Source organism: Amia ocellicauda, chromosome 6 (genome assembly GCF_036373705.1).
Source record: "Amia ocellicauda isolate fAmiCal2 chromosome 6, fAmiCal2.hap1, whole genome shotgun sequence".
NCBI lineage: Eukaryota > Metazoa > Chordata > Actinopteri > Amiiformes > Amiidae > Amia > Amia ocellicauda.
The window spans coordinates 17,441,750-17,543,867 of NC_089855.1; the positions used below are offsets into that span (position 1 = coordinate 17,441,750).

At 39.3% G+C, this 102,118-nt stretch overlaps 2 protein-coding genes across 9 annotated transcripts; one reads left to right on the plus strand and one right to left on the minus strand.

Annotated features, from left to right (window-relative positions):
• Positions 1-14,447: 14,447 nt before the first annotated feature.
• esd (esterase D/formylglutathione hydrolase) lies at positions 14,448-18,995 on the plus strand. 2 transcript variants are annotated; one of them, XM_066706414.1, is made up of 9 exons: positions 14,448-14,566; positions 15,201-15,279; positions 15,512-15,600; positions 16,279-16,377; positions 16,656-16,780; positions 17,126-17,245; positions 17,706-17,804; positions 18,136-18,303; positions 18,747-18,995. In XM_066706414.1, exons 2-9 carry the CDS (start codon positions 15,212-15,214, stop codon positions 18,825-18,827), a joined length of 849 nt encoding a protein of 282 aa, XP_066562511.1. In that variant the 5' UTR covers positions 14,448-14,566; positions 15,201-15,211; the 3' UTR covers positions 18,828-18,995. The 2 variants fall into 2 exon arrangements, with proteins under 2 accessions (XP_066562511.1, XP_066562510.1); XM_066706413.1 differs by lacking the exon at positions 14,448-14,566 and adding an exon at positions 14,660-14,769.
• A 225-nt stretch (positions 18,996-19,220) lies between these two features.
• Positions 19,221-91,665, minus strand: lrch1 (leucine-rich repeats and calponin homology (CH) domain containing 1). Of its 7 annotated transcripts, none has more exons than XM_066706408.1 (21): positions 91,336-91,665; positions 63,654-63,798; positions 57,339-57,465; positions 55,667-55,772; positions 52,140-52,276; positions 51,704-51,834; positions 49,498-49,585; positions 46,043-46,148; positions 43,373-43,488; positions 42,512-42,579; positions 42,189-42,275; positions 40,014-40,094; positions 39,886-39,922; positions 39,014-39,130; positions 38,290-38,346; positions 37,034-37,103; positions 35,319-35,432; positions 30,024-30,133; positions 29,758-29,895; positions 29,485-29,562; positions 19,221-24,717 (listed from the first exon to the last, which is right to left on the minus strand). In XM_066706408.1, the coding sequence occupies exons 1-21, from the start codon at positions 91,559-91,561 to the stop codon at positions 24,604-24,606; spliced, it is 2,253 nt and encodes a 750-aa protein (XP_066562505.1). In that variant the 5' UTR covers positions 91,562-91,665; the 3' UTR covers positions 19,221-24,603. The 7 variants fall into 7 exon arrangements, with proteins under 7 accessions (XP_066562505.1, XP_066562509.1, XP_066562503.1 ...); XM_066706406.1 differs by lacking the exon at positions 19,221-24,717 and adding an exon at positions 24,738-26,822; XM_066706412.1 differs by lacking the exon at positions 35,319-35,432.
• Positions 91,666-102,118: the final 10,453 nt, after the last annotated feature.

Genomic DNA, 102,118 nt, shown 5'->3' on the forward strand with positions numbered 1-102,118 from the left:
GGGACATTATTCATTCTAATTAATGCAAAATATCAGTAAAAGTAAAACAACATTAACAGATACTGACTGTAAATAAAATTTGGGATTACTGAAATCTTCTATACTGCTCTCAGAAACTGTGAGTTGATGAAATTATCTGTTATGTTAAAAACAAATCAGACTTGAAATGACTTTTATTTCTGTCACCATGTAAACCATCTTTAGCAATAGATATGTATCGTACTTGACACTGTTAAGGTATAAGACACAATTATTCAAATTTGGGAGTGAACCTGATATGTGTTTGTGAAGGTTTTGTGAAAGTTCCAGCCAAACCTCTTTGAACTGCCATCGTGAAATGCCAGTGGACATGTTTGCCTTTTCCTGTATAGTTCAGGCTGATTATGAGTAAAGTCATTATGAAAAGAGTACATCGGTGTCACTGTTCAGTATCATTAGTCTTGCGCTTTCCTTTAATCCAGTTGAAATGATTCACTCTAAATGTTTTATGTTTTTATCTGTTGGTGGAGAGTCGTTTTAAGATGTACTAATTTATGATCAATTAATAATTTAAACTTACTGTGGCCTTTTAATACCCATGATTTATTAATATATCATTGGCATTACTTTAAACTTGGGCTTCCTTTAAAAAAAGGCAAACTAGTAATTAGATGACGTATAGTCCAGAGAGGGAACATTTTTCTTACATTCAAATGGTAATAATTTAAAACATAAATAATTTGTTTATTATAGTGTCTCTTTCAATCCAATTAAATAACATTATCTCAAATTATTAGTATGTATGACTTCTTATTTTACTGTGCCACAAAATGTTTACCTCCTGAAATTCAAGAAACCAAACTTCTGAAATGCATGATTATTTTTTCCATTTCAACTTAAAAGGATATATCTGTAACTTTTTATGTTACATGATATTCTAGTAATTTCCATTTGACCCAGCTTTCCAGATGGTCAAACTACAACTCTCTCACAATAAATTGTCGGAACAATGGCTCAAGCACCGTATGTAGACTTACTACTAAGACTAAATTGTGACTGATTCACATGTTTAGACCCAACATTATTTTTAATGCGTAATCATTTTCTTTTCTTTTCTTCATACATACATCTGAGTTGATTCAAAATAGATCACCTCAAGACCACATCTTGTCATCCCTGACTTCATATACAATTGTGGGAAAGTCCTGTCGTGATCTGCATTAGTCTTTTCTTCTTTCTGGGGTATTTTCCCATTGCACTTCTCACCTTTAAAATGAAAGAGCAATAAAATACCTTCTTCATTGAAGAATAAACGCCCATGCCACCTCTTTAATGGTTTTCCATTGTTAAGTGGTACTAGTTCAGTGATACTTACGTATTTATTAATTTATTATTTGTGAATGCTGTATAACAGAGGAATATTAATTTTAGTCCAGCACTGTTGCTTGTTTTTGCCACTGGTGCTCTTGCTTTGCTCAGCAGACTTCAGAGCGCTGCCACTCCTGAACTAAGAAACCGCAGGCCATTCATCATTCTGGAGATGAGGCCGGTGGTCATTAGTATTTAGAATCTGCACCAATGACAGCGCATTGCAAATTTTTAAATAAAAATAAATACTGCTAAGCTTTGCCCGTGTTTCTGTATTTTTTAACGTATACCATCCTATTAATGTCAATATTAATGGGTTAGCCTAACTGGACAAAATCCCATGATACATTATCTAGACAGACAAAGTCACACATTTGAAAAAAGTACATTTATTTTAAGTTTTAATGTTTTGTGGGTCATTATTTATTTGATATGTACCGATTATGAGATTTTGGCAAGTTTGTCCATGAATAGATGATGTGGATTTTTTTTCTGGATTTCCAGTTTAAAGTGGAATTTGTATATATATATATATATATATATATATATATATATATATATATATATATATATATATATACACATATATATACATACATATATATATACATACATATATATACATATATATACATACATATATATACATATATATATATATACATATATATATATATATATATATATACACATATATATATATATATATATATATATATATATATATATATACAGTGGGGGAAAAAAGTATTTGATCCCCTGCTGATTTTGTATGTTTGTCCACTGACAAAGAAATGACCAGTCTATAACTTTAATGGTAGGTGTATTTTAACAGTGAGAGACAGAATAACAGCAAAAAAATCCAGAAAAACGCATTTCAAAAAAGTTATAAATTGATTTGCATGTTAATGAGGGAAATAAGTATTTGACCCCTTTGACTTAGTACTTGGTGGCAAAACCCTTGTTGGCAATCACAGAGGTCAGATGTTTCTTGTAGTTGGCCACCAGGTTTGCACACATCTCAGGAGGGATTTTGTCCCACTCCTCTTTGCAGATCCTCTCCAAGTCATTAAGGTTTCGAGTCCGACGTTTGGCAACTCGAACCTTCAGCTCCATCCACAGATTTTCTATGGGATTAAGGTCTGGAGACTGGCTAGGCCACTCCAGGACCTTAATGTGCTTCTTCTTGAGCCACTCCTTTGTTGCCTTGGCTGTGTGTTTTGGGTCATTGTCATGCTGGAATACCATCCACGACCCATTTTCAATGCCCTGGCTGAGGGAAGGAGGTTCTCACCCAAGATTTGACGGTACATGGCCCCGCCCATCGTCCCTTTGATGCGGTGCAGTTGTCCTGTTCCCTTAGCAGAAAAACACCCCCAAAGCATAATGTTTCCACCTCCATGTTTGACGGTGGGGATGGTGTTCTTGGGGTCATTCCTCCTCCTCCAAACACGGCGAGTTGAGTTGATGCCAAAGAGCTCGATTTTGGTCTCATCTGATCACAACACTTTCACCCAGTTCTCCTCTGAATCATTCAGATGTTCATTGGCAAACTTCAGACGGGCCTGTACATGTGCTTTCTTGAGCAGGGGGCCTTGCGGGCGCTGCAGGATTTCAGTCCTTCACGGCGTAGTGTGTTACCAATTGTTTTCTTGGTGACTATGGTCCCAGCTGCCTTGAGATCATTAACAAGATCCTCCCGTGTAGTTCTGGGCTGATTCCTCACCGTTCTCATGATCATTGAAACTCCACGAGGTGAGATCTTGCATGCAAACCCAGACCGGGGGAGACTGACAGTTATTTTGTGTTTCTTCCATTCGCGAATAATCGCACCAACTGTTGTCACCTTCTCACCAAGCTGCTTGGCGATAGTCTTGTAGCCCATTCCAGCCTTGTGTAGGTCTACAATCTTGTCCCTGACATCCTTGGACAGCTCTTTGGTCTTGGCCATGGTAGAGAGTTTGGAATCTGACTGATTGATTGCTTCTGTGGACAGGTGTCTTTTATACAGGTAACGAGCTGAGATTAGGAGCACTCCCTTTAAGAGAGTGCTCCTAATCTCAGCTCGTTATCTGTATAAAAGACACCTGGGAGCCAGAAATCGTGCTGATTGATAGGGAATCAAATACTTATTTCCCTCATTAACATTAGGATTTTTTTGTTGTTATTCTGTCTTTTACTGTTAAAATACACCTACCATTAAAATTATAGACTGATCATTTCTTTGTCAGTGGGCAAATGTACAAAATCAGCAGGGGATCAAATACTTTTTTCCCGCACTGTATATATATAAACAAATTCCACTTTAAACTTTAAACATATATATGTCATGGGTGATGCCAGAATCACGCATCTTGATGAACATTATCACATAGCAAACAATGTTTTTTAAAATCTATTTAATTTATATTCTTGGTCATGTAATTCTGGGTCTTGAATTTTGGACTCCTTGCTACCCTAATTTTTATGTTTCTATGTTGTATAATTATATTCGTTATACATTTTCAAAATGTCAAACTGTTATATTAAAACTTTAATTTAATTGTATTTTTTCTCTTTAATTAAAACAAAATGAGAAGAAGGTTGTCCCAGTGAGCATAGTTCTGGTTTAATTTTAAATTTATTACAAGGCTTCAGTAAAATAATCTCCTGCCAGCTCCCTGCACTCTGGAATGGATTTATATAAACACTGAGAACAGACGTGTGGTTACGTATATATGAGAATGTCATGCATTTCAAAATTGATTCTCCTACTTGGATGTCCATTTATAAATCACGTTAATGCCAAAATTGCATATTATTTCCATCCCATACATCATACTCCACACTGTTAAGGGGAAAAAAGTTGTTACTGTGAAAACAAATATATATATTAAATATACAAAACTGAACTGATCATAATTGGATAAGTCTCCACCCCCTGAGTTAATACTTTTGGCATTAATTACAGCTGTGGATAGCTCTCTACCAACTTTGCAAACCTAGATTTGGCAACATTTTACCATTATTCTTTACAAAACTGTTCAAGCTCTACCAAGTTCTTTGGGGACTGTTAATGGACAGCAATCTTTGAGTCATGCCACAAATCTTGGATTGGATTAAGGTCAGGACTCTGATTAGCCACTCAGGAACATTTACCTTTACCTTGTTCCTTAACCACTCCAGTGTAGTTTTGGCAGTGCGCTTTTGGTCTTTGTCATGCTGAAAGGTGAACTTCTGTCCTAGTTTCAGTTTTCTTTTGCAGAGGGAAACAGGTCTTCCTCAAGGCCTTTCTATATACTTCGCTCCATTCGTTTTCCCTTCTATCATGACAAGTGCCCCAGTCCCTTTCCGATGAGAAACATCCCCATAACATGATGCTGCCACTGCCATGCTTCACAGTAGGGATGGTGTTCTTTGGGTGATGTGCTTTATTGGGTTTGCACCAAACAAAATACTTTCGCATTTAGGTCTTGCTCAGTCATCCAGTTTGAAGATACGGACTGATCTAGGCAGGGTCTTGATAGTACCATACAACTTCCACTTATTAATAATAATTTTGATCATGCTCCAGGGGATATTTAAGGCATTTGATATTTTTTTATACCCATCCCCTGATCTGTGCCTTTGAGCAACTTTGTCCTGGAGTTCTTATAAAAGCTCTGTGGTGCTCATGGTTGAGTCTTTGCTTTGAAATGCACAACCCAGCAGAGGGAACTTACAGGAACTGATCCATTTATCCTGAAATCATGTGAATCACTATAGTTTAACACAGGAGGAGGCCACTTAACTTGGTTTGTGATTTTGCTTACACCTGATCTGATCTAATTTTGGATTAACTTAGGATCTAATTAAGGGGCGTTGACACTTATCTGACCAAAATATTCCAGTTTACATATATTTTTTAAATTCTACAAATGTTGGAAGTTGTTGGATAGGAAAAGAACAAAAAACAATTTTACTGCATTTTCATTCTAGTGTGTAAGGCAACAAAAGGTGAACAATTTAAGAGGGGGTGTAGACTTTCGATGAACATTGTGTACACAAACACACACACACTGTAATGCTTTTTCAGTTTTTTACAGTTTATGGCAACCTCAAAATTATTGTTTAAGTTTAAGTTTATTACCTTTTATGAAATTAAGCAGTGAAACTGTTAAACAAAGCAGCAGAATGCCCTTTAAACTGAAATGCATCTTTCAAAGGCACTGACATCTCTTACAGAACTCAAAATAAACCTGCGTCTCTTCGTTCAGGCTTTACTTCTGTGTTATCATAAACTAAACTACTGGCCGTACACATTTAATGGTTTCATCAATTTGTATCTTAAAATGATTTAAAGACTGTTGTAATTCACTTGGCTTAGCGTGCCTGGCCCGATGAGCAGCAGTAGTCTGGCGCGTGTGGCAGACCGCAATACTTCTGAGGAAGAAAAGAGCATTGTTACTTCACATGAATGCTCCTGTCTGCTTTATCTTTTCTTGTTCTAGAGAATAGAATATTCTAAAAAATATATATTATTCAGTCCTTTAATTTAATTCAATTGTACTTGTGTCTTTGTGTTATTACATGGGATTCTTAATGTGCCAAAGAAAGATTATAAAGCCCCTCTTCTTGCTTACCCTGGAGAGTGAGTTTTTTTCTGTTTTTGTTTCTCCATCTTCTTGTTTTTCCAAGTGACTCATGCTCACACAAATTGATACAAATACAAATGTGGGCATGAATGCAAGCTGAACCTCAGCGTACTGCAAACAACAAAGAACAGTGTTTATTTAATATTGCCAATTAATTTACTAGATGTGAATATGTTTTTGTCTGAATAAACTGCGTAACGTTTCCAATTCCAAGCCAGAGGTTCTCGTACTGTAATTGTTATTGCTGGGTTTTGTTGTGTTCATCATACACTGCACTGCTTTGTTCGTTTGGTATTGTTTTGTTTTGTTGGTTTGTTCTGTTGTGGGTTTTTCATTTGTTCTTATAATACTGAAGGAATCAAAACTAAAAAAGAAAACAAAAACATGCAATGGTTTCTTTCTTTCTTTTGTGGGTGCTTTGGATATTGAACCAATTAAAATATTTTTCTTGGCAGTATGAAATTGTGTTTTGCTGTCTGTTTCATTTGAAATCTTTAGTTTGTGTCACAATATAGAAATAACTTGCAGCACTGTCAGACAACACTGTTTATGCTTTTGGTTTAATTGAAAATAAGTGATTGTGGCCTTTGTAAATAAAATGTCTAACTTTTAGTCTTGAACCACTGCATTTTATTGCTTCACTATCTAATTATTTTGACTCTTACATGCTCTATTATTTTACTGCATTTATGTAAATATTATTTATATTCTGTAATCTTGTTTGCCCTACTGGAATTGTCATTTTTTCCAGATACATTCAGGGTCATTTTCTGCTCCAGTGTTCTGTTCCTAAATGTTAATATATTTCATTGTTTTCCGACATTTACTTTATCGCTAATGCTAACCTCAACCATATATTATTTTAAACAATGTCTGCCCTCATGACCACAATTACAGTATCGTCTAGGATTTACTAATATTTGGGGCCATTTTGCGAATTTGAGAAAATGAACATCATAATGTCATGATAATTCTATTTCAGCACTTTACAACCCCAATTTAGGCTTGACGTGAGCAATTGGTTACATAAAAAGCATTGGCTTCACTCGCTTGACTGAGGGAAACAACAGTCCTACTTTTGTTTTGTGATGAATACAAGCGTGTATTGTTGAAACCCGTTTGAAAATCACTTCATTTTCCTTCTGTTAATAAAACCAGATTAACTTGAGAATATATAAAAGCACCACCACTAACAAGAACAACCCACATTAATGAGGCACTGCACTGTAATATTACATCAAGAAAAATAAACTGCATTCCTGAACAATAAAATCAAATGGAAGTATTCTTTTCATGTATGCAGTGCTCACAATCTGCCCGCTCACCGAGTTTAATTTAGACTTCAAAGGCTTTGCAACCTTCACTAGGAAAGGCTAGTCAATATTTTGAGGGTTCGTATGAAAACGCTTGCAAAGACTAATAGCCTCTTGAATTTAACTAGCACTAACTCTACTAACCTTTCGTATTGCAGTTTCTATTGCATTGGCATTGTGTGACTGCTTTCCCTTGTTGTTCTCCTTAGTTTTCTATGCTTCATTATTATATTATTATTATTATTTATTTATTGACAGACGCCCTTATCCAGGCAATCCAATTGCAATATAAAGTGCAAAAATACAGTGCAGTTCAAGGCATACAACATATTACAAATTCCAATTTACATAATACAGTGCAATTCAAAGCATAATACATTTTACAAATTCCAATTTACACAAGTGAATACAATATATGAGGTCTTACATCCTAGATTGTAAAAGCCGAGCGCAGACAAGATGTTAGGTCACAGTTAAGGGCCAAGGGCCAAGGGGAAGGGAGCATAGGGGAAATCAACAAAATATGAGTTCTAGTAACGCAGGCAAGTAGTATGATAAAATGTTGTATAAGTGCTATCTTACAGGAAAGTAAATGACTAAATTATAAGAAATGTCTGAAAAGATGTGTCTTGAGTAAGGATCGGAATGAGGTCAAGGACTCTGCTGTTTTGACTTCGGTGGGAAGGTCGTTCCACCACTTAGGGGCCAGGGATGAGAAGGAGCGGCTCTGGAGGAAGGAGAGTGGAGAGGAGGCAGAGTTAGTCTTTTGGCACCAGAAGACCACAGTGACCTGGAGGGGATGTATGGAGAGACGAGGGTCTGATGGTAACTTTTTGCAGTGTGGTCGAGACAGCGGTAGGTGAGGGTCAATGTCTTGAACTGAATGCATGCCGGTATCGGGAGCCAGTGGAGGGAGCGGAGCAGTGGAGTAGCGTGTGCGAATCGGGGCAGAAAGAATACCAGACGAGCCGGACAGGAGGGAGAGGACCAGGGACTAGACGAGCAGCTGAGTCGAGTAGCTTTTCCTGAAAGTCCCTGAAAACCCTGAGCCAATCAAGACAACTGGTCACAATACATCAGTAAGGGAAACACGGAAAAAAAGAGAAAATGTGAAAATAGAGATATACTGGGCTTTGCAAAAGTATTCATACCCTCTCATAGTTTTCACATTTTGTTGCTTTGAAGTTTGCAGTCATGACACTTTGAAGTAGGAAATACTATATGTTATATACACAACCTATGCCACTGTGAGGCCAACGACAACTTTGAAATAGCTACAGAGTTCAATGGCCTGTATGGCAGGGTGGCAAGAAGGAAGTCATTACTGAATATAAGCCATCTCAAAGCCCACATAGAGTTTGCAATAAAGCACCTGAGCTGATCCTGCAAAAATGTGGGAAAAGGTGTTAACCTTTTGGTCTGAATGCCAAGCCTTGTTTGGCGCAGACCCAACACAGCACATCTCCCAGTCAACAACGTCCCTGCAGTCAAGCATGATGGTGGCAGCATCGTGCTGTGGGGATACTTCTCAGGAGGGACTGGAAAGCTTGTTGGGATTGAAGGAAAAATGGATGGTGCAAATACTAGAGGAAAACCTGTTTCTGTCTGCTAAAGGCATGAAGAATAAGAAAGTGAATGTCCTTGAGTGGCCCAATCAAAGTCCTGACTTGAATCTTATGGAGAATCTGTGGAAATACTTGAAATACTGTCCCCAAGCAACAAGAGCTTGAACAAATCTGTAAAGAATGGGCACAAATTGCACCGTTGAACAAATGTGGTAGATAATAACCCCTACAAGTCTTCACAATGTACAATGTAACTTCACAAAATGGGACACCATAGGAAGAGTCTGAATATTTTTGCAAGACACAGTGTATATATAAAATAAATGTTATGTAATAAATTGTCATGCAAAGCTCTAATTAATTCAGTGAATGTAAAAGTAACATTTGTTGTTTCATTGTGATTGTGGCCTAAAATCTGAAATCCAGAGCATGAGATAGTCATTGCATTATATTGATGCATTATGCTTGGCAGAATAAACATAATGCTTTATGCGTTCATTACCTCTTTCAGCTACAGCCCTTTCTAACAAGTTGATAATGAACGTTTCATTTTATCTATCTGTTAAATTGAGCACCAAATGATTTGAGTATTTGTACAGCAGTTATTAAGTAATTAATGTATTTATTTGACTGTGGATAACTCACACTGACTCTCTCACACTAATTTCAGGGCCACTGTGAGGCTCTGAATTTAAATTGTTATTATCTATGCTCACATTGACAACAGGTAGAAACAGGTTGCTCTTGTATAGACCCATTCTGTGGACTCATACAGCTAATATCACAGTTTGATTTTAGAACTAATTAGCACTACACAAGTGGTTATATGACATGGCAGGGGTTTTGAGATATCAATTTCTTCTAATGCTGTGCAGTGGGATTTTCTAGATACTCTACAGTAGTTCAGGGATTACTCAACACTATGATTACTTCATTAACCTTTATCATTCATTACTTGATTTAATAATTGATGTACCTAGTACCACAATGCTGTCAAGTAATAAACTGCATTGTTCAGTAACTATAGCTTCATTTCCACCTAATTGCTGACTGTTTCCTTCCTCTTGCAAGACAGTTGTAGTCTTTTGGTATTAGATGTTTTATTGGTATTAAAGCAGCTCCCAAAATTATTTCATGCTTTACTGCGTTAGCAAGGATATCATCTTTGACGGCTGAATATTAAATCTCCAAAAGTCCAGGGCAGTTGGGGCCTGTAAACTTTAATTCTTGATATTTTCTCATTTCTGTTCCTATCAATCTAGAGCCAGTGTTGTTAAAGGCCTGTCATATCACCACCCTGGCCAAAGTGTTCTGAATACATTAATTCATGTGACAATTATTAATTCAAAATTATCTGCCCACAAATATGTGACAGGACACATCTTACATCTGCACAATCGGCGAATCTCTGAAATGAAGCCACTATGTCCAGGGTTCCCACATGCAGTATAAACACCCGCTCGGCAGAGTGTCATCAAACAGATTGAATGATTGAACTTCCTAATTGATATGGATTTGTAATACAATCACTGCCATGGATTCTTTGAAGAGTGTTAAAATGTAAATGCTTTGACATATGCCGTTGCTTTTTGATCAGGGAATTGTACACTTTTATTCACAGTAGGAAATGCTCTTGATGGTGCCATGTGGACAATCTAATAATGTTCAGCTCATTATTTCCCGTTTTGTTCCATTCTTCACTCACTTCCATAATGCCAAGAATATTCAATGAGTTGCCTTTGAAATGTAAGTGGAATATATTTTGTTGGATTTTATTTAAAGGATTACTTAGAGGTGTGAATAAATATGACCTTCCTGTTTTCTGGATAATTATTTATGAGATATATTCGAACTAAAGTTCATTTTCTCGATTCTCACTTTCATTGTCTCAATATGCTGATTCTCTTCTATATAAAAATACAATAAAAATAATCTGACTTCAGTAAGATTCAGTGTACATCTTTCATCCAAACGCAGTTCAATTCTTCCTAGCCTGCCATATCTTGCAATTGGAAAAAACTGTGATAATTTTCTATTCAAAAACTTGATAGAACTTCTCACACAATATGTCATAGTAATAAAGGGTGATTATTAAATACATTCAATATCTGTACATACATACACCGATCAGCCATAATATTATGATCACCTGGCTAATATTGTGTAGCATGGGCACCCTGACTGGTCTGCGGCTACGCAGCCCCATACGCAACAAACTGCGATGCACTGTGTGTTCTGACACCTTTCTATCAGAACCAGCATTAACTTTTCAGTAATTTGAGTTACAGTAGCTCGTCTGTTGGATCGGACCACACGGGCCAGCCTTCGCTCCCCACGTGCATCAATGAGCCTTGGCCGCCCATGACCCATCGCTTTTCCTTCCTTGGACCACTTTTGATAGGTACTGACCACTGCAGACCGGGAACACCCCACAAGAGCTGCAGTTTTGGAGATGCTCTGACCCAGTCGTCTACCCATCACAATTTGGCCCTTGTCAAAGTCGCTCAGATCCTTACGCTTGCCCATTTTTCCTGCTTCTAACACATCAACTTTGAGGACAAAATGTTCATTTGCTGCCTAATATATCCCACCCACTGACAGGTGCCATGATAATGAGATTATCAGTGTTATTCACTTCACCTGTCAGTGGTCATAATGTTATGGCTGATTGGTGTATACAGTATCAAATACATATCAATATAAATCCATACAATAAACATTCTCAGAGAAAGGTACCCTGTTGTGTTTTTAAACATAATTGTTTCCGTATTCATTGTAAAACTGAAATCCTCTCACTTTGGGAACATATTGCTATGACAGAAATAGGCATGGATCAATCTGGCCACATGGATACAAGTCCTCCCACACCAAAGAGTGAAAATTGTTAATTAATGGTTAATGGAGCTGCTTCGATTTACATTAATGTAGCTGACACAATGCATGGCTGACTGCATCTGTGAAATTGTATCATTGATTCCTTGTCTGTTTCCAAAGGGGCCACACCAGCTATGAGAGACCCTCACCAAAAATAAACACTTTTTTAATAACCAGTGCCTTTCCAGTGTTATTATGGACACAGAAAATCAACCAAAAACCTATATATTTCAGGTTAGCTTTTTCTTGTCCCAGGGAGACATTTTTATTTGTTTGAATGCCTTACCTTTTCCGAACAATGTTTAAACAGGTGGCCAATGTCATTTAAATTTGTCACATAGCTTCATTATCATTATTATAGCCTTCTAGCACATTTGTGGCTAAAATGTTGTTCTTGGGTTTTTGTCCCCCTTTGATGTCTATTTCCACCACCTGCAGTTAAAGGGTTAAAATCTGCCTCATTAAAATACACAATTGGTTATTTTTTTAGTTTTTCATTTTATTTTTACTTAAGAGGAAACAATAACTGAGAAACCAAAATATGCACTGTAGCTGCAGGCACCTAGTTGTGATTATTCAAATGAACACACAGCTCTCTCCATTGTACAGCATTCATAGAAAATAGAGGAATAGAGTCATTAACTTAGTTTAGTCAGAGGCTACTTACCTGATTTAACAATGCTGCAGAAGTGCTACTGGTATCCACAGGTTCAGCTGCCTCAAGCTCTTCAGGTATTGTTTAATTATGTTCACATTTTAATCTGTTTCATAAACACTAAATACAGCAGAAATGTGCAACAATATCTGTGTCAGGCTGCCAAACAGCCACAGCGAACGTGGGAGTGCTTCAGCAAAATACTACAACAAGATCAATCACTTCACAATGCAAGAGGCAGGTGAACTTCACATTTCAATTGAAAAAACATCTCCCCAGCATTTGTAAACATCTCTGATCTTGGATTTATTTTGGCTTATTGAAAACGCTTTATATACATATGTATGCCTGGATTTAAGGAGCCAGCCAGCACAGTGACAACTGCAGTGTACTTTCACAGTGAGGGAAAACAAAACTTTATTTCTGCTTCCAATCTCTGAATCATGATTTACACTTACACAATGAAGGGGGGGGGTCTAAACTTGGTGATGCACATTACAGAATTGCATCCATTTAATTTTAGAAACCATTCCAATGTGACGTTCCTGTTCTTTTTTGTTTCTTGTCACATCAATAATGATAAATAACAAAGTGAGAGGGTCTCAAGAGGTTTTTCTGCTTACAAGAATATAGACCATGCTCTGAGTTTCAGGGGAAAAAACATCTACGTGAAGGAGGGCTATATTGTTTTTGACACACGATTGATCTGAACAGTGGTAGTTCTGGAACAGGCAGTGGATTCTCAGGCTTTAGATTGATGACCTCCAGCACTGTGCAGATCTTGACTGATTGAGGCGTGTCCGTCTCTCTGGTCTGCAGACGTAATCTTTATGCCTAGTGGAGCTTTGACGTCGGGGGAAGAAAATCTTTAGATTGAACTATGCTATGACACATATCAAATATGTCAAAAATAAAGATTAAAACCAGCAGCCATTTCCCCTCTAATGGAACAATACAATGTCGTAATACTGTGTAAGCATAAATACTGTATGGTTTCACACTTCTGCACACTAAACTCATCTCAGTAGAGTTTTGGGGTGTTTTAACTATGTCTCTTTTGTTTAATGACTGAACAATCTCACCTTACATCTCTAGGGTGACAATTTACCTTTCCACACAAATCAGATGACAGGGGACTTCTCTGGTTTTCCTTCAGTCTGTCTTTGGTGTGTGAGTGCTGTCCCGGATTTAAATGTAGGGATCAGGATTAAATCACTCCAGGAATCATCACCACTAACAACATATGGGATCACAAGGTAAAATCTGAGTCTGAAGATGAGGCCAATTGCCAGCTCAAAGTGTGTTAACATAAATACAGCTCTATTGTATACGGGGCTAAATTAGCAGTCACTGTTTTTTGCGGTAAGATGAGGAAATCCTGGCCAGTTCATGCCCATCCAACCCCAACAACACTCAGCTACTAAAAAGTAACTCTAACACATTTTCTATCTTTAACTGTATTTCTTAGTAAACGTAGCATAACCCAGGCCTACATTTCAATATCTTCACAACCTGAAAGTTCTTTTCATACAGTATGACATGAAAAATTGTCAAACACCCTCACATATCTAGTGCTGAAAGGAAAGTTGCAAACCCTGTCAAACACCTGATGAGTTAATCAATCAATCTCGACATCAGATCCAGGATCAGATTCAAGGCTTGGCAATAGCTGTGAATATGAAAGCTGGCCTGATCTGATATAACTAAATGTTAACTTTCCAGCGAAATTGTGAAACGCAGACGCAGCTGTTCCAGCATGTTGAATACATGACACAAACCACCAAGTGCAGAGTCTTACTTATTGAAAAACAGACATTGCCCCTGCTGTTTTCAGGACCCTGGTGCCCTGAGTTAGTATTAATCTCGGAATACTGTGCTAATAACAGCTTATCAAGAAGCAAGAAACAGTGTATTTTTTGTGTGACATTAGACACCAAAGTATCTCATTTTGATAGAAACACAAATTGGGAAATACATGACTTGCATTAACATCTTAAATAGTAAACATTTTATTTTCCAACAGCGCCACCTAGTGTCCCGGCAGTTTTGAAAAGCAGAACTTTCATTTTCAGAACGTTGATAAGGGGGCGTGGCTTTACGTCATCACGTTGACCTTACGTGAAACGGGACTTTGTGCGTTGAGCCTTTCTGGGGAAACGACGAGGAAATTAGCAAGTTAACTTAAATCATTCTAATAAGGTACGCGCATTTCACACACAAATAACACACGGTCGTAAAAATGTATTGTATTGTTTCTTACTCTTAAAGCATGTGACGCTTCACCTGCACATAGTCTGTATGCGTCTGCAGAGACATGAGTAACTGCAGCCCACACCGCAGACTGCGGCGCTGGCTAATCGTTTCTAGAAATATCACTCGTTTGCAGCGCTTTTATTTCAAAGGTTAGTACTGATGAGTGAATGTGTAATGCCGCTCTTTAGCGTGCATGCATGCATCAGGTCACCACCACACAACAGACCCGCGGATACTCCTGACTTTGCAGGACAGGCCATGTCCTATTATTATACTTGTAGCGCAGATTTCCGCAGTTCTGCGCAGATCTGCAGAATCCTAGCGATCCCATTGGTGCAGCAGCGCAGAACTGCGGAAATCTGCGCAACACGAACGCAAACTTACAGCCTTCTTATGTTACTGCGCTCCCAAGTGCGTTCCAGAGACTGTGACAGTGGAGTTACTATATATCATTATATGTGTTAATTTGCATTTGCTTGTATGTATTTTTGCTACTTTAACAAATATTCAGTATAAATACATGAAATGCAAGTAGCCAATTAAAACTTGTGATATTTCTACCTCTCTTCCATGGCATTAGCAACCAAGGCAATGGCGTTGACCCAGATTTCATCTAACAAATGTTGGGGTGGTTTCCAGAAAGTGTTCGAGCACGACAGGTATTTGTCTTTTGCGTTTTTATTTCACACCAATGTTTCATTCACTATAAACGTGCCTAGTCTGCTGTCTGTTAGGAGGAGTTATTTGAGTCCCATCATCAGTATCAACAGTCACACTTTTAAATGTTTGAAAAGCAGGATCTAGGCTCTTTCTAAAACAAATTAGTGCTTTTTCATAAAAAGAAGCTCTTGCTGAAACTTAAACATGATTTTTCTATTTTGTGCTCAACAGTGCAGAGCTCAGATGCAGAATGAGGTTTGGGATCTATCTGCCCCCTAAAGCAGAAAGTGGAAAGTGTCCCGTGATGTACTGGCTGTCTGGTAAGTTTGAAAGAAATATACAAGTAAAAGCATGTAACTGCTTTTTGTAGGTCATTGAGGTAGTTTTGAGAACTACTTTAGTACGTGGTTGGGCATAAAGATGACAATATTTCCTATTTCCCCAGTCTGTCACATTGTTGATGTGCAGTCCCTATATATACAGGTGTGAAGGCTGTGCAGCCCTCAGATCTCTGAAGCTGTGAGCGCCTGTGACAGCTCCGCATCGCTGACTGAAGCGTCTTTGTGGATGCCATGAAAAGCATTTTGAGGATGTGTCATCTGCAAAATAAATCAGATGCTTATGGAGACTGTCATATAATATGAGTTCTGATATTTGTTTTATGGAGAACATTGTTTATATTTTTGTCACAAAGATTGACTTTTATCCCGTTGTGAAAATTGAAGTTAAAGTTTTGGTGGCGTACGAAGTCTGAGAGAACTCTGATATTGACAAATGTCAGGTATTTGGGGGGATTTTCAGTATATATTTTTAACCATGAAATGCGCCTTGCCTACTGGGCATGATAGACTCTAAACACTTCTATAATACCGATGTCATGTGTAGCAATATAACCAAGATCATCTCATCTTCAAGGATGGTCAGTTTAAGGATTTAAGGGCTGAATATTTGTTACCCTTCAATATCCATGGTATTTGTTCTGTTTTCTTTGTGACTAGGGCTGACATGCACAGAGCAGAACTTCATTACTAAAGGAGGCAGCCAGCAGGCAGCTGCTGACCATGGGATTGTCATTGTGGCCCCGGATACAAGTCCCCGTAAGCTCACTACACATCTCCTTTAATAACTGTGCTGTAAGTGACGATACTGCAGTGTTAGTCTATGGGTAAGGGCAGTGAAATTAGTTAATGCACAGCTAAGCTAAAGTGTATCATATAGTCATGCATTGTATGTTGTCCAAATGTATGTTCTTTCAAAATGTACTTCTGCTGTAATATTAATTTAAATAATGTCCTTTGGAGGGTAGTTGCCAGCTGGCATTTTGCATTTCTCAATTCCCTTAGAAGTGCTTGCTTTGCTCTTTCTCTTTGTTCAGGTGGCTGTAATATTGAAGGGGAGGATGAGAGCTGGGACTTCGGCACTGGAGCGGGTTTTTACATCAATGCTACAGAAGAGCCCTGGAAAACCAACTACTGCATGTATTCCTACATCACGGAGGAGGTACCTGCATGGCTAGACCACATGATCATTTGAGCCTTTTGGCCCTTTTGTAAGCAGAATCATCTTGTAGAACGATTGAGTGCGATATAGAAAGTTTACAAATGAGAGGGGGCCATTCGACCCATCGTGCTCGATTAATGGACACCAAACGAGCACGATGGGTCGAATGGCCTCCTCTCGTTTGTAAACTTTCTTATGTTCTTATAGGGCCCAGTCTCCTGTTTCTTCCCTACTTGGTCAGTGGCAGTGTTTTGAAGAACACTTCTCTCTCCCTCTCTCCACCTCTCCCTACCTCTCTCTCTCTCTCTCTCTCTCTCTCTCTCTCTCTCTCTCTCTCTCTCTCAGCTCCCTCGTCTGATCAATGCCAACTTCCCTGTGGACTCTGAGAGGATGTCTATTTCTGGCCACTCCATGGGCGGCCATGGGGCTCTGATCTGCACCTTGAAGAATCCTGGGAAATACAAGGCAGGTTTGGCTTCAGCGATGTAGCAGTGTCTGCAGACTGTTGTATCTCACAGTAGCTTGTACCCACATGAAAGAAAAACATTCATATATTTTGGTTTCCAGACCAAATAACTAAATATATTTTGGAGCTGAGAAGATAGTTTATTAAATTGAAATGCATTGCTAATTTTAATTCAAATGCATCTTGAGGACAACAAATTCTCCACCTACTAATTTTTCAGGGTTTTAGTAAAGGTTAAACTTTAAACTTGATTTTCAGCTTTGATTTGTTATAACAAGGACCTGATGAAGCTATAATATGATGTTTGAAATGGGGCTTTAACTTTTATTATGCTTGATCCATGAGGTTAATAAGAAGAAAAAAAAAAAGACAAAACTAATGTAATTGCACATTATTTAATCTATACGATTTGGAGACACTTTTTCCATGGTTGAAATTTCTTCCTTGATTTCTCCACAGGCTGTTTCTGCATTCGCTCCAATCTGCAACCCCATGCAGTGTGCTTGGGGACAGAAGGCCTTCAGTGGGTATCTGGGACCAGATAAATCAACATGGGAGGTACGGTTCTGGGTTTCTAACAGAGGAATGTGATGGAGAGAGTTGGTCATTACCCGTCATAAACGTCTGTTCTACAGATATAGAGACTCTTTTCCTAACATTGCTGGGAGTTCACTTTTGTGTCATTTTACACGGGAAGGCTTGGCTGACTCTTTTGTGAGTTACTTTTGTGTGCTTTAATCTGCTGTTGTGTGAGCAGGATGGTTTGATACAGATGTTGCATTCAGTCCCACCCCCTCCAGTGTGTATATTTAATTGATAAGCAAACCGATAACTGCAATGGTGTCTGTGCCGACCCTCACCCCTAGTCCCGTTTCTTTTGCCCTGTCAGAGCTATGATGCCACAGTCCTGGCGAGCAGATATTCCGGGCCTCAGCTGGACATCCTGATCGATCAAGGCAAGGAAGACCAGTTCCTGGCAGCTGGGCAGCTCCTCCCGGACAACCTGATAGCAGCCTGCACTGAGAAGAAGCTCCCAGTGGTGTTCAGACTGCAGCAGGTGAGCTCAGCCCTGTGGCACCCCCTGCTGCTGCTCAGTGGGAGTGAGTCCGACACACTCGGCACTTAGGGCCTAAAGTGAAAAGCTCCACTTATTGCTAGTGGAAATAAACTACATTGACATTGACATTGACTATCACTCTGTAGAATCTCTGGAAACCCTGTGATGGGCCCTGTTATTAAGGCTTCCCGCTTTCAAAGTCTATTCCTGTCCTTTCTACCTGCCTTTTAAAGTTGTAATTTCAATTACTAAATAATGTTCACCCACCAGAGACAGAATGGTTACATTAATGTATAGAATGCTCCATTTCCAGTTTGATTATGAATTGGTTTGCATAAAAAATTAAATCCCACTTTTATTTTATTTGCACAAGAGATTGTCAGAATTGTTTGACCATGGTGCACCGGTGCCATATAATCTTTGCTTCTTCTTCTCTCATCCAGGGTTATGACCACAGTTACTACTTTGTTTTGTCCTTCATCAATGATCACATCAAACACCACGCCAAGTACCTGAATGCTTAACACCTGGACCCACCTTCATCAGTGCCTTTCGATGCCACACTGCTCCCTGGAGCCAAAGGCTGTTTTGTGCAACATTTCTGTTATAGTGAATTCTGCATTTATGAAATATAGGCAACGTATGGTTTGCTCATTTGCATCCCTAAATAAAGATCTGTGAGTGGTTTACAATGTCTGAGATCATTTGATACCATAACCTCTTAAGTTAATTAAACACTAACTGGTGGGTAGAATTCACAGGAGAGTAGAATAATAAAATTACTATTATGGTGTTTGGAAAGGATTTCCAAGGACCAGGGCTACCAACCAAAAGGGGTTTTCTTGTTTAAGCAGAGCTCCTTAAATGTGTAACTTTTTAAAATATTTAACTCCACACAAATGACAGAAGCTTCAATGGTTTTTACAAATAAGACGTTTACTGTTAAATAAAGTAATATTTGTACTATATACATTATTTACAGTTGTTAAGGCGATGGTACAAACGAATCATGTTTAATACATTGAAAGAACGAGTGCTGTATAAACATCTGAAATTCCTAAAAGCCATACTCATTATACACAAAAGCCGTATAACAAAATATTTAACATACTTTATTTATGGTACATCTGACTTTAAACATAAAAACCCATTAATACAAAATAATATTCATTTGTAAAAAAACAAACAAAAAAAAAAAAACAGTACAACTTGTCATGTTTTATCTACATTAGAGCAAACTAGAATAAAACACCCTACTCAAGATTCAGCAGATAGCATTTGTGTGGTTGATACAAAAATTTGGTAAATGTATGATTAATAGAAATGTGAAATCGTAGTTAAGAAACGTTTGGATTTGATGGTTACCAAAATATGAATACATCAGAATTCCTAGACGTCGCAAGAAAGTAATAAATAAACTTTAAAGTGCAGATTACATCAAACATGCTAGCTGCCATAATGTACAGGTTTCAAATTATGTTAAATATGTAAATCAACTGCTAGTCTACAATGCATTTCAAACTCAAAGTCTGTACTGTAGTGATTGTACATGTGCTCTGGGTTGTGACGGGGTCTGACATTCATTAAGATATGGCCCATGTGCTTTTAGAGACATGCTGGTCTACCAAAAAAGCCACAGATTAAACTTTCACAACAGCACTTATTTTTATGTTTTACTCTTGCACTAGTTCATATGTTGCAATGCAAGTAAATCTCTGTATGTGGGCATATGGACACAGTACTACAGCAAAGGGAGAAGAAGTTGAATTAAACTGGTAATGTTTCAGCTGAGATAGTCCCAGGTGATTTATTTTTATTATTTTAAGGGAAGGTTGGATTTTCTATTGTGATTAGGAAATATTTATCTTCTCATCCACAGCCCATTTGTCACAAACTATAAGCCAAAGAGTTTTTTAAACATTAGGATTAAATATGCAAAGCTGAGGTCTTTAAGGTTTGTCAAAAGCTACTGTAGTGTAACAAAGTTTTGTGGATGTGTTTGGAATTGATCAAGCTTAGAGGCTTAAAATGAAATGTCTATCAACACATCTGGACTCTGGACAGTAGCTTAGAAAACGAAGCTCTACTGATTACTAAAAATGTATTTTGATCTTCAAATTGAAAACCACAAAGATTAACAAAGTCATTCTACAATCGAAACCCTACTTGCACAAACCAACAACACTTTACAGCTCCCTCAGTTGTGACTCCCAAACCCACAGCCTAATACTACTCATTATAACATTCAAAATATATACACATTGATTACCTGTAAACACAGACATTAAAAATAACATCACCTATTTCCTCCCACTTGTAAGCCTTCTATATAGCACTGTTAAGACCATTGCTCTGTACTTTCTGACTTGCACCTGCAAGGCTCAGTTTAGTCTTTTGGCAACTAGCACATCTCTCTGTTTGAATTTGATTCTGCTGCTGAATCTTGAAGTAGTTTTACATTAGGACACCAAGCTTAATTAATATACATGTTCAGAAAACAAGGACAGCCAGAACCCTCCTGTGTCCATCACAAATTCATCCTTTTTTTAGTGTTTTCAAGCACCTTTTGCAAATAAAAAATATTCAATGTGCAAGCATCCCTTCACCAACAAATGTGCAATCATTTTCTTTCTTGCATCAAAAAAAAAGAATTAAACTCTTGTCCCATGTTGTGTGTTTAGTCTGTGCAAAAGATGCATCTTTTTCAAGCATTTCAATCTGCCATAGTGTCATTTGATTCATTGTAAAAGCACACTAAACACTGGGTAACCAATCTTAATTGAAAAACAAAGGGAATATTAAGAAATTAAGTATCGTGCAGCTTTACCTAATTACAAAAAACAAATCAACAAAAACAAAACAAGTGACATTCTTTATCCCTAGAAATCTCATAAAAGCAGATTCAATATTTCACATTTTCTATTAGATTTGGTGTGAAAAAAAATTAGTTATTCCTCATATGTTATGTGATAATACTTTGGCACATTTATTTTTTATTTTTAATGTTATGTCACCCAAAACGAATATACTACAGAAAGTATTTGAATAACTGAGCACATTAAGCTGCTTAGCTATTGGTTGGGTGGACATGTAACCAGAACTAAGAAAAAGTGAAAGTGTGTACAGCTAGACTGCCCTCCTCTGAGTGCGCTTTTCATTCTCGCCAGGTTCAGGCACAGGTGGGAAGCACTAATGCAATAGAAACAGTGCATAACTGTCAGAAACCATAAAGGAAGGGAAAGTGAAGATTACTAGAGAAGAACATAGTCTGACACGTTCTTTGTTCTACTGGATTATCTCAGCCCTCAGACATGACAGCAACAGCTTCTCCCCCTTCACACTGAATTCCCTCAAAGAGCCACTTACTGGTTCACCACAACTGATATTGTACAGTGCATCCGGAAAGTATTCACAGCGCTTCACTTTTTCCACATTTCGTTATGTTACAGCCTTATTCCAAAATGGATTAAATTCATTATTTTCCTCAAAATTCTACAAACAATACCCCATAATGACAACGTGAAAGAAGTTTGTTTGAAATCCTTGCAAATTTGTTAAAAATAAAAAACAAAAAAAGCACATGTACATAAGTATTCACAGCCTTTGCCATGACACTCAAAATTGAGCTCAGGTGCATCCTGTTTCCACTGATCATCCTTGAGATGTTTCTACAACTTGATTGGAGTCCACCTGTGGTAAATTCAGTTGATTGGACATGATTTGTAAAGGCACACACCCGTCTATATAAGGTCCCACAGTTAACAGTGCATGTCAGAGCACAAACCAAGCCATGAAGTCCAAGGAATTGTCTGTAGACTGCCGAGACAGGATTGTACCGAGGCACAGATCTGGGGAAGGGTACAGAAACATTTCTGCAGCATTGAAGATCCCAATGAGCACAGTGGCCTCCATCATCCGTAAATGGAAGAAGTTTGGAACCACCAGGACTCTTCCTAGAGCTGGCCGCCCGGCCAAACTGAGCGAATGGGGGAGAAGGGCCTTAGTCAGGGAGGTGACCAAGAACCCGATGGTCACTCTGACAGAGCTCCAGCGTCTTTCTATGGAGAGAGGAGAACCTTCCAGAAGAACAACCATCTCTGCAGCACTCCACCAATCAGGCCTGTATGGTAGAGTGGCCAGACGGAAGCCACTCCTCAGTAAAAGGCACATGACAACCCGCCTGGAGGACTCTCAGACCATGAGAAACAAAACTCTCTGGTCTGATGAAACAAAGATTGAACTCTTTGGCCTGAATGTCAAGCGTCATGTCTGGAGGAAACCAGGCACCGCTCATCACCTGGCCAATACCATCCCTACAGTGAAGCATGGTGGTGGCAGCATCATGCTGTGGGGATGTTTTTCAGCGGCAGGAACTGGGAGACTAGTCCGAATCGAGGGAAAGATGAATGCAGCAATGTACAGAGACATCCTTGATGAAAACCTGCTCCAGAGCACTCTGGACCTCAGACTGGGGCGAAGGTTTATCTTCCAACAGGACAACGACCTTAAGCACACAGCCAAGATAACAAAGGAGTGGCTACAGGACAACTCTGAATGTCCTTGAGTGGCCCAGCCAGAGCCCAGACTTGAACCCGATTGAACATCTCTGGAGAGATCTGAAAATGGCTGTGCACCGACGCTCCCCATCCAACCTGATGGAGCTTGAGAGGTCCTGCAAAGAAGAATGGAAGAAACTGCCCAAAAATAGGTGTGCCAAGCTTGTAGCATCATACTCAAAAAGACTTTAGGCTGTAATTTGTGCCAAAGGTGCTTCGACAAAGTATTGAGCAAAGGCTGTGAATACTTATGTACATGTGCTTTTTTTTTTTTTTTTTTTTAATCAATTTGCAAAGATTTCAAACAAACTTCTTTCACGTTGTCATTATGGGGTATTGTTTGTAGAATTTTGAGGAAAATAATTAATTTAATCAATTTTGGAGTAATGCTGTAACATAACAAAATGTGGAAAAAGTGAAGCGGTGTCAATACTTTCCGGATGCACTGTATTTTCTGTAAGTGGACATCAAAATGTAAAACATGCTTGTGATGCAGCACATAAATGGGATCAAAATAAAATGTTTCCTTGTATACAAATAGGTTCTGTTCACTCAACAAGTGGACCTCCTACCTCAGCCTTTTATTGAATGCAACCTAAGTGTTGGGAAAGTGTGCTGCTGCTGCTGCTGCTGCTCCATTCTGTACTGAGGTGGGTACAGTGTGCTGGGCTCTGGACTCATACAGGTGGGATTGGCGTGGGAAGTTGTGATATTGTGTCACACCCTTGGGCTTCCCACTATGGGTAAAAGGATGGGGGTGGGAACCTTTCTGATCCATCCATCCATGTCAGGTGTATGCAGCTCATTCAGTTCTAATAACAAGAGCTTGCTTAAACCACATTCTATGCCTTCCTTCATGTTTTCGACAACATAGATCTTAAGTGTAAGTGGGTCAGTAAGGTAGATGGAATGTATAAACCACACACACGTGAACAAACGCACACAAAGCAGCCATGGAATGAAATGCAATAATGTAGTAAGTCACCAACCCCTGAGACACACCGGAGAGCAACTCAACTGAATAATAAAAAAAAGATAAAAAAATAATAATAATACAGAACATAATTTTTCAAGACTACATCTATCAAAATATATTAACTGTGTTAAAAAGCATTTTTGGGATACACTTCTTGTGACGTTTACATCCTTCATCCTCCTTGACGACAAAAGAATTGTAATAAATAATATAAATAAGAAAGTTGTAATACGAGGCCATGTGTCCGGCTGCGAAAGTAGAACTCGGATTTATTTCAGAATAGATTTCCAGCACCAGAGCAACTCTCTCTCTAGAAAAATGCTCCTAGCTTTTGGTGCAACTATCACCTAATCATCTGTTTGAAAGGCCTGCACTGCTGTCCACTGTATATAAAACCTTTAGGTGTCCAACATCTCCACATCAGTGACAAGGTGCTTTTTGATCCAAGCTGGACCACCTGCTTTAGAAAGCCACTGCTCACTTGAAATAACTGTCCTGCATTTATGAATAAATGCCAAAAACCTGCATAAAATGTCTGGCAAAACCTGCTTGTTAACAATAATGAAAATGAGTTCTGAATGTATTAAGGTTCCTATAAAAATGGAAAATAAAGTCCTTTAAAAAAAATAAGACAATTCTCTTTCAGGAGGTATAGTGGCAATATGTGCTGTTTCACTTTGGTTACAAAACATGTATTAAAACCCTTGTCTTTTGTGCTGTGCTTTCAGGCAGTGTTCGGCCTGATTTTCCCTCCGTCTTACTTGGTTCTCACGTAAACAAGGCTTGTTTGGTTGTGGCCTCGTCCACCAGTGCTTGGACGGTTATGCTGATTTTAACCAAGCCTTTCTCTTCAAGTATGTGATGGGGCAGACATAACTTCTCCTAAAATGAAAAGAAGGCAGCACAGAAACAGTAAATAAAATGTGAACACAAACATAGCGCACAAGAGCAATGAATCACACAAACGAGAAGCATGTGGCATTAGCCTAAATGCCATACTGTACCTTTTGGGGTGGTCCAGAGGGCAACGGACAGCACTAGAAACATGTTTACAAGTTCTGTGCTGTTGGAACCACATTGGCCATTAGCTGAATATAAACAACACCAGACTGTTTATCAACCATCAAGTAACTCGGAGCTGATAATACTTATGAATGCTGCTTTTAAAACCACTCCTGTGAAATCAGGGTTGATGTAAACAAACATATCTCTGAAGCCATTAAATTGTGGTTACCCTCAATAAATTAATCTACAAAGTTAATAAACAGCATTTCTAGTGAACTTTCAGGTTGCTTTCATTTTGTTAATGGTTCCCTCCAGTGTAAAATAATGAACATGTTTAAAGAAAGGTAGAATATTCATTCTTCAATAAACAAAAATACATAAATGACTAATTAAATAGAGCAAATAAATAGTTCATCACATCACTACTTATAATGGGTCAAAGTTAAAAAGAGTCAAACTATACATTTATTAGTTGTGCATTTACAGTATTAAATATACAAGTAATAAGATGACAGGCTTCACATGAACAATATTATAAATAGTTAAACATTTCTCAATTTTTAAATAAAACGATTCAAAATCAACAATAAGATGCACCTCTTAGACTCACGTGGCAATAGTGAATGTCTGACAAAACAGCTCCTAGAGTCAGTGTATTACATGAATAATTCAAAGATGAATTGGATGCAGAATTCAAGTATTCTATTTGATGCACTTAGCGAAAAACAATGAATTAATAAGCACTAAATTAGTAATTAGCATGAGAAATAAGTTCTCCTTACTACGTTGTGGATCGGATCTCTTGTGAATTGTATTGCTCACCGACAGAACCGAACCTCTCCATAGAGAGAATGCAGGCTGAACTAATGCAGAACAAGAGGCGCTGAATTGAACAGATTAGGATGGCGTTTCTCAACCATTCAATCATTAGTTGGCTAACCTTAAAGCTTCGTTAAAAATAAAAAATAAAAATAAAATAGTTCAAGTGAAATTAAGTAAATCCTGTAAAGAAACAAACCAACTGCACCAACAATCTTTGGGCTTCTCACAGCTTCATAAATAAATAAATAAAAATAAATAACTCCTACCCAGAAAGCTATACAGAGTCAGAGAATCCCATTGCTTTTGTATTTTAAGATATATTTTAAGATGGAATGACACCGAAACAACCTGGCCCCCTTTTCCTTAACATTCATATTCTGTTGTACAATTTGTTTAATTAGAAAATAGAAAGTTATAATAAATTAAGGGTGTTTTTATTAAAACACTAGATGATGCCCAGAGACCGTTGGCTGATCTTCTACATGTAAACTATTCTGAAAGAGTCTGCACATAAAATATCGAATAACTGCCAGCAATATCGGATTTCAAAATGTAGTGTAGTCTGCAGTATGTCTGTGGTTACAAAAAATCTAACACACTCTGGTGAATGGGATAGACGATGAGAGCAGAAAATTAAACCTGCTGCCTTGAGAGAGAGGCTCAGAAGGACACATCTCAACACGTGCAGCGGAGATGCTGTGAAACTGCAGTGTAAAAAAACACGAATAAACTGAAAGGCAGAGAAGGATACGCTCCTCTGGCCGTGGTAAGATGACAGGCACAAGAAGCGCGTCTTTTCCTTGTTCTGTTGATGTGCTGTACTCTGTGCTGTCGGACTGAAATAACGGTTTCGCTAACCCTCTCTCATCTGCAGGCCTGTGAAAGGAGTGTGTGGTTTATCGGACAGAAGAGAACAGATGCACATGCAGCTCAGGTTATGTTAGTTCACTCCATGTGTACGCGATGAACAGCAAGACTAGACAGAAAACGTGTATGAGGCTCGAGCCAATGAGATCCCAGACGTGCCAGGCTGGAGGAGCTGCCTGTGGGCCGGGGCTCGGGCTCGGGCTCGGACTCTGGTGCACCAGCAGAGCGCGCACAGTCTTTCGAACGGGCCGCAAGTCCGACTGCAGAATGTCGTACGGAGAACAGAGGTCAGTCTGTCCTCGGGGGTGAGGGAGGGGCAGCCGCCAGGACAGAGGAAACACAAGGCAGGAAATTAAAAATACACAAGAGATCAGTAAAGATAGTATTTTTTTGCAGGCAGTTTGGCCAGGCCAGTATTTGTGAAATAGACAGTGCAAGTTCAGTGGCTTAGGAAAGCCTCTTAAAAGCTTAGGGAACATTCATCCTTAATTTCCCAATATCACAAGTAACACTAAAAGGATCTGTATATTGCCATTATGCACTTGCTATGACATGAGACTTAAATCAAGTGTATTCATATGTAAAGGATGGTTCACATTAGTGTATTTTAATTGCAAGTACCTAGTATACTAAATTATATATCTTTAATGCTTTTGCCATAAAAAACAAGACTTCATACTACATCACATTTTAGACAATGTATTTGTTTAACGAAATCAAGGACTGAAGATTCTTTTATTCCATGTTTTGACCACTGTCTTTTTCAGAGAGACTGGCCCTTTGGAAACTTATGGGCGATGAATGATTTTGGAGGCAGGGTGCAGTAGTTATGCTATGACAACAGGCTGATGTACAGTCAGAAAAGGAAAAGACAAGAGTTGATAGCAGCAGCACCCAAGGTCTGATTTTGTGTGGAAAGCTCCGGTATAATCCACAAGAGCTCTACAGATGAAGCCAGCAAAGGTGGAGAACTATGAGCAAGACTGTTGACAGTGAAGCGAGTCTAAATGTAAAGCTGAAGCGAGTCTCTGTTTAAACGGATGCTTTAAAGCTTCCCAATATCAGACTCATAAGTGTATGAGCAAATTACTGCCTCCTTTATTAAAGTTGGTATTTCCATTTCACAGCCATCTGGGCTACAGCAGCTTTTCCAGTGAGAGAGTCTTCCTCTTCCTAAAGAAGATACTTCAAAATTTACAAAAAGGGCCAGAAACACAGACTTTTTCAATTGTACATTTACACTGTGGACTGCTATCTTAGTTCCTTTTTTCACTCATTACATATAATAATGACATGGCGTCTGCCTCAGAAGAAGTCATTCCCGGAAGCAAATCCTATCTGAAGTAGATAGTTATCAATCTACATAATACAGACACAACCTGTAGCAGCAGCAGACAGATTCAGTGAATCAGGGTCTGCACTGAGCAGGCTAAAAATGGCTCTGCAATCAGACTGCCCTATTCTCTTGCCATCTCCCATACATCATCAAGTTCCAGGGACACTGTTTTGCCATCAGTCTATGTCTATAGTACACACCGGGACAGGTCTGGTGAGCTGAATAAAACCACTGAAGAGAAGATGGAAGAAAAAGAAGAACCACTAGCTACAGTGAGGGACAAACAAATCTTCCGAATCCACGTATTTTTTTTTTTTTTCCTTCAATGCCTTAGTCCTATGTTCATTCTGCTTCAACAAAGGTCAGACAACGTTTAAAGTACACTATTCAAAGTATTCCTATTACCCATGTACATGATATTCCACAGATTTATTGTAGAACAACTATAATTTGCAATTTAATACGAGTTTAAGGCAGGCTGTGTCAAGTCAAAGGTTCAATTCTCCATTCCAAATGCTTTTCAAACCTCTAGCGGCTTTTTCTATTCATAAAACTTGGTTTCTGGACATTTAGAGCCAAGTAAGGCTTCCTGGTCCTGCATCCCTATCATTCCACAGGAGTTCACAAGAGACTTAATTGTTTATTGAAGGCAGCAAGGAATTTATTCACAGATTTGCATTCTTTAATAATTCAGTTTTACAGTTGTAAAACATCCTTTAAATACAATCAAGATGTTGTTTTTTACGTTCAAAGCTTCCGTTATGATGGATCAGTGCAGTAAATATATTAAATATATTTAATATGTATTTAATTTAATATTTTACTTAGAAATATGCCTATACCTGTAAATATACCTATATAGATTTATCAACACCATAAACCTATCCTGGTACAGTTAATAACACCAAACATTGCCAACTATGAAATTAGTTTCTTACACATAATAAGGTGACCTGCATTTGGAAATCCTGATCTACACAAAGAATCAGTAGAATCAAAAAATATTAGTAATTGCACAGTGCCATGGCACAATATAATGAACAATCCCTAATCAGACACTCTCTGTCAGGATAATCAAACAGAATTTGGCATGGTTTATGGCTGTTGTAATGGGTGACGTACTTGAACATGCATCACCTGTGTTATTAATCTTTAATGTAACTCTCTAATATCCAGTTTCACACAGGTTCATTTTTCTGCTGGTACTCATTTTCCTTATTTAAGTCTTACAGCTGTTTACAGTAACTGCATGTGTTGTTCTCTGCCAATTCCACATTCCTAGACTAAAATTCCCCCAGGGAATTGTGATTTGATTGCGAAAGCGAGTCTGATACGGTATGTAGAAGCCAAAGCCATATCATGAAAGCACGGTTTGGTGAGATGGCGCTGAACTATCTGGTGTCATTCCCTGGCCGGTCTCAGTGCTCCTAGTGCTGGGATGAATCACTTGCCTATGGAGCCCATACTCTACATCTCTGCAGCTCGTGAAGGGCAGAGCAATGTGGCAGCTGAGCCTCCGAGTTTTCCGTACGGGTCAATCGCAGTGTGCTCATCCCAGAACTATAGCAAAGACTTCCCCTCCACATCCTGGTGCTCTCAGTGAGCAATGGGAAGCTTACCTCCGGCACTCCCAGCTTCCTGCAGGCATCCAGGAAGTTCTCCACATTCCTCCGGCACTTGGCCATACTGAGTTTAGGCTATGGGTTGAAAGTTGAAAAGTTTTAAAGATGCTTTAACAACCACATAATGACATATTAAGATCTAAAACAATAATACAAATAAATTCTGCACAAGCTACCAACAGTTCATTCTAAAATGGCACATTTACACTAGGCTGTAGACTCAAAGCACACTTTGCAAGGGGTTAAAAGCTTGTCCGGGCCCTGACGTACCACTGCTGGTGATGGGATGTGAATGCTGCCGACGGATCGCGGGCGCAGGTGGTTGACTAAATGGCACAGGACCACGCCGTCCATCAGAGATGCTCCCAGGTCATCTGATAACACCACCTTCAGCCTGCTCTCAATGATCTGTGAACACACACACACACACACCATCACTGCCCACAGGGCCCAGAGCCTACAGGAGCATGGAGGAGGCCAGGAGTGCATGGCAGGGAGGCTGCTTTGGAGAAAACACTGCCATAATGTGGCCTTACCTCCCTGAGCTGATCCATCAGCTCCAGCTCCTCTCTCATTTGCTCCATCTTGCGGCGGATGGTAAACTGCGGGTCGACCGACTCCATGCTCTTGGGGGTCCTCAAGAAAACTGTGATAGAGGCGAGAGCGGCCGTGGCAGATGTCAGAACAGGGAAACCCTACACTCATATCATTCAAAAACAACAGGTGATCTGAAAATGATTCTATCTCCTCCAAAGGAGTTGTATTTTTCCTTACTTACTTAACAACACAGAAACAATGACTTGTCAGCTGTTTACCTGTTCAGCTACTCGACACAAAGCTCGTAGACTCATACTGAGTGTATCCTCCTACACTCCTACTCAGAGAGGAATTTGATTTTACTATGTAAATATTATTGTCAAGGCTAGCTTAGGGTTTTGTTAGGTACTATCAGCAAGTAAGCAGAAGCATTATGGTTCTGTCTTGGCAGCCTGGCACACAAAAAAGCAGAAGATGGAAAAAGCAAAATAAACAATAATAGACTTTTTAAATAAAGCAACTGCATTTCTTCCAAAAATATAAATACTGTCAAATATTTAGAATGTTAAACTTTGAAATGTTACACTTCACAAAAACAAGGAGGAAAGACTTGAAGAGATCTGGTTCAGGTTTAAACGTTATGCAAAATCTTGGAATACGTTTCAGCCTGCATGTCTGTTTACACCAATTTAATTACACCGAACCTTTCCACAGCAGGAGAGATCTGGAAGATTAACCCCAGTCCTTTCCTGCAATACAATTATTGACCACAGGGAGGAGCCTTTGTACAGCTAATCGTCATTGAACCTGACAAAGAATCCGAATGAATAAAAACGGTCAACTTCACTTAGATGTAAAGTACGTAGCCCCCCCCCCCACACACACACACACACAATACATAAAACAAACTAACAAACATAAGTAGAGTTGCAAAAAGTAATTAAATGACACAAAGGGATTACCTTCACTTTATGCAAAGACAGTGATCAATACGCTATCCCCTGAAAAATCAGCAACTTGAAACTAAATCTTTTTACTCCCTTGCATACAGTTTCAGACAGTAAAGATTGCCTCTTGGACAGACCTGGCACAATTCAAATGCTCTCTAGAAAGTCCAGCAGTCTCTTTAAAGGAATGGGGAAATCTGGTGTTGACGGATTAGTGTGAAGTAAATAGGTTTGTCAAACAGCCCTACAAGAACATCTGCAGTGAGGCATTTAACAGTGCCCACTGCAACTTGACAAGGCAGATAAGTGATTTCCACTGCTATTGGCAGACCCTGAGCAGTGCTCTTTCATTAACAAGTGCTGGCAGAGGGTAGCAGGGCTGGGAGGTTTTGTTAGCTCCACATTTCTCTTTGGCTGCTTCATTAAACCAGATGACAGACTGAAACAAACAAACTAAATAAAAAAACTAACCATATTCTTATCAAATGTTACATTTCTGCACAACACTGATATTTCAGTAAGAATGTTTTGCTTATCAGAATGATTATGTCTGCAGAAGGAATGTAAAAATAATGTATATGCGGTTTACCAAATGATTTTATCCCTGCTACAATGACAGAAAATCATTAAATACGAATTTCACATTTTTATAAGGATAAACAAAAGACAAAGGGATTGTCACAGTACAGGTTCTACAATGACAAACAACTTGATCAACAAATTTGATTCTTGACACTTGGAAACAGGGAGAGAAGATTTGCATCCTCTAACCCCCCGCCAAAAGAAATTAAAGACCTGGAAGGGTTAAAAGCAAACTCAGCTGCACATCTAACCCTAATGAGCATCACATTGTCTGAGTGGAGACCACCACTGATTTGACTCACCCCCAAACAGACAGGTCTCAGACTAGACATCTGGAGCCCTTAACAGATCCGGATTAAAAACTGACATCATATCGACAAATCCAGACTACCAGAGAGACGCATTTCGTCATGCCAGTAAGCTGTCAGTGACCTGCGCCACATACAATAATACTTCACACCCCTACACCTACATACTGGTACTGAGGCCTCCTGTTACTATACACATGAGAATTGTGGAATCTAAGCTCATTGGGGGGGACTACCTTGAGTTTGGATATCAACCTCTCTTGTAAGATTAATTAAAAGAGTAATTTATGTATTAAAGTGCTCTGAAATATCAAATGTTAGCATGTCTTATATTCACATCAGGACTCCCCTCTTTCCCACTGGACAGCTTTGCCCAAAACAGGCTAGTCCTTATGGGAGACCTCTCATTTGATGAGCAGTCTGAAAATGCTCTCAGATGCTGTTGAACAGTAGTACCTGTGTCAACCACAAAAAACAATAGTCCATTAGGGTGCACCTTCCACTAATTATCTAAAGGCATGTTGTGTTGTATAATGACGACTTGCAATTGGAGAAACTAGAAAAGAACTGGAGAAGAGCAAAGGCATAGTTCCATCTTGCCTTTTTTGAAGAGCACAAAACATGCCATTACATTTGAAGCACAGTCCTTGACTCTTTTAGTGAAAGGGTCCTGATTTCTTCATCTCAGCCAAGTGCATTTAGCAGTCACACAATGTTAAGAGCTTGAGCTTAATGGTTTTTTCCAATATGTATGTTGGGGAGCTCAGTGTACGTGTGTGGGGGGTTCTCAGATATTTGAAATCTGTTTTTTCCCACACAGCCTGATATTATATTGCTCTATAGAGAGCTTCACTCACATGTAAAGTGTATTTACACTATTCCCTGGGTGTTTTACATGTCTAGGAAGAAAGGAAAGGGAAAGGAATAAGCAAAGGCAGCAGAATGGTCCTTGTGCTGCCCCAGAACGTCCAGTTGCTGTCTTGCATAAGTTCCTCAAGTATGTGTAAATTAGATAAGCCTCATTTGATCATTAATTAATAATAAAAGCTGTTTCATTTGTAAGTCTTTTGTGCGATTTGTCGCATTCCACTTTTTTATTGCCAAAGGATTTACAGATTAAAGCGGGACAAGACAGGAGGATCTGGCAGATTAGCAGTTTTCATACTGCAAGGAGTACTTTAAATTACTATGAGAAGGCCTGGGTAATTCCAGCACGTTTGGCCTTAGAAACCCAACAGATTATCAGCAGGGCTGGAACTGCACAGTACAAGTAATTCTTTAGGGAGGACTGTATCTGTATAGTGGATGGATCAAGTGTGGAGGGAATTTGTTTCTTCATCTAGGCATTGCAAGCAACTGAAAGATGGATTTGCTTTATTCTGTAGCCTAAGGAGGACACCATGCAAGTCAAACCACAAGAGATCTGTGGCACATGTCACCAATATAAAGCAATGAACACAGGGCACATCTGGAACCGCAGAGAACAGAACGACTGAAAACGACATGTGTTAGCACCATGAAAACTGGGTCACTCTGACCTACTTGTTTGATACAGATCTCAATAGGCTCAATCCAGGACATCACTCTCTGGCTACTCAGGTGCCAAGACTGAGATAAAGAAAGCTCTCATTCCGACACAATGCAAAGGGGTCTTTATTCATTCATGCAAATAAATAAATATCTGTAAGCTATTACACTGAGAACACTTATGTACGAAACAAAACAAATGTACTGGCATCAAAAGTCTATTGAGTGCTTGTGGACCCGCTACACATAACAAACTTCAGTAGATGTTGCCTCCTCCTAAACGTTTGCCTTTTCTCATGGGTGGCTATAGACATATAGGCACCCAGCGAATAGTGAAAATATCCTTTTGCGTGAGACTGTACATCAATAGGAAATAGTGTATAAACCCTAGAGAAGTTTTAGTCACTAAGATAAGCGGCCTCAGGTATGATATTTTATAAATCTGACGAGGCAAATTTTCAGTTTAAGCATTTAACCACAGAAGAAATGCTGAATAGGAAATTTAATTCACCATCTCAGGACTTTGCTGCCTTCCGTCTCTAGGCATTCTTCCGCAGGGACATGTTCCTGAGATTACATGTCAGCCCCGTGCAGCCATCGGAGGCAACGCACGCTCACTGCAGAGGAAAGATTACGGCGGCTGTCTGTGGACCCCAGTCTTGTACTGTATTATCCTTCACAGAACAATGCAATCTATGCAAAAGAAACATGGTTGCGTATGCTTCAAAAACTAATTTAAGTAAGGAAGCACATAGTTTTGAAATTACATCGCCTTTCAAAGGAGAATGAGCCTTAAAATCTGCATATGGGATCTGGTTTAATTTGATCATGATAAATACTACCACTGTGATTATGATGATGATGGGTAATTAAAATATATTTATTATACATGTCTATCTATGTCTACAATTTTCCAGAGCATAACTATGTGTGGACAAACGATATGCTATGAAATAACTATGAATAATATAAATGTTTAAATAATAATTGTACAGTTTATTTAGTATTGACTTCAAAGTCAAATGTATAATCTCATTGTAGTGTAAATACCCTAATGCACACTGGGCATTAACCACAATATACACAGTGATCCAGTGTGAAGCAGCACTCGCCACAACTATTTAGAGCAAAAAGGTGACAGAAGCCTTTTCTCTGCAAAATGCATATGAAATATAATGTGTAGACTCTGAGTATAGACTCTCCACATCAGCCAGATCAGCTATTGACAGCAATTAACATGCCTTTCAAATTTTGAAAGACTAATTTCTTCTGCTATCAGTTGGTAATGTTTCAAATCAGGGTGTTTATGTTGATGATCCCAAAAGTATTTTCCACTTTCCTCTTTTTCAAAGTGAATCATCCATTCACTGTCCTGCATACATCAAAAGCCAAGAGTAACAGTGAAAGCGTTGTTCCCCCCCCGGAGAAGAGATTAAAGCAGTATGAAATTGCCATCATTTTCCATCCATGACCCAGAGAGCAACAGTGGGACCAACTGTTCAATTTCAGGAAATCACCCATTTCAGTACCCCTCAGAAACAAAGAAGAAAAAGGAAAGCTAATGATGCTAAGATAGTACTGAGATTTAAAAAAAAAAAAAAAAAGTACTTTTTCCTGCAGCAGACTACCTAATCAATCAAAGACTACACATAAAGAAATACAAACACACATACAAAAAACACCTAAAAACATTCTTCCATAAGCACATAATTTTTTCTATGAAACATCTTATAGCTGATCAACAAGGTGGGGAAAAAATACCCACAAGTATCATAATACTAGAGTTCTGTGAGACAGACATATAAAAACAAACACCACATCAGTAGACTGTAGGAAGTGAGTGTTTTTCCTTCTCACTCTGCAGTCGAATCGAGCACTACTGCCCTGTGCTCAGTGATTTCTGATTGGATAGGACAGTAAGAGAACCTACCACTGCTTTGCATGCCTCCTTCAGCTGGGGGAGTGAAGGTGTCTCTATCCCCTGTCAGGCCCTGTGTGACAGTGCTGAAAGAGGGAAGGGGAAAGGAGGGCAGCAGGGACTGGACTGGAGGAGGGGGAGTAGATAAGCCAGGTCCATTTACCAAAAAGTGGGAAACCAGAAAAAAAAAAAAAAAAAATAGAAAGAAAAAGAAAAAGCAGCAGCAGTTCATTTATACAAGCAGGTAAAAGGGGTGAGAGTGATTGAGGTTGGCGTGAGTAGTCATGCAGTGATCAGAGAGGGACAGGGAGGAGAGATGCAATGCAAAAGAAATGCAAAAACAAACACAGAGGAACATGGAGGATAACAACAGTTTAATGTTAGTACTTTACATTTCGATTTCATGACATGCAGTTAAAGCTAGCCGTTAATGCTACTTTTGAAATGCTAGCTAATGGTACTACTGCTAAGACTACTGCAATGGGATGCACTTGTTTGCAGCCATCTCTTTGAAACTGTACCCAAAGACTTCACATTGTTCGGAGGAGTGACAGTGCTTCCAAATAGTCATGCCAGTAATTTGGGATGTAGGTGCATGTTAAGACCAATAAACTCAATTTACATCATGTCATACGAATTCCAATTATTCACAGTAGCTTTTAGCCTCTAGCTACCTAAAAGAAAGACTGCTGCCAATTTAAACAGAACAGGCACACGGTTTTAGTTATGGGTGTAGTCTTCGTGTGGTACAGTGTGTACCCTGGATATAATATATATTATATATATATATATATATACAATTTTAAAGACATTTGCTTGATATGTCATTGAGTTGAGGGAAAATGCTCCAGTTTGAAGAATTCTGGGTACAGTTTTGTTCATTAGCATCTTAGTTACTGAATCCAAACTGCTGCTGCTTAGATAAGTTTGCGTAAATGAAGCTCCAAGCTTCGCAGTTAATGTCTGATCAGCATGTCTGTGCATGTTTCCCACAGCACACAGCCCTGGTTTATTATCTCAAAGCTGAGGGCAAGTTTGTTTGCCAAAATTAAGCTCAGAAACAGAACAAATCGAGAACAGGGATAAAGAGGATTTGTATATCTATATGCACAGTGATATGGTTGGAAACATCTTAATAATGGATTCTTTGTGAAAAGAACAGAATCTCTTCGCCTGCTACATGCTTCATCATGAAGTTCAAGATGCTCTTGTCCTGTTTCAGACATGATTGATGGTCATTTTTCAGGAATGGGGAGTATAGGTACTTGGCAGGAGTAATTTCCAAAAAGACACGTTTTCTTTCCCTTCAAGATGCACTGTTACATCATACAGCAACATATCAGTCCTACATATCACCAACATACCACTCCATCAAAGGTGCACCTTAAATCAATTTCTATTGCATCTTCTTTACTAAAAGAATTCCAAGAATGCCAGAGGAGCACATTGTTGATTTATAGTACACAGACACACGTTTCTTTATCTAAATATGCCATATTATCTTCCTTTAAACCAACAAAAGTCCAATTGCACTCTTCATATCAATCAAGTGATCCCAGGACTCTGTATGTCTGAGCACAGAAGAGAACATCATCTCAGCTCTAAATGACATGGCTTCCACAAGCGGAGAGGTCTTTGTGGCCAGTGTAACAGTGTGAGTGTTGCCTCAGGCCAGTGTATCAGCAATACTAAATCCACCTCAGGCCACAGCTGGGAATTTCTCTTACCTGATCGGGGCTTTAACCCAAAAGGAGGAGAGTTTAATGAAGGAGATAAAGCAGGACTTTTGTCTTCCCCCTAGAGAAATAGAGAAATGGATAGTTAAAAGGGAAAAAGGGAAAATCACTCATTATGCTGAGTCATCTTCACATCTTTTAATAACAAATCAAGACGGTATCTGATTTATTATGCTGCCCCCTACTAACGAAGAACATAACCAATAGTTCTAGTCCATGACTTCCACAAGGCCTAGAATGCATAGACCTGTAGGACAAACGACACACAGAACGCAGCCCATTCACTGCATTTTTTAAATTATATCCAGAATGGACTGAAAGTAACACACAACATGACTTAAACCTACTGAATACATTTAAACATAATCAATATAAGGTTTCCTACATTCTAATTTCAGGTGCCACAGACATGATGTTCTGAACACAGCCCAAACAAAATGTACTGGTCAGTCTGTTTACTCAAGTATACACTTGTCAAATGTTTTAGAACACCTACATTTTTCCAGTTTTTATTGAAATGTACGCAGTTTAATGTCTCAATGTACTCTGAAATTAAAGCATGGAACAAATAAACAATTGGAGATAAAAAAGAAATCATGGAATTCTTAATTTAACCCCTTAAACTAACAAACCCCTCTGGTGACAATTATGACATATGCTGGAACCAGACTACTGATCAAAACAAGGCCATCCACGTTTTGGTAGAAGCAAGGAAAACTCTGTTTACAACAATTTTACATAATTGGATCGGTACTTCTCTGTTTGATAGAACATCAAATAATATATACTGGATTAACCGTTAGGTCGTTCTGAACAAAACAATCCTATTTGCAGGCCATCTGTGACCGTTTGAATGAGACCCCCCGGAGCAGACTGCGTTTACCCCGATGTGCGCATTGTAGGAATACAGTGTAACTTCTATGCACAGGAGCTGTGCGCAACACTGCCAAATAATGTTTAAGAGGGTGTAGTAACACAGTATATATCTCTGAAATTTACTTTATTTTTCAGTTTTTGGTGTCCTAAACTTTTTTTGTTAACCTCTGGCAGTTTACCGCTTACCTTTGTACCATTTCAGGTTATTCACTGGACTTGAACTGCTTCAAATTCAATAAAAACTGGACAAAAGGGGGTGTTCTAAAACTTTTGACGGGTAGTGTAATTTGAATGTGGAGCACTTTATATGTACAGATGTTATGTTCACTAGAAAAACAGAAATAAGAAAAGAATGTGCACATGGGACTCACCCTATCCACAGAGTCTCCCCACAGCTCACTCTGTGCTCCCTGCAGACTCGAGTCTCTCTGCAGATAAAAACACTTTCGTCAGGGTTGCACTCATTCTTTCTGTAGCCCTGTGTGGTCACTGCTGGCCGAGTGCCCTGTCTACAGTCTGAGTTATGTTTAATGAAAGAAAAAATCTGTTTATAGTTGAATGTTATATCCCGATCAGTCTATTGTTGGCCTTGACACAAAGAACACATTTGTTCTTCATCAGTTGTTATTGTTTTATTATTATTTATTTCTTTATCTTTTTTTTAAATTGTATTTTTTATTTTCACAACTGCCTGAGAGTTACAGGAAACATTTAATCATTTGTGTCAAGATGTTCCACTGTGTGGGTGTCTTCATTGGGTCAATTAAATTGAAACAGTTTTGTCATTTTGGCTTGTTTGTTTACATTCCAAGATTTACAAGATTTGTCCGGGTCTTGGGTACTTTTGTTTTCTAACTGTCCTTTACAGAGCAGACTAGGCCGCAGTGGGTGAACCAATGTGTTACACTGAACACTGACAACAAACACAGAACATGGAGACAGAAACATGGTCCACTCCCAATGATCTGTGGGCACATTAACAGAATGCAGCATCACTATTGCACCAGTTACCAACACAGATGAAGAGATGCTGCAATCCGTTGCGGAGCGGAGAACTGTGGCAAAAGGTGTTTTTACCTCAAGTGTGTTCATTACCTGGTTTGACATTTGTCTTTCAAACTGCTGGCATGCAAGCTGGGCCTCATGCCTGGCTTTCTCTAGAATCAACCCCCTCTTCTTCTGGAACTCAAGCTCTCCATCAGTACTTTCACTCTACAACATATCAAGCACCTCAGCCATTATGAACTCTTAACTCGCCCATTTGCTAAGTTACTACCAAAACACACAGGCTGTCCCATGTAACTAGCGGAAGCATCAGGAAGGGTCACTGGGGAGGGAAAGCTAACAACAGAGCGCCTGGACTGCCAAAGAACTGTGCAGACAATGTAGCAAAATCGAAAATATTCACTAGGAATCCAACATAATTTTTTACATGACGGTTTTCTTTATTTCTTTGTTCTTCAAGGCGTGCACAAACAGATCACTACACGCTTCTCAGAGAGGCTATGAAACAGTGAAGTGATTTGCACGGCCTTTATCACTCAGTGTGTCACAAACTCAGAATGCTATTTAAAAATAGTGCCTCTGAAGTAAAAGGGATATTTTAAATAGGATACTTAATCCCTAAAGCTTTAAGAGTATTTCTGCCACACCAAACCCCAGCTCTACCCAGCCCCAGGTCTAACCTCAACACTGAGTTCAATGCCCTCACATAAAGGGTCAAGGAGCAATCGTACAAACTGCTGTTAGAAGATTGAAGAACATGACACAGATTTAAGGATTAGGACTTCAGTGACTGAAATACACACATAACTGTTAAAATGGTCATTGTCTAACAATACACACAAGAGAAGAAAAAAGCTGAAAACAATACATTAAAAGCCCCTGTTCCACATAAATTATGACAACATAGTGAACAAGTTTCTCAAAAATGATTGCCTAATCTAAAGGTGTGAAATAAATCTTACCTTTGGTGTGTCCAGATCATCCTCACAGACCTGACCGCTGTAGACAGACAAACACAAAAGCAGAAGAGTCAGTCATCTCTCAGTCCAACACGGTAGCTGATTACTACAGCACCAGGACAAGCACTCACTTGAGAGAGGACTCGTCTGAACTGACCATATCCACGGGGTAGAGCTGGACTCCTGGAGTGTCTGGGGTGTTCATGTGTACTCTGTGAAACGCACAGTTCGGGTGAACAATTCCCCAAAAACGAATTAATCATGACAGCTTAATGACCTCTTAATTATTCCTAATTGAGCCTGCTGAGTCCTACAGTTCTTTCATTTCAAATAATTATCAAGCTAGTTTAAGTACATCCAGCATTAGTGGGAAATGCAACCAAATTTCTCTTTCCTTTGTAATAAAAAGGGAGAATTAAAGTGAAGTAGATAGAACCTGCATCAAATCTGCAGAACTGGACATAAACTTCTGGATAGGGCAGAGCAAATAACGATATTACAGCAATAACTGAATACCTAAATCAATAGACTAAATTACTTATGGGATGATGGTCAGAACATGTATTACAGGGCAGCACAGACCACAAACAGATTGCAAGCTATTTCATTAGAGAAATGAAACCCAAGAGCACAACTGAATCCAACTGCATGCATCGTAGCTCTGCAGGAAACACGCCTGTGAAACTTACAGTGAGGGAAAAAAGTATTTGATCCCCTGCTGATTTTGTACGTTTGCCCACTGACAAACACATGATCAGTCTATAATTTTAATGGTAGGTGTATTTAAACAGTGAGAGACAGAATAACAAAAAAAAAATCCAGAAAAATGCATTTCAAAAAAGGGAAATAAGTATTTGACCCCTTCGACTTAGTACTTGGTGGCAAAACCCTTGCTGGCAATCACAGAGGTCAGACGTTTCTTGTAGTTGGCCACCAGGTTTGCACACATCTCAGGAGGGATTTTGTCCCACTCCTCTTTGCAGATCCTCTCCAAGTCATTAAGGTTTCGAGGCTGACGTTTGGCAACTCGAACCTTCAGCTCCCTCCACAGATTTTCTATGGGATTAAGGTCTGGAGACTGGCTAGGCCACTCCAGGACCTTAATGTGCTTCTTCTTGAGCCACTCCTTTGTTGCCTTGGCTGTGTGTTTTGGGTCATTGTCATGCTGGAATACCATCCACGACCCATTTTCAATGCCCTGGCTGAGGGAAGGAGGTTCTCACCCAAGATTTGATGGTACATGGCCCCGTCCATCGTCCCTTTGATGCAGTGCAGTTGTCCTGTCCCCTTAGCAGAAAAACACCCCCAAAGCATAATGTTTCCACCTCCATGTTTGACGGTGGGGATGGTGTTCTTGGGGTCATTCCTCCTCCTCCAAACACGGCGAGTTGAGTTGATGCCAAAGAGCTCGATTTTGGTCTCATCTGACCACAACACTTTCACCCAGTTCTCCTCTGAATCATTCAGATGTTCACTGGCAAGTTTCAGACGGGCCTGTACATGTGCTTTCTTGAGCAGGGGGACCTTGCGGGCGCTGCAGGATTTCAGTCCTTCACGGCGTAGTGTGTTACCAATTGTTTTCTTGGTGACTATGGTCCCAGCTGCCTTGAGATCATTAACAAGATCCTCCCGTGTAGTTCTGGGCTGATTCCTCACCGTTCTCATGATCATTGAAACTCCACGAGGTGAGATCTTGCATGGAGCCACAGACCGAGGGAGACTGACAGTTATTTTGTGTTTCTTCCATTCGCGAATAATCATCGCACCAACTGTTGTCACCTTCTCACCAAGCTGCTTGGCAATGGTCTTGTAGCCCATTCCAGCCTTGTGTAGGTCTACAATCTTGTCCCTGACATCCTTGGACAGCTCTTTGGTCTTGGCCATGGTGGAGAGTTTGGAATCTGATTGATTGATTGCTTCTGTGGACAGGTGTCTTTTATACAGGTAACGAGCTGAGATTAGGAGCACTCCCTTTAAGAGAGTCTCAGCTCGTTACCTGTATAAAAGACACCTGGGAGCCAGAAATCTTGCTGATTGATAGGGGATCAAATACTTATTTCCCTCATTAACATGCAAATCAATTTATAACTTTTTTGAAATGCGTTTTTCTGGATTTTTTTGTTGTTATTCTGTCTCTCACTGTTAAAATACACCTACCATTAAAATTATAGACTGATCATTTCTTTGTCAGTGGGCAAACGTACAAAATCAGCAGAGGATCAAATACTTTTTTCCCTCACTGTAGGAGAGGAGCTATTATTACCCTGCCTTTATTACAGTGAAGATGTGCAAAGTCAAGGTCTAACCTGTTAGGGTCCTGTAATAACTCCACTGCCTCCCTTAGCTGGTTGATCATTTCAATATGGATCTGCTGACTGGCTGTGGGCTTTGTTCTATAAAAAGAAAATCAGACATGGCTTTTGAAAGCAAACAGCTACACTTCTTTTAATTACTTTAGGGCACCACAAATTATACAACCTTAATGTATTTTGCATATTATGAATAAAAGTAAATTTATAAAAAACAAAACACAAAAACATACAGATATTGGAATTATTAATTGACAATTATAGATGGGAGTAATTTATTATTATTCACTTTTTTCACGGATGCAACAGGAGACACTCACGTTTGTTCTGCGCTCCAGCTTGTGTCTTCTTCTATTCGGAGGGGTTCATCAAAATCTGTGGCTCTGCACTGATAGAGGATTCAAGACATCACATTATAATGGTGGTCTGCTGAAGGCAAGCTTTAATTCTGTTAATTCGACAATGAGAGAGAATGTGACGGGCTGGGATTTTACAGCAGCTTATCATGCTTTGACAGACTGCACAGGGCCCACAGAGAGCTCTCCTTAGCTTTGCCCCCGCACATACACAGACTGACCCCAGACTGTACTACTGCACGTAGATTACAGGAATAAGGAAATCTGAGATGCTTCCCCTTTTATGAAATGGGCTAAGTGGCCTCCTTTTCGCCATAATGGAGGGTTTGCTGTAACTTGTACCTTTCATGAAGCCGAGGTAAGCCTCCGCAAGGCTTATTTAATTATTTAATTAAAGCCATCAAGCCTCCTCACAGAAACGTTTCTAATAACAGAATCAAGTGGAGGAAAACTCAGTTTTACCCTCATCAATTACATTATCCCTTACAAACAGATGTAAAAAGCAGAGCACAATACTTACTTTAAAAGAGATGAAGAAACAACAGTACACTATTTTGTTTTAAGAAACAAATTCACCTCAGCAGTAGTTCTGCCAAGTGCAATCATACTTTGTACTCTATAGGAAAACTGTGCTTCTGTATTTTAGCATCAGTGGCTATGATATATGTACACCAGGTTTACAAGCACTTACTTCAGAAAGGTTTAACGCTGTAGAATTCGTCAACTTGATTGTGGTTGAAATTGATTAATTATATAAGCCATAAATATTATGATCGTGTGAACTGAAGTGAGCTTGCAGCAGCTCATAAGGTGTGGGAGACTTGCCTTGATATAGCTGACAAATTGAGTGCTCAGCCCAGGCTCCCTGTACACTAATTTGTCCTGAAGCTCCTCAGTGTTATTGTTTTCAGCCACCTTTGCCAAGTGCTGGTCACAATCAACTGTACAAAAAAGAAAAAAAGAAATGAAGGGAAAAAAAAAAAGTAAACATATGGTCGTTTTCAACAGTTTGTCGTGTGTGATAAATGCTATGTGCATTTAGATGCCTTGGAATTATAACATACTATCTAGATCAGGTTGTTAAAACTGGCAAACAGGGCTGTGACGTTTTCAAAGAATGTCACTCATGGCCTAGAAAAACTTTAAAAACTGTGATATCTTTCTTGTCCCATTTAGAGGAACCTACTTTAAGGAACACAAATGCTGTAATACTGAGCTGTGCCATCATTGTAGATAATTAAATTACTGCCCTAATAAAAGGGGGCCAAATAGTGAGTCCCCAGGGCTCTTCAATGACAGTAGCATAGCTGTTACCAATTACAGCAAGACTGTCTATATATGAACACATTATATATGTATAATAGTGGAAGAGAATTTATATTCACACAAAACATTAATGGAAAAACAAAAGAACAAAAATGAAATCTGTAAAAAAAAAAAAGTAACTTGTTTGCAAGTATGGTCTTGTTTAGCCCTTTCCCCGTCACAAATTCAAACATGTATGTTCTGTGACCTAATCCCTTACTACCATGCAGTAGTACACTCTGCAGTTTTATCTACTGTGTCGCATAGCTCAGCAATAAGGTTAGATCCCCTTCAGAAACACAGAAGTAAAGTAACAAGATAAATTAAGGATATTAAGCTTTATTGTAGTTCACCGATCAAAGGGATTACAGCCATTATTGTACACCTACCAGAAGACCAGTCTTTCTATTTATATGCTGGCTGCGTATTCCTGCTCTTTCAAAGCAGCTGCTGAGTGGTGCAATACTGTCTCACAGCAAAGAGGAAATTACTATTTAACATTCCTGGGAAACTAACTGTTGTTTGAAATTAAACATTTTGTTCAACACAGATGATTGACTGTACATGACAAATAAATATGATCCACTATAATTTTTGAATTATTCAATTTAATCTAATAAATTTAAATGATGACATCATATTATCTGTATTTAAAGGTCCCTGCTCTCTGTGTTTGCTTTTCCTGTGCATATAGAGTATTAGCTGCCCCACTGCCCTCAGAAAATTAGTTCAATGGCAGCTTTTAATGATTTAAACAGCTTGGATCAGAAATTCCTTAATTTGGTTAAAGGGAGATTCTAGCTTTAAGAACCCACGGTTCTTTGTAGTAGAATACAAAGACAACAGTCTCTTTATATATATTTTTGAACATTTAAGTAGTTAATGGCCTTTCTACTTTATCATACCCTGTCTTTTGATGCAGATTAGTACAGAAAGCAATCTGTCCTGTATCAGTTCTCCTGTGATGCAGCATTAATTACAGGGTCTCCTATGACAAGCCGTTGTGACATTTAATCCATAATTGCTGATATCAAGAATTAAATTGCTTATATCAAGAATGATCTGGTATTTTTGATATCAACAACTGTATTTTGGATATCAGAAATTGAATTCTTGATATCAAAAATGCATACTAAATTAGCATCCGGTTCCTATTTTTGATATAAAAAATGCATACTAATTAGCATCCGGTTCTAATTTTTATATCAAAAATGTGTACTAATTAGCATCCATTGACATGTAACTTAACGCTTTACAGTCCGCCCCATTATTTTCAGATCATTATAAATAAATGTATCAAATATGTTTATCAAAATATAAATAATAAAATAATATATAGAAACTAGAGACCAGGAACTTTCAGATGATGTCTGACTCGCATATGTAGGGTCTCCCTAGCTTGAGCTACAGTCTTGCGAAATCAGTCATTTCTCATAGTGTACAGGACTAATTTGTATATGCTCGCGTTTTGGTTTGTACTCTGTCAGCTTATAATACGAAAGGCCACAACTTGTTCTTTCATTTGATATAAGATAAATGCATATGGTACAAACTATCAAGGAGAAACACACAAATAAACAGGAAAAATGCCAGTAGAGAATGGCAATACCGCTGAGGTTGTTCAGCAGTGAACAGGGCAATGTCAGACATTAACAATGAGAGGATGCCAGTCGGAGAGCTGAGTTACTTACATCTACTGGGGACTTTTCCTGAAGAAGAGGAGTAACTATAACACGGAAAGCAGCCGAAACTGATGCTAATTAGTATGCATTTTTGATATCATAAATCCAATATCTAATATCAAAAATACAACAATTGGCAGTTAATTCTTGATATCAGCAATTGTATTTTTGATATAAAGAATTGTATTTCTGATATCAAATATACATACTAATTAACATCCGATTAAGGATTAAACGGCATACCATGAATTGCTGACATCAGCAATTGTATTTTTGATATCAGCAATTATGGATTAAATGTCACAACGGCTTGCCATAGTCTCCAAAACTCTGCACTCTACTGCACAAGAATCTCCCACTGTCCCATACACTTTTTTTACATAACATTCAATTTTATACACTTTTCTAATTTTGCCCTATCGTGTAATACTGGCTGCCACCAACACAGCAGGTTACACGCTGGAGAGTGAGATAAATACATTGATCTACCCTCTGTAGCCTGCCTTACCTTTCAGTGTGTTGATGTGCTCGCTGGAGTCATCTTTACCCAGTCCTTCCTCCTCTGTTATGTGTGACATCGGTGCGTTCAGACTCAGGCTGTCTTCATCCGACGGCTGAAAAAAGACATGGCATTGAACGCGTTAGTGTCCATCCGTGCGTGAAATTGCCTATTTGAGAAAATAATTAAATAAAGCACAGGAACACAAGCCTTCAAAATGATGGCGTATCAAAACATTTTTCATCAATTCAAGAGACCATGAGCCCTTGGGATTATACATATTTACAAGTCAGTCATCAGGAGAATATAGAGCTACAAAGCACCTGCTGAAAAGGGGCTGCAAACCTTTTCACTTCCATTAGAGTGTATAATGTTCACACTGGAGCAGATATAATTCTTTACTGTAGTTAGAGAGTCGAGACATCTATACGAGAAACGCCCTCTATTTTAAAAACAGTGAGCACTGTGACTGAGAGTTGAGGTAAGGACTGGGGGCCGATCGATACAGGTTTTTTGGGTCCGATACCGATAATTGGGAAGCTAAATTTCCTTATTACCGGTATATCTGCTGATATTTACTTTTTTGGTAGCATGCAAAACAGACATTTTCTATCACTGATCCATCAAATCTCTCCCAGTCAGAGAGAAATTGTGTCAGATATGCACTGAAGGCAGGATTTTTACATAATAAACTTAACATTCATTTTCATCATAAATAACAACCACGAATCAAACATTGTAAAAATAAATGAAATACATTAGAATAAGGTAGAATAAAGGAAAAATATAAAAATACGCATGTTCTATACATTAGAACAAAGACCAAGGTTTATGAGCAATTTCACACACAAATAGAAAAATGTGCATGTTCTATACAGTAGAACAAATACTATGATGGTGTTAAATGCTGGTCTAGCTTATTTTTGCATTTTACATGTGCCAGGTTCTCTCAGGTCTCAAGTCCTGCTCAGTGCTCAATACTGCCAATCACATAGGGGCAGGTTATAGCGCAGGCAGCACAGCTGTATTTGTTTTTAAAAAAATGTATTTAAAAATGCCCTTGAAAGTGTAACTTATTTAATATGTATATTAAACGTATTGCAATACAAATCATAGCCAAAACATGATGTAGGATTTGAAATAGTTTTATAAATACCATGTATAGTTTCAGTTTTATCCAACATTGTCAGATAGATGCGTTTATCACTAATTTTCTTCAGATGTTTTACTGTGATCTGAGCTTGCTTGTCATTTGGAGACAGTTTTTGTTTGCTGATATCCAAGTCAACATCAGAGTTCAGAGGAGAGCAACCAGACTTATTCCAGGTCTGAAGGGAATGTCCAACTGAGAGACTGAGGGAACTGAACTACGTGGGAACTTGATTCAAGTCTTCAAAATCATGAAGAGCATCGACCACATCAAACCAGAGGAGCTTTTCCATATCAGCAGGGACACACGCACCCGGGACACAAATGGAAATTGGGCTTCAAGGCATTCAAGACAGAAAACAGGAGACACTTCTTTACACAGAGAGTCGTCACAATCTGAACAAACTCCCCAGTGATGTGGTTGAAGCTGAAAATTTGGGACATTTAAAAATAGACTGGATAGTATCCTTGGATCACTTAGTTATTAATGGACACCAAACGAGCACGATGGGTTGAATGGCCTCCTCTCATTTGCAAACTTTCTTATGTTTCTTATGTATAATCAATTGACAGTTGAAGGCTACATTATCATATCGATAAGACCCGTTACCCAACAATTGGCAAAGGAAGTTAAAGAAATGTATATGGCATTTGTTTTTAAGGAATTTAATATGCCTAGTTTGTTTCATGTCCCTTTCCTTTCACAAAAAGTGCGAATTATACAATGACAACTGGGGGAGTCAGCAGAATGTGAGAGTGGGGATGGGGGGGGTTGTGACCGCTTTTTCCGAGAAACAGACTGCATTTTACATTACGATATATTCATTTATCAACCACCCCGTCCTTCTATTTTTCCCTCTTTCGGGGGGGTCCAAGTCTTAATTGGGGGGGTTCAGCCCCCTCAATCCACCACGTACATCGAACCCTGCTTTCACATCATCTCGATCCAAATTGGTTTCTGCCCCAAAATAAACCTGCTTGCAATCTTAACTTCTTTGGCACCTGCACATTCCAATAAGATGGCATAATCAGCAAATAGCAAATCTGCTGAAGCAAAACCAAACTGAATACCATAAAACAGGTTTGGCTTAGACTTCAAAGCAAAAGCTTTGCATTTAAAATTTGATCAGCCATCTTTAAAGTTCTTAACTCAATTATGGATTGATGCATGTTAAAACAATCAGTAGCATCAAGCCTCGACAAACATGTAAGGATTAATACAGTGAGTTAAGATACACCTCTTATCTCCTTGCACTGAAAGACATCAACTGACAGTGTATTTCTGGAGAAGATTTAAAAGAGGAGGGATAAAGGAAAAATGTTTTTTTTTCAGTCCTGACACAGTTCAAAGATTACAAATAATTATTATCAGAATGATAATTGAGCAATCTATTTGATCTTTGTAAGATGAGCTGCTTATGAGCTTAGGCTTACATGCATGCATTTTTGGGAACCCTTAGAGTACACAAAACTGTTGTACTGGGCAGTCAGAGTATCACCTACACCACAATAAAGAGAAAAACTTTGCTGGTTTGGTCTGTAGGAGTACTGCACTATACATCCTGTCTGTTAAAGGACTATCAGGTTTTTGTTTATAAAAAAAAGAAGGAAAAAAAAAGCCAGTACTGCAGAGTTGGCCATCAATCACAAAAACCTATAAAATAAACCATTTTACTGAAATGAGAGTATTTCAGAGAGCGTAATGAAAGATTAGTTTGTTCCTATAAGGTTCCAGTTTACTGGAAACGCCCTCCAGAAAATAATATTTTATCCATCAGTTCTCTGCCCTGCCCAATTTACTCCTTGTGTCTGACTTTGGAAATGCACGCATTAGGCCAGCGTTTTAGGGCTACAGCAACTGCTCTGTTAATTCCCCTGATGCCACAGCTGATTATCATATTCCCCATACACCACTGCTATGGTGACTAGTTTAATTCCTGGCAGTTTGTCTAAGGCCACTAAAGAAAGAGTAAAATACGAGTGGCACCCCCTTATTAACAGATAAATATGGAATTGTAAGGTTTAAGAAAGATAAGGCAAATCAGCTGGGATGCCAAATGTTTACCATCTATAACTGAATGGTTGTTTCGAGAGTGATAATTGGGTAAGTGTGGAGTAGGGTTTTTTTAACTTCAGATTCTTTCAATATTTTTAAATTTTATTATACAAATAATAGAAATCTGTTCCAACTGCATTGCTTTATCATTCAGATCATTAACATTACACAACACACAGCACTAGATTAGTACATAAGCTCTGTAGGCCAATGCTCATATGCAGTACACAGAGAGGAAAGTAAGTTCAGAAAGGCCTACCTCCGTTGCAGACAGTCGCTTATCTCCATTGTCACTGCCGACTCCCGAATCCGTGTCCTGTTTCTTATTCTGGTCGATATCTTCAATGCTATTGGGTTGAGACGTGGAAATTGGAAAGTTGTACAGGTCAAGACAGGTAATGAATTACAGAGAGCCAGCCGAGAGACAGGAGACGGAGGCGAAAATGAGCTCTGTCGATCACAAAGTGAGAGCAGAAACGGTTCCCTCTGAATGCAGAATCAGATTCTCATGCTCGTCTCCTGCCTGCTGTGCTCATTCCTCGGAGCTGATTTACTGTGCTCCGTCTCCAGAGAGGTGAGCTAAAATATTCGCTGAACTGATGAAGGCATGCTATATTTTGTACTTAAGATTCAAAGGGTGGGGGGACCTTGACAGTCACAAAGAGTGTAAATAAAATATTCAATTGAGACACAGCAGGTACTGTTAAGAGAGTCCTTGACAAATGCTACTTATGAAAGTCAACTTCCAACCTGGCTGCCAACAGGATAGGTGAAGGGACAACTATACAGCCTTCACATTCGGCTGCTCAGAGGGAGTCAGGAGTGTCCTCAGGGGCTCCTTGCTTCACTGTGGCTTCTGGTTTCTACAAGGTGTCAAACTACTGTACTGGAAAATACCTAGTGCCACAGCAAAGCTAATAAAACTCCAGCAGACCAACACAGAAATAAAATGAAGTGGTCAAAGAATGTGAAGGCCTAAGCTGACTTCATTTGAAAAATGTAGATCACATAAACGTAATGGTGAAACAGCTAGATTTAAATTATGTATTTGAATAGACTAATAAGCGCATAGAAAGTCTAAAAAAATTGTGGCAGAGCAGTGATGGGTGACGTTAAGATTAAAAATAGCTGCTGCTCAGTAAAAGTGCTCCATTTCTACAAACAGACTTTTTGAAGTCCAAGTAAGCACTGCATGTTTATTTATAAGCACCTAACAGCTTTTACATCCTCCCACAGAAAAAGTTTCAGCTTTTGAAAATCAGTGACTTATACCCCTATACACCAGCTGTTTCTGTGAGACTGTAAAGTCACGCTGCAGTACTTCAGCTTATAAGAAGTACTACTCTTGAAATTACAAATATAAATGCAAAAAGAACAACAACAAAAAACTAGACCTAAACTGTGTGGTGTCGTTGCAGCAGTTTTTGTAATGGGGCTCAACATCCTGCTTTTGTTTCTTCACAGCCTGCGTACTGAAAACAACCACCAACTCGCTGGCAATTATTTCACAGATCCAAGTTGACTCTAAGGCCCGGCTCACAATTTCCCTAAAGTCTGGAAATTATTCACACTTGTTTACCGTGTCTACTGGTAAATATATCCAGACACCAGTCGCTTTGTGCTTCTCAGCAGCTGCCCAGTCTGAATGTGTCAATGCCAGTACTTGCACAGGTTTAGTTCATAGGACAAAGTGATCCCCCCCCGCCTAAGGGCCCAGTCTGTTTCGTGTGCACATCTCTAACCAGAATTGTGCTTGTGCAGATGAAACTATCCTATTTTATAAGCTATATATCTCTACTCCTCAATATAATTATGTCAGTCTGACTATAGTTGTCTGTGTCAAATAAAACACTTGTAATGAAGAATTATAAACCTTGGTGGTCAGCTAGAACTGCTCTCAAAATCCCTTGTGGTTGTGGTTTTAATATGCACTTAACAAAGCTATACTGTTTGCACTGACTGGCAGTATCACTATAAATACCACTGCCATTTTTGAGCAGGCTATGGGGAGCACTCTTGGTGGCAGTGAAGCTAATATGAGGTTGGGGTTAAAATGCTTTTCTACCCTGTGAGGGTTTAACAGGATAATTTGGAGCTACCAAAGCCACAGCAGCATTCTTTCAAACAGAATTTCAATTTAGAAAAAGTTGTATCTTGGTATATAATAGTCCCCAGGCCCCCGTCCCCCATCCCCAGCCTTACAATAAGGCTTCTTTGCGTAGTTTGTTTATCTGAGGTAATTACCAAAGAGCCCTGTTTTTCTTCTTAACCAGAACTCAGTTGATGAAATTACTGTAATACCCAATGCACTGATAATAATGTATACTTTTTCTTTCCTTTTAGTTCTGCAACAGAAAAAAAATATGTCTCCGGCTCCCCTTCCTCAGAAACAAACCCACAACTCGTGCTGCAGGGCAGGATGGTCGGAGAGTCCGGCTGTGAAAGTACAAGGTACAGCGACTCACCTGCCTGCTGCAGGCTGGGACAAACTGAGCCGCTCCATTGCTGGCAGGAACAGTTGGTCCCCTGTCTTCTCCATCCGGCATGACTCAATGTTCAGGTACTTGAAAATATGCACCTTCCCTTTTAAACAGATCTACAAACAATCAAAAGACCAATTGTGTCTGAAAATGGAGGAGATTCACTTGAAGGAAAATGACACTCAATTTATTTTGTTGATGGTAGTGAAGACGTTTAAATTTCATTAGTTTAAAACCACTTAGGCCTGCATGCTTCTTTTTGTGCTATAACAACTGGATCGAACTGTAAAGCCTACAACCTATTCTGTGTGTGTTACACTAAAACAATATATTAAATTGGTTAGCTATGCTATATCAATTAATGTGATGTTATATCTATCTTATACAATGTTAGGCTGAAGTCTACTACCCTCAGTGTTACCTGTGCAGGTGGGCTCTGTAAAGGATTGTTCTCCAGTTGTAATGTCTGAAGCTGTGTCATCTTCCTATAGCAGATTGGGATCACAGACACTTTGTTGCAGGAAAAGTCCAACTTCACCAAGGGAAGGTCCGCAAGATCTAAAGGAGGAATAGAAACCAAAGAATTTGAAGACTTTTTGAAGATTCATTCTACAACAACAAACTAAAAATAAACACGCAGGTCAATTCTAATTATAACTGTAAGATAGCACATGTTTATGCAGTGGGTAATTTTGCCATTTCAATATTTGTTTTATCATCACTCCATCTTTATTTATTTATTTATCTTAACAAAACAGCACACAATAACTATTATGCTCAAACTCAAACTATGCTGAAGGTACGGCAAGAGGCCTTCTCCATATTAAGACTTTAAAGAAGACAGCGTTGATGCCGAGGAGATGGGATTATGGTGAAAGGCTATAAATGTATTGTCTTAAAAACAGCATTTGGATGGAAAGGTCGTGTGTGAGAGTAAAACACAGTTGTTGAAAAAGTTGAGCCCACTAAGGCTCACAGCTGCCTTGGGTTACATGCAACCTCACTGCCTGCATGTGGGCTTCATCCACAGCCAAAATCCACCCCCTCAGCCCTCCCCACATAGTAAAAATGTTGTAGAAGTTTGCAAATTCCCCTCATCACAGAAACTCGGCACTTTGAAGGGAATGAATTATAGGGCCTATAAACAACAACAACAATCCAGGACCTTCAGGCTCTTCTTGGCTGTGTCCCCAAGTACCAGCTTTGGCCGTTCTCCAATGCAGGGCCATGGCCTTTCTGCATGGATTTCCCATTCACTACAGTGATCTATAATTGTGATAGGAGTGCTGAAAGGCTGACAAAGCAAGAAGCAGTCGAGGCCATTTGGTTTAAATTATAGAGCTGTGGTACCAACACCCCCAACAATGGCTTCCTTGCAAACAGCTGACTGCCTTAGCTGTGGGGCCCAGAGACACACCCGGAGAAAAATGTGCCACTGAAGCCTGTGCTTTTGGGAAATACAGCACCATCTACAGCAGAGACTTCCCAAAAGTTTAGATTTAGGAATCTGTACCATAAGCACAGGATAATTATCAAAGAGCATCTTCACAAGAGTCAAATCTGTGCCCTCCCTCATCACAAGCCCACTGAGAAGAATGGATTCACCTCACTTTGGCATATATTCAATGTCAATATTATTTCTATAGCAGCTGGCACTTATGCACTTACATCCGCAACTCTTTCACTGGATTACAAACATTATAACAGGCTTTCAGTCTGTACTGCATCTTAGTATATTCAACAAGGTTTCACTCCTACTTCATGTTTCTTTCCAACAACAATAAAAATAGGTTGCAAAGTTCTATGTATTTTTTGAATGCCATTAACTAATAATGGACTTTAAATCAGATAATCTCTTTAAATACATCAGTCGCATAACTACTTTCACCACAGCTGCATAATTCTGTACCAATTGTGCGCCAAGACTCTGTATACAACAGATGACTCTTATCATTTTCTCTTTAACGTGAGAGCTTTGTAACACAGAGCTGCCAAACTTCAGTGTTGGCTCAAAAGTAAAAAAAAAAAAATATTAAAACGTTAACTTTACAAACTGGAATTGCAAGACTGTGTGGGAGGTTAGGAGACAGATGAAGATGAAAGTGATTCTAGAAATGAAATAGTTCAGCAGATACTTAAATCTGATTTTTTTATTTCATTTGTATTTTATTTTATTAAACAATATTCTCCCTTGGGGTTTTGTCAAGCAGCTTTCATAAGAATAGACATTTTGTTTTGAGGCAATGAATACTATTCTTGGGATAACAAATTCCCTTTAGAAAATTGGAGAGCTGTCATTTGGTCTAGACCTGTGGTTCCCAATCTTAGAATGTGCCCCACGTCAACCTCAAAATATTTTGTGGACCACCACATATTAGAACTAGTTTTATATGGAAGACTAACTTAATAATGAAGAAATGGTATGCATTCAGTTGTCCTTTATAATGTTCAAACCTTAAACCTTAATATATCTGCAGAGCATAGCAGTGCATGACAAAAAAAAGAGGTTGGGAACCACTGGTCTTGTCAGAGGCTTTATACTCTAATCTATCTGCATCTAGAAAACTACTGTTAAAGAATGGGGATCTGCCCTGGGGGGTTATTTGGGGCCTACCAAGAGGGGCATCCCTCCCTCTCCAAGGTCACCTGGGGCCCTAAATAGCTAAGTGAAAAATAAGGAGACTTTATGGAAATGGGGAGCTCCCAAATGTCCTCACCTACCTCCCACCTCAGTTGGCATTTAAGAATCCCATTGCCCCGCGCCCCCAAGCATGTTGTGAAAGAATGTCCCCACATAATATCAAGTGACTTGTTTCTTGAGGGAAAACAATTAATAAAAAGTCTCACAGAGAACGTTTTATAATTAAAGTGAAGCTCACAATCTCCTGGTGATATCCATCTTGAAAAAGACCTGAAGATCTACTTTTGATATTTTTAAAACAAGCCCCAGAGCATGGTTCTATCTTTTATTTTTTGTTTATTTTTTCACACATCTACATTTTTAGGTCAATCTTCCATATACTGTAAAAAAATGAAACAATCAAACTATACACCTTCAGCAGTATGTAGAATACAACTACTTAACAACTGGTTTCTCATGCACTGTATAGGACTCCTTATGAACTCCCTTTGTGTAAGGTAAGACAAATACATAGGACTGGTGAGAGGGACTTAAAGCATTTATCTCTAGCACCAGCTTGCTGTGAACACACATCCTGACATAATTACACATAATTACTTTTCTTTTGCTACTGGAAAAAATACATGGTTATTACTTTCCTAACTCTTGCTTCCTGTAAACACACCAAAATGAATATTGTTTTTTTTGAGTCTTGCCAAATAAAGGATTATGAACCATGTATAGATTTGGATTGTTAGCAGGAGAACAAATACAATACTCCCAGAGGTCAAGGGAGAAATTAGGGGATGTAGGAAACTAACGTTCACTTATGGTGTGGGTCCTGACACTGCACTAGTCTTGATAAGGTGTCTGAAGACCTCCACTGAGCATCCTGTGCATTTTACAGCATCTCCTACGGTCTTTATAAAAAGTGGGCCAAGTACATACAATGTCACCGAAAGCAGAGACAGCATGCATACGACCATAAAAGCAAAGTGGGAAGTGTCCTTAAATGTGAAAACGGCTTGAAAATCTAATTCAAGAGCAAACGCATTCAAGTGTTGAAGGACAAGTCAAGTCACTGAGGATATAGCCATCCCAGACAGAAAGACAAGCCTGTTCATACTGTAACAGACTCCGTGTTACCATTTCCCTACTTTACTGTGAGCGTACACAATACGTGTGCTGCGGGACTGATTAAGAGGCAGGTGTGAGGGTACCCAGGTTCACATCAGTCTTTGAACCATACCTGTCAATATAAGCCTACTGCTACTACTTCTGTTTAATAATAATAACAATGACAATGACAATGACAATATGAACGTTACCCTCTGGTAATGCACTGAGGTAATTCCTCCTGATGTTGAGCTCTCGCAGGGCCTTCAGCTTCCCGATGTTCTGCGGCAGGGTTGTGATCTCATTGCAGCTGACATCCTGGAATCAAAACACACGCCTGACATTACAGCCTGAATTACCTGCGCTGTGCTGTCTTTTGAGGATTTGCAAGTGTATAACCAAAAGTCACTTAGTAACTCAGTCGGCCACAGACCACTATGGCTGCCCTGTGTGTATCTGAATAGGAGTTTTAAGACTGTAGCCATAAAGGGTAAAACCCAACACTGGCATTTCGATCAAAACTTTTCCAATCTTAGTTCCACAAAGGGGAAATTAGTGCAAATTCAGCGGGCTGCTTTTTATATTCTCATAACTGTCACGGCCTCTCGGAAAACAATGCAAATAATGAGTACAATGACTTACTTCTGTGAACCTAAAATACTAACTCAAAACACGGCCTTTATGGAGTCGTTTCACCCCGAAGCAGGCTACGATTTGGATGGATCAGAACAAGTAAGGAATATACTTATAGTGGGGGGAGCTCTACATTACAAACACCAGCCAACTAATGTAAGGGAATTATAAGACATATGTTACAGCTTGCATTTGTTCCTCTCCAGAATAAATAGAGAACTGGGGGTTTTGGTAGTTTAGATCAGTGGTTCCCAAACCGGTCCTGGGGGACCCCCTACCCTGCTGGTTTTTGTTCCAACCGAGCTCTCAATTACTTAATTGAACCCTTAATTGAACTAATAATTTCCTAAATCAGAGACTTTTAATTATTTTTAACAGTAGGGGTTTTAAGTTAAATATAGAATTATATTAAAAAACATATTGAAGAAACAACTATTTTCTTACACAATTTAAAAAGTAAAATCTAAGCAGATTGTTACTTCAGTTAAGGTTCAATTAAGTAATTGAGAGCTCGGTTGGAACAAAAACCAGCAGGGTAGGGGGTCCCCCAGGACCGGTTCGGGAACCACTGGTTTAGATGCAGGTTTTTCAGTAGTCTTGATTTGTACATTGTAATCAAACTCAGAACATTTTAATAATTCTATAAAAAAACTAACGGACAGACAAAATAATAATTACAATGTTAGTATACCACCACAGGAGAACTGTGAGAGGAATCAAATATCACGTTTGAAAAGGATCGTAAACTGAAGGAGAAAAATAATGGTTTTACGGAATTGGAAGGCACGAGAATTTCTTCAGTAAATTCACACAACTCTTGATGTTGTGTTTTGGCTTTTACTAATCCGTACATACGCACGATTCAAGTAATTGACCAGCTCTACAATACACATATTTACTCAGCTGCAATTAAGTCTTTCCACTCCATGCTGAACAGAGACCACACTTAATCTCCGCATAGTAAATCTCAGCAATAAGAGGTCTTTATTTTTGTTCCAGTTCTAGAAATAGAACATTTTAAAAAAAGGAGACACCCCCTCCCTCTTAACTCCATACTCAACGTCCTGTTGCTGAGGCACTACTTAGTATTAGTTACATTCATTTTATACTTCAGTGAAATAGTATGGTTGCTGAAGGTGGCTGAAGAAGTTTAACAGGAAACCAAGTGCCGAGTCTGACAGAGCAAGTTACTGTTACAAACAGAAGACCCTGACCAAAATTAAAACTAAAAAAAAACTAAAACATACATACCAATTCCATTAGGTTCTTTAGCTTGCCAATTTCTTCAGGCAGGGACCCCAGCTTATTGTTACTTGCTATGAGAACTCTGAGTGGAAGACCACACAGGCAGGTTGGCAGGCCAGAGAGCTGATTTCGACTGAAGGAAAAACCCAGAGAGAAAAAATAAACACTTTGGAACTTCATAGTACTGTAAATGAAGTAAAATACAAAAGACAGGAGTGGATTTATATGTTTGCTCTATAATAATAATAATAATAATAATAATAATAATAATAATAATAATAATAATAATAATAAATATATATATTTTTTTAAGTCTGATTTTCTGACTCCAGACTGATGCGGTTTCTTATAACATAACTAAATGTCTACTGACATTACTAAAAAATTAAGCCAGGAAACATCTCTGAATGTTGGGGAAAATTAGATTGATTAAAAATATTGGTGCACTGGGAAAGCAGACTTCTTAAGATTTCTTCTTTGTTATTACTAAAACCTACTGATGTGGTCCAAAAGTCAAATACCATATTTGAGGTATCTGGAATTATTGCGTATATATTAGTATCTATATCAGTATATATAGATCTACTATACTATATTAGTATCCACAGACATGATGGCCTGGTATACAAATAGTCCTTAGACCTATCAAAGCAACAATAACATCTAAAACAGCATCAAACTGAAGATTTCTATGAATTAAATATTCTGATAAGAACACAAAAACAAAAAAAATACAAAAAAGCAAGGTAAAGCAAATTTTGAATCCTGTCATCATTCTGAAAATACACTGCTAAAATAGTAAGTCAAATTCCAGGTGAAAGTATATACTGTAGACCTATTTTTTTCAGATGGGGTGAGGATGTTACAAGAGCATATTAACTGCATGTCTAATTGTAATTCTAATCCCTTGTCAATCAGGTGATTTATCCTGAAAGTTAAATTTGACCTACAAACTATTCATTTTCAGTTTCTCATTTGTGATCTGTCCAAGTTTGTTTTTTTAAACAGATTATTATTGTCTTTAAACAAACAGCAAACTTTAAGAGGGACAACATTAAAAAAAAAAAAAAAAAGTCTATTGCTTGTGAACACTTTCAGAGAAACTAACTGAATTCCCTCATTACACAGAGCTGCATCTTCAATATAGACCTACACAGCACAATCAATGCTGTAGTCTCAGGAACATACATCACCTTTCAATACACTCTAGATATGTACTTTGTTTGTTTTCTACAGTATCAGGCAATTATTTGCTTCCGATGGAAAGCGTTGCTAACCAGAGACAAAACACAGTCCATAAATTTAATAATTTACTAGAGCCACCACAGAAACTACTAACCTATGTAATCCACTTCAAAGACACTCAAAGATGACACTGATTTTAGCACCATATAAGGAAGGCAACCATCCCAATAGTTTTGCAGAAACCCAGATTTGAATTAATTTGATGAGTATGACACACAGGGTAACAAGTGAATGTTTGTTGTCTCTGCATACTGAAGTCATAGTAATACGCTGAAATGCCATTTCCTTAGTGATGGACTCTGTTGATCTTGAAAAAATGCTAGACATTTGGAATCATTCTTTTTCACCATCTAATGCCAATAAGACAATAAAAGAGGTCTCAAATGTCCTTATCATACAAGCTATGCGTTGTAAGGGCCAGTTGTGCAATAAAACATTATATTTATCAGATACTAGTAGAGCAAAACAATTAAATTCATAATCTGATCAAAGTAAAATGAGTGAGATATATAACTGGATACAAGCATCAAATTCCAGACACTTTTCACAGAAAGTGATATCTGATTATTTGGGTCCAACATAAACCAAAATAAATCTCAAAAAATCACTTTGTATTAATTTCCCTCGTCAGCTATTTCTGACCCCTAAATTACTTAATCAGGAGAGTAATTAGATTACCTTTTCCCTTTGTAAAGAAATTCTTACATTATGAGGAAGGCCATTATTACATCTTTTTTTAAATATGATTATTTTGGATAAGTATTTTCACACTTATTGCAAGGAAAAGTGCATTTACCCATGCATTGTGTAGAACAACATTAAGCCATGAACAGTATCTATCTAACTAGAAACACTACTAACAGGATTATTAGCTCTAGTGGTGGTAGTCACAGTAATAGGAATATAATTGTTATTCTAGTTGTTTCTGATCTTGATAGTACTCTTCTGGTAATGGCTGAATATCAAATAAGAGGTTTGAAACACGCTAACCTTCAGCCTTAGACACTGATATACACATACACCTCCATACATACAGACCTCTCTACACAAAGACATGGCCACAAAGACTCTACACAAGTATCCAAGGCACTTACTACAGCAAGAGGGATTCTGTGCGTACCCTGAGTGCTAATTTCATAGGTACTCTGCTAACATTTAATTAATCCTACAAAGTACAGGGATGGAATCTTCTTTGTACATTTTTATAGCACTTCTACATCTCAAAATCTAATGTGCAAAGCAAAAATTAAGTTTCAAATCGCCAATTAAGCATAATGAAATAAGAATTTAATTCCTAATGTTAAAGTCCCAGAACTCTATGGAATGCTATTAGAGGATACTACTGTAATCAAACTAGTGTAAGTATCTGCATTGCAATTTTCCTTTTTTGCGTTTAGATTTTGTCAGCCCCAATTATATACCCGCTGTAGAGCACTTTTGTTTTAATCGCTCTGGTTGCGTAAGTTTCCACAGCAGTTCTTTCCTATTGCATTGCCCTACCGGTTCCCATGGTTACTAAAAACAGGCATTTGGCTGTATGAACAATCATAATGTGGTATTAATTATATATATATATATATATATATATAAATAAAACGTCATCACCTAAGGAGTATTGGATAGAAGAAAAAATAGATTTAACTTGATTATATCAATTATAGAGAGTAACTGTATTTTTCATTTTCTAAATAATGCAGTTGCTTTAGTTTGACATTTAAAGTAATTCACGCTTTTCTATTTGAAGCTCTGTATACAGTGAACATAAAGTGAATTTTAGGGGTGGTAAAGAACTTCAACTAAAAACAACAGCTTCTAACCATGCTGAAAATGCTGAATATTTACAACTGTTTACTACTAATTTGTTGTTCTTCTCTACAATCCAGAAGGATCAATTCAAAGTCCACTTCACTACTGCAATATCAGTGAGTTGGAGGAGAGAATACCAATTCTAAAATTCTTCCCCTGCAAGCCAGATCACCTGGGGGCTCCAAGAACAGATGCTGGAGTGGCCATGCCTCAGGGGACAGGGTCCTGCCCAGGTCTTACCCATCTGGCTAGACTGCCCCCATCCTCGGGGTGTCACAGAGGGGCAATGAAGCGAATTAACTCCATCCGATTTGCCCTCTATAGCCAGGCAGACATACCCATGTGAATGTGGAGCTCTCTGACGATTACCAGGGAATGGCTTTACAGAAGGGCTAAATAACCCATCTAGCCAGGAAAGTTACTTAGGACCTCAATAGTCCCTCAGATAAACTGTGCCAATTATCAGTGCTCTGGGATTACAATTGTAAAGCAGGGCAGGAGGGAGACATTTTTCAAACTAAATGAAGTGAACATGATCCATGGTTAATGAGAAGTGTAAAAATAGAAGATAAAAAACAGCACAAAACACATTCCTGTTAAGAGTGGTGTTGAGAATTTTGACCTTGAATAATTCTATCAATGGCATAAAGTTAAGAAACAGCTGCTGCTACAGTTAAACATTTTGAGATCACATAGTTCATTATATTTCATGAGATTACTTTTCTACTTTTAATTTCCCTGTGGAGGCTCGGATTTGACCTAAAAGACAGAACTCCAGTTGGTACAGCACACTGGTTTTTAAACTTTATTGCCAGGCCGATTTACACCATGAGGAAAGTTACAGATTCACCGAACTTCCTTTTGTATCCTGGAAGTTCCTCAGAGTTCATGTAATGATGTCAGACGCTAGACCAACATCAAACACAACTTTACCACAGTGCCCACCCAGCCACACAGGTCAATCACACAGTAATGATGTGCATTTAGTGAAATTTCAATGTCACAGTGTTGTATGTGAATGATTATAGGTTATTTTTCTTGTACACAAAGTGCAATAAAATGCATTATGCCATCACTAATAACAGGACAGTCACACGTTATATCCCTAGCACAACTGCTGGCAATAAGTAGGCAATCTGAGGCCAATGAAGTGTATATCTCCTATAAATCACCTGTGACATCATGGCATTCACTGCTGCCTGTCATGCCTGAAGATTTAGGTAACCTGGGCCCTCAGCCAACAACTGCCTTTAATGAGGAGTGTTAACTCTTTTTTTACAAGATTGCCTAAAATACAGAAACATCAGGCAGGTTGTGGAGTTACAGGATCCAGATTTCTTTATACTAATATTGAAACAAGTCATATTGCAACTATTACAGTGAGGGAAAAAAGTATTTGATCCCCTGCTGATTTTGTATGTTTGCCCACTGACAAAGAAATGATCAGTCTATAATTTTAATGGTAGGTGTATTTTAACAGTGAGAGACAGAATAACAACAAAAACATCCAGAAAAACGCATTTCAAAAAACTTATAAATTGATGTGCATGTTAATGAGTGAAATAAGTATTTGACCCCTTCGACTTAGTACTTGGTGGCAAAAGCCTTGTTGGCAATCACAGAGGTCAGACGTTTCTTGTAGTTGGCCACCAGGTTTGCACACATCTCAGGAGGGATTTTGTCCCACTCCTCTTTGCAGATCCTCTCCAAGTCATTAAGGTTTCGAGGCTGACGTTTGGCAACTCGAACCTTCAGCTCCCTCCACAGATTTTCTATGGGATTAAGGTCTGGAGACTGGCTAGTCCACTCCAGGACCTTAATGTGCTTCTTCTTGAGCCACTCCTTTGTTGCCTTGGCTGTGTGTTTTGGGTCATTGTCATGCTGGAATACCCATCCACAACCCATTTTCAATGCCCTGGCTGAGGGAAGGAGGTTCTCACCCAAAATTTGACGGTACATGGCCCCGTCCATCGTCCCTTTGATGTGGTGCAGTTGTCCTGTCCCCTTAGCAGAAAAATACCCTCAAAGCATAATGTTTCCACCTCCATGTTTGACGGTGGGGATGGTGTTCTTGGGGTCATTCCTCCTCCTCCAAACACGGTGAGTTGAGCTCGATTTTGGTCTGACCACAACACTTTCACCCAGTTCTCCTCTGAATCATTCAAATGTTCATTGGCACACTTCAGACGGGCCTGTATATGTGCTTTCTTTAGCAGGGGCACCTTGCGGGCGCTGCAGGATTTCAGTCCTTCATGGCGTAGTGTGTTACCAATTGTTTTCTTGGTGACTATGGTCCCAGCTGCCTTGAGATCATTAACAAGATCCTCCCGTGTAGTTCTGGGCTGATTCCTCACCGTTCTCATGATCATTGAAACTCCACGAGGTGAGATCTTGCATGGAGCCACAGACCGAGGGAGACTGACAGTTATTTTGTGTTTCTTCCATTCGCGAATAATCACACCAACTGTTGTCACCTTCTCACCAAGCTGTTTGGCGATGGTCTTGTAGCCCATTCCAGCCTTGTGTAGGTCTACAGTTTTGTCCCTGACATCCTTGGACAGCTCTTTGGTCTTGGCCATGGTGGAGAGTTTGGAATCTGATTGATTGATTGCTTCTGTGGACAGGTGGAGCACTCCCTTTAAGAGCTCGTTACCTGTATAAAAGACACCTGGGAGCCAGAAATCTTGCTGATTGATAGGGGATCAAATACTTATTTCCCTCATTAACATGCAAATCAATTTATAACTTTTTTGAAATGCGTTTTTCTGGATTTTTTTGTTGTTATTCTGTCTCTCACTGTTAAAATACACCTACCATTAAAATTATAGACTGATCATTTCTTTGTCAGTGGGCAAATGTACAAAATCAGCAGGGGATCAAATACTTTTTTCCCTCACTGTATCTGTTTCTGTAAGTATTAAAATATAATTGATTACATTTCAACAACATAATATTCCATTGCCAACTATCATGGAATACATAACTGTCCTTTTCCTGGAATATCAGTATAGTTTTACCAGAAAAAGATGATCAGAAATCTGAGGCTCCAGTTGGTACAGCACAACCTGTAGTCAGTAAAGGACATGCAGAGAAGAGCTATACAGGTGTGCTGTTGGTTGGCATAGACTCCAGAAAAACTGCTATTCAAATCATGGAAATCATCCTGCATCACCAAGAACCCCTGAAAGTGTTGGATTACTAGTCAGAGTTAAATATGAAGTGTTAGACATTTCTGTTAATGCAGACAAAGAGAAAGACACATTTCCATACCTCAGGTTCAAATAGGTCAGCGACTGCAAACTCGTGATGGTCTCTGGAATGACTTTAATACAGTTATGGTACAGGTTCAATGTCTCCAGAGAGATGAACTGGCACACTTCAGTAGGGATTTCAGTCAGACGGTTCTTGGACAGGTCTTGCACAGAAAAGAGAGAGAGAGAGATCAAATAAAAAAATGTAGTTTAGTAATATTCATCCTGGCAGCTTTCCCTTTGAAGGAGAATGACACCGGTCAGCTGCAGCTTTGCTTAAACACTCAATACACAAACAATACCAAATGTAGTCTGCTTACGTAATATGAGCAATCTCTGTACAGAACCTGTGAGAGAGGGGAAAGACTGCTGAGCAGATGATGCTCCTGAAAAGACCAAGTCGGCACTACAGTTTTATGAGAGAACTGGATTACCCAAAAGCTCCAATGAAAAAGTCTTCTAATCACTTCTAACCAGTAAACAGTAAAAGTAAATAGAACAGTTTCAAGTTGTTGACAGTTAATTGGGTATAGCTTAATGTTTTTCACGATGATGTGTGTATGAAAACAAAGGTCTTCTTTGATGCTGGAAATACTCTGTGAAGTACTATTGTGTCAGTTACAGTTGGACAAGGATAACTTATAATTATATTATTGCAAGTGTACCACCTTGGGGAGATGTCAGTTCTCTCTAACCATAATGATTTTTCTCTGTAAAGTGGGTATTTCTTGCTGAGCGCACATTCCAAGTCGCTGCATAAGAGCAGAGAGAACCGAAATGAAATACATTTTTGCACATTGTAAAACCAGGGTACTCAACATGTGGTCTCTGGGACACTTCAACTGTGCCAGCACTCTGATAGATATAGCAGCATGCGAAGAACAAGTGTATCAGCGCTGTGATAGAGCTGCTGAGCATATGGGCTAGGCTGCTCAATAAGGCATTTATTGATCTTATAGGTAATATGAATTACCCTTAGGAATCATCAAGTTTGCACACTCCTGCCCTAGAACTCTGTACCTGCAGTGACACAAATCCACCACTAGGTGCCTCACTAACAGCCTCACTTAAATAAATAGTGATTCAAATATAAACAAACCATTAACCTCTTTTGTTTTCAGTTATGATGCAAGCTTACAGAAGTACTTCCCAGACTGTCCACATACAAACACATGGAATCCCTTTCAGCCCACACTGTCAAATATATGAAATCTCTGGCAATCTCCATTACTCTGACTTGATGATTTAAGCCCACATGCTTTCTTAAAGGATGTTTTTGATTGTATGAGATGGAAAATTGACGATTTCAGAGTTACGAAATGGGGACAGTTCAGGCCCACTGCTCAGGATAGTGCAGTTGTTTGATGGTTAAGATGTCACCACAGTTAAATAACGGAGACAACAACAACAAAAATAAAAATATAATAATAAAATTACTAAGTGCATTCATATTGTCCTACTGTACATCCCTGCCTCAATTGACTGAATCATAACCTGCGAAACAGCCATAATACAAGCCCAGTCAAATGAAAAAAGAAAAACAAAAATGAAACGGCAAAGAACAAAGCCATGATAGAGACATTTAATGATGTTCACTGTAGCATTAATATGCCCTGCAGTGAACACACGTGCTCTTGCTAGATAGCTGACCTTCACTTCGGTCCCTGAAATAGCACATCTGGGGAGCCCTGCTATGTGCTGGATATGAGTGATGACCAGAGGGAAGCCTTTCTGCAGTAGGAGGGAATGGATTTCCGAGCACACCGGCCATATGAAATAAGATCTCCATTTTGAAATAGACTCTTCTCTTCACGTTTACAATGAGTAAGTGAAAACATATGCAAAGAGTATCTCACGCAGTCACTGCTCTGGCTTTTGTCACAGACAGTTAGGCCTCGAGGAAGAAAGGCACTTTCCAACAGGCTCATACAGGCTCACACGCACACAAGATGCTCCACGTACCATTGCCCCCCCCCGCTACTGGCTCCACATACCAAACCCCAAAGTGCGCACAGCCACCCACCCAGCCCACTCCCTTCAACTCAAAACCCAAGTACGGTAATGGACTCTTTTGTCAGCGCTTCTCTTTTATTGTCGCTGCCGTGAAGAGGCCGCACGCTGAAGGTGTTGCCCTCACAACATCCTCCCATTGTCAAAGTCACACCAAACAACTATGAATCTCCACTGCTGACATGCTACAAGTAAATATTTAGAAGCTGGAAGGAATAACTTGAGACCCATTCCATGGAACGTACATCATATTTAGTGTTCAGCAAAAGAGTCAGGATAGGCCAGCAGTGCATTGCCTGCACAATGGCATCTCAGGGTTACAGGAGGAGATGTGGTATCACGTCGCATTGCTTCCCTGCCGAGCCATTTACAGCAACATTACACTGTTGAAATTCTCAAGGGCCAAACAATAAGAACCACTGACAGACACAGTACTTTGTTGTCAGCTTGTAAAAAGAAAAGGTTGTCCCTTTGCTTGTTTTTAATATATCTTTTCATGTTATATTTAACGAGATTCTGAAACTTGCATAAACAGAGATACGTTCAGGTATTTCTATACTACAGCAAATAATGGAGGATTTGACACATAAATAATAAATATCATAAGCATTACAGTTCCCATTTCAAAGCAACTATTCCACATCACAATCTGAAAATGAGTTCTATCAAACTAAGCTCTTGCTTCTAGGTATCGAATTCTGCCAAAGCTACACCTACTCATCGAGTGTCTTACTTATTTTTCCACTGTCTTACATAAACCGTTTTTTGATGGGTTTAGTCACAGCGCTATACTAAGAGACAGATTTTCAGTATTAGTCATAAGCGAAGTCAGTATCAGACTTCTTAAATCAAACAGTACTCCAACTAGGCCTACATAAAATGGACACATCATTAGAATTTATAGGTTCTGGAAAATGTGTATTTTTAGGCATAAATGTGAAAAGGGAAAGAAGAGAGTGCAATGAAAACTATAAAGAGTTGATATCTTTAAGCAATTAGTCTTAATTCTCTCATCTCATAGATAGGCAACGGGGTACAAATGCTTTTACCCACTGACAGCCAGGAGGTGCACACTTGCAAGTCTCTGTTTTTAATAGCCCATTTCTATAACCCAGTTTGGCAGTGTTGCTTTCTTTGTGCTCCATGAGAGAGAGAGAGAGAGAGAGAGAGAGAGAGAGAGAGAGAGAGAGAGAGAGAGAGAGAGATCCTGCAGGGTAAGACTGAAAAACAGATTACATGCTCTGAGCTCTCTATACAATGAGACACATGTTTACAGCTGAGGAAATGACTACGCACATTTTACGCGAATACATCACTTGACTCTCAGATGAAGTCATTGCCTACTTATTCAAACAATAAATCAATCGAAATAAATTAAGCATCTTCATCTAGTTAAACAAAAACTGAAGATTAAAAAGAGACAAGATGCCATTCTACATTGGAAAGGGAAAATTCCAGGTTTTTCCATTTGTTCAGAATCTGTTGGAAGACTGGATAATCCGTTTCCAAAAAATAAAAATAAACAGGAGAGATTAGGAGGAAAAATTTTATGGAAAATATTAGAAAGAATATGAAGTGCTCTCTGTTGTGAGGGACAATATTGTCGCAGTAACAATAAACACATACTCTATGAGCCATTCAATCAAAAATGGTCATTCTGCTTTTGAAGTAGCTCCTAAAATCCAGAGGGTTAACGTCAACAGATTTAGACGAGTCCAATTTAATAGTTCCTATGCAGCTGAGGGAGTGATTCACTGGCTCTTAGACACTCAGTGGAAGTGTATGTAGGCTCGTGTATGAGCCTCACAGCCCTGACACACAGACCTAGACACAGCACAGATGTGACACCTCTCTCTCTCTCTCTCTCTCTCTCTCTCTCTCTCTCTCTCTCTCTCTCTCTGTCAGAGCTTCTTGTGTCACAGAACAGCCTGTGACTTCCACCTTTCAGCTGGCTGTCAGCATAGCCCATCCATCTGCCACTGGGAAAGAGCTGAACGCTTCAGTTACAGTTCTACGGACCTAGTAGTGGCAGGAAAGTCTCGTACAGAATGTGTACAGCGAAGGTCAAAGGGCACTTGTTCAACATTAGCAATCAAATGTATTTATTCATACATTTTACCTGTTTTCATTATGGAAACAGTCAAGGGTGACAGGAAGAAATTGCACTTGTACATGGTATGTAATGTTATTGAGATACTGAGTGTATACTGTAGTTAATAAAGACACAAGCATTGAACGGAAACAAGCGGTATTAAATATGTCACAGATGGCATGATTTACAAACATAATCCTACATATACATTAAAGTCGCAGTCACTGCAGGTTTTATTGCTCAGCTGACGACCCAGTGCTTCATAAACTCCAGCAAATCCTATACATTGGCCTGCTCTGTTGTGCTACAGCACCACACTGTTTCCTCTTTGTGAAGTCAGTATATGCTGCTCGTCATTCTCCAATCACAGTGAACGAAATAAGGCAGGTTTTTTTTGGTACTTTACAGAAGTGTTACACTGGAGTGAATGGTTGTGAGCACAAGTAGTGTAGTTTACATACACAGATGTCACAAGACTTTCACCTAGGTAGGGAAAGACCATATCAAAAGGAAGTTAGGATTGGCATTTTTAATTTCTGTGGGGGGGAGATACCAGAAGTTAGAAGGTTAAAAGCAAACTGGAGTTCAGATTGCATATTACAATTGAACACTTCTTAGAAAGTACAAGTAAAACAAGAATCAGCAGCTTTAAGTAGGGTTGCTGTCAATCTTCACTTTCTGCCACACAACAAAAAAGGAGCTCATAATTCAGAGAGGTGGGCTGGCAATGAGCATAACAGGCACGAAACAGCCTGCTGTTCTCACAGAACAAGACGCTGTATGAGCAAGAACATGTAAGAAAAGATGGCGATCATCCAGGTGAAATGACTCAAATGTTATCAAGAATTGATTTTGGATGAAGCATGCCCTAAACATGTCCGAACTGTGCTGTACGAGAAGAATGTTGAAGGAAACAGACGCAGAGGCAACAGTGCTTACTGAACCTGTCCTGTTTTCTTTTCCCTTTTTTTCTTTTCTATGTGGGAAGAGTGCATGTTTTCTCTAACGTACAGCAGTGACTATTTTTAAAATGCATGTTCTGGAGCAGGTAAGTTAAAAAATCTGATTTAGAAGCACAGCCATAGAACATGGCAGCTTCCATTCCTCACAGCTAGACCGGGCCAGTCAGGCCCTTGGATACATGTCCCCTGCACTCCTACTGAACACAATTGTTGTTGGCAACAGTTTAGGAAGTCAACTTGTCTGTACTGTAATCAGTTCCCATTCTTTTGTTGACAATGCTTCACTAAAAACAAAGAAGGGCCATGAGCTCATAGTATTAACTATTTATGGCCATGGATCATTTCCCTATACTTTGTTTTGTTCTTTTCCTTCAATTTGCATCACAACAACAAAAGGCCCAAAAGAATGACTTTTCTTGAACTGCGTAATATAACAGATCTCCCAGGACAGGGGAGCCAACAGCCATGTTCTAACCTCCTCTGATTGGCCTGTTTAAAATACAATCTGGGATTATTATGCAGTTTGCAGGGTCACATTCTGATGAGGCTGTGAATTCATTAATTTACAAAAACACTTGGAATGTGGAAATAAATGCATACACAAATGTTCACGTTTAGGAAGGGTATGACATTTTCTAAACATTGACAAAAGTAAAATGTCATGGAAGAGATATTGTGAGGGTCAAGCATCTCATGTCATGATGACAGAGGGATAAATACCCTTTCTTTCAGGATAAAAATATCAAACCATTAATGTGGGCTTAACTCAATAAAACGATACACAAATATTTAAATACCCTGTGCTATTTATTGATGTACAGCCCCAGCTATTTATCATTCCTCTCAGGGTAAGTCTTGGCAGGCCTTCAGAACAGTCTTTTGCTGTATAAGAATTAACACCATAGAACTGAAGCCCCTCATATGAAAAAACACATCCCTACCTGCACTCTGGGAAAATATTAAATACAGTTGATGCTGGATTTTTACATTTTACATTTTATTAAAGAAGTGTTTTTAGGCACATAAAGCACCTAACTGAATTCACACAACACCAAATATAATTGTTTTTAGGTACAACATTAAGTGTAAAACCTAAAACTATTACTTTAGGAATGTTTTCTGCTTCTCCTAAATATAAAAAGCTGTGTTAAACTGAAACCACTGTTTTCATAATAGATGAAGCGAAGAGATTTGTACAGTACTATGCCAGCTTTGACTGGTTTGTAGACCTATATGATCTGCCTCTCAGCAAATCTCAGACACATGAAGATTCAGGATACAAAAATAGCCCTGATCTCCTAACGAAAAACAATTCTTCCGTGTGGACTCGAAGAATCAAAACTGTGAAAAACTTTCTTGTTGTTGGTTGATTTCAGCCAGCAAAGGGTTAAAGACTGCGACTATGTCAGTGGTTTGCTTTAGGTGTACAACAAAAGGATATATTGAACTCATGCTGTATACCAGTTGGCAGAAAGCTGCATATGCCTGAAAATGAGGAACAGGATTCATTTAAAATGCAAAGACAGACACAAATTGAGGATGCATACATGCATATAGAGAGGGCTATTGTCAATTCATCAAGGACAAAGATTTAAACTGTTCTAGGCTGCACCCAAATGCACAACAACACGTCTAAACTAGTGATTTAAAAAATATAATAAAGACACAATTTCAATACTATTTTAATTGTAAATGTATTTCAAATGACATTATCTCAAACATTAACCCCACAACTGCAAACTGGAAAAGGGAAGTGAGTTTGCAGTGGGATTGTTCACAGCAGATAAGGAGAAAGAGCAATTCTCCAATGTCAATACTTTTAAATATGAATCACAGAGCATTTGCCATATTGCAAAACTACTCAAATAACTACAACTGAATAATGTATATATTCCTTAGATCAGAACTTTTTTAATCCAAATTAAATGTGAGTAGTTCTAAATTCTGCACTTTTCCAGTGTATCTGTATGTGTAGTATCTCCAAAGCTTTCAGTGGATTTCCTTTCACATGACACAATAGACAAGGAATCTGCTGCTTTAAACAACTTTGCTTTGTTATGAGATTTGCACGCTAAAAGGAGATCGTCAGCCAGGTTATGACAACACCAGAGGGGAAAAAAAAAAAGTTTCAATGACCAAGACACTGCATTGTGACAGACATAACAAATACTACAGACCTGAGTGATCTCATGTAAACCTGCTTTTTTCCCCAGATTAAATAGCTTTGGTGAGGAAGTTATGCAATGCTTTTAAAAATATATTTTAGCCTTTGATTTAAAGGTTTAAAAACCATGACAAAATAACAGTTGAAATATATTAATAACTATGGAATCCTATCCAAATCCAATTAATTATATTTTAAATATGAAAGGTGTTGCCTAGGTTTAATTAAGTTAAGAGATTTTCAGCCTGTAGTTTAGACTTGTGACCTATATATGGATGTGATGCTATATGTGTGACCCTTATTCCCACCAATAAAAAACAAACAGTAGAGATTACATTTCATTCAGCTTTGTATTCTAATTGTTTTACAAATAAGTATGTTTTATTGATTTAGTTTTAGTCTTCACGCATTGTTTTAAATGATACAAAAGTGAGAGAAACACTGTTGTGGGAATCTTCTTCAATGCGAGAAGGGCACTGTATAACTGAATCAGAGTAATGTGTTACTGTGCTCTTTGGTGAGGTAGGTCAGGAAGTGCCCTTAAGCCAACACCATAGTGTGCTCTGACAGGGGAGAGAGCTGGCTTACTGGGAGCTACTGCCTCGGCTCCGGGAGGCTCGACCCAGCTCCTGTGCCAGCCAAACTATCCACGGTAACCCCCTGCATGTCAACACCAAGAGCCACAGGACTCGGTTGCCAGAGGGAGACCAAGTGTCATGTTTAACCTTTGAAAGAAAAATGAAGATGGCACGACGGTCACTGCAGAGGTCAGGGATTGAACCTTGACCTCTTCAAGACAGAGGTATAACATATCCTGAAAGGTTGAAGTTTGAATTGATTATAGATCAATAAATAGGTATGGCAGCAGCACTATATGTGGCACCAGGGCTTTGCAAACTTATTTAAAAAGAACTTGAGAAAATTGCATGAAGGCAGTGTGTCTTATGATAAAGATCAACATTTCTACTCTTTTATTACATCACTCCATAACAAATAAATGCATTTAACTATTTTGAACTGAACTGCAAAATCCTGATGCTAACAGCACACACACACGCACACACATGGCATGCAAAGTTGCTCCCACACAATGCACAGAGAAGAAAAATATCATTTAGGAACAGCCTAAATGCTAACATTTCCTATGGACAAAACAGACCCCATTCTGCTTCCTTGGAATGTGTAAATCATTAGGCATCACAGACGGGCAGCAAATATAATCGTCTCCCACTGGGGCCGACTAGAAGCCACGCTCTGAAGAGTGAAAGACAATTTTACCCCCACTACACAGCACTCGTTGTAAACAGACCCCATTGGTAGAACTGCAAGCAGAGCAAAAAGATCCAACTAAAAGTGAAATAACTTTGAGAATTAAAATAAGTTAAACTCGCACACTAACAAACACAAAGGGGAGCCAGGGCACAATGGAGCTAACACACAATTCAGTAAATAAAAAGTAATAAACACATTTAAAAAAACAAATAAACAACTGTATTACACAATGATCTACTAAGGTTTTTAAAACATACAATTCTCTTTCTTGTTGTAAGTGCTTTCACATCACTGTTATATCTCTGACAGAGGAATACTGCTAACGAGGCAGCCGGTTACAGTAATGTGTAAGCAAAACACACAAGGGTTCGGTTTCAGTTTATTTTTCTACTACCAAGATCCAGGGCCAACAGGAAGGCGCCTATTTATGGTTACCCAGTAATAACAGGGTAGATATTAAAAACAACAGCTATAAAAAGCCTTCGATGAGAAAATAAAAACATGAAATATCATAGCAGGATGACTGTATTCATCTACCACATATGACCGGAACAGCATGTTTATCTACTACAAAAGGGAAATGTAAGGAGGTGTCACAGTGTCACTTTAATGTGTTGACTTTAAACACAGTGTCACTCATTTCTTGGATTTATGTATCTCAGTTCCAAAAATTGGCACCTGGAACAAGAAAGGGTAAATCGAGGAAAAATTAAGAAAAGGGCCTGATTTTTCTTCCTACATAAAAGGATTAAACAAGCATCTATAAATAATAATCCTACGCAGTTAAGTCTGCCTCATATAGTTTTATTACTGTTGTTGACATGGCTTGCAAAGATAAACTGCAGATTAATCTCTCAATGTTTAACAGTGAGAACATTTGTTTTGCATTTGTGCTTTGTAGTTATCCTTCAAAGTGATTAGAAAAATAAAATAAAGATGTCTGTGAACAGTACATTTGAATGCCATTTCATATTTTCTGTAGAATTGAACGCACATGTTAATCTTGCAATAAACTAACACCTAAATAAAAGACAAGAGTATGTCAGCCCACGACAGAACAAGTTATAACCCTTTCTCAGGCACTGTAATAAAGAGGCACTATGGTCCCCCTTGACACACATGAAAACTAGAGAAGGGTGACAGGCAGGACGGTGGCACACACCAGGGTGCTGGGCTTTTCTTGCTTTTTGTTTAGGTTTGATTGTTTTTCTAAGACTTTTACACTCATACAATACAGTTTGCAAGCACGGTCTGAATAAAAATGTAATTTTTCTGAATAAAAATAAAAATAAAAATAAAAATAAAAACTTGCATAGAAGAATTAGATTTGGGATCTGGGACTGACAAAATAACAAACAAACATGGAAGTCATAGCAGCATAACAAAACATGAACTGGCAAACCGGATGTTCACAAAGTTTTTTTCAAGGTTTACTTTAATTCAAATGAAATAAATGAAATAATTATTAAAAAATGCATGAAAGTTGCCCATCTGATAGGTTGTTGTCTGCTGCAGTGACTGTGCATTTGTGACTGTGTGTGTGTGAATGCCTGAGTATTCGTGTATGTGTGTTTTTGTACTTATGAGGGCTGAGGGATTGAGCACTGCAGCTCTAACCCACAAGAAAATAAAGAGAAATGATGTCTGCCCAGAGAGGAATTTAAAAGGACCTAATTGAAAGCCACCATGCATCTGGTGCAAGGCTCAGCACTTGCTTACTATTGTGCCCCTGCATTTGCAAGTGTATCTACAAACATTGGACCCAGAAAACATTCACCAATTAGGAGGAAAATAAATTACGTGAAAAAATAAATAAAAGGCTCTTGAAGGCAAACAGTATAACTCCTAATGTTTTGTATGTTTTAGAGGTATTTTTATTAATTACAGCCATTATTCATTTTTTCATTCTCGTCTGTGTTTGTATGTTGGGGGGGTGCAGATTGTGACAAATGCCCTCATGGGGATTAAAATCAGTGCTGTCAGAGAGATGACATGGCTATTAACAGAACAGTACTGGAGAGCCCAGCGCAGCATGCTGGATGTAATGAGTTTCTTTAATTAGCTCAAACTGACGTTAAAGGCAGTCTCTGTGTACTAATAAGGAAACAGCTGGAAAACGGGGTTTTGAGTGTGTCTCTTGGCTTCTGCTCAGAGACATAGGAACACATTCAGCACAATGTGCAATAAAGGGCATGTGTGACACAGTACTTTATTATTATTATTATTTTTTTATACTCCTGTAAACTCAACAGTATGGGAGCCAACACTGTTCTGGGGAAGTTTTTGTAAATTAAAAAAATGGCTGCAATCCCATATTGCATGTGCAATTATTTATCTTCCCCCTAAGAGTAAAGCTTTTTCAAAACCTATACTTCGCACACAGGTTTTCTCCAGGAATAAAGGACAGTACTGCTTCACTTTGAGCTGTGTATTTAACTATTTCCCTATTCAATAGAAATACATAAGGAGAACTTGTGTGGGAGCAGTGTTCCTGTTGCTGCTTTGAAAGTGTATCAATAGTGGATGGTGGATTACATTTTGTAGACTGGTGTCCCCTCCTCAGTTTAACAGTTTCTCCATTTTAAAGCCATCTTCACTTTTCGTAAGGCCTTAAAAACACTGTAATATCCTGCTTTGCTGGCTGAACTAGGAAAGAGCTTGAATACTGTTTGTTTAGTTAGTACGTTATCAGTGGAAGTAATGAAAGACTGAATCCTTTCTGGTCAGAGGAATAGCACAGTGGCAGGAAGTAACTTTTTTGCCTGTAGTTCCCTTCATGTCCATTGTTGATAATAATGCTGAAAACTGTACAAACCCATCTGATAATCTGCCCACTGGAGACAAATTACTCCAACGCATTTTACACCTATATTTGACATCTGTCTAAATGGCTCGATGCCCACTATCCAACTTCCCTGCCCACTGTTTCTGACCTCTTTCATTGACCTTAAATCAATAGTTTCTCTGAGTGACAACATTGTGATAAGGACTGTAAACCATTTCAGATTAGGCCAGCTGTGAAAAGGCAGATATAGAGCCACTGCTAGAATCAATTCTGGAATTCTCACTCAGAAATGGGGTGCACACTCTCCATCCCAAAACCAGACCCATGCTGTGGGTCCCCTGGATCAGGCATTTTTAAACAGAGCTCCTGAACAAGGGATTGGATTGATTTGAGGTCCTGTCGCTGCTCTGGGGATACAAAGGCTCAGCCTCTCACAGACGGGGAGAGTACAGGCCAAACAACGGATGAAGGGTCACCAGCTCTGGTAGGATGTGGTGCATGAGACTTGCTTATTTTGGGCAAATTCCAAATCATTATTTTAAACCATAAAAATTGATAGAATACCACAGGAAGCAGGTCAGCAACAGAGCAAAAATGCAGGAGGGGAATAAGCTTGGTTGCTATGGTAAAGTAAAACCACTACGATTTTACAGATTTTTTGCATTTGCAAACTGTTTGATTATAATAGAGAGAAACCACCAATCATACCTTCATGATACTATTAAACTATTAAACTATTGAACTATTAAATCTGTAGAATGAAACACGATAGGAGTCAAGGAAAATAGTTACATTGGCATTCTGGTATTATTTATTTTTTATCAGTTTTTACAGTTTTGAAGATTGACAAAATGGATGACTCATAGGACTCAACAGGGAAGTCCAACAGAACACAGTTACAGCAGGACTATTTCCTGTGCCCGTGTACAGACAGGGTAGGGCCACGGAGAGTTACTGCCATCAACAACAATTAATCTGATTGCTTTTTTTCTCTGTGGTGACCAAACTATTATTAAAGATGAGTACCATAAATAGGAGTACAAAGTAACTGAAATCTGAAATGAGATGTTTTTGCTATTTTCCTGAATTTTAGCTACATCAAACAGTACACATCTGTGCTGTTTTACACAGAGCCACCCTTTGAGCCCTGACAGAATAGGCACACTGCTGCTAGATTAGACACACTCGTCACTGCAAAACATCAGACACAAACCTGCCATTCAACAACCTCAATGTTTATCCTCTCTAACTGCAGCAGTAACCAGCATGACAATTTTACACACACATTTACCAGGCCTATACATTGCTTGTGTCCGATATATGCACAAGTGCAGATCTACAACCCACCTACACTTGCTGTGTGAACAGTCACACCTTGAACACAGTTGTAAAGGCTGCTAAATACAAGTGTGTAATATGTACACATTAGATTCCACTCGTTTAAGTGGAATCAAATCTCAGTGGGAACACCAGAAAACGTTGAACCTGATTTGATTTCTTTTTCTATTACACAATCAAATTGTTGCACAAATTCACCCTGCAGAGACCTACAATCTAGCTCTCTTGCAACATATAACCAACAGTGTGCTACTTTGTCCACTGCGGAATATCAGACTTCACCATGAACCATTTCAGATACAACTCTTGCAGAAGAACTGTACAAGAGATTGAGAGGCTTGCACGATTTTAAATGACTGAAATGGTGCTTCCTTTATTCCTGTTATATAGTCGCTTAGACCAACTGCCATCTCTATTAAGTAGGTCAAAGCAGCACTAGATTTATGGCAAGAATTTCCCCAAATTTGCAATGCATTTAGTTCCTAAGAATACCTGGTGGACTTCTGAAACCAATGTGTTGCAAAAACGCAGCTGGTATGAACAGGGTACGGGAGCAATGCTGGGCACTGTGCGGCTGCTACACTCAGGCCTGGTCCCTGCTGTAATAAGGAAGCAGGTGAATACAGACAAAGGTGGATCTGTGAATTTCTTTCAGGAAAGGAACCTGCAATGTGTGTCTTTCACTTCCCCTTTTGTCTGAACAGCCAATAAATGCAGGCCAAAGAGGTCTTAAAGAGGAAGAAAGGCGAATCTATCAAACGCATTCTAATACAGTTTTAAAAATATATGTTTGTTTTGTTACACTACCAAATATTTTCACTTTTCTTAGAGTCCTTGTTTGTCATTTATTGAAGTACAATGACATCATTACAGTTAAGTTAAGCTTCAGGAGCATGAATCAGAAAAAAAGCCCTACAATGCTTTTTAAGACAAATTCCCCAAAAAGAAATTCAGTTTTATGATGATGTTTTTTTTAGTTTTTTAACGTCCGTTTTGTGTATGTAAACATGAAAGTATTTTCAATACAACTGAGCATCCAAAAGGAAAAACAATCGCTCGACAATTACAGCTCAGAATGCTTTTCGTTTTGTTCCCAAACACGCTGCCAGGAAGTGTTGCCTCCCCATTTCATTGTCTGGAAACACAAGCAGCACAAAACAACTTCCTTTCTTCAGTGAACCCCAACTCGGGCTGCCGAGGGAGCTCCTGCTACGGGGACCTGCCTTCCTGTCGCTGCGCTGGCCTACCAGATCAGCAGCCTTGATCAGCACACAGAGTTTCCATCGCAAGACGTGAATTCTTCCCAAGTGCAACAGTGCTCTTTCCTCTCTCCGTGCTTAGACGGGCAGTTAATCACGCCTATACAAATCTTCTGAAGCTTTCCTAATTTCTCCGATCCAGTCTGAATCACCTTCACTGGATGGGATAATAAACAACGGATCAACATACAATGGGATGGAGGATGGAGATTTCTGGAGAGGCATCTAATATAAAATGCACGCAATTCCGATTTAGTGGACACCAAACAATATTTATATGTTTTCTGCTGTCAAACTCTGCTTTCTGGGGTAAAAATGACAACAACAACAACAAAAAAAGAGTAGTCTGTTTATTATAGAAAGTATAATGCAATACATGGATGATTTAATGAAGGCATAATTTCTGTAAGTAATCCTTGCAAGTTACAAATGCCTACAAATAACAGAGCTTTATAATCCCGCAGAGAACGTGATTCACTGATCTGGGAAAGTTACTTAATATGGTCCAGTGCAGGGCAACGGCTCAGTGCCAAAACAGAAAAGCAGCCATGGAGTCTGTAGTAATTAACTCTGTAGCCATATTAATTTGCATCACACCCCTTCAATGATCCTTTTATTATGGGAGGGGAGATCCTATACTGAGCTGACAGAGCACATCTCACTGACATTGTGCACTTATTCCTGCGCTGGTTACCACAGCAATCCCACCTCAGGCTTTTTTACAGCACTAGACTCTTGTAGAGAACTTACTGAAGACCAAAAGTACTCGGACGATTTCCTTTGCATTGTGAGACCAAAGAAACATGATAAACACACCACACCAAATAACCGTAGAAACGGGAGGATACGATGTTGCTGAAGCAGAGGTATAGACATTGCTAATGGGATTGCAATTCTATTTTATGTAAGGCACATAGGTTTCGATGAGGTAATAACAATTGCCCAACCATACTATAGCCCTCTGAAGAAAATACACCATTAGTCAAACATTTAGCAGTCTTCAAGCATGCATCCCCTTAATTGTGTTTTTCATAATGTATCCAGAACTGCTCTCCCCCTTATTAGTTAGCTATTAAACTGACAATAAAGTTTTATAAAGAAAGGGTTACTAACGCACTCAACCTGTAAATAAAGCTACCACTCAGATGTTATGCATTTGCTTGCTATAGTCTAGAGTTCCCTTGGGAATGTGCACAACCAGCTTCTGGATGAGTTGCAGTTGGGCAAGAAACCCACCCACCAGTACAGCACCAGCACCCCAGTTGCTTCACCATGTTCCCAGAGAACCAAGTCACTCCACCAGTGGACACAGTGCCTCCTTGTACCTGCAGTGAGGGACAGCTTTCCACACAGCTTTGTTTTAATCTCTACTGCACTGGTGCGAGAGCTGCCAATTCTGAGTTTGAGATTACATAGTAATTGGTTTCCCTTAAAACTATGTTAAATTATTTCTTCTGTATCATTGGCCATTTGTGGTTTATGTTTTAAAAAAGGATTGGTAAACTTTTGACATTAAGGTGCAGAATATTCTCTTTTGAAATTCGAGCCAAAGTGGTCTTTGTCATTCTACAAATCATGAATGCAGTTTGGGAGTTTGGTACCACTTCATGTTTACTGGATCACTAGGGAGACCAAACCTGCCCAGCTGAGCTGCCACAGACACTAGAAAGAACAGGGTATGTGTTACAGTCAGGGGGATATAAACACACAGCTTGGACGAGAGCCCTGTACTGAGCACAGAACAAACACACCACATAGCATTAATCAAGAGGAGTGCAACTTTTTTCTTCAAGAAACTTCTGCCTTCACTTTACAACTGAGACATATTTTTAATGCTTCCACAGTAATAGGCTATGACTTTAATTCCCAGCTGGAATATGTTTTCACAAGAAATCCAGAACAAAAGGCAGTAAAGACCATTTTATTAGCTGGGTAAATGTGTGCAGAGGAGGCAAGAGGATGTTTCATAAGCAAGTACAGCTTTTACGAAGAGCGAAATGACACATGCACGAGTATGTTCTGCAGTCAAGTATATTGACTTTGAAGATCCCATAACATATTTTTTTATTAATTTTAATCAAGATGCAGGCATAGAGGAAGCCATGTCAAAGGCATGATCTCCAGCAGCCCTGGTATTTGAAAGATAACATTTAAGTGTACTTGGGATTTCATTGGGAGTCTAACATTTTCAGTCATCCACTGGCTATCACTTCAGCGCATGCAGAGCCAGATAAGTGAAAGCAGTTATATGAAAATGGCGAAGAAAATTGCTCTCAGTCAGGATTTCAAGTGCAGGGTTTATTTTACCTGGAAACATTGTGGTTTTTTTAAAACTAACATTAGGGAAAAAAAGTGTATAAAAATAGACCTTAAAGCCTTGTGATAACATTCATAAATCTCAAGAAGCTTTTAATGGGATGAATTACATAACTGTAGAGGAGTATATAAAAAAATAAAAAACAATGGATTCATAATATTATTAAATTCATTTTCCTTAAGGAATCAGTAACACATTGTCTAATTTCACTCCACCTCACTGGCACTGCGTTCCCTGTGTCTGGTGCGCACTGGTCTTCAACCTACAGTAACAGGACTTTCTCTCTCACCACCTTCTCTCTTGCTGGTTCCCAAGGACCTCTCCATTTCCTGTCGTTTTGAGGAAATGACAAGGAGTGGACTCTGTGTGTGCTCAGCTGGGATTTCACAGCACCAGCCCTGTGGTGTCAGAATACAGAGCCTGGGGAAGAGAGGCCAACAGGCCACAAGACTAACTGGGAGGGATCAGGAAAAGAGCAGGGCTGTAATTATGAGATGCTGTCCTGCCATTAAACCTACTGCAGCACAGAAACTTCACAATATTCCTGCTAAGCCAGGCTAAACAACAAAACTCATGTTCTTTCTTTATTCAGTCAGGGAGTGGTCTTCAAACCCTCATCAACACGTAATTATGAACTCTGTCAAGCCAAAACAAGACACATGCTGGCATGTAACACTGAACACATTACATTAACTATATTGCTATAACAAAAACAAAGAATCCTGTTTTCTTCTAGCAATTCAACGTTATCATGCCTTCACAGTGCTGGGATGAGGTACCTTTTCCCCAGGAGTGAACCCATTTGACACATTAACTGAGTTGCGCTCATTACAGATCACAGAGGGATCGCCAGTTGGCTGGCAGCCTGAAGGAACTTCCAGCTCCAAGTGGACATCATTACACAACAAGTGCTGGGGCTTGCAAACACATGTAATTGTATGTGGTGGTATGCTTGCTACTTTGAGACGTCATGGGAAAGTGGCTTTGTTGCGGATCCACAAAAATAAACATTAGCTGCACTGCTGAACTATAAAAAATTTGTACTGGGCAAAGCTCCTGCTTACCCCCTTTAAAGATAACAGCATCTTTGAGCTGTTCTAGAACAGCTGTCAAATAATGTAATGTCTTCCATTCTGCATATTTTGGCTCCTTTGTAAGCTTACTCTCTGTCTACTGCAGTGAATTCAAGCTACCACAGGCACTGACTTTCCTCCCTGCTCTCTCTTTCTGCCCACTACCCAGAACATAGTTCTGTCGATGGTTTGCTCCATGTTCCTCAAGGCAACCAGCATTGTCAGTAAGGTTTGTATCTTCCCAGCCTGGTTCCTTAAAATCTGCAGGGTTACTAATGTAAACATGTCAAACTTATCCTATAGTCAGTCATGCTGAACCATTTGCAGGCCCTGTCAAGAAGAGGCACAGCCCTGTGCTTCTGAAATCCAAAAACTCAACTCAACTTTCCAGAACATGAACAACATAACACTGACAGTTCAGTACCTTTCTGCAGCATTGTTCCAGTCTGTAGCACCATGTCAAGGACAGAATAGACATTTTCCCACACAGAGCATGATAACATAGGTGAAAAATTTAACATTATCACACAGGTTAGATATCACTCTAAAGAGAGCATCTGCTCAATGGCTGCTACACATCTCCTTGGCTCTTGCAGATGTTATAGCATTGCCAAGGTCAAGGCAAGTAGTAGTGTCAAAACAAACTGCACAAAGAACAAAGATGTTAACATTTCTGAGCTGGGTGACTGGGGGAGCTGGATCACAGTGGCCAACACAATTCCTACACATTTATTTCAAATTAGACGCAAATTCCTACTGCAAGAATACCACAGAGGTCCCGACTTAGTTAATCAGGCTTTAAAATCAGCGGCTACACCCTGCGTGGTTTAAAGAGATACAGTACAAAGTGGCAGGCCACCGTGGTTCCTGCACTGTTCAGCATACAGCAGGTCTCGTAGCTCAAGAGGGGAGCTTCCGTCAAGGCTGTCCCAGATGAAAAACTGAGTTCTTCACAGCAGTGGAGCTAATGTCCGGGCCACACACTTCCACTAACTTTCCATGGGACCGTGAATCGCATAGTTCAAAGTTGTACCCTTATAAACCGTAGGCCTATAAAGTGGCTTCTAAGAATAAATGAAACCATGACAGAGTAGAGATTTGTTATTTGCGATTCACAGGTAGGTCAATATTTTGACTTGGTTTAGCCCTTTATGAAACTGGTAGTTTTACATACAATCAAAGATCTATCGTTATTGTTGATTGGTTGATTTAAAGTTTGTCAACACTGAAACCTAAAGGCAGTCCTGATACTATACTAATACTGCTGTGTGATATAGTGTCAAACAGGGGCAACACCTCAAAATGAGGAGCACAACCCTGCACTGTCCTCGCTGTATTTACACAAATTGAGAAAAGGTCCATTCAATCCAATGTTCTGCTCACCTCCAGGGATACTTTAGACTGGGAACATATCATGCTTTCAATAGCACTCTTTCCACTCTTCCACTATTTCAAGGGTAAACATCTGAGTTAGTATACAGGGAGTCTTTTAAATGGAAATTGAATAATACTAATTCCAGCATCAAAGTTTGTGATAATTTGCATAGACACGCTTCTAACTGGTGACATTAATGTCTTTTTCATCTAACAAAGGCTAGCTTGTGCACTGCATACTTTGTTATTTAAAGCAGACACACACACACACACAACTTTCCAGACCTCTAGATATTTTAGGAAACCATTTATCCAGTGCTAAAGTAGCTTTGTTCTGAGGAGATTCAAAAATCAATCAATCAATCAAAACACTACCAGAGCCTTATGCCTGGTAGGGTCCCTGGAGTGTAGTCTGTCAAAATGCTTGAAAAACACATAGCAGGGAGGAGAAGCAAGCAGGAGAAGGTCTATGCTGTAAATGTACCTTCCTGCCAGCTCCTTATGCACACTTGACAAGGCAATACAACCCCTCTCCATGTCCCATAGAGCATTCCTCCACAGGTACACCACCTCCCAGCTGTGTGAGGGACTTCTACAGCATTGAGGGCAGTTCACATTTCAGGGTGACTGAAAGGGTCAGTGTGTTGTGACATGCTGGCCAGCAGTTTACAGTGTCAGTTAACGATCGCCCACTACTTCAAGGCTGGCGAAGCATTGTTTGCATGCCTTGGCTGGTGCTGCCTTTTAAAAGGCTTGTTTCACTGTCACAGAGTCCCACAGGGATGCCTGGCCAAGGGTGGACAGATTCCTGAGAAAAGTTTGAAGTGGTTGAAACGGAGCCAAAAATAACCCCTTTCCGCTGCTGAAAATGCCTGTAGAGAAAGTGGGAGGAGGTCTCACAGTTTCCTGCTCTGCAGCTCAAGCCTGCAAAGCAATATCCAAAGTACAGGGAAATGCCTGCAGCCAGCTTAGTACACAGAACCTCAAGCGTTAGGAACAGTTGCTTAAACAGGGTGTGCCACCCTACTATAAACTTTGAACTCCTTATTTATTTTCCCCTCCCCCACCCTGCCACTATCCTTATGAAATAGGCACACGCTATCTTCACTGGTGTAACTTCAATTAAATCGTCTTTATACAACTCTTCAGCTGCCGATTCTCTTTCATCCTCTCAGTATTAATGGTGCTGAATATGCCAGTCACTTTAAGTTACAGTAAAATCATGTGGCGTGGCTTTTTAATTGTATTTATTGGAGAAGCATAAATATGTATGTCTAGAAACAGCTGCCATCACAGTTCGCGGGAATGACAATGGCTCTTAAAGTGTCCTATATACGTTTCATTTTAAAACTGAAAGCTTCACATTTAAAATGATAGTAAAGCTACCGAGGTCAATTAAACAAAACCAGTATTGGGATAATGTGCTCTGAAAGTGGAGACTTCTAAATTAAGTGTGTTCACAGTCCGTTTTTCATAGACAATGGATGTGCTGCATATTATTAAAAGTGTACAATCAAACACAATGCCCTGTTTAATGCAGGGAATGTATAGACGTCATTTAGTTAGGAACTTTTTAAATTTTGTGTAAAATGTAAGTATCCATGGATAATGGCGTCCGCTAAGAAATGACTAATAATAACTGAGGAAGTACCAATTCTTAACCAATTTTACTTTCATCAAGACCAAGCTACTTGTAGTTTTCACATGTTGGATCGAAGCTGAAATGATCCCTAGTGGTACAGATAGTGTATTTACTATGGGGGGCAAACAGTGCCATAATACATTGGATTGCGTGCATACTATATTGGTTCACAACTGCACATGCATACTATATTGGTGTGTGTGTGTGTACCATATTGGTTGTTCACTTGACTCAAGTGGGCGGGGCAGGACTGGGGATGAAGGGAAATCAAGGCGGTAACAGCAGTGCCAGCTTTGTCCTCAAGCAACACCTTACTGAATGATTTAACCATGTCATCTGAGCAAGACATTACAGATGACTTTTTAAGAATGAATGTGTGTTAGTCCCTGTGATAGTTGTGTACTGCAGTAATAATAAATAAAACGATTTTTGTTGCACCTGCAATGATGAGTTGAGTCGACTGCTTGGAAACCCCCCTAAGCCTTTAATACTAATCCACACTTCATAGCCAATCTAAATTAAATCATTTGATTTGTATACTGCCCATTACTTAAATAAAAGTTGTTGGATATAACTAAGTTGGAAACTATCACAAAAAGCCCCTAAGTTGCCACTGTTGTATCAGCAGGCATTGGACCATTATGTATTTTGAAAATATACGCCACATGGGGCGCTTTCCCGCGCAATTGTCCAATTGTAATGAGTGGGCGTGACAAAATGGGCTTGGGCGAGTAGATACGATTTGAGCGTTTTTTCCATTATTGGGCGGGATTTCTGTCTTTCAGACTGAGCTTTTCCCACCAACCCTTTCCTGCCTCTAATTGAAAAGAATGTGTGCCAATCAAATGTTTCTCAAATTAAATGACAGCTCGTCCCTCTACCCGTCAATGTTTTGCATCTGATTGGACAGAATGCGTGTCAATCACATTTATTTTAGATACTGGCTGTTCTAGTAACTCCAAAAGAGTCTGCGTCGCCTGCGGGAGTCTGCCTCTGACGTCACTGACTGCGCAGACGTAGCTAGGACAGATGCGGGAGAGTTTTGCGTGACTGCGCAAGTATGGCAAGTGTTGGTTAGTCAGCCGACAGACATTGAAAGTCAGCTTCGGACTTCATAACATATTTAAGAATAAACAAACCTCACCATTGAAGTTATTATAACACTTACAATGCACACACAACAACTGAACTATAGACTATAGTACATTAAATAACTGTACTCCGTTCAAGTTTATCAATCAAGTTCAAAAGAAGACCAGTTGATTCAACATCAAGGTAAGGACGTTTTTATTATCTACGTTGTATTTTATACCATAACTGAATTGTATTTACTATTTCTCCTCCATAAAGAGATTGACAGCTAGCCTAAAGGGAATTAGTGCATTAACCCAAATAAACAAAAGTTCAATTATATTGCAAATTAGTTAATTGGTATTAATTTAGTAAATTATCTATAATAATCTATTTTCATGTGCCATGGTCTGTGCATTGCAATATTTTCCATGTTGTCTTTAGTCGTGTGTTGTACTGTTGTTATTGCGCTATGTAGATATGGTTTTCTATCAACAATTGAATTTGGGCGGGTCTTTAGTGCAGTTGGCAGAATGTATGTTGTGATAGGGCGGTATACTGCCAATCAAATCTGGAAACGCCGAAACCAATATAGTGTGCATGCAAACCGATATTTAGTCATTTATTCTCCTGTAAGATTGCACTTACACAACGTTTTGTCATACTCTTGCTTGTGCATTACTTGCACTTGTATTGTTTATTTTGATTCCCCTATGCTCCCTCTCCCTTAGCTCTTAACTTTGACTTAACATCTTGTCTGCACTTATCAGCTTTTACATTCTAGGATGTAAGACCATATATATTGTTTACTGTATATCTCATATACACTTGTGTAAATTCTGAATTTGTAAAATGTATTATGCCTTGAATTGCACTGTATTATTGCACTTTGTATTGCTCTTATATTTTGTAAGTCACCCTGGACAAGGGTTGTCTGCTAAGAAATTATTATTATTATTATTTAATAATAATAATAATAATAATAAAAATAATAATATAGTATGCACACAAACCAATATAGTACACAAAAAACGATGTATAATTTGGGAACATTTAAAAATAGACTGGATAGGATCCTTGGATCACTTGGTTATCAATGGACCCCAAACGAGCACAATGGATCGAATGGCCTCCTCTCGTTTTTAAACTTTCTTATGTTCTTATGTATTATGGCCTGTTTGCCCCCCACATAATTTACACTGGCTCCAGTCCTCTGAAGGTCCTGTGTCCACATAGTAAAACAGATTACATGTTCAGTGATGCTACCAAAAGACTGTGTTTGTAAATTCAGAAACAGATTCCTAAAAGAAGACTGAAACTGCCATTGTCTCTCTTACCAGTAACTTTGACGGTCTTAAACCAAAGCTGATTAAAGCTAGGGGGGGAAGTATATTAAACATATTTTGAAGCTTACCGGACTATATTTTCAATAAGAACATTATATTAGTTATTATATTAGTTGTGATGTTTATTTTAGCATCACAACATATTCCTTGTTACATGACAGCTCGCTCTTTCTGTCACATGCAAAAAACATAATCTTCCCAACGTCAGCTACTGAATCTTGCGATATGAAATATGTATGCTCCAACTTTTAAGTGCTCATGTGACTTACACACAAACAGGTTAATTCTCCATGGGAAACAACATCAACACTATTGCACTTTATCACTATAATAGGCTGTTGTTATCTGTACTCTGCAAAGATAAAAATGGATTTGGAAGAGTTCCTGTATGACTGGACTTCTTGAAAAAGGGAATATCTCATGATTTATTTGTACATTTGTGTCCCATGTGGCAACTGATATATGACTTTGCATGTCGCCACACTCTCAGCAGCCCCACTGTTAAAGTCTGTGTCCTTACTCTCGACATTGATCAGAGGGAGCGTTGCGCTTGGCAGCCACAAATTTATAAATGTGGGGCAGAGTGCCAAGTATGGGTTCAGTTCAGCTGCTACGAGTTTTAATTTAGATGGCTATTTATCATCCCTTTGGTTTCACTCCTGACTCATTGGGCTTCATGGCTGATTCGAGCAGAGCACAGCATAAACAAACAATTTATTTAATTAACTCATAATTACAGAGAAGGATGGCAAGGTCATGCTGTCCGGAAGATTTGACATTCAGATCGTTATTTGCCGATACAACGAACGTGAAAACATCCTTTGAGCGCCGTACCTGAACAACAATGAATACCCATTTTCTTGTAATTAAAACCATCTCTTTAGAAAATCATGCTGAAGAATTAGAAAGCAATGGAAAAAGACGACTGTGCATTTACAAGCAATATAAAAAGCAATTCCTTTACACAGCTGTTTGACAACACAGTCCAGGCATGTTCAGTTTAATATGCTGTTCCAGGGTGCTGTAATCTCCTGTGAAGTGGTGCCAGCAGTACTACTATGACTAACCTCAAGGTTTTTATTTGGCAAGCTGTGAAGCTGGCTTCACTTTTGTGTGGTAAGGTAACTTGGTTGAAGGTGCACTGGTTTGTGTCCGAGATAGATCACCACAGTACAAATACACTGCCATGCATCTTTTAGTTCTCTGGCAAAGACCAACACATCTTTACTGCTGCAGTGTTGCCTTTTCAGTTCCTAAGAAGCTCCCGTCACCCTGTGTTGAAACCACATCCAGCATAAAATCCATGTCCAGGAAAACCCTTCCTGCTTTCTCTCAGACTAACAGTCACTGTTCTGTGGATTGGTTCTAGTATGTTCACTCAAGTACTTTGGGCTGTTTTGGATGGATTTCCCTGGTAAGTAGTGTATGTATACGAATGCCATTTTGTTTTTTTGTTTTTTGGCAAAGAGGGCAAAATGAAGCGTCAGCCTCAGTGGATGTTCTTTTTAACTATAAGGTAAATGTTATCATCCTTTTAAAAACACCATGCATCACCAAGTGTGCTTACGTTAGTGATTTGATGATTTACACAAAATGCATACATTGCTACGCATTTATTCTCTTAATTATTAAATGTGGTTATCGGTGGTTAACTGTATTGTTTAAATGGTTTTGAATGTGGTTAACATTATGTGATGTATCCTTGAAGACAAACCAATCAATCCACTCAGTGGAGTCCTCCTTGGACTTCTCCTCTTGAAGTGTGATCCCAGTGAAGAAGAACATAAAATACCATGAAGTGCTTTCACCTTTTCATTAAGCATTTAACACAGAGTCACCAGGACCCATGAACAGTCATAAAGAGTAGGAAACTGCCATGTCAGAGTCAGAAGCGGGCAGATGTCTGCACAGCCTCCTACTCTTTTGATCCATTTATGAATGTGTGTATTTTTACATCAACTCTACACATGGTCTTCTACAGGTTAGTATTCACCCAAGCTGCCCTTTTATTTTAGCAGCCCCCTGTGTATTATTGCAGATCTGCACATTCTCTTAAGTGCATGACACTGAAATGATCATAAAGCAATTGTAAAAGATCTCTTAGCTAGCCACAGGCAGAAAAGCTCTTAATTGAAATTTTAAAGGTCACATGAGCGCACATTGATCAGAAATTCTGGACTCGCATGGAAACTAGGATAACACTACCCGAGTAATCACATCTGCACACAGTGTTTTTCCTGTTTATTGCATTCTTTCTAAACTAAATAAACACAGTATCACTGGTTGCAAGGACTTGACATCAAACCACACAAACTCATTATATTCTCATAACGCATAGAGCATCGGGGTGATTCATATGACATTTGTCTTCAGGTTTCAAAATAGCACTCAAACCATGGAAGTGCACTAGCCCTGGGCATTGATACACAGCAACAATACTGGAGCGAGCATGCAGCTACTTTACAGGAGCCTTTTACACAGTCTCTTATGAAAGACAAGCTACAACTTTTCAGAAAATTCGTTGGACTGTTGCTACATAAATGCCAAAGGCTGGCTGCATAAAAACACCTAAGCTGGCCACACTGATTCAATACCGAATAACTCAAATATGAAATACGACAGAATTTCCCTCAACTAGTGTATTGACTGCAACGTGTTAAGAAAGTACCTCATGGGAAAAACTAAAAGGGAACCGAAATTAAGAGGTTTATTGAAAATGGCTGCATTAAGCACCTACGTGCTCACCCCAAATCTAACGGCCAACCTTTAGAGATATATTTTAAGTAGTTATGTTTATTAGTAGTGCAGTGGCAGATCTACGCAGATCTACAATGCAGACAAGCAACACACCCCTCACCGACTGCCTCTTCATAATGCAGTTGGTGGCCTGCCCTGGTCTTGTGCTCTCCACATCACATTCAGTCACATCAAGACAGCTCAAAGGACAGATGGACAGAGTTATTCAAGGGCAGAAGAGATGGCATTGGGACACACTGTCTGACTACCTGTCTTGGTTAGGGAAAGGGTCTAGGGATCAAATTGATGGAAAAGCAAGTAGACAACCTTAATTTGAAGGTTAACTGTGGCTGTTTTTTTGTTGTGTTTGTTTGCTTGTTTATTTACTTTACTTTGGGAGAATCTGGTTCCGGTCTAGCACACTTTTGCTCATGCAATGCCATAATATTGTGACTGTACAGGACCCTTCTTGTTCATAGAAGCTCTACTGCTCAAAACTCAAAATAAATTATATAATAAGCCTGACACACTTACTGGAGCCTCTTTTCCTTCCTCCTACTTCTCCTCCCACTCTGTAAATTGCCCCCTAAAATATCCACCTCTGTTAGTGTACTTCATGACTTCATTCAGGAAGAAAGAATATGCTGTCCAAAAAGTACCTAGATGTATACACATACTGCTTTATATATTATTTTATGTAATCCTTTTTTATATAAAAGTGAAGGAGTCAATAATTGTGATCTATTCGGGATCATTCATAGGTTTTCTGTTGCTACTGCAAGAACAAAGTAACTAGTTTCTAGTTAACATTATGCCCGGGGCGTTTTGTAACACATGTAGGTGTTAAGAAAGTTGAAGTGCCCAGTCTTTAACCAGCACCACTATGACGTTTTCACTGACAGATCTGACTTTCTCAGCTATGTCATTTTTACCAGATTATTCATTCAATTGCGTTATTGTTTTTCTTCCACTTCCCTGTATAACAATCAAATCTATTTCAGTAATGTCAAAGCTGAGGCAATTTTGTCATCCACTGTTTGTTTGGTTGCTTGTTTGCGAGGTTGATGTTACTCAGTTCATGGAAACAACATCAAAAGTCTGACTAATATCTTGCCATTATTTCGACATATTTTGTAAATTAGCACGCTATGGAGGAGTATCTTTAGGGAGACCCTGCACCAGTCCAGAGGTTGGCTGCAGCTACATCTAAAATGTGCTCATGTTAAGGAAGTGTAAAAAAAAAAACATCTTAAATGACCCTTGAACTGTAACAGTTTGGAAAAGTCTTCTTAAAATAGACTACTAAACATATAATACTGTTCCCAGATAATACACTGTTTTCAAAGTTAACAAATATGAATATATTGTCCTCTTTTTGTTAACCAGATATGAAACTCAAAATAAGGTGGGTGTTCTTCTGGGAATCATGGGGAATTTCCAGGACATCCTGTGCACACTGCCAATCCTAAAAACGGACTAAGGTGATGTCGATTTGATAAAGGTGACGGCTGAACGCAGAACAACTGTGTAAACCGCAAAACACCATGAATCCAGTTCCCAACTAAAACACTAAACTAAGCACCCACGCAATTAGCTAATCATTGGATGGTTAGTCTTTTTTTCAGTTTTTTTTAGCTGTGGTGTTAATGTAACATATACACCAGGGCATTTGCTGCTGTTCATAACTCATTACAAATATGTTGTCAATATCAAAAACAAAAACTTAAATATATATATATATATATTTTTCTACTTAATGCATAGTTCACAATTACAACTTCTGTAACAGGTTTTTCACATTTTGTTCCACTTAGTACAGTACAAAAACACCATGAATCCAGTTCCCAACTAAAACACTAAACTAAGCACCCACGCAATTAGCTAATCATTGGATTTGCATCAGTGGAATCAAGTCGGGCGGTGAAACAAGCATGGGAAATGAATTGTATGTATTTGTCATCCATCAGTAAAATAATATCAAGATATACAAGTAACATAGGAAAGACTGACAAGCACAAAATAGGGACTTGGACTAAGACGAACTTGTTCGCGATCAAAACTCCCCCGACACAACGCAGCATTTCTGGAAGACTGTGGTCGCGTTGCACAGGTCTGCGCAGATCTGCAGAATCCCACCGATCCCATTGGCGGAGCCGCGCAGATCCGCGCAGAACTGCGGACGCGACCAGAGTCACGGTGAGAGGAGTGACGGACACAGCGGGCTCTCAGCCCCACGCACTGACAGCGCACCGGCCCTTACCTGCGCGCACCGTGTCGGACAGGTCGTGGTTCAGAGCGGTGCGGGGAAACTCTTTCAGTTTCCTGGCGATGAGGTGTAAAGCCCCGGAGTTGGCCGCTTCTTCCAGAGCCCTCTCCAGACCCCGGTTCAGCGGCATGTTATTGTAACCCAAACTACTGACGTTACTTTGAGCCGGGCCAGAAGCGACCTGGGAATGGGGCTGGGAGTCCGACCCCAGCGTCGCCATTTTCGCCCCTGCTTTAGATTAAATGGGAAGCTGTGTGTGTTTTATATCCAGTTATAACTGACAGCGGCTACAACTGCGAGCGAATTTCCTTCCCAAGCGGCGTTCACAGCACTGCGGCTGCGCTCCTACTGTACAGCATTGAACTGCGGCCAAGACAGGCAGCGCCGCCTGCCGGCCACTGTCCTTACTGCACATTGCTGCTCACACTTGGAAATGTGGTCGTCGCATTAAACGATGCAGCAATTTGTTAAGCTGATACAGTTGCAACCTAAGAGTGACATAAAATACCACATCACAGGTTAATTTATTTATAGTGTTCTCTTAGCTAACAAGCTGCAATGCAGTCTTTCCTTGGTCACAATGCTGTATATTTTCAGAAATTTGTTTCTAAATATGATCAGGAGAAAAGTCAAGATAAGGCCATTTCAGCAGATATTTCCTGCAGCCTGTATTTTTGCTCTTTTTTCATACTTGTACATAGTAGTTGACCTACTTTTTAGGAATTCAGAGAACTATTACAATATGTATTACAATAGACAAAGTGTCTATTTTGAGTAAGTGCTTGCAAATACCCTTAAACTGAAGGTCAACAAAGAATTTAATCTTTTGATTGTTCATTTGTAGCCTTGGTATGAAGAACACAAAATAGACAATTTGATGGAAAAAACTTTCACAATTCTCTAGAGCTGTGTGCCAATTTCACACATATACTAGAAATTAGAACTCCAAACTGAAAATTGGGCCATGATGTTTTAGCGCCTGAGTTATTTGAGGACAGTTTTGGGTTTTAAATGGCAATATAACCTTTTAAAGGCCCAGCAGTGGTCTGGAGAGACAGTAGCGACTATAGAAATCAGTGGAGTGGTAGTTCATAGTTTACACAGTCTTAATTCAATAAGCTGGTGTCATTTGCCTCATATACGCCAACAAATACATGAGCCCAGCTGAAATGTAACTGTGACCCTGCAGCTCTGCAACATGTATGTGAAGCTCAGCGCTGAAGTGAGCCAAAATAATCCACATCTGACAGAGCAAGAACACAAGAGAAATTAAAATTTTTAGAAGACATTAATGTACGACTTTCAATTATACATCAGTTGCTGCCAGGAACATCTGCCTCCATGACTCAGCTAATTAGGTAGTTGATTACAGGTTTCAATAGAGATTCGTTTCAAGGTTATTTAATTGCAATGAATATCACCAGTGGATATATTTTTATCTTTTGATGCATAATGAAAGAGTTTTCACGATTAACTGGTGAATATGATGTATCAATGCACTGTTTAAGGCATCTTTTAACTCTTTTTCATTTTATATTTTTTTAGACCAAATCACATTGCTAGCAGATAATATAAACAGTAGATGATGATTTTTCTTTATCTGGATGTGAATCCAGTATACATTGTTTCAAACAACAAACTCTAAAGTCTAAAGGAACAAATGGAATATAGAAATGAAAAAGGAATAAAGAAACTACTTTTTATTTATATATAACTCGCCCCTCCCCTACTTTATGGATATATACACACATTTATTCATATGTATTTACAGTTAAAGCAGAAAATTAGAACACTGTGACTTTCTTTTGCTAAGCCACTTTGGGGTTTCTAGTATATACACGTAGATACCTGTGTAAGTGTGAATGGGTGGATGAGCAGTGTTTCTGTACACTAGCTCTCCGTGACGCAGACAGTCACTGTTCGATGTCAGGTCCTGCTGTCCTCTCCTGCATCTGATCTGCCTGTTCCTTCAGTTGCACGGGGTTTCCATTAATACAGTCTTGTGCACTGCCGATACATTTATTGTACCCTTTACACTGCGGTTAAATGTCTGTACTCTGCTAAGGAACACTGGGGAGAAAATCACTGGCATGCCAGATACTGTTTCCTCTAAAGTGCATGATGCAGCGAGTACATCTCTCTCTTTGACCTTTGTCGATCCACTGCTGGTGGCCTCCCCAATATGTTTCCATTTGTTTTGATGTAGAGCATCTCTTTAACAAATCATGCCAATAAAACTTCTGATTTAATCCTCCCACCTGCTATTTGGTTGTCTTTTTGATATTTTTTCATCTCTTGCAATCCATTCTACAGCTTCTTCATCATATATACAGTACATCATAATTCTCCATCACTCCATATACACCCAGAATATAATTAGAAAATGTTTCTAGATATTTCCGGATATTTTGCACCAGTAAAAACCTTTTAATTTGAAGAAGGTATATTTAGCAGAGGAACTGTTACATTCCCATGATCAGTTACTATTTCTGCACAGATGGTGGCAGCAAAAACATGACAGATTAAACAAATATTAGTTTACTTTTTGATAGTTTTTTCATTATTTTGAGGTCTGCAACTCATTCTTTAAAGTGCTCCACAATCCAGTATAATAAATGTATATATTTAGCTAAAGCTAACTGATAAATATATTAGAGTCCACCCATAAATTGTATGCTAATCTAGCTCAGGTGAATTACACTTGTCTGTGTAAACTGTGCCCAGGTCTCTTGTAATGTCTGTCTGAAGCCTTCCTGTAGACTTACCTGCTCTCATAGCTTGCATTATATGTTAGTGGAATGGTTCCCTTAATTATGTCAACTCCACTTTTGTTATATAACACTACCAAAATCCCCCAAAAGGGAAGTCTTTCAAAGGAAACTGAAAGAAGAACAAATTATGAATCTTGTTCTATGAACTCACCAAAAAGGGGAAGGAGTGACTCTGTTTCTCAGTCTGGTGTAACTGCATTCAAGGTAGAACAGGCAAATTAAAGCTGGTAAGTTGTATTGTTAGGCATGAAAAATTGCTTCCGTACAGTGTTTGCTGAACACATGTAGAATCATAACCCTGGAGGTCGATGCACCTGCCTCTTATTCAAATGTGCACCCAGCCTCCAACTTTGGGTCTATTCACTTGGTCTTGATTACCTGGGGCAATAATGTCTATGTTTTCTGAAACTAAGCTCTTTGAGGTTACGTCTCAAGATTAAGTCTTTGATTCTGGCAATTTTTGTTCTTATAAATTAGCCAGGCTTTATAAGGCCTCTTCTGCAAAAGTAATGATAAGATATGTCGGCTGCCAATTCATAAAAGGCCTCTTCTCTTTTTTTCCCACAGCCGTGAGATTAACAACTTTGGAGATTGGGTCACATGTTCCAGGCAAATCTAGAATGGCAATATATGTTCCAACGAGGCACTGATCTTGTAGAGTTTAGTGATGAGCAATAACAACAAATGCTTGACTAGGCTAAGGGCCAACACATTTCATCTGTGGTTGTGCTGCTACATGGACTTTCAAATAGTGACACAACACTAGAGTGGGCCAAATTGTAAGTTTATCCTGCAGCGTGATCTAATTTAAACTTGAAGGCTAATAGCGGAATATCAAATTAATTTCACACATGAGCTGGTGAGGACAATTCACAATGTACCTGTAGTATCGCAAAGCTGGAAGTGTGGCAGTTCAAGATTCATTTTCATGCACTGATTTGCAGAAGATAAACTGGTGTGTCTGTGTTTATTTGCTCCACCTGGTAGCAAAACCCACGCTCATGGCAGTTGAACACCTTTGGCTTCAATCATTATGTATTGAAGTAGTCTGAGATTCCTTTTCACCTCACTCTTAAGTGGGCAGCTTTCAGGTCACAGTGGACAGAGTGGCAGCAATATTGGCGAGGTTTGCCGCAGGATGTAACCAGTAGACCGGCGAGCTCCCGGTGGGGTTTCGGAAATAATAATACATTTAAAAAGAGGGCAAGACTGGAAAGATTGTTTCTAAGCAATCTTATCCCCTCAAGTGTGAATAGTGAGCTGTATAGCAACTGAAAACTAAATAGCCCATTGTCAGCTGGAATTCAATTGTATTGTAATGTTTGCCTCTGGGTAATCAAGCAACAATATCAATTAACCAAAGGTTTGTGTGGCAATGTCTTTCAATAAAACATGCAACTTTTTATCCCTGACCTGTTTCAAAGCATTTGGGGGGCTTCGGGGCCAGTTGGCAATCTTACAGTGAGTTTTGGAAACAGGTGATAAGTGAGATTGTCAGATGTCAAAATATTTGTTGTAAACATTATATTGGTGTTAGTTTAATTTTACCTCTATTAACTTAGTATTAATTACTATTTTTTTTTTTACAACAGTCTTTGTTCTGATATTGCCTTTTTGTGTGTGGAAATTAATTAATTAAATAAATAAAGCACTGTTTCTTCTACCATTATACTAGCAGGATAATCCATCCAAAGAAAATCCATGTAACTCAGAACTAGTCACAAAAAAGTAACTACTTTCACACAAGAAAATTACATGGTTGTCATTACAATAAAAATACAAAGAGGTATACAGCTCAGACAAAAAACATCTGTTCAATCACAAAATTATAAATAAACAATCAACTGTCAATGTTGAGTCTCATTAAATAATTATCAGTACAAGAAAAAAGCTTATCCTAACAGGTGTACATTTAAATTAATCCAAATGTATTGATGTCGTAGAAAGCACTTACATTTATCATCTTTTTTGGCCTTTTGGTTTTTGACAAAGTACATTTAGTAAGTTATGATTCTGCTCTGTCCAGTGAAAAAAATGTTTGGTGTTTTTTTCAGTTCTGCAGCCTGGTACACACCCACAGACAAGCATGTCTTCCCAGGCATACTTACAGTGGCCTTATTACATTCACCAGGAGATGGGTTTAATATCCACAACATATCCATGGGAACCCATGTGAGAACTGTCAAAGTGACTAACCCTTCAGAGTTCCTAGAGTTCATTCAACAGACTGAAAGAGACAAGTCTGCCAAATTCCCAGGGACACTTTCTGAAAATACGGCAGGTCATACTAAGCACACGGCCAGACCAGATGCTGGAAATGGATGCGATGTTGGGAGTGGGCCGAAGAGGCCTGTGGAGCCCTCTCACTACTCATTGGATGCTCCAGGGCTTAAAGTTGCCCTGGACACTGTGAACAAAAAGGCAACAGAAGTTATTGACCTCACAGGTGAAGATCCTAAAGAGACCCAATGAGAAGCTGGACCTTCTCTTGGAAATTATACCCGGCAATGCCTCTCATGCTGTAACGAAGGATGCCCAGGATAAGCAGGAAGTCAGACAGACAGCATATTGCTGATTGACCCCCGAGGCGGAGGACCCTGCATGTGATTTTGACCTTCTTGTTCAAGAGCTGGCTTCCAGATCAGCAGCCTTCCCCACACCAGATTATTTCACCCTCCCTGAAGACTTCCAGATGAATTCTTCAATATCCACTGCATTTCAGACCTCACAGATGGAATGGGGGAGGCCTGTGGAGCCCTCTCACTCCTCTCGGGATGCTCCAGGGCTTAAAGCTGCCCCAGGGCTTAAAGCTGCCCCGGACACTGTGAAGGAAAAGGCAGCAGAGGAAGTTTTCTACCTCACAGGTGAAGCTCCTGGAGAGACCACAACTCTGGAGTATATGAACTATGACCTGGATTCCTGCAATAAGGCTCTGGACCTTCTAAAGGAAATTATAAATGGCATAGCCTCTCCTGCCATAACCATTGATGCCCAGGATAAGCAGAAAGTCAGACAAACAGCTTATTGCTGATAGATGTGGGCAAGACAGAAGAAGAGCCCCTCCCCCACCCCAAAGACCCCCGAGGCTGAGGAGCCGGTGAGTGATTTTCTTGTTCAAGAGCTGGCCTCCAGAGCAGCAGCCTTCCCCTGATATTGATTTCAATATCCATTGCATTTTGGACCTAACAGATGGAATGGGGGACATTTCTGAATTTGGCTTCAGCTCTCTGCTAGGTCCTGTGGTAGGGTTTGGAGAAACTCACAGCTCACCAACAGAGGCTGCTGAGGAGCCCAGTGCTCCTGCAGAGGTAAACGCCACAGATACTCCATACCATGTACCTGCCAACCACAGGCTGAAGAGGAAACATAGAACGTCCTTTTATAATGCTCTTATGTTTTGTAAATCGCCCTGGATAAGGGCGTCTGCTAAGAAATAAATAATAATAATAATAATACTGCTGCTTATGCTGCTGCTTGAGTCTCCTTGGGTATCAGTGGCATTTTGAGTTCTTGCTTTGAATTCTATAAAAAAAAAATTTACTGGATGAGGTTGTTAGTCTCGTGCTGAACCCCCAACCTGGAGAACCAGGGGTTGTCCTTTAGTCAGGCCTCTACCCTTTGACCTGTCCGACATGGTCAGACCTACCAGGGGCTGAGCTCCCGTCGGCATAGCTCTCCAGGTCATTGAGACACTCTACCACAACAAGGCGACAATCCATTAGAGAGGACCTGCGTCAAGGTTGCATAATATCACCTATCTTGTTTTTGGTGGCCATCAATTGGGTGATGAGAAACACCACTAAAGATATGCCTCAGGACATCCAGTGGACTATGTTCCAGTAAACAGAAGACCTTGACTTTGCTGACGACATAGCCCTCTTATAATCTTAGTAAAACCACTTGCAAGACAAGACTGCAAGACTCTGCCGCTTTGCCAGTCAACTAGGCCTACAAGTCAACATAAAGAAGAGTCAATTAACACCGCACAAACCCACAAACCCCTATACACATTGAGGGAGTAGAACATCTGGAAGTCTAAATGATACCAGCTCTAAAACCAAGATCATACTCTACAACAGTCTGCCTTGTACTTCTCTGTATTTTTGCACTTATGTTGTAAGTCGCCCTGGATAAGGGCGTCTGCCAAGAAATACAAATAATAATAATAATAATAATAATAATCATAATAATAACAGTAATGTTAAATCAGTGCTGTTGTATGGTATTGAATGCTGGAGAGTGATTTCTTGCAACATGAGCAAAGTTCTGTGGCTAGGACCACACTTCGCTGGACACCTCAAAGCAAAAGACCTACAGGCCACCCATGTAACAACTGGTGCAAAGGAGCTGAAGCAGAAGGATTTGACATGGGATGAAGCTGAAGTAAAGGCAAAAGACAGAAAAGAAGCATGGACGGTTCTTGTTTCGACCTTATGCGAAGAGGATAAGTAAGTAGTAAGTAATTTAATGTTTACTTAAAAATAAATCAATTCAACTGTAATATCCTATTTAATTTTTTTTTGTTATTCATAATATATATATATATATATATGTTTTGTTTTGAATTAACCACATACATTTCCATCTCATAAATTAATCCATAGTTTAAACAAGGGGTTTCAAACTCAATTTTACCATGGGCCAGAAGATAATTTCAAGTTTCATTCGAGGGCCACATAAATATTTGCTCATCTCTATTTATAATTCACTGTCGTTTCAACACAATTCGCAACATACAACATTTAAATTAATTATTTTGAATTGTACTTCATCTTTAACACTTATGATTATTCAAAACACACATCTGACCTAATTGCGGCTCTGAGGGAGTTCATTTGCTGAGGAGACCTGACACCGTTTTCGTGAGACTAGCTTGTCAATGTCCGGTGTATGTCTTGTGCTGAAGCGGTCTTCAGTCATTCAGTCGTGATGTCTGGGGGGATGTGTTGAGCTTCATCAGTGAGACAGCTGCTCGCACAGGTCTGCGCTTCAAACATTGAAAGGCCTTGTGCAGCGTGCAGGCGGGTCTGTGGTACCATGACTGACAATAAGGGCTGAAACTCTGCAGCTCCAACAGAACTGAACTTCGCCTTAGTGTGTCATTGCATTGCAACTTGATCAATCCCATCTGGATGTGCTCCGGAGCATCATTCAGAAAAGCTGGAAACTGAATTGCTGTTTGTTCAAGTCCAAGAAGCTCAGTTTTGCAGCAAATCCAGCGCTGGGAATAGTGACGTTTGTGAGAGAGTTAGAGATGACTTGGCAAGTCTGGAAATGTAAAAGGTTTCCCTGCTGCATTTGCTTCTCCCATAAACGTAATTTAAGCTGAAATGCTTTCACACTGTCATACACCTCTCTTATGACCCGTTTACTGCCCTGTAGCTTCACGTTTAAGGTGTTAAGATGCTCAGTAACATCAGACTGAAATGCCAAATCGCACAGCCAGCTTTCATCCGAGAGCTCTGATAGTTGTGTCCCTTTGATTTGCAGAAAAAGTCTGATTTCTGCCCGTAGCTCAAACCCGTCGTGAGTACTGCTCCCCGACCCAGCCAGCGCACGTGTGTGATCAGGCAAATCGCCGCTTTCAACGTTAAGCTCCTCCAGGGAAGCCGGCGCTGATTTAAACCTCTAGCCCTGATCAAATGTACAGTTTTTGATACCGTGTGCATCACACAACGCTTCCTGGTGTACAATGCAATGATAAATTGTCCCGGGACACTGACCATTTTCCTCCCGTAGCTTTTTTTGCATCCTAGCAAGCAGACCTGTTTTCTCAGCACACTGCGCAGGCGCTCCTCTGTGCTCAGACCCACTCGTTTCTCCCTCGGCAACTTCATTCGGTTCACACATCTCTCAATTTACTGAAATGTGTCGTCAACAGCAGGCGAGTATGCAGTGAAATGACTTGCTTTTTCGGCTAGCTGGTCTGTGAGATTAGCAGCAAAATTATCTCAGCAACGGTATTTCGCAAACAAATGCTTTTGGTCTGGACACTACATCGCTGGCTTTTACAGTTCTTTAAAAAAGCACCCTCAGACACGTTTTGGCAATTTCTTGGGATACGATGTAATCCGATTTAACGGCAGCATCGCTTTCTGTTTTTGCCCTTTTGAACATGGTTTGCTGTAGTTTAATACCTTTTTTAAAAATTCAGCCATTTGTGCAGCCTCTGCTCTCTCTCCAAACACCCACACGTCTCTTTGTGTTTGGTCTCGTAGTGCCGCCGTATATTGAATCACGGCTAAACTCTCCTTACAAACGAGGCACACAGGTTTTAAACTCTGAGCCACAAACATATTCCGACTCCCACCTTTGCTGAAATACCTTCCTTATCGATTTTTCTTTTCTTGGACAGTTTGAGTTCAGTTTCTTGCAGACGGCTGAAAGAGCAGGAGCGCGGACAGTAACTCAGCCTGTGATTGGCTGTTACAACCCTACTTCGCGCCAATGTCATTCGCAATGGCTGATGGGAATTGTAGTTTTCACTCGCAATTTCCTTATTCATAAACTGTCACGGGCCTAATTACTTAATGATACCCCACCTTTACAGCGGCCGGATTAAAACCAATGGGGGCCGTATTCTGCCGTGGGACATGAGTTGCCCATGAATGCCATCTAACAAGTGTTGGTGAGAATGTGGAGATGACACCACCAATTACTAGGATCACCTTGATAGTGGTTTACAATTACCCCAGTTCTTTATTAATACCAATGTGCTTACAGCTACAATCACATCTTGTGGCCCCTTGCTGTTGTACTACAGACCCATTCTGATTTACTAATATTACCTTCTTGTGCTGAAGCACTTTATGATGATGCAGCCTTGATGAAATGAACAATATAGCAAGTAAGTCACCCAGAGAGTACACACAGATCTTAATTATAGGAAAGTCAATAACGACTGTCTGTTAGATAACGGAACAAATTAACCAATTTAGTCTTACAAATAGCAGAACCTTTAAAAATAATCCCCTGCTCTGCTCACTAAACGCTGATGGAGAAGATTTACAGTAATTATTTTCATTTCTCTTCTAATTAAAGATCTTCTGCAGGATCTCAGTTTTTCAGGGTGAGGCAAATTGCCTGACTTACTTAAGATACTTGCATGTTTCAGATAGGGTAACCTCAGTTATATTGACATACACATATATTGTCACCACAAAGGATATGAACTCCGGAACATTCTCGAACTAACGCTTATATACAGATTAGCAAGCAGATCACCTCACAGAACACCCGCTGGCACGTTACACAAACCCCTCCCAACAGTCTTTCGTCCCTGAAAGATTTACATAAGAAATAACAGAAAATTAAATAATGTGCATGGGACAACAACAACAAAAAGGAATCTACAATAATGTTCAGCTCAGAGTCTGTATCGGAATGGGCTGCACCCACCTTACAGAGCAGTCCCTGCCCAGAACCAGGACTTCTGTAGGCTGTGAACCCTGTCCACTCATTTGGGCAGGGGCTGGCAAGCCCAGCTCCACAAACAACCTTGAAGCTGGCAAAGCTCTCCTTCTGCACGCCTCTGGCTGGGAGGGTGCCTGGGTATTCAGAATTCCCCCAGCTTGGATCATGATGATTTTCTCACTAAGGGCTGGTCTACAATCAAACACTACATTGCAGCCTCTGGCCCAGTCATTGCTTGAGACCACTGGGGCCTGCTCATGTACACTAAGCTGCATCATCACCCTTTGCTGACGAACTAGGTCCAGTCCTCAGACACCTCTCAATCTGCACTGGGGTGCTCCCCTCACATGGGCAGCCAGCTTCTACCACTGGGGGGTGGTACTTTCGGTCAGTACTTTTCCACTGCACTGGCGTTTCATTTCTCACCATGCCAATCCCACCGCTAACACCAGTGTAACATGTGCGGGTTCAAGTTGTAGTGATGAGAAGTGGCCATCATTTGTAGTTCTCAAGTTTCTGGTTTATTGGACAGAGCACGGACTCGTTTCAGCCCTTACAACATCAACAGCATCTCACAGTGAACATCCATAGTG

Bases quoted from the DNA above. Each gene is read 5' to 3' on its own strand.
- esd (XM_066706413.1), top strand. From the start codon at position 14,682: ATGAGTAACTGCAGCCCACACCGCAGACTGCGGCGCTGGCTAATCGTT. The intron at 15,601-16,278 runs GTAAGTTTGAAA...CTTTGTGACTAG, and splicing joins CGTGATGTACTGGCTGTCTG to GGCTGACATGCACAGAGCAG. The intron at 16,781-17,125 runs GTACCTGCATGG...TCTCTCTCTCAG, and splicing joins ATTCCTACATCACGGAGGAG to CTCCCTCGTCTGATCAATGC.
- lrch1 (XM_066706406.1), bottom strand. From the start codon at position 91,561: ATGGCGACGCTGGGGTCGGACTCCCAGCCCCATTCCCAGGTCGCTTCT. The intron at 42,580-43,372 runs GCAAGTCTCCCA...ATCCTCTATCAG, and splicing joins AATTTGTCAGCTATATCAAG to TGCAGAGCCACAGATTTTGA. The intron at 37,104-38,289 runs GTGAGTCCCATG...CTATTTCTCTAG, and splicing joins GGGGAGACTCTGTGGATAGG to GGGGAAGACAAAAGTCCTGC.